General features: G+C 41.8%; 2 protein-coding genes across 3 annotated transcripts in view; both read left to right on the top strand.

Annotated features, from left to right (window-relative positions):
- The first annotated feature begins 11,113 nt into the window (after nucleotides 1-11,113).
- On the top strand, nucleotides 11,114-78,330 carry LOC139385209 (potassium channel, subfamily K, member 5a). The gene is made up of 5 exons (XM_071130323.1): nucleotides 11,114-11,599; nucleotides 67,426-67,537; nucleotides 68,104-68,270; nucleotides 68,435-68,603; nucleotides 72,386-78,330. Exons 1-5 carry the CDS (start codon nucleotides 11,414-11,416, stop codon nucleotides 73,339-73,341), a joined length of 1,590 nt encoding a protein of 529 aa, XP_070986424.1. The 5' UTR covers nucleotides 11,114-11,413; the 3' UTR covers nucleotides 73,342-78,330.
- A 41,549-nt stretch (nucleotides 78,331-119,879) lies between these two features.
- The window catches only part of LOC139384902 (family with sequence similarity 184 member Aa), a 91,887-nt gene continuing 81,803 nt past the window's right edge, over nucleotides 119,880-129,963 (top strand). For both annotated transcript variants that reach the window (XM_071129803.1, XM_071129802.1), the window contains exons 1-4: nucleotides 119,880-120,227; nucleotides 124,685-125,539; nucleotides 126,207-126,342; nucleotides 129,269-129,450. In XM_071129803.1, coding sequence (XP_070985904.1) covers nucleotides 120,051-120,227; nucleotides 124,685-125,539; nucleotides 126,207-126,342; nucleotides 129,269-129,450 — 1,350 coding nt within the window. In that variant the 5' untranslated portion in view covers nucleotides 119,880-120,050. The remainder of the gene's footprint in view (nucleotides 120,228-124,684; nucleotides 125,540-126,206; nucleotides 126,343-129,268; nucleotides 129,451-129,963) is intronic.

The following is a 129,963-nucleotide window of genomic DNA, read 5'->3' as shown; positions in this document are numbered from 1 at the left end:
GACTTGCTATATAAATCAGCCAGACAGGCATCGAACAGTTACTGTTCAATTGAACGTTAGAATGGAAAAAACTTGTAACCTAAGCAGCTTTGAGGGTGTTATGATTGTCGGTGTCAGGCACGCTAGGGTTTACCAAAAATGGTGCGACAAACACAAAACATCCAGTAAGCGGCAGTCCTGTGGGCGAAAACAGCTCGTTGATGAGAGAGGTCGAAAGAGAATGTAAAGAATCGTGCAAGCTAACACTAACAGATAAATAATGGCGCGGTGGTGTGCAGTACGACGTCTCGAAGCGCACAACTCGATGGTCCTTATCACGGATGGGCTATTGCAGCAGATGACCACACCTGGTTTGACTCCTATCAGTTAAAAACAATAAGAAGCAAGAAGAGGCTCCAGTTGGCACACAATCACCAACACTGGACAGTTAAGGAGTGGAAAAACATTGCCTGGAACATGACAGCGAGTTTGGTTATGTTTTTGTCAAATATTGTATCCGTTTGGGTTTCTTGCGGTCAATTTGCAGTCTACAAATTATTTTTAATTATGTTCCGGCCCCCTGACCATCTGCTCAAGAAACAATTGGCCCGCGGCTGAATCTAGTTGATGATCCCTGCGTTAAGCTACAGTATCTGCCACCTTTGTAGAGCATGGGTGGAGTAAGCAATATGGTCATGTGAATCTCCTTTATTATTCGGCTTTGTATCAATGCCTACTTTTTGTTTTTAATAGATTTGGTTGAATTGAGGCCATTTCTCATATTGAAGAGCTGAATGTTAATATAAATAAATAAATAAAAAATATGGGTGGCCCAGGGAATCTAATCCATAACCCTGACGTAGCAAGTACCATGCTTTACCAACTGAGCATTACAGGATGGCATTGTTTCACCCGAGATTCCCTGCTGAATATGCCTGACACAAACAGCAGAATTCTACCACTCATTCATCTGATAGGACTCTTCTGACCCTCTTATCTGACTTCTGTGACCATTAGGAAGTTGTTTGTGTCCCCCCAGTGGCATATGGACCTCCCTCTTCTCTTCAAAAGGCCACCACGGTGGCCTTTGATAACTATCTGTTCAACAGTCACTCCCAAGCAGTTAGGCCTTTCTACTAGCATTGACATCCTGCTGCAAAGAGACTCCCACTCAGGTTTTATTATGTTAAAGGGGAAATCCAATGTTGGTACAGCCTTTTTGGACTTCTAAATCAATAATATATTGCCATTAATTCTTCAAGAAAATAAATTATAAATGCCTCATGAGCTAGTTCAACTGTCGTACACCATCAGAATCCAAAATATAAGCTTGTAAACTAACACTGTATAGCTTCAAAACATGGTTAAAACTATAATTTTGATCTAATGGATGGTCAGTTTTCATAGCTCTGTCGATTAATTTGAGTCATTACAATTCTCCACCCTCATCCCTTAGCTTTGTATTAACTGTGCAAACTGTTTTTCGAATCCTGGATTGACCGATTAAGTTCATAACAAGATTGTAGTTATGGTCTATCGTTTGTTGGCAAGCAAAGCAAACCGTTTACAAAAAATGTTGCACTAAAACTGATAAATTAAATATAGTATCTCTCTCTGTGAATGCTGACACATTCGTTTGATATGGGCCGCATTTTATAAGGCACTTATTTTCTCACAGCTAATACTATTATACGACCCATTTCTGGTTACCCATACGAGTCAGATTAACAAACATGATTAGCCTATTTTCTAAGGCAACTTCGCACACATTAGATTTTTTATTTTGCTCCAATTGATTTATTTCAGAGTAAAGTTGGCAATTAATTACACTTAAAAGACATTCAAGTAAAAACTTGTAACTGTCACGCCCTGACCGTAGAGAGCTTTTTATGTCTCTATTTTTGGGTTGGTCAGGGTGTGATTTGGGTGGGCATTCTATGTTATTTTTCTATTTCTTGGTATTTCTTTGTTTTGGCCGGGTATGGTTCTCAATCAGGGACAGCTGTCGATCATTGTCTCTGATTGAGAACCATACTTAGGTAGCCTTTTCCCACCTGTGTCTTGTGGGAAGTTGATTTCTGTTTAGTGTTTTTCACCTTTCAGGACTGTTTTGGTTATTCCCTTTGTTATTTTTGTATTTAGTGTTAATAAACTAACATGAACACATACCACGCTGTGCTTTGGTCCTCACCTTCTTCAACCAACAGCCGTTGCAGTAACGATTCTTTATGAAAAAGAGAACAGGGAGACAAAATATCGGTTAAATCAATAAATAAAATGAATCTCTTCAATTATTTATTTTATTTAACCTTTATTTAACCAGGAAGGGCTCATTGAGATTTAAAATCTATTTTTCAAGAGCGTCCTGGCCAAGATAGGCAGTACCAAGTCATTACAAAAATAACAGACAAATTACATGAAAAACTACAAGTAATCTAGTTAAAAACCATAGAATTCACAAGAGTAAAACAAAATCAAAAACCGCAAATTAAAAACATTAACAGGTCAGGGAATCAGTCTCAAGATCATTCGTCAATGATTTAAAAATACCAATCGGGACAAGTTTAAAAGTATTTTGTAAGGCGTTCCAAGACGATGGCGCAGAGTACATAAAAGCTATTTTACCAAATTCAGTTCAGACATTTGGAACAGTTAGCAGGATAAAGTCCAGCGAACGAAGAGAGTACAAACCACATTTCTGAACAATAAAAATGCCCAAATAAAAAGGTAGTAAACCCAAAATAGCTCTGTAAAGTATACCAGTGCCTGAGCCTACGAGTGACCAGAGAAGGCCAGCCAACCCGGGTATACAAAGTGCAGTGGTGCGTAAGGGTTTTGGAGTTTAAAATTATTCTCAAAGTTCCATGGTAAAGGGTGTCAATTGATCTCAAACACCAAGCAGAAGCATTCATATATAAAATATCCCCATAGTCTAGTAAAGGCATAAATGTAGCTGATACTAGCCTCCTCTTGGCTTCAAAAGTGAAACATGCCTTTTTCCTCAAATAAAATCCCAATTTCAGCTTAAATTTTTTTGTAAGTTGTTGAATATGCAATTTAAAAGAGAGGCCGTTATCAATTAAAGTTCCAAGATATTTATATGAGGTTACAACCTCAATCTCCTTGCCTTGACAGGTAGTAACAGGTGAAATGTTCAGAGGTCTATTTCTTGCTTTAGAAAACACCATTAGTTTAGTTTTGTCAGTATTGAGGATACGCTTCAATTGACACAAGGTATGTTGAACAGTATAAAAAACAGTTTGCAGGTTCTGGAAAGCTTTTGTAAGAGACGAGGCACACTGCCATTATATTCATATTGGACTTGCATAAGTAATTCATGATTCATTGTGCAGATCAGTGGAAAACAAATCCCAATGTAACGCATTTGTTATATTTTGACTTAAAGCAAATTATGAAAACTGCAAAGGGTGTGAAGACTTTCACTAGGTCATCTGCAAACTGTAGACGAATGTAACGTCTAATGAATTGTATTGAGATACATTTGAGACAGATGATCTAGCCATCTCGTTGGGAAAACCATAACAGTATAACTTAAATCAATGCATAATGTCTTGTTCACACAAGACACACTCTGGATATGAATGCATCTTCATAAACACAGAATTTTTTAAAAATGGAAGTAAATCTTGTGTATAATTAATAGAAAACATTTTGACATTCAGTTGGCTGTGGTCAAACATTCTACTGACAGACTTTGGGAGAACTTTTTCTTAGTACAAATCTCCAAACTGGTCACACTTGTAACGCAGCCAGTCTTTCATTCAAAACCTCTCTCCACAACCATTGAGTCAAAATAAGTTTGTGAAATGTAATGAGCATATTGTTTTAATCCCCAAAACAATATATTTTAATGTAATCATTTTAATTACCAGTTAATCCAATAGCCCTTAGAAGTGGTGAAGTAATATGCTACAGTGCAGTTCACATTAGGTTTGACCCAACACAATTGACAGAATATATAATTTCCATAATATCTATCCAATGTGTAATCAAAAGGTGTGATCAATGAAGACATCCTTTACAGTCAGCACTCCTACTTCCCACAGCTATGACCTAATCCATGAACAGAAGGATGGTGGCATGCTCATGGGGATGGCGATACACCTTCCACCTCCATGCTATATAGGGTCACAAATTGGGGGTGGGCCCGAAACCATGTCTGAACCATAGCTGTGCACGTTTCCCTCAAGTTGTCCAGGAACTTGGGGGGTTGCACGTTGGCCGATGAGGTTCCACCCACGGTGCCGAGTTTTGGCCAGGTTGAAGCCAGCTTCATCAACAAAGATATACTTGTGATGGTTCACAGCACCATAACCATCCAAACATATATTTTGTTTAGTTCTTTTCACAGTATAGTTCCAATATGATATTGTGAAGAAGCATGTGCATCAAACAGTAACAGTATATAGTGCTGTACCTGAACACTCAGCCCGCAGTTGTTTTTCCCGGTTGTTTCTCAAAAGGCATCAGGTAAATGCTGCCTCTTCAAAAGGTAGTTTGATGAATGCCACATTGGCAAAGGTGTCATCGTTTTCCTCAATGGCCCACTATTATGTAATTCCTAGCCGCCATAATTTCCACCACTACCCATTCCTGCTGATCGGTCAGCACACGGCCACCACGGGGTCGTCTGTCAATTCTGAGGGTAGAACAGTATACTGTAACTTGTTTTTATCAGGATAAGGTAAGACCCCGATGCAGACCGTGTCGAAGTAGCAATGTTTACAGCAACAGAGGCAAAGGTACAGGACGGCAGGCTCAGGGAGAGTGGTCAGGAGGGCGGATTCAGGGTCCCTCAGGAGGCGTCTCACCGTGTAGGCCAGAGGGCTATCACCGACACAAGGAGGAGGTGTTGGCCTGGAAATGGAAGACAAGGGACTGAGGCACGGGCTTTATACGGGACATATGAAAGGTGGGGTGTATACAAAGGGTACGGGGGACTCGGAGGCAAGGTGGAATCCCTGGGCATGCGAGTGAAATCGAATTCTCTCCCTCTGTCGTTCCCGTAGTCACCCATCGAGTCGGATGGTCAAAGCAATGAGGATATCGAGATCTGTTTCTAACTCCCGCGCAGCAAGCTCGTCCTTGACCTCCTCCGAGACGCCGTGCAGGAACATATTGAACAGTGCTTCCTGGTTCAAAGCACTCTCTACTGCCAACGTGCGGAAATCCACCGCATAGTCAGCCACACTGCAGGAGCCCTGCCGAAGCTGGATTAGCCTCCAGGAAACTTTGCTCCCGGAGAACGGATATGGCCAGGGTTACTCAGGGTTACTGCGGGGCTACCACCGTGGTAGGCTGCCTCCCAGACAACCCACAGAACTTCTCCTGCAAACCGTCCAATGCCCGGTCATAGCGTTCAGCCAACGTTTGGACCCTCTCCATAAGGCCACGAAGCAGTTCCTCGTGCCGCCTGATGGTGGCTCCTTGGGAGGAGATGGCATCGTGCAGCTGGCCCGGGTCTGCTGAGTCAGTACGAACTGGCCATGACTATCAAGATAAAGTAAGACCCAGATGCAGACCGTGTCGAGGCTAACAGTATTTATTACAGCAACAGAGGCAAAGGTACAGGACGGCAGGCAGGCTCAGGGGCAGGCAGAGTGGTCAGGCGTCTGGGTTCAGGGTCAGGTCAGGCAGAGGTCGGAAAGCCATATAGGGGCAAAGGTACAGGACAGCAGGCAGGCTCAGGGGCAGGCAGAGTAGTCAGGCGTCTGGGTTCAGGGTCAGGACAGGCAAGGGTCAAAAATCAGGAGGGTGAGAGTGTCTGGAGGGAGGGGGGGGGGTAGAGCTGACAGGACAAATGTTGATAAGCTTGACAAGACGAACTGGCAACAGATAAACAGAAAACACAGGTATAAGTACACGGGCGATAATGGGGAAGATGGGCGACACCTGGAGGGGGTGAAGACAAGGACAAAGATAGGTGAAACAGATCAGGGCGTGACAGTTTACATGCATTACAATGTCATTTATTGTAAATGTAATGTAAAGCATAGTGCATTTCCTGCAGACTTACAGGTTTTCTTGGTGAAATGTTCTCACCATCAAATTGACAGCTGTTTTTTTTTTCAGATTGTGGTGAACTAATCTGGCAGCTTCTGCCATGGTAAGGCCTCTATTTATTCTATTCAACAACGATAGCCCAGACTATTAGACACAACAGTTCCCTGCCGTCTGCCTCCCTCTGATGTCCACCTCTTTGACAGGGCCCATGTCCACCTTTTTGACGGGGGCCATTCCCACCTCTTTGAACTTTTTGATGGAGCCAATGCCCACCTCTTTGACGGGGCCCATGCCCACCTCCCTGATGGGCCCCTTGTCCACGAGCTCTTTGATTGCTTGCTCTCCCTTGCTGTCTATCCTGCTCCATGTTGAAAGAAAATTGCAAGTGTTCACACACACTCTTATATGGTGACCAGTTGTGGTTACCACCATGTATTAGCAATATGGAGTAGTCATTATGTACGGTTATCATGTATCATCCATGTAACTTAGATGTTTATACTTTACAAACACACCTTTTATTTCTGTAGTTCTCAAAATCCATATGTAGTAGACAAACCAGTTTAAAATGTATAGGTTTACCAAACGGTTAAGTGATTAACCATTAAGCGCAGTTGGATTAAATTATGGTCAAATGTGTTTTAACAAATGAGAAGAGAATCATATGAAAAGTATTGTGAGCACTGCAATGTGAAAGGTATTTCTGGATGAAACACTGATTAGGTTTGGTGAAAAAGTTACTGTGTGATTTTGTGTGTTGTCTTTAGTCAATTGAAAATGTGCTTAAAGTTAGGAAAAAACTGCCTTTTTGATGATCTGTTTTGAGTTTTGTACTACGAGTTGTGAAATTTTACCGCAAATATAAAAATAATAATATGTATATATATATATATATATTTATATGCTCAAAAAAATAAAGGGAACACTAAAATAACACATCCTAGATCTGAATGAATGAAATATTCTTATTAAATACTTTTTTCTTTACATAGTTGAATGTGCTGACAACAAAATCACAAAAAAATTATCAATGGAAATCAAATTTATCAACCCATGGAGGTCTGGAATTGGAGTCACACTCAAAATTAAAGTGGAAAACCACACTACAGGCTGATCCAACTTTGATGTAATGTCCTTAAAACAAGTCTAAATGAGGCTCAGTAGTGTGTGTGGCCACCACGTGCCTGTATGACCTCCCTAAAACGCCTGAGCATGCTCCTGATGAGGTGGCGGATGGTCTCCTGAGGGATCTCCTCCCAGACCTGGACTAAAGCATCCGCCAACTCCTGGACAGTCTGTGGTGCATCGTGGCGTTGGTGGATGGAGCGAGACATGATGTCCCAGATGTGCTCAATTGGATTCAGGTCTGGGGAATGGGCGGGCCAGTCCATAGTATCAATGCCTTCCTCTTGCAGGAACTGCTGACACACTCCAGCCACATGAGGTCTAGCATTGTCTTGCATTAGGAGGAACCCAGGACCAACCGCACCAGCATATGGTCTCACAAGGGGTCTGAGGACCTCATCTCGGTACCTAATGGCAGTCAGGCTACCTCTGGTGAGCACATGGAGGAGGAAGCCCCCCAAAGAAATGCCACCCCACACCATGACTGACCCACCGCCAAACCGGTCATGCTGGAGGATGTTGCAGGCAGCAGAACGTTCTCCACGGCGTCTCCAGACTCTGTCACGTCTGTCACATGTGCTCAGTGTGAACCTGCTTTCATCTGTGAAGAGCACAGGTTGCCAGTGGCGATTTGCCAATCTTGGTGTTCTCTGGCAAATGCCAAACGTCCTGCACAGTGTTGGGCTGTAAGCACAACCCCCACCTGTGGACGTCGGGCCCTCATACCACCCTCATGGAGTCTGTTTCTGACCGTTTGAGCAGACACATGCACATTTGTGGCCTGCTGGAGGTCATTTTGCAGGGCTCGGGCAGTGCTCCTCCTGCTCCTCCTTGCACAAAGGCGGAGGTAGCAGTCCTGCTGCTGGGTTGTTGCCCTCCTACGGCCTCCTTCACGTCTCCTGATGTATTGGCCTGTCTCCTGGTAGTGCCTCCATGCTCTGGACACTACGCTGACAGACATAGCAAACCTTCTTGCCACAGCTCGCATTGATGTGCCATCCTGGATGAGCTGCACTACCTGAGCCACTTGTGTGGGTTGTAGACTCCGTCTCATGCTACCACTAGAGTGATAGCGCCGCCAGCATTCAAAAGTGACCAAAACATCAGCCAGGAAGCATAGGAACTGAGAAGTGGTCTGTGGTCACCACCTGCAGAACCACTCCTTTATTGGGGGTGTCTTGCTAATTGCCTATAATTTACAACTGTTGTCTATTGCACAATAGCATGTGAAATTTATTGTCAATCAGTGTTGCTTCCTAAGTGGACAGTTTGATTTCACAGATGTGTGATTGACGTGGAGTTACATTGTGTTGTTTAAGTGTTCCCTTTATTTTTTTGAGCAGTGCATATTCCATTAAGCAGACACTTCTATCCAAAGCAATTTACAGTAATGTCTGCATACATTTTCATAGGAAGCATCCTAGCAGGAATTGAACCTTTGACTCTGATGTTGTAAGCACCATGCTCTACCAACCGAGCCACAAAGATGATGTTTAAACAGTTTAACTTGATGACCAGATAACCTGATCATGTTCACCTGTGACACGTGAGCATCAGTGAAGGGGAATGAATTGAAAAAGCCTCCATGAATTTAAAGGGTCAATCTGCTGTTGCTACATCCATTTATAGATGTTTAAATTAATGATATAGTACACATTGATTTTCCTAGAATATAACTTATAGATGCCTCACAAACCTAGTTCAACTGTCGTACCCCACCAGAACCCAAAATATAAGCCTGTTTCACTCCTTTGTTGTAAACAAGATAAATACAAATAAAATTTTAAAAAACACTGTATCGCAGGAGGTTAGTGGAACCTTAATTGGGGAGGAAAGGCACGGAGTAATGGCTGGAGTGAGTGGTATTGGTGGAAGGGCAAAACACACATACACATGCGTACATGCATACGCACACAGGGAGGGAGAGAGGGAGAGAGAGAGAGAGGGAGAGAGAGAGAGAGAGAGAGAGAGAGAGAACAGAGGGCCAAGCTGGGAGGTTCAACATGAAAGGAAGGCTGTGTAATACACAAGGGCTTAAGATAAAGACGTCCATCTCACAACGCTTCCTTCCCCCACACCTTTCTTGGCCTGAAAGGCAGATACAATAACAAGGTTACAAACAAGGGCCTGCATCCCTCAGGTTCGTGGTCACAACAACATCCACTTTGTCCTGAGAAGGGAAGCCACATCCTAACAGTGCCCTGCGTTTGTTTACCTCTTTATCTGACATATGCTCTTAGTCAGGACAGCAAGTGAAGAGGGGGCTGTGTCCCAAACGGTACCCTATTCCCTATACAGTGCACTACTTTTGAGTCCAATGGGACAAGCACCTAACTGTGGGTGGGTGGTCACATGGAGCTTGTGTTGTCATGTGTTGTCTAGGACAGTGTTTCTTAGTGGGTTGGAGACCGACCAATGGGTTGCAGCTAAATAGTAGGAGGGCAGCTAAAAACTGTGTGGTGGTCTAGTCTGGGTTACTGTAAAGCACAACTTGTGTGTGTGGGGTGGTTGGAAGAATTGCTTTGTTGGTGGGTCACACACTTTGTGACAATTGTTGTAAAAAGAGCTTTACAAAATTAATTTGATTATGTTGTGGTTAGGAAAATGTATTTGTTTACTTGGTGGGTCACAAAACTCTTTTAAAGACTTCAGATGGATTATCAAAAGTGCTTTATCAGACAGTCGTAGTCAGACTCGATAAATTAGTCGAGTATACAGTAGATGTTTTATTATGACTCCACTACTGATTCACAGCTCTGGCATTCGACTCCAAACGAAATATCCTTTAGAGAGGTTCATATTTATTTGCTTCTGTTTCCATTGTGGTTTACCGTAGATGTGAGAGGATAGTCACATGTTGCTTGTGTTGCGTTCGGGAGATTATTATGGCCATTGTTCTGACTGCTACGTGATAAGTAGGATTCATATTTTGGCTCAATTGACGGCATGGATGGACATTTTATAAGCCAGAATTTTCCTGGTGTAATTAAGAGTATTAATTTGCCAATAATGACAACATGCAATGTCACAGACCTACTCAGTCTGGTCTCATAGACTAGACGTAACATAGTAAATGTAAATCTGGAACACTCAAATTAGTATGATATGTTACATTTGGTATGGGTACATAAAGTAGTTGGTGAAAAGAACATATGTACTTCATAGAAACTGTTATCCTTTATATATTCTAACAACTCACATTTGTTAGATTTATTCAAAATTAAGGGCCCTAACCTAGGAACTAAAATATTTGTCTCCCTCACGACTGCATGCAGTTGTAGGCCGTCATTGTAAGTACGAATTTGTTCTTAACTGACTTGTCTAGTTAAATAAAAAAATAAAAAAAATACTTGTAGACTTTTACTAAAGTAGTATTTTACTAAGTGACTTTCACTTTTACATGAGTCACATTCTACTAAAGTATCTTTACTTTTACTCAAGTATGACAATTGGGTACTTTTTCCACCGCTGCCAGACATGGTAAAATATTTTTGTATACCTCTGCAATGATAACAACAATGACAACTTCCTTGTAATTAATGCCATTATTGTTGCACAATGTTATTGGATTTGTCATGTGTGAAATGTTACGTGTTTAATATCTGAAAGCCACAACTTCCTTCTGGGAAAAATAAAGTTATGTGACCTCGAAATGATAAAATAATAATGTATTGTATTTATCCCTGGCAAACGCCTTGGTTGGCCCACGTCATCGAACGCACTGAATAAATGAGTTGAAGGAAAAACATTAAAACATTTCACCACAATAATGAACTGGCAAGCCGAAGCGAAAGTCAGCTGCAAATGAAAACTGGAGTAAAGTAATGCAGTCAATTTATGCAGGAGGAGCGGGCATTACCAGCAGAACCCCCACCCCCAGACTAGTGACTAGAAGAGCCTATTCTAATGGGCGGATCTTTTTGTGCGTTTCTCCACTCCCCCACAAGTTTCAGTAGTAGCCTAGGCATCTCCGTAGCCCGTAATCATTTGCAACAGAGCAGCGCACGTGGAGAGCAAACTGCTGCACCGAATAAACACGCATCTGTGTTGACATTTCAGCACAGCGTTCATATTCGCCCAGTTCGGATACATTTATGTACACTTTCTGATTATTTGCACCAGAGCAAATGTTACCAGAGGTATTTTCGACAAGTTTTTCAAAAGACTCGTAAGGGATAAAAGTCAAGCCGCCCCAAAAGACTGTTGAGCATGTGCTTGGTACAACACTTACACTTTTAAATTGGGACCCCTCTCCCGCGAATTTGAAAGTTGAGCCATTGTAAGTATGGTGGATAAAGGTCCTCTATTGACTTCTGCGATCATTTTTTATCTGTCCATCGGGGCAGCAATATTCCAAGTTCTCGAGGAACCGAATTGGAAACTTGCCGCAAAACAGTACAATGCACAAAGGGATAAAATACTAGAAGACTACCCCTGTCTCACCAAAGATGACTTGGACAAGATTTTGGAGGTATGACGATAATAATTTCAGAATATTTTATTGGTCGAAATGTCATTCACGCTGATTGCGAGATTGCACTAATAGTGGCAATTAGCTGTGTTATATGGTGTTGTTTTGAGTAGCCTAAAAGTCACAGTTCTGGGTGCGTCATTCACTTACTGTATGACAACAATCCCTCATTTGCTGTTGGATATTTTAATGTAGTATATTCATTTGTACCTGTATAAGAACAAGTAACATTTGAAGATTGATTCATGCATTTAACTAAATACTAGACATCTACGCTTGAATGGCATTTGTCTTCAAACGTCCTGAGGAGTGATCAAAATGTTTATGGTTTTACGTAACGGAATCTAGTTCATAAAGCCATAATCCTGCCAATGTCATTGTATATTTATTATCAGAAGAGTGCACACCTGGCCTGTGTACCAGTTGGGAATTAGATAGTAGGTGCATAGTGCTTAAATGCATTGAGTCAACCTGCAAGTTCACTGGATAAACACCTGTCATTATGCTCACTTCTTCAATTAATTACAGCCTGTCTTTGCAAAATTGTTCTTCATCTTGAAGTTGCAATTTACCACAGATCTAGAATCAGCTCATCCCAACCTTATCCTCAACTCAGTACCCCTTCAGCGAACAGCTCGTATCTGACCCTAAATCAGGTGTGATTCCTGACTCCACTTACGAACCAAGCTGATATGTAAAGAGCCTGATGGGACCATTGTTGACCAGCCAAATGCAGATATATTTTAATAAGATTACACACCACTGTAGAACCTATCCCACTCAAATTGATCACATATGTATCCTGCTTTGTGGCTACTTGTATTTGTCTTTGTGCACTGTGTACTGGTACTCAAACCTGCACTTTAGAGACCTGCTGCCCCATGTACACAGTCGTTAAATACTGGTCACTTTAATCATGTTTACATGCTGTTTTACCCACTTCATATATATATATATATATATATATATATATATATATATATATATATATATATACTGTATTCAAGTCAAGGCTCATCCTGTAGAACTACTGCTGTACACATCTTTTCTATTCATACACCATCCAAAATGTCTATACAAACCATCATTACATATTGATATTCCGGACTCTGATATGGCTCGTTCCAATATTTCTATATTTCTTAATCCTTTTATTTACATTTTTTGGATTTGTGTTGTTAGGTATAACTGCACTTTTGGAGCTAGGAACATAAGCATTTAGCTACAACCACGATAACATTTGCAAAATATATGTACGCGACCAATCAAATTTGATTTGAGTGTACATTTCACTATGGGTTGTTTTCTCCACATAGACTTGTCTGTCTAATTTGGCTTAATTGGTTTTATGTAAAATAGTGTCCAGAAGGCTAAGGTTGCTTTTGCTATAAAACAGGCTATAACCTGTTTTGTGACCTGGTTAAGTTGCATTTATGTTGTTTAGATTATGGTGCCTCTGCGTTATAGAATATCATTTTCTGGAGCAGTGATATAATGTGCCAATATGTCTGGGTGTGTACTGTAGGCCAATCTATAACCTTTGTGTCTTTATAAGTTTTCGTACACAGTGTTGTTCCAAGGGCAAAGATTTGACTCCCTGTGCAAATGATAATGCTCCCAGCAGCAAAGTAGGTGTAGTGTCATTGAACTCCATGCATGGCCTCTGTCAGAAGTGTGCTGTGCTCAAATGACCAAAGTCAACACCCCATAATTACGTGGGGTGATTTGACAACCCCTCTATGACATATTTTGTTGTTATCCTCAAGTCCCTGTCAGTTGCCTCGCGTTTTGATGACTTGGCTCAGTTTTTGTCAGGGATGTGGATGTAGACATTATATTTATAGATGAAGACAGTTTGAGAGAGAGAATATAACAACTCCCTTCCTTGAAACTTTCAAGTCTATTGTAAAATCCATGCATTATCTTCATGGTTTTTTTTGAGATGGAAGACGTTGCCGAAACAATGTTTTCTGTCGGTTTTGCTTTCTGTTTGAATGCCATCAGGAAGAGAATGACATCGAAGCAACAGTATTAAAACACATTCTGACACTGAAAATGTTATTTTAAAAAACGAGATCAGGTGAGGGATTATTATAAAATGACAGCTGTGGTTGGGTTTGAAGGCATGGATAGTATTCTCTATCTCCTGAATGCCTCTGGCCAAAAACAGAGCGCATGTCTTAACATGTCCCCCTCTCTGCTCCACATATGCTGAGGAATTAGGCTGATTTAAAACACCTACACCCATATATTTAACCCACACCCTTCTGTCTCTCCCCTTCTGGCTGTGGAGTAAAATGGTATATGCATGCATGCTCCATACCTCCTCCCCCACCCATGGTACTTTTTAAAAATCAAATCGTAGTTTATTGGTCGTGTACACAGATGTGCAGATATTATCACAGGTGCAGCGAAATGCTTGTGTTTCTAGCTCCAACAATGCAGTAATAACTAGCAATAATAAAAATAAAAATAAATCACTACACACACAATCCCCCAAAAATGTAATTGTATTTATATATACATACATACAGTACCAGTCAATAGTTTGGACACACCTACTCATTCAAGGGTTTTTCTTTATTTTTGCTATTTTTTTACATTGTAGAATAATAGTGAAGACAGTTATTGAATCATGTAGTAACCAAAAAAAGTGTTAAACAAATCAACATATATTTTATATTTGAGATTCTTCAAGGTAGCCACCCTTTGCCTTGATGACAGCTTTGCACACCCATGCCATTCTCTCTATATTGTATTTACTTTTCCACCATGGCCTTTTTTTGCCTTTACCTCCCTTATCTCACCTCATTTGCTCACATCGTATATAGACTTGTTTATACTGTATTATTGACTGTATGTTTGTTTTACTCCATGTGTAACTCTGTGTCGTTGTATGTGTCGAACTGCTTTGCTTTATCTTGGCCAGGTCGCAATTGTAAAAGAGAACTTGTTCTCAACTAGCCTACCTGGTTAAATAAAGGTAAAATAAAAATTTATAAAATCATACAAAGTTGTTATCTCCACGGTATCGCATCTGGACAAGTATACTAAAGATCTCATTTATTTTTGATATGAAGTCCATCGAGACTTGCCAGACAGTGACTTTCAATTGAGTGACTTGTCAGTAGCTTACCGAATTGCATTGGTAAGAAAGCTGTTCATTTGGCTCCCAAATTTGGCTTTTTGATTTAATTGCAGATAAATTCTTAACATTTGATGAAGATGGTGAATCCTCCTCAGGATTCTTTTAAAGGGCAAGTGTAGTCAAAATTCAGTTTTTCCTGTGTTTTATAGAACATCTGATAAGACTAACACTGCCCTATTTGGCTGGGTAATCCATGGAAAACACTGAATCAAATCAAATTTTATTTGTCACATACACATGGTTAGCAGATGTTAATGCGAGTGTCGTGAAATGCTTGTGCTTCTAGTTCCAACAATGCAGTAATAACCAACAAGTAATCTAGCTAACAATTCCACAACTACTACCTTATACACACAAGTGTAAAGGGATAAAGAATATGTACATACAGATATATGAATGAGTGATGGTACAGAACGGCATAGGCAAGATGCAGTAGATGGTATCGAGTACAGTATATACATGAGATGAGTAATGTAGGGTATGTAAACATTATATTAAGTGGCATTGTTTAAAGTGGCTAGTGATATATTTTTTCCATTAATTTCCATTATTGATGTGAGCTGGAGTTGAGTCAGTATGTTGGCAGCAGCCACTCAATGTTAGTGGTGGCTGTTTAACAGTCTGATGGCCTTGAGATATAAGCTGTTTTTCAGTCTCTCGGTCCCTGCTTTGATGCACCTGTACTGACCTTTCCTTCTGGATGATAGCGGAGTGAACAGGCAGTGGCTCGGGTAGTTGTTGTCCTTGATGATCTTAATGGCCTTCTTGTGACATCGGGTGGTGTAGGTGTCCCCGTGAAGAGTTGTGCAGACCTCACTACCCTCTGGAGAGCCTTATGGTTGTGTGCGGATAAGTTGCCGTACCAGGCGGTGATACAGCCCGACAGGATGCTCTCGATTGTGCATCTGTAGAAGTTTGTGAGTGCTTTTGGTGACGAGCCAAATTTCTTCAGCCTCCTGAGGTTGAAGAGGCGCTGCTGCGCCTTCTTCACAACGCTGTCTGTGTGGGTGGACCAATTCAGTTGATGATCTTCTTGGCCTTCTTGTGACACCGGATGCTTGTAAATGTCCTGAAGTGCAGGCAGTGTGCTGCCGGTGATGCATTGGGCTTTCCGCACCACCCTCTGCAGAGCCCTGCGGTTGTGGACGGTGCAATTGCTTTACTAGGTGGTGATACAGCCCGACAGGATGGTCTCAATGGTGTATCTGTAGAAGTTTGTGAGGGTCTTAAGGGCCAGGCCGAATTTCTTCTGCATTCTCAGGTTGAAGAGGCGCTGTTGCGCCACCTTCACCACGTTGTCTGTGTGAAGGAACCATTTCCGGTTGTCAGTAATGTGCATGCTGAGGAACTTGAAGCTTTTGACCCTCTCTACTGTGGCTCCGTCGGTGTGGATGTGCACTCCCTGCTGTCTCCTGTAGTCCACAATCAGCTCCTTCGTTTTGACGTTGAGGGAGAGGTTATTTTCATGGCACCACTCCGCCAGGCCTTTCGCCTCCTCCCTGTACGCTGTCTCGTTGTTGAGTTTGAGACATGCATGGCAACGCTGTCATGGGTAAACGGGAAGTACAGGAGGGTGGTAAGCACGCACCCATGTGGGTTTCCCTCGTGTTGCGGATCTGCGTGGTGGTGTTGCCTACCTTCACCACTTGGGATCGGCCCATCAGGAAGTCCAGGATCCAGTTGCACAGCTTTGTGATGAGCTTGGAGGGCACTATGCTGTTGAAGGCTGAGCTGTGGTCGATGAACAGCATTCTTACATATGTATGTCTCTTGTCCAGATGGGATAGGGCAGTGTGCAGTGCATTGGCTATTGCGTCGTCTGTGGATCTGTTTGGGCGATTTGTAAAATTGTAGTTAGTCTAGGGTGTCAGGTAAGGTGGAGGTGATATGGTCCTTAACTTGCCTCTCTAAGCACTTCATCATGACAGAAGTGACTGTTAAGGGACGATAAGTCATTTTAGTTTACTTACCTCACTTTCTTGGTTACAGGAACAATTCTGTTCAGTGCTGATGAATAGGGTGAGAAGAAGGAAGAGTAAGGGACTGTTGTATTCTGTCTTTGGGATAGTTGGTGCTGTGAGCTCGGTAACTGGATGAAGGGGCCAGTGGACTTAAGGCTCAACTTTAACTGGATCTAGTCTAGAAAACAAAGAATGCATTATACCAGCCATGGGATTTCAAAAGCCTCCAAAAATAATTATTGGGGGTCAGGATGGGTGATTTAATTACATTTCCCAGACTCAATTTCCAGATTTTTTTGCCTTCCATAATTTAGAGGAGGCTTATGGGCTCTAATTTATGAAGCTCCGTCATTTTTGCCATTTTGACGTGTACATTTTTACATGTTGAGACTAGAATCCCTTCCTTCTTTTATATATTCAAAAACAGAGGATAATATAGAGCAGGAGGAAAGAGTGCAGGATAGGCAGTCACATGGATCTAAACCATGAACTTTTAGACTAATTTGTACTTTTTGGGGGGCATTACCACTCAGGCACACACACAATTCATTCACAATTCATGACCTGTTAAATTATTTGTAAAAGTTTAAAAGCAGTGTTAATCTGTAAGTTGGGACACTAGCAAAAAGTTCATTAACAGGGAGGTAACTGCTCACAGTGAGCGTTGTGCCTGTGAAGTGCTTGCTGTTTTATAAGGTTTTGTGATTGTCTTTTTATGGCCCATCAAGTGCTTGTCCTCAAGAAAGTCATAAAAAGAGTGGAGCTGTTTATTATCCTCTGTACAAATAAGAATTTAATATACTGGTGGTGTCTTGGATGGCGGGACTTGGTTAGTGGCTAGCAACCTGTTTTATGTCCTCTTCAGGATGTTGCCTGGGAGCAATAGATAAACAGTAGGGTGTTTCCCTTTCAATGATGATTCGCATCCAGATGCTTGGGCTCCAATACGATACAGGAACAATGCATTTTCGGTTGACACGATTCCTTGCGATGCAATTTGATCAGAGGAACGGAACAATTCAGTTTGATATGTGGTTCGATATACTAACATTTGCATGAAGACAGTGATTTTCCATTCTAAATCTGCTGCTGATGGAGCTCAGGAGCCCTAAGTGTTTTGAGCTAGTAATGTATCGTTACCTTAAAAATAAATTGAGACATAGCCAATGAATATTAGACGTCTTTGGATTTTACCCGTCTCAAAAGTGAGTGGTTTTGACCGTTTGGAACTTCTGTGCTGTGAGGCTTGCAAAACTACCAGAATAATTTATGACGGTGACCCTGAGCAAAATAAATGATTGTCACGATACCAGGATTTTTACTTCGATACCAGGTTTAGTATCACGATACCATCACGATACTCGATTCCAAAACAATACCACAGCAAAAAAGAATACTCCTCAGCCAGTCACATAATGGCACTTGATCCAGACAGATCTTTTGAGTTCAATATCATTATATTTACATGTTTGATTTTTTTATGTATGCATTAATGAATCAATTATACAATCATACTTTCAATTAGACTTTGTTTTTCTTACTGATTTATCTACATATAACTTAATAGTAATAGTTTATTTGAATGATACATCTTTATTGATAAGCTGGGTAAAACAAGATGTAGCCTGGGCTTATTTACAATACACAAGAGACTGCATATGCAATAGGAGTGTGTGCATTCATTGAGTTATTGTGCTTGTTTTTGCTGATTTCATGAGGCTACAGATGAAAAACAATCAGTTTCACTTCCATTTGGGACTTATTTTATTATGCTAATCAACAACATTTGCATAAAATAAGCAATCTCTTCTTTTACAAAAGTGTATCTTTAAGACCGATGACGTCATTCTCACACACACAGTCTGTTTGTTATTTTTGGGGTGGATCAGCTTTAATATTGCAGATAGATTATGGGTTCTATCAATGTAATTGTCTGCATTGTTTCCAATACCAAATATATATTTCTTTAAAATATAAATGTTTCCTTTATTATTTTACCATAATCCAATGATACTTAGGCTTCTACGTACAGCTGATACTATATACATATTACAGACACGGTATATTTTACATGAGTTATCTTTTTTTAATTTGTTTTTATTTGTTTTTAGTCCCACCCTTCAGCTACAATAAACCCAGAATGAATAGTTTTTGATTAATCAGTTTTGAAATCATCAATATTTTGCGTTATAGTTGACATGGACACAAACAAGGTACTAGGGTAGTGAATTGATGTTCATTTCAGCTGTAAGCTAGCAAGGAACGTTACCCTACAAAGCTTGAAGCTACCAGTATCTTATTGCATTGTCAAGTCTTCTAGCCTGTAATGCACATTGTTTCGCGAACAGTAATTATCAGTTTCAACCTTTCTAAACGCTGTGTTGCATTATTCAAGTGTGTCAACTTCTGTGCTGCGTAAGTGGTGATGCATCCCAGACATCCAGTGAGTGCAGTGGTTCCTCAGGACAGGCTGGAGCTAGCAATGAGAAAGTGGAGCAGGCACTGACAGAGAAGGCATGGTGCGCTCGCGCTATAAGGGGACTTCGGCTGTGCTGATAGACAGACTTGATCTTCTCTCAATCAGTAGATGGCACGAGACACATTTGACAAAAGTACCGAAAGTAACAAAAATTCTAGTACCGAAACGTTTTTCATGTTCTAGTATCAAAACTCAGTGTACCGTGCAACAATAATATAAATGATGTAAGCCCCAACGGTTGTCTGTCCAGTAGCCTACTTTTATTCCAGTAAACCACCGTTTTCTACAGCACATTTGATAACAATAAACCAGCAAATTACATTGGTTGTCACCTATCTAATGAAGCCAATGATTAAATATTCCCTAAGTCATTTTTACAAGCATTTGAATGCTGAAGGTGCTGCGCAGATGAGCAAATATTTGATCAGGGATAGGCCTACCTCTCGGTGGACAACATGGGAAGCTGGGCACTGTGCGCAGAGTTGTTACAAAAACTATTGACAGGTATTGGGGTTGCTTGGCATGCAAGACTACTTGTAGATCAATTACTGTCATACGCACTTACACACAGTTACATATGCAATTAAGGACGCACCAGTTCAGTCATAAAAAAACGAGGTTTCGGAAGGAAGGAGGAAAGCAATAGGAATATAAAACGTTTTCTGACCGACACATACTACAATCGTATTGGTTTGGAGTCCCAAGAACCGACGCACTGGTATCTTAAACATCAGAACTGGATTCCCATCTTTATTGGTGAATCCTTACATCCCTAACAAATAGGCCATACATTTGTTGGACTACCTCTCTGTCTCTTGAAAAGTTGTTGGTGTCAGGAGGATTGAGTTAAGTCAGATTTAATGACAGTGGTAAATTCAGTGGCGCTTAGTGCTACATCTCTTATCACGATAACCTTAGAGTGTTCAGCTGATTCTGCATGTGCCTCAATCGTCCTGGGTTTTAAACATTGAATGCTTTTGGCTATAAATAGCGAAAGTTGTCCTTCCGTGTCAACTTGCTGCAATTTATTCATGCCATTGCAGGTCTAACCCTTCACACACCTCAAGTCTCCCCTGTACAGAGGTGAAGTCTCTCTGTAGAAATAATGGTTTTCAAGCGCAATACACTTTTAAATTTCTGCTTTTGAGGTTAAGACATTCTTGATGATTAACTAACATGCCACTAGTTAAATGACCATGGAGAAATCGGTCCAAGGAACCGAGTCCAACCAGCCATCAAGAAGGACCCTTGTTAGTTATTAACCTGCACTTTTGTGACTTGTCCTCTTTTAAGGGTAATATGTTATGTTGATAAAATGGACAAATTGCACTTCGAACACAGGTTTGGTGTCCAATGAAAATACCGTCAGTGTTGGCACAAGCCACTACTGCAAAGCTTTTTTGGTGAATCCACTGCTTGCTTCTGACAGGAACAATATTGAATTCTACTAATGTGAAATAAGTCCAAAAGTAAGATAAGTCTCAACAGTCTGTCACGTGTGTCATAGTTCCATGTAAAGCAGCCATCAAAAACCATGAAACTAGGTTAATAATTACTGGAATTTTTATTTGTTTATTGTTTTGCCCCTTTCACCAGAATCAATTTGATTACTTGTCTGGAGCTGCAGCAAACCAATAAATGAGCTGTCTATCACTAACAATCTAGACCTTGAACTCAGTAATGGATATCCTGATGTGGAAGGAATGAAATGTAATTGTGCATAGCCGAAGCATGAACTGCACTTTCATGTGGTTACCGAAATGAATCTAAATCAGTATTTATCTGTGTTCAACATTAGATTTGTAGGATATGGCTGGGTGACATGGGCAAAATATCTTATCACAATATTTTCCACATTTCTGGCAGTATGATGGCATTATGTTTTTGAATAATAAAAGTTCAACATTTGCTTTATGAGTTGTGCATGACCCTAGGGCTGCAACACTAAGTGATTTAAATGGGGATTTCTTCATTTTGATTGTTTTATACTGTTCAGTCAAACTTTAACCAAAAGTGAAGAGACTATTCTGTAGTATTACTACATGTAGCACTGAGACGGGGCATAATTTAATAATTCCTGGTATCTTATGCCACCATTTTCAAACCATTTAAGGTTGAGTTGGTCTTATCAAAATTACATTTTTACAAATGTCATGCCACTGACTTTGAGTAAAGCAAGAGTTTCTATGTATGTGGATGACTCAACACTATACACTTCAGCTACTACAGCGACTGAAATGACTGCAACACTTAACAGAGCTGCAGTTAGTTTCAGTGGGTGGCAAGGAGTAAGTTCGCCCTAAATATTTCTAAAACTAAAAACATTGTATTTGGAACAAAACACTCCCTAAACCCTAAACCTCAACCAAATATTGTACTAAATAATGTGGAAATTGAACAAGTTGAGATGACTAAACTGCTTGGAGTAACCCTAGATTGTAAACTGTCATGGTCAAAACATATTGATGCAGTAGTAACTAGGATGGGGAGAAGTCTGTCTATAATAAAGCGATGCTCTGCCTTCTTAATAACAGCACTATCAACAAGGCAGATCCTACACGCCCTAGTTTTGTCACACCTTGACTATTGTTCAGTCGTGTGGTCAGGTGCCACAAAAAAGGACTTAGGAAAGTTGCAATTTGCTCAGAACAGGGCAGCCCGGCTGGCACTTGGATGTACACAGAGAGCTAATATTAATAATATGCATGTCAATCTCTTCTGGCTGAAAGTAGAGGAGAGATTGACTTCTTCACTACTTTTATTTATGAGAGGTATTGACATGTTGAATGCACCAAGCTGTCTGTCTAAACTACTGGCACACAGCTTGGACATCCATTCATAACCCACAAGACATGCCACAAGAGGTCTCTTCACAGACCCCAAGTCCAGAAAAGACTATGGGAGGCACACAGTACTACTTAGAGCCATGACTACATGGAACTCTATTCCACATCAAGTTCCTGACGCAAGCAGTAAAATTAGATTTAAAAAAACAGATAAAAAACAAACACCTTACGGAGCAGCGGGGACTGTGAAGCAACACAAACATTGGCACATACAGACACACACACACACAAACGATAAGATGTGTACACATGGATTTAGTACTGTACAGTCGTGGCCAAAAGTTTTGAGAATGACACAAATATACATTTTCACAAAGTCTGCTGCCTCAGTTTGTATGATGGCAATTTGCATATACTCCAGAATGTTATGAAGAGTGATCAGATGAATTGCAAAGTCCCTCTTTGTCATGCAAATGAACTGAATCCCCAGAAAACATTTCCACTGCATTTCAGCCCTGCCACAAAAGGACCAGCTGACATCATGTCAGTGATTCCCTTGTTAACACAGGTGTGTGTGAGTGTTGACAAGGACAAGGCTGGAGATCACTCTGTCATGCTGATTGAGTTTGAATAACAGACTTTAAGCTTCAAAATGAGGGTGGTGCTTGGAATCATTGTTCTTCCTCTGTCAACCATGGTTACTGGCAAGGAAACATGTGCCGTCATCATTGCATTGCACAAAAAGGGCTTCACAGGCAAGGATATTGCTGCCAGTAAGATTGCACTTTAATCAAGCATTTATCGGATCATCAAGAACTTCAAGGAGAGCGGTTAAATTGTTGTGAAGAAGGCTTCAGGGCGCCCAAGAAAGTCCAGGAAGCGCCAGGACTGTCTCCTAAAGTTGATTCAGCTGTGGGATCGGGTCACCACCAGTACAGAGCTTGCTCAGGAATGGTAGCAGGCAGGTGTGAGTGCATCTGCACGCACAGTGAGGTGAAGACTTTTGGATGATGGCCTGGTGTCAAGAAGGGCAGCAAAGAAGCCACTTCTCTACAGGAAAAACATCAGGGACAGACTGATATTCTGCAAAAGGTACAGGGATTGGATTGCTGAGGACAGGGGTGAAGTCATTTTCTCTGATGAATCCCCCTTCCGATTGTTTGGAGCATCCGGAAAAAAAGCTTGTCCGGAGAAGACAAGGTGAGCGCTACCATCAGTCCTGTGTCATGCCAACAGTAAAGCATCCTGAGACCATTCATGTCTGTAGTTGCTTCTCAGCCAATTGAGTGGGTTCACTCACAATTTTGCCTAAGAACACAGCCATGAATAAAGTATGGTAACAACACATCCTCCGAGAGCAACTTCTCCCAACCTTCCAGGAACAGTTTTGTGACGAACAATGCCTTTTCCAGCATGATGGAGCACCTTGCCATAAGGCAAAAGTTATAACTAAGTGGCTCGGGGAACAAAACATCGATATTTTGGGTCCATGGTCAGGAAACTCCCCAGACCTTAATCCCATTGAGAACTTGTGGTCAATCAAATCAAATCAAATCAAATCAAATTTTATTTGTCACATACACATGGTTAGCAGATGTTAATGCGAGTGTAGCGAAATGCTTGTGCTTCTAGTTCCGACAATGCAGTAATAACAAGTAATCTAACTAACAATTCCAAAACTACTGTCTTGTACACAGTGTAAGGGGATAAAGAATATGTACATAAGGATATATGAATGAGTGATGGTACAGAGCAGCATAGGCAAGATACAGTAGATGGTATCGAGTACAGTATGTACAAATGAGATGAGTATGTAAACAAGTGGCATAGTTTAAAGTGGCTAGTGATACATGTATTACATAAGGATACAGTCGATGATATAGAGTACAGTATATACGTATGCATATGAGATGAATAATGTAGGGTAAGTAACATTATATAAGGTAGCATTGTTTAAAGTGGCTAGTGATATATTTACATCATTTCCCATCAATTCCCATTATTAAAGTGGCTGGAGTTGAGTCAGTGTCAGTGTGTTGGCAGCAGCCACTCAGTGTTAGTGGTGGCTGTTTAACAGTCTGATGGCCTTGAGATAGAAGCTGTTTTTCAGTCTCTCGGTCCCAGCTTTGATGCACCTGTACTGACCTCGCCTTCTGGATGATAGCGGGGTGAACAGGCAGTGGCTCGGGTGGTTGATGTCCTTGATGATCTTTATGGCCTTCCTGTGACATCGGGTGGTGTAGGTGTCCTGGAGGGCAGGTAGTTTGCCCCCGGTGATGCGTTGTGCAGACCTCACTACCCTCTGGAGAGCCTTACGGTTGAGGGCGGTGCAGTTGCCATACCAGGCGGTGATACAGCCCGCCAGGATGCTCTCGATTGTGCATCTGTAGAAGTTAGTGAGTGCTTTTGGTGACAAGCCGAATTTCATCAGCCTCCTGAGGTTGAAGAGGCGCTGCTGCGCCTTCTTCACGATGCTGTCTGTGTGAGTGGACCAATTCAGTTTGTCTGTGATGTGTATGCCGAGGAACTTAAAACTTGCTACCCTCTCCACTACTGTTCCATCGATGTGGATAGGGGGGTGTTCCCTCTGCTGTTTCCTGAAGTCCACAATCATCTCCTTAGTTTTGTTGACGTTGAGTGTGAGGTTATTTTCCTGACACCACACTCCGAGGGCCCTCACCTCCTCCCTGTAGGCCGTCTCGTCGTTGTTGGTAATCAAGCCTACCACTGTTGTGTCGTCCGCAAACTTGATGATTGAGTTGGAGGCGTGCGTGGCCACGCAGTCGTGGGTGAACAGGGAGTACAGGAGAGGGCTCAGAACGCACCCTTGTGGGGCCCCAGTGTTGAGGATCAGCGGGGAGGAGGTGTTGTTGCCTACCCTCACCACCTGGGGGCGGCCCGTCAGGAAGTCCAGTACCCAGTTGCACAGGGCGGGGTCGAGACCCAGGGTCTCGAGCTTGATGACGAGCTTGGAGGGTACTATGGTGTTGAATGCCGAGCTGTAGTCGATGAACAGCATTCTCACATAGGTATTCCTCTTGTCCAGATGGGTTAGGGCAGTGTGCAGTGTGGTTGAGATTGCATCGTCTGTGGACCTATTTGGGCGGTAAGCAAATTGGAGTGGGTCTAGGGTGTCAGGTAGGGTGGAGGTGATATGGTCCTTGACTAGTCTCTCAAAGCACTTCATGATGACGGATGTGAGTGCTACGGGGCGGTAGTCGTTTAGCTCAGTTACCTTAGCTTTCTTGGGAACAGGAACAATGGTGGCCCTCTTGAAGCATGTGGGAACAGCAGACTGGTATAGGGATTGATTGAATATGTCCGTAAACACACCGGCCAGCTGGTCTGCGCATGCTCTGAGGGCGCGGCTGGGGATGCCGTCTGGGCCTGCAGCCTTGCGAGGGTTAACACGTTTAAATGTCTTACTCACCTCGGCTGCAGTGAAGGAGAGACCGCATGTTTTCGTTGCAGGCTGTGTCAGTGGCACTGTATTGTCCTCAAAGCGGGCAAAAAAGTTATTTAGTCTGCCTGGGAGCAAGACATCCTGGTCCGTGACTGGGCTGGATTTCTTCCTGTAGTCCGTGATTGACTGTAGACCCTGCCACATGCCTCTTGTGTCTGAGCCGTTGAATTGAGATTCTACTTTGTCTCTGTACTGGCGCTTAGCTTGTTTGATAGCCTTGCGGAGGGAATAGCTGCACTGTTTGTATTCGGTCATGTTACCAGACACCTTGCCCTGATTAAAAGCAGTGGTTCGCGCTTTCAGTTTCACACGAATGCTGCCATCAATCCACGGTTTCTGGTTAGGGAATGTTTTAATCGTTGCTATGGGAACGACATCTTCAACGCACGTTCTAATGAACTCGCACACCGAATCAGCGTATTCGTCAATGTTGTTATCTGACGCAATACGAAACATCTCCCAGTCCACGTGATGGAAGCAGTCTTGGAGTGTGGAGTCAGCTTGGTCGGACCAGCGTTGGACAGACCTCAGCGTGGGAGCCTCTTGTTTTAGTTTCTGTCTGTAGGCAGGGATCAACAAAATGGAGTCGTGGTCAGCTTTTCCGAAAGGGGGGCGGGGCAGGGCCTTATATGCGTCGCGGAAGTTAGAGTAACAATGATCCAAGGTCTTTCCACCCCTGGTTGGGCAATCGATATGCTGATAAAATTTAGGGAGTCTTGTTTTCAGATTAGCCTTGTTAAAATCCCCAGCTACAATGAATGCAGCCTCCGGATAAATCGTTTCCAGTTTGCAGAGAGTTAAATAAAGTTCGTTCAGAGCCATCGATGTGTCTGCTTGGGGAGGGATATATACGGCTGTGATTATAATCGAAGATAATTCTCTTGGTAGATAATGCGGTCTACATTTGATTGTGAGGAATTCTAAATCAGGTGAACAGAAGGATTTGAGTTCCTGTATGTTTCTTTCATCACACCATGTCACGTTGGCCATGAGGCATACGCCCCCGCCCCTCTTCTTACCAGAAAGATGTTTGTTTCTGTCAGCGCGATGCGTGGAGAAACCCGTTGGCTGCACCGCTTCGGATAGAGTCTCTCCAGTGAGCCATGTTTCAGTGAAGCAAAGGACGTTACAGTCTCTGATGTCCCTCTGGAATGCTACCCTTGCTCGGATTTCATCAACCTTGTTGTCAAGAGACTGGACATTGGCAAGAAGAATGCTAGGGAGTGGTGCACGGTGTGCCCGTCTCCGGAGTCTGACCAGAAGACCGCCTCGTTTCCCTCTCTTTCGGAGTCGTTTTTTTGGGTCGCTGCATAGGATCCACTCCGTTGTCCTGTTTGTAAGGCAGAACACAGGATCCGCTTCGCGAAAAACATATTCTTGGTCGTACTGATGGTGAGTTGACGCTGATCTTATATTCAGTAGTTCTTCTCGACTGTATGTAATGAAACCTAAGATGACCTGGGGTACTAATGTAAGAAATAACACGTCAAAAAACTGCATAGTTTCCTAGGAACGCGAAGCGAGGCGGCCATCTCTGTCGGCGCCGGAAGTCTTGTGTGTCAGTGTGTGTGTGTGTTAATCCTCAAGAGGCGTGTGGACAAACAAAACCCCACAAATTGTGACAAACTCCAAGCACTGATTATGCAAGAATGGGCTGCCATCGGTCAGGATGTGGCCCAGAAGTTAATTGACAGCATGCCAGGTTGCAGAGTTCTTGAAAAAGAAGGGTCAACACTGCAAATATTGACTTTTTGCATTATCTTCATGTAATTGTCAATAAAAGCCTTTGACACTTATGAAATGCTTGTAATTATACTTCAGTATTCCATAGTGACATCTGACAAAAATATCTAAAGACACTGAAGCAGCAAACTTTGTGGATATTGATATTGGTGTCATTCTCAAAACGTTTGGCCACGACTGTAGATATGTGGTGGAGTAGGGGCCTGAGGGCACACAGTGTGTTGTAAAATCTGTGAATGTTTGGTAATTTTAAAATGATATAAAGATGGGGATGGGGATCCAATGGGGACCCATAATAAATACAAACATTAGGAGTATGTGCTTAAGTATTCAGACAAATGTTATTTTTAGGGCTAGCTACCATCTATAGTCACATTTTAAAGTGAAATGAAGGCACACAGGTGGTAGATTAAGTACAATGTGTGGTAATTGCACAAATTTAAGTAATGTATACCTATTTATATTGACATTTTAGTGCCATCACAAGTTCAGGAGTGCTTTATTCAGTAATGGTACACATCTATTCTCATATACGCCTTTCATAGGATAGAACCAATATCCAAGTTCGATTCCTCAGGATATCTGCAAAGGAATATTTTTCGCTTGCCAAAGTAATCTTATTTGAGAGTACAGTATAGGCCCAAAATAATATATGCATACTATGAGCTACATTTTGAGCTAGATTTTGTGAAATATATCATAAAAGATAGATCATCAATTGTTCATAAACAGCCTCCTTTATATATTTTAAGTATCCATAATTGGAGCTCCCGAGTGGCACAGCGGTCTCAGGCACTGTATCTCTGTGCTAGATGTGTCACTACAGACCCTGGTTCAATTCCAGGCTGTATCACAACAGGCCGTGATTGGGAGTCCCATAGGGCGGCAATTGGCCCAGCGTAGTCCGGGTTAGGATTTGGCCAAGGTTGGCCATCATTGTAAATAAAAATGTGTTCTTAACTGACTTGTCTAGTTAAATACATAAAAATAAATAATGGTATTGTGCTGCTGTAAAATTGAGCTTGACACAAAGAATCAAATCAAATCATATTAAATCAAACTTTCATGAGTAAATAGACCCTTTTAATGTTAGTACCAAGTCAAACTCTTTTTGTTGTCTTTGAACTGTACTCCAGCACTTTGGATTTCAAATGATACAGTGAATATGAGGTCAAAGTTCAGACTGTTTAATTTGAGGGTATTTTCATCCATATCAGGTGAACTGTTTTAGAAATTACAGCACTTTTCTTATATAGTCCCCTCCATTTTATGGGACAACAAGTATTGGGACAAATTCACATTTCATTTTTTTGTAAACATTTTAATTTATTTAACCTACCTGCTGCCCCACTTATTAGACCATTTTCATGGAAAACTGTTTACAAATATAGTCTCAAAGGTTCCCCTATAATCTCTCCTATTAGTGCTGTACTACGTCTTGCTTGAATATCGCAAAAACATGAATTTAGACTATTTTCATGTTAAGCTGTTTAACAAGAAGTCTGCTATTATCTATCATTCCAGTGCAATGTTGAAACTTCCCGAAAACAGTTTAAACAACTGTTTAAAAATATAGTTCATAGTTGAAACTCAACTAAATTGTCTCGTATCATCTCTCAACCAGTACTGCACTAGTTTTAGCTTGAACATTTCATTACACATGATTTTAGACCATGTTCATAGAAAACTGTTTACAAATATAGTTCACAGTTGAAACACACAAAATATTCTCATATTGTGTCCTTCATCTCTCATACCAGTGCCATGCTTGGAATTACTTAAAGCATGAGGTTCATGGAAACAAAATAGTCTCATTGTGACTCCTGTAATCGCTTCTACCAGTGCTGTACAAGTTCTTGCTTTGGGATAGCATTAAACCTGATTTTAGACACTGTTCATGTAAAACTGTCTCCCATTATCGATCATTCCAGTGTTACATAAATATAACTTTTCCCGTTGAAAAATACAAGTACAACAGTTTTGTCACAAACTGTTGCATTATATAGCAAATATGCCCACTCTGGTCTTGGCACATGCACTCTAGCCAACAGCAAAGCAGATACAGTGTGTGTAAAATTACCTACATTGGGATTATTATGGATAAGAGCAATATTATTTGTCAGATGGCAGACAAGCATCGATCGTCATGTCACCAGAATAAGACCCTCAATATTTATTGGAAAGGCGCATCAAGCTCATCACCTCATTCACCACCCTGTGAAGTTATTCATAAGTATTTCATCTGTAGCCTAGTATACCTTAATGAGTCGTAGTGGGAGGACCACACAACATCATCCGTGACTCCAAGTTTACTTTGATATAATGGTTATCAGTGGTGGAAAAAGTACCCAATTGTCATTATTGAGTAAAAGTAAAGATACCTTCTTAGAAAATCACCCACTAAAATGCTACTTGTGTAAAAGTCTGAAAGTCTTTGGTTTTAAAAATACTTAACTATTAAAAGTAAATGTAATTGCTAAAATATACTTAAGTAAAAGTATAAATCATTTCAAATTCCTAATATTAAGCAAACCAGACGGCACAATATATATACAGTGCCTTGCGAAAGTATTCGGCCCCCTTGAACTTTGCGACCTTTTGCCACATTTCAGGCTTCAAACATAAAGATATAAAACTGTATTTTTTTGTGAAGAATCAACAACAAGTGGGACACAATCATGAAGTGGAACGACATTTATTGGATATTTCAAACTTTTTTAACAAATCAAAAACTGAAAAATTGGGCGTGCAAAATTATTCAGCCCCCTTAAGTTAATACTTTGTAGCGCCACCTTTTGCTGCGATTACAGCTGTAAGTCGCTTGGGGTATGTCTTTATCAGTTTTGCACATCGAGAGACTGAAATTTTTTCCCATTCCTCCTTGCAAAACAGCTCGAGCTCAGTGAGGTTGGATGGAGAGCATTTGTGAACAGAAGTTTTCAGTTCTTTCCACAGATTCTCGATTGGATTCAGGTCTGGACTTTGACTTGGCCATTCTAACACCTGGATATGTTTATTTTTGAACCATTCCATTGTAGATTTTGCTTTATGTTTTGGATCATTGTCTTGTTGGAAGACAAATCTCCGTCCCAGTCTCAGGTCTTTTGCAGACTCCATCAGGTTTTCTTCCAAAATGGTCCTGTATTTGGCTCCATCCATCTTCCCATCAATTTTAACCATCTTCCCTGTCCCTGCTGAAGAAAAGCAGGCCCAAACCATGATGCTGCCACCACCATGTTTGACAGTGGGGATGGTGTGTTCAGCTGTGTTGCTTTTACGCCAAATATAACGTTTTGCATTGTTGCCAAAAAGTTCAATTTTGGTTTCATCTGACCAGAGCACCTTCTTCCACATGTTTGGTGTGTCTCCCAGGTGGCTTGTGGCAAACTTTAAACAACACTTTTTATGGATATCTTTAAGAAATGGCTTTCTTCTTGCCACTCTTCCATAAAGGCCAGATTTGTGCAATATACGACTGATTGTTGTCCTATGGACAGAGTCTCCCACCTCAGCTGTAGATCTCTGCAGTTCATCCAGAGTGATCATGGGCCTCTTGGCTGCATCTCTGATCAGTCTTCTCCTTGTATGAGCTGACAGTTTAGAGGGACGGCCAGGTCTTGGTAGATTTGCAGTGGTCTGATACTCCTTCCATTTCAATATTATCGCTTGCACAGTGCTCCTTGGGATGTTTAAAGCTTGGGAAATCTTTTTGTATCCAAATCCGGCTTTAAACTTCTTCACAACAGTATCTCGGACCTGCCTGGTGTGTTCCTTGTTCTTCATGATGCTCTCTGCGCTTTTAACGGACCTCTGAGACTATCACAGTGCAGGTGCATTTATACGGAGACTTGATTACACACAGGTGGATTGTATTTATCATCATTAGTCATTTAGGTCAACATTGGATCATTCAGAGATCCTCACTGAACTTCTGGAGAGAATTTGCTGCACTGAAAGTAAATGGGCTGAATAATTTTGCACGCCCAATTTTTCAGTTTTTGATTTGTTAAAAAAGTTTGAAATATCCAATAAATGTCGTTCCACTTCATGATTTTGTCCCACTTGTTGTTGAGTTTTATATCTTTATGTTTGAAGCCTGAAATGTGGCAAAAGGTCGCAAAGTTCAAGGGGGCCGAATACTTTCGCAAGGCACTGTATGTATGTGTTATATATATATATATATATATATATATATATATATATATATATATATATATATATATATATATATATATATATATATATATATATATATATATATATATATATACACACATATATATATATATATATATATATATATATATATATATATATATATATATATATATACACATATATATATATATATATATATATATATATATATATATATATATATATATACACACATATATATATATATATATATATATATATATATATATATATATACACTGCTCAAAAAAATAAAGGGAAAACTTAAACAACACAATGTAACTCCAAGTCAATCACACTTCTGTGAAATCAAACTGTCCACATAGGAAGCAACACTGATTGACAATAAATTTCACATGCTGTTGTGCAAATGGAATAGACAACAGGTGGAAATTATAGGCATTTAGCAAGACACCCCCAATAAAGGAGTGGTTCTGCAGGTGGGGACCACAGACCACTTCTTAGTTCCTATGCTTCCTGGCTGATGTTTTGATCACTTTTGAATGCTGGCGGTGCGTTCACTCTAGTGGTAGCATGAGACGGAGTCTACAACCCACACAAGTGGCTCAGGTAGTGCAGCTGATCCAGGATGGCACATCAATGCGAGATGTGGCAAGAAGGTTTGCTGTGTCTGTCAGCGTAGTATCTAGAGCATGGAGGCGCTACCAGGAGACAGGCCAGTACATCAGGAGACGTGGAGGAGGCCGTGGGAGGGCAACAACCCAGCAGCAGGACCGCTACCTCTGGCTTTGTGCAAGGAGGAGCACTGCCAGAGCCCTGCAAAATGACCTCCAGCAGGCCACAAATGTGCATGTGTCTGCTCAAACGGTCAGAAACAGACTCCATGAGGGTGGTATATGAGGGTCCGACGTCCACAGGTGGGGGTTGTGCTTACAGCCCAACACCGTGCAGGATGTTTGGCATTTGCTAGAGAACACCAAGATTGGCAAATTTGCCACTGGCGCCCTGTGCTCTTCACAGATGAAAGCAGGTTCACACTGAGCACGTGACAGACGTGACAGTCTGGAGACGCCGTGGAGAACGTTCTGCTGCCTGCAACATCCTCCAGCCAGACCGGTTTGGCGGTGGGTCAGTCATGGTGTGGGGTGGCATTTCTTTGGGGGGCCGCACAGCCGTCCATGTGCTCGCCAGAGGTAGCCTGACTGCCATTAGGTGCCGAGATGAGATCCTCAGACCCCTTGTGAGGCCATATGCTGGTGTGGTTGGCCCTGGGTTCCTCCTACTGCAAGACAATGCTAGACCTCATGTGGCTGGAGTGTGTCAGTAGTTCCTGCAAGTGGAAGGCATTGATGCTATGGACTGGCACGCCCGTTCCCCAGACCTGAATCCAATTGAGCACATCTGGGACATCATGTCTCGCTCCATCCTCCAACGCCACGTTGCACCACAGACTGTCCAGGAGTTGGCGGATGCTTTAGTCCAGGTCTGGGAGGAGATCCCTCAGGAGACCATCCGCCACCTCATCAGGAGCATGCCCAGGCGTTGTAGGGAGGTCATACAGGCACGTGGAGGCCACACACACTACTGAGCCTCATTTTGACTTGTTTTAAGGACATTACGTCAAAGTTGGATCAGCCTGTAGTGTGGTTTTCAAGTGTGGTGACTCCAAATCCAGACCTACATGGTTTGATAAATTTGATTTCCATTGAAAATGTTTGTGTGATTTTGTTGTCAACACATTCAACTATGTTGAATAATAAGAATATTTCATTCATTCAGATCTAGGATGTGTTATTTTAGTGTTCCCTTTATTTTTTGAGCAGTGTATATATTTATTTTATTTTACGGATACACAGGGGCACTCTCCAAAACTCAGACATCGTTTACAAATGAAGCATTCATGTTTAGTGAGTCTACCAGATCAGAGGCAGTAGTGATGACCATCGATATTCTCTTGATGAGTGCGTGAATTGGACTATTTTCTTTCCTGCTAAGCATTCAAAATGTAAGGAGTACTTGTGGGTGTCAGGGAAAATGTATGGATTAAAAAGTACCTTATTGTCTTAAGGAATGTAGTGAAGTAAAAGGTGTCAAAAATAACCAGTAAAGTACAGATACCCAAAAAAACTACTGAAGTAGTACTTTAAAGTATTTTTTACTTAAGTACATTATACCACTAATGGTTATTATATCAATATTTGTGCATACTTTATCACATAATACATTTTACTGACACAAAAAGTTCCCACCCTGTAAACTACTTTTTTTTCATGCGGGTATTTTCAGTCACTTGATTCTATGTTGTATGGTCCTCCCACCACGACTTGGGAAAGCATGCACAGTTTATAAGAATACAAATTAAGTGAGAAGTTTATTTCCTGAACAAAATGTGTGTGCTTGCTAGCTTTTTAAAAAGTATTTTTGGTTTTGAAATCAATTACAGTAGTGGTTGTGACTGGTTATAGTTTAAAAAGTATGTAGATGGAATAATTGATTTTTTTATTCGATTGAATAGAATGGCCTGAATAGCCTGTTAAAACTTGGTTTGGTGTCTCTAGATTGAACGGTTCAAGAGTTACTGATGGTGAGTTAGTTTGTGCCAATTTATGCAAATGTTTATAGTTATAGTTGATACAAATTTGAAGTTAGGATAGACTGAATGTTTTTTGAAGTTGGTTGTGTAGCTTAATTGGCCAAGGAGTAGGACCATTTTGAATAGCTACCTCTGTATTCTTATGGTTCTCATTCAAACCCATTTTCATTTATGCAAATGTTTAATTATGGTTCTCACAGGGGAAGTGAAATTGCTCATGATCATGCACGCTTCAAATTACATGTAACTCATTTATTAGAATTTTCTTTTGCGAATGCCTATTCATTATCTGGATAGATATCTGTGGTTTCTAGCTAACATTACACCAAGTGGCGTGTGTAGTGATGCAAAACCATTCATCTTGGGGCGACTGTGGGATTGGGTTTCAAAATACTATGTCACGCAATTTATACAATTTTATAAAATTGTGCAGTTCGGATTCTTCACTTCAAGCCCAAATATATAATACTTTGACTAAAACGATGACAATCGGTGTGCAACATCATGGGTAAGCTATGGTGGTTGTCTTTCAGCTCGAGAAAATTGATTTCTACTGGTGTGGGCTGTGGCAAACCAGGGGGTTTGGTCAAGACGTTTACCCATATCAGACACGAACAGAGAAGGATTAGCTCAGTTTCAAGGGTGTTTATTTAAAGGATAGGTCTCCCCCATGAGACCCTCACCGGGATGACGTCTTCTGGGATTTCGGGTCTGGCTGTATCCTGTCGGGCACAAAACTGAACTCCCTCTTGTTACCTCTGCAACTGTCAACAATAACACGGGAGTCCTTTCTTTCCCCACTCCCCCTGTGTGTTGCCCTTCTGGCAGCTTTATGGGCCTTGCACAGCTGGTGAGCAATCCGCCCTTGACTAATCACCAGCTCCCAATCAGCCCCAATTAGTCCTGGCTGGAGAGCCCGTCGAAACCTGGCACGTCCAGCAGATGGAGCCATCGCCTCGTGATGTATACTCCATCTGTTACCAGGCCTCGACGAGTCTCCCCTTTTTTGGGCATTTGAAATTAATTGGAGCTCATTTAAATATTGTTGTAGTATTAAAAAGTATAAATGCTATCAACAACAAAAAAATCTCATGCAATTGAAGTTGGGGCGCTCTGCACATTTGAATGTTGGTTTTGTGTTGATAGATTAAATTAGTTTAAGCTCTGAAGCTGGCAGAAGAAGTCATAAGACTATTAGCGAAATCTAGTGTTCTTGCCTTCAGCAAGCAAACTAATAAGTCATGATGAACTTCACATGTTGGTGAACGTGCACAGGAATGAGCTTGATGTTCCTTACCATTTAAATGAGATCCAAGATGGCGTAGAATTAATACGTCTTTGTCCTTCGTCTTGTCGTGTCCCATGTATATATATTTTTATATATTTTTCTAAACCTCAACTTCAAAATACTGTCCTGCAACCCGCCTCACCCAATGTGGTGTGGATCTGTTTTTTCTAAAGTATTTTTAATTACCTCGGATCCGGAATCCTCCGACAGATTCTAGCCAGCTCACTAGCTACTAGCTAGTAGTCAGCTAACCACTGCTAGCGGTCATTAGCTAATCTTTAGCTCGGAAATCTCTCGCCAGTTTGTACTACGTGACTCTAACCAGATCATACCGGGCCTATTTTTCTCTCCATATCCCCGGATTCCTACCGCATGCTCTGAAACTTCACCGGATCATCGCAGCTAGCTAGCTGCAATCCGAGTGACTACTCCTGGCTAACGTCTGTCCCAAAGCAAGCACCAATTAGCCTGGAGCTAGCCCATGCTAGGCCCATTCTCCTGGCTAGCTGAAGAGGCCCATCAGCCACTCCTGGGCTACAATACCCGGACCCCTTCTACTGCCGGTAAGGGGCATGGAACTCTGCCGATCCTTCACGACTGGACTACCGACGAAACCTGCTTGAGGGGGTACTCAACAGGCCCCTACGCCGCGACGTCCCCTGAATGCCCATCTGCTAGCCGCGGCTCGCTAGCAGTCTAGAGCATGTTGGACTGTTAGCTGAATAGATCCATCTGCCAATTTTTTGGGGCCACTATACCTATTTTGCCAATTGGACTTGGACCCCTCTGCTACTCGGAACCCTACTAATCCATCACGACTGGTCTATCAACGTCACCGCATGCGGAGGCTAAAACAGACTATCCTCCGTCGCGACGTCCTTCTAAAGCCTTTCTGCTAGCTGTCTGAATCGCCGTGTCTCCAGCCAGCCCAACCACTCACTTGACCCCTATGATCACTCGGCTACACATGCCTCTCCCTAATATCTAATATGCCTTGTCCATTACTGTCCTGGTTAGTGATTGTCTTATTTCACTGTAGAGCCTCTAACCCTGCTCAATATGCCTTAACCAACCATTTAGTTCCACCTCCCACATATGCGGTGACATCACCTGGTTTAAACGTCTCTAGAGACAATATCTCTCTCATCATTACTCAATGCCTAGGTTTACCTCCAATGTACTCACATCCTACCATACCTTTGTCTGTACATTATGCCCTGAATCTATTCTATCGCGCCCAGAAACCTGCTCCTTTTACTCTCTGTTCCGAACGTACTAGACGACCAGTTCTGATATCCTTTAGCCCGTACCCTTATCCTACTCCTCCTCTGTTCCTCTGGTGATGTAGAGGTTAATCCAGGACCTGCAGTGCCTAGCTCCACCCCTGCTCCCCAGGTGCTCTCATTGGTTGACTTCTGTAACCGTAAAAGCCTTGGTTTCATGCATGTTAACATTTAGGAAGACCACCAAAACCCCTGATATTTCCATCCCTAACTATAACATTTTCCGACAAGATGGAACTGCCAAAGGGGGCGGTGTTGCAATCTACTGCAGAGATGGCCTGCAGAGCTCTGTCTTACTATCCAGGTCCATACCCAAACAATTTGAGCTTCTACTTTTAAAAATCCACCTTTCCAGAAACAAGTCTCTCACCGTTGCCACTTGCTATAGACCACCCTCTGCCCCAGCTGTGCCCTGGAAACCATATGTGAATTGATTGCCCCCCATCTATCTCCAGAGCTCGTGCTGCTAGGTGACCTAACCTGGGACATGCTTAACTTCTTTGGGGTAGGGGGCAGTATTGAGAATTTTGTATAAAAAGTATGCCCAAATTAAGCTGCCTGCTACTCAGCCATAAAAGCTAGAATATGCATACAATTATTAGATTTGGAGAACAAACTCTTCCACTAGATGTCAACAGTCTTTAGAAACTTGTTTGATGTTTCTACTCTAAAGGAGGGGCTCATAAGAGCTCTGAGTGAGTGGTCTGGTAGAGTGCCACAGGCTCAGTCTCGCACGCTCACGTGAAAGGTTGGAACATTATTGATGATTTATGTTAAAAACATCCTAAAGATTGATACTATACAGTGTTTGACGTTTTTCTACTAACTGTAACGGAGCTTTTTTGACTTTCGTCTGAAACTAGTGAACGCGCTTGATGAATGTGGATTACTGGACTGAATGCGCTAAAAAAAGGAGCTATTTTGACATAAATGATGGACATTATCGGACAAAAACATTTATTGTGGAACTGCGATTCCTGGGAGTGCATTTTGATGAAGATCATCAAAGGTAATTGAATATTTATAATGCTATTCTGACTAATGTTGACTCCACAACATGGTGGATATATGTATGGGCTCTGAGCGCTCTACTCAGATTATAGCATGGTGTGCTTTGTCAGTAAAGTTTTTTTTAAATCTGACACAGCGGTTGCATTAAGGAGAATTGAACCAAAAATTCCATGCATAACACTTGTATCTTTTATCAATGTTTATTATGAGTATTTCTGTAAAATTGATGTGGCTCACCGGATGTTTTTGGAACTACTGAACGTAACGTGCCAATGTAAACTCAGATTTATGGATATAAACATGAACTTTACCGAACAAAACATACATGTATTGTGTAACATGAAGTCCTATGAGTGTCATCTGATGAAGATCACCAAAGGTTAGTGATTCATTTATCTCTATATCTGCTTTTTGTGACGCCTCTCTTTGGTTGGCAAATGGCTGAATGCTTTCTGTGACTAGTTGCTGACCTAACATATGTTGTGCTTTCGCCGAAAAGCGTTTTTGAAAACGGCACTGTGGTTCGATTAACGAGAAGTTTATCTATAAAATGGTGTAAAATACTTCTATGTTTGAGGAATTTTAATAATGGGATTTCTGTTGTTTTGAATTTGGCACCCTGCATTTTCACTGGCTATTGAGAGGTGGGACGCTCACGTCCCGAACGGTCCCAGAGAGGTTAACACCCCGGCCATCCTACAATCTAAGCTTGATGCCTTCAATCTCACACAAATTATCAATGAACCCACCAGGTACAACCCCAAATCTGTAAACACGGGCACCATCATAGATATCATTCTCCTCCAAATACACCTCTGCTGTCTTCAACCAAGATCTCAGCGATCACTGACTCATTGCCTGCATCCGTAATGGGTCTGCGGTCAAACGACCACCACTCATCACTGTCAAACGCTCCCAAAACACTTCAGCGAGCAGGCCTTTCTAATCGACCTGGACCGGGTATCCTGGAAGGATTTTGACCTCATGATGTTTAGTAGAGGATGCCTGGTTATTCTTTAAAAGTGCCTTCCTCACTATCTTAAATAAGCTGGCCCCATTCAAAAAAAATGTAACCAGGAACATATGTAGCGCTTGGTTCTTTCCAGACCTGACTGTCCTTGACCAGCACAAAAACATCCAGTGGTGTTCTGCATTAGCACCGAATAGCCCCCGTGATTTGCAGTTGGGAAAGCTAAGACTAGCTTTTTCAAGCAGAAATGTTCATCCTGTAGCACAAACTCAAAAAAGTTCTGGGAAACTGTAAAGTCCATGGAGAATATGAGCACCTCCTCCCAGCTTCCCACTGCGCTGAGGCTAGGAAACACTGTCACCACCGATAAATTCACTATAATTGAGAATTTCAATTAGCATTTTTCTACGGCTGGCCATGCTTTCCACCTGGCTACTCCTACCCCGATCAACAGCCCTGCACCCCCCACAGCAACTTGCCCAAGACTCCCCCGTTTCTCCTTCACCCAAATCCAGATAGCTGATGTTCTGAAAGAGATGCAAAATTTGGACCCCTACAAATCAGCCGGGCTAGACAATCTGGACCCTCTCTTTCTAAAATGATCTGCTAGCCTGTTCAAACTCTCTTTCGTATAGTCTGAGATTCCCAAAGATTGGAAAGTTGCTGCGGTCATCCCCCTCTTCAAAGGGGGAGACACTCTAGACCCAAACTGTTATAGACCTATTTCTATCCTACTCTGCCTTTCTAAGGTCTTCAAAAGCCAAATTAACAAACAAATTACCGACCATTTCGAATCCCACCGTACCTTCTCCGCTATGCAATCTGGTTTCAGAGCTGGTCATGGGTGCACCTCAGCCACGCTCAAGGTCCTAAACGATATCACTACCGCCATCGATAAGAGACATTACTGTGCAGCCGTATTCATCGACCTGGCCAAGGCTTTCGACTCTGTCAATCACCAAAATGCCATACAACTCTCCTTCCGTGGCCTCCAACTGCTCTTAAATGCAAGCAAAACTAAATGCATACTCTTCAACCTATCGCTGCCTGTACCTGCCCGCCTGTCCAGCATCACTCCTCTGGACGGTTCTGACTTAGAATACAACTAACTACAAATACCTAGGTGTCTGGTGAGACTGTAAACTCTCCTTCCAGACTCATATTAAGCATCTCCAATCCAAAATTAAATCTAGAATTGGCTTCCGATTTTGCAACAGAGCATCCTTCACTCATGCTGCCTAACATATCCTAGTAAAACTGACCATCCTACCGATCCTTGACTTCGGTGATGTCTTTTACAAAATATCCTCCAACACTCTACTAAACAAATTGGATGCAGTCTATCACAGTGCCATCTGTTTTGTCACCAAAGCCCCATATACTACCCACCACTGCGACCTGTATGCTCTCGTTGTATGGCCCTCGCTTCATACTTGCTGCCAAACCCACTGGCTTTAGGTCATCTACAAGTCTCTGCTAGGTATAGCCCCGCCTTATCTTAGCTCACTGGTCATCATAGCAGCACTCACCCGTAGCACACTCTCCAGCAGGTATATCTCACTGGTCACCCCCAAAGCCAATTCTTCCTTTGGCCGCTTTCCTTCCAGTTCTCTGCAGCCAATGACTGGAACGAACTGCAAAAATCAGTGAAGCTGGAGAGTCCTATCTCCCTCACTAGCTTTAAGCACCAGCTGTCAGAGCAGCTCACAGATCACTGCACCTGTACATAGCCTATCTGTAAATAGCCCATCCAACTACCTCATCCCCATACTGTATTTATTTATTTTTCTTGCTCCTTTGGACCCCAGTATCTCTACTTGCACATTCATCTTCTGCACATCTACCATTCCAGTGTTTAATTGCTATATTGTAATTACTTCGCCACTATGGCCTATTTTGTTGCCCTTCCTCCCTTATCCTACCTCATTTGCACACACTGTGTATAGACATTTTCTAATGTATTATTGACTGTATGTTTGTTTATTCCATGTGTAACTCTGTTGTTGTTGTATGTGTCGAACTGCTTTGCTTTATCTTGGCCAGGTCGCAGTAAACTGTAAATGAGAACTTGTTTTCAACTAGCCTACCTGGTTAAATAAAAAATCTAAAATGAGAAAATATTGAGGGTTCTCAATTTATATGCAGGTGACATGATGATCTTTGCTTGGTTGCCAATTGACAAAGAAAAAGGATCTTGCTCTTATCCATAATCTCATCATATAGCTTCTACACACTGCATCTGCAAGACGTTGGCTGGAGCGCATGTGATAGTGGGCACATTTGCTATTTATCGCAGACTGTTTTTTTGTGCCAAAACCATTGAAAATATTAAAAGTGGGCTGGAAACACAGAACTTCTGTATTTTATTTGGTTAAATGAAAAGTTTTGTTATGACTGTGCATTTTACCCATTTCATTTCACAATAAGACATTTTGATGGAAACTCATTGCTGCTCATAAAATGTGCATATTGTTTGGTGTGACTTATTCACTTGAAAATCTTTGGACAAATCAAATTGAGGGAAACCTAGCTAATGACCATTCACACCTCTACCTAATCGCGGACTCTCACCCTCTTTTTATAAAAAAACCTTCTCATGCTCTGGAGAGAATGAGCAGACAATTCTCAACCAAGTGTTCCAGGTTGCATTGATTATAGTAGTAATCACTCCATTGCTGTATCTAAAAGCAGTTGTCCTGACAAGGACTCCATTGTTTGCCACTATAAGGCAATCAGTCCCGATAGCAGCTGTTCCCAGTCCCCTCCACCACTGAAAAAGTACCTATGGAGTGGAGCCTAGCTCTATGCAGCCAGCTGTCCTGATAACAGAGTTTGGCATTGTGGTTTAGCCGCTCTTCGGTTACTCAGCAAATTGGATGCAGTCTATCACAGTCCCATCTGTTTTGTTACCAAAGCGCCTTATACCACCCACCACTGTGACCTGTATGCTCTAGTCGGCTGGCCCTCGCTACATATTCGTCGCCAGACCCACTGGCTCCAGGTCATCTACAAGTCTATGCTTGGTAAAGCTCCGCCTTATCTCAGCTCACTGGTCACGATAACAACACCCACCCGTAGCACACGCTCCTGCAGGTATATCACACTGGTCATCCCCAAAGTCAACACCGCCTTTCCTTCCAGTTCTCTGCTGCCAGTGACTGGAACAAATTGCAAAAATTGTTGAAGCTGAAGACTTATGTTTCCCTCACTAACTTTAAACATCAGCTACCTGAGCAGCTAACCGATCGCTGCAGATGTACATAGTCCATCTGTAAATAGCCCACCCAATCTTACCTATCTCATCCCCATATTGTTTTTTTTTACTTTGCTGCTCTTTGCAGACCAGTATCACTACTTACACACCATCATCTGCTCATCTATCACGCCAGTGTTAATCTGCTAAATTGTAATCACTTTGCTACTATGGCCTATTTATTGCCATACCTCCTCATGCCATTTGCACACACTGTATATAGACTTTCTTTTTTTCTATTGTGTTGACTGTACGCTTGTTTATTCCACGTAAGTCTGTGTTGTTGTTTCTGTCGCACGGCTTTGCTTTATCTTGGCCAGGTCGCAGTTGTAAATGAGAACTTCTTTTCAACTAGCTTACCTGGTTAAATAAAGGTGAAGTAAAAAAAATCAGAGTGTAGCAGTGCCACATAATTAGTGATAGGAAGTTTGGCTCTTTTTACTGACTCAGGTGTTTTCGAGTCAGATAAAACAACAAACAAACAAACCCCCATTGGCATTCACACCATCATCAGTAGTTTTGTGGTCACTCCATCAACAGACCAAATAATTGACCTTATTTTTCAATATGGTCATTGAAGTGCATACATTATGTCTATATTCAGTTGTTACAGTTATTTAGATTGTTCAACTAATTGGTGCTAAAGTTGTATATCTATGAAATCAAATAGAAACTATGGAAGTTGTTCATGAATTACAACTGATGGGATTTGCTTTCATCTTTAAGATTTTTTGTGGTAGTGGTAGATGTTTAAAAAGTTTTACTGTACTATTTAAAGCAAATACGTTTTTTAGTATGTATGGTTTAGAAAACTATGTAGTGATAGTGTCTGCAGTAGTATTGGTAGCGACTGGTTATAGTTGAAAAGTTAGAATAGCCTGAACATATGAAATTTGGTTTGTTGAATTTTGCTTGAATGGTTTGAGTTACTGTTGTTGGGTTATGCTACCTTAATCGAATTTATATAGTGATAGATGAGAATCAAAATAAGAATGTGAACTTAGGATAGCGTAAACATGTGAAAGTTGGTTTGGTGTCTTTAGCTTGAACGGTTAAAGAATTCATATTGGTGAGTTATTTTACGCACATTTTATATAGTTATAGTTGATATGTTTAAAATAATTTGAAGTTAGGATAGCCTGAACATGTGATAGTTGGTTTGGTATATCTAGTTGGAATGATTTAAGAGATACAATTATTGTTTGTAGTAATTATATGCTTATGCTTATAATAATGCTTATATGCTTATATGGTTGTGGTCAGTTGTTGTTTTGTGGTCACTAACTGTGGTTGTAATTGTGTGGTGGTGGTCAGTAGTTTGGTGGTGGTGGTCAGCAGTTGTGGACAGTAGTTGAGTGGTCAATTGTTGTGGTCAAAAGTGTGTGGTTGTGGTCAGAAGTTGTGGTCAGTAGGTATGTGGTTGTGGTCACTATATGTTGTCAGAAGTAGTGTATTTGTAGTCAGTAGTTGTGTTCAGTAGTTGTATGGTCAAGTTGTGTGGTTTTGGTCACTGTTGTCACGAGTTGTGTGGTTGTTATCACTAGATGTGGTAAGAAGTTCTGTGCTTGTGGTGTTGTGTGGTAGTGGTCAGTAGATGTGTGGTTGTGGTCAGAAGTTGTGTGGTTGTGGTCACTAGATGTGGTCAGCAGGTGTGTGGTTGCGGTCAGTAGTTTTATATGTGGTCAGTGGTTGTAGTCAGTAGTTATGTGGTAGTGGTCAGTAGATGTGGTTGTGGTCACTTGATGTTGTATGGTTGTGGTCAGTAGATGAGTGGTCAGATCTTGTGTTGTTGTGGTAAGCAGTTGTTTAGTTGTGGTCAGAAGTTGTTTGGTTGTGGTTGGTTGTTGTATGGTTCTAGTCAGTAGGTGTTTTGTTGCCAGGTGTGGTTGTGGTGTGTTGTTGTCTGGTCAATATTAGTGTAGTTGTTGTCAGTAATTGTGTGATTGTGGTCCCCAAATGTTGTCAGTAGTTGTGTAGTCAAAGTTGTGTGGTTGCAGTCAGTAGTTGTGTGGTTGTGGTCACTAGATGTAATAAGCAGTTGTGTGGTTGTGGTCAGAAGTTGTGTGGTAGTGGTCAGTAGATGTGTTCAGTGGTTGTGGTCAAGTTGTGGGGTTGTGGTCAGATGTGTGTTGTGGTCAGTAATTGTGTGGTTTTGATGTGGTAAGCAGTTGTATGGTTGTGGTCAGATGTTTAATTGTGGTTAGAAGTCTTTTGGTTGTTGTCAGTTGTTGTGTGGTTGCAGTCAGTAGGGATATTGTGGTCATTAGTGGTGTGGTTGTGGTCTGTTGTGTGGTAAATATTTGTGTGGTTGTGGTCAGTAGTTGTAAGGTGGTCTGTTGTTTTTATAAGATTTTATAGATTTTATAAGCAGTTGTCGGGCCCTATAAAATCAGTCTTTTCCATTAAAAATAAATCTGAATTCTGTGTTTTGCGATTTACGCTAATTTTAGCATCAGAAAGAGTGTCTAATAATGTGAATGAATAAAACGTCAGCTATTTAAGATATAACAGTACATTTGTAATGATGCAACACAACATTGCACTATTTTTTATCAAGGCAAATGCTTCAATACCGATTTCTAAGTGTTTCATTATAAATGAAAAAAAGTAATGCAAGAATCTAGGCAACAACGCAGCAAGCAATAGGCAAAACCTAGAGTTATACTTATGTGTAAAAAAAACTGTTGCATTCATTGTTTTTTGTCAAATAAAGTGCTTTACATAAGTGTTTCATTATAAATGTGAGAAAAAAAAGATTAATGCAAAAATCTAGGCAATAATGCAGCAATAGGCAAAACCTATGGAACTACCTTATGAGATCCTATCTGTCCATTGTAAGTGTTCCATCTATCACAGACATCTCCATTGAAGTACATGATTGTCAGCCTCTGAGTTGAGCACGGTGATTGCTTGTCGCTTGCCGAGTCTTGAATTTGCTGAAACTCCTCTCACAGTCGACTAAGCTGACTGGTAAAGAGATGTGGGGCAATGCCACTTCTGCAACTCTTGGGAATCTCGCACTCAGGCCCCTCCAGTAATCAGCAAGCTTCAAAGCTCCCTGGACACACACAGCTGATAGGCAATCCATTCTTCGCTGAGCTCTGTTGATGGGCTTGCCATGGGTTTCAGTTGTGTGTAGCCTTCAATCTGCTTTTCCATGTCTGCAGACTGCCTAGGATCGAACACTCTAGCCAGCCTGTAGACCTCTCTGGCTGAATGTGTGTCGCAGTGCTTTGAGAACTTTGTGAAAGCCAAGTGGAATGTATCATGGAGATGGTCAAGCACCTCCCTCCTCTCTCCAATCCCCATCTTTCTCAATAGCTCATCTGTCTTGGCACCATACCCACATGTTTTTGCCCATTCCATTGACTAGGTAAGAGACCAGATCCTCCATGACATTGTATGCAGGCACTGCTGTGGGACGGTGAGTTCCTTCCAGGATTGACAGAGTTGTCATCAGTTTGGAGCAGCCCTCTGAGATGAAGGTTAGCTTAACAGTGAGGGCCTGTACCTTCTCTGTTTCCAGCTAGCTAAGAATGTTTTTGGCTGCCTGGGATTATGACTTTTCTGCCAACCAAAACTCTCCCTTTACAGATGAACATGCTCTGCATGGTACTTCACTGCCTCAAACCAGCTATTCCATCTGGATCTCTCTGCTTCAGGAGGAGACTTGGCCTGCACAAACTCCTTCATAATGAGGAAGCTCACCCATCTCCTCTTTCTGGCAGGCTTCTTGAAGAAGACAGATCTCATCCATGCCTCGTGGCATGGATGCAACTTCATAGAAGTATTTGTAGCGCTGCTGTAAGGGTCCCACCCACGCACGCACGCACGACCGAGCCCCCCCCCCCCCCTATTTGTCTGTAATTTTGCAATTATGAAATCATTTAGGTTACTACAATAATTAGGCCTACTTTTTTATTGTGGAAATTCTGCAATATTCCACTTTTTACAGTTGATTCCATTTGTATTAACAAATTTTGCGATTGAGTCCCCGATTTCCACATCGCGGAAATCATAGAGCCCAATAGATGTGTTGTTGTAGTCAGAAGTTGTGTGGTTGTGGCCAGTAGTTACGTGGTTATGGTCCCCAAATGTGATCAGAAGTTGTGGTCAAGTTCTGTGGTTGTTGTCAGTAGTTGTGTGGTTGGGGTCAAAAGCTGTGTGGTTGGGGTCAGTAGCTGTGTGGTTTGTGGTCAGAAGTTTTGATGTTGGGGTCCCCAAATGTGGTCAGAGGTTGTGTGGTTGTGGTCAGTAGTTGTGTGGTCATTAGTTCTGTTGTTGTGGTCACCACATGTGGTAAACAGTTGAGTGGTCAGTGGTTGTGTGGTTTATGGTCAGAAGTTGTGTGGTTGTAGTCAGTTGTATGGTTGTAGTCAGTAGTTGTGTGGTTGGGGTCAGTAGTTGTAGTCAGTAGATGGGTGGTAGTGTTCAGTAGTTTGGTGGTGGTCAGCAGTTGTGTGGTTGTGGTCAGTAATTGTGTGATGGTTGTCAGTAATGTGGTTGTGGTCAGCAGTTTAGTGATCAGAGGTTCTCTGGTTGTGGTCAGAAGTTGTGTGGTTGTTGTCAGAAGTTTTATGGTTGTGGCTAATATGTGTGGTTGTGGTCACTTGATGTGGTAAGCAGTTGTGTGGTTGTGGTCAGAAGTTGTGTGGTTGTGGTCAGAGGTTGTGTGGTCATTAGTTCTGTTGTTGTGGTCACTACATGTGGTAAGCAGTTGACTGGACAGTAGTTGTGTGGTTTGTGGTCAGAAGTTCTGTGGTTGTGGTCAGTTGTGTGGTTGCGGTCAGTAGTTGTATTGTGGTCAATTGTTGTGTGGCTGTGGTCTGTTGTTGTGTGGTCAGTAATTGTGTGGTTGTGGTCCCCAATTGTGGACAGTAGTTGTATGGTAGTGGTCAGTAGTTGTGATGATGTGGTCAGTAGTAGTGTGGTTGTGGTCAGTAGATATGATAAGCAGTTGTGAGGTTGTAGTCAGAAGTTGTGTGGTTGTGGCCAGTGGTTATGGTGCCCAAATATGGTCAGAAGTTGTGTGGTACTGGTCAGTAGATGTATTCAGTTGTTGAGTGGTTGTGGTCAGTAGTTGTATGGTTGTGGTCACCAAATGTGGTCCGTAGTTGTGTGGTTGTTGTGTTGTTGTGGTCACTAGTTGTAATAAGCAGTTGTGTGGTTGTGGTCAGAAGTTGTGTGTTTCTGGACAGTGGTTATGGTCAGTAGATGTGATAAGCAGTTGTGTGGTTGTGGCCTGTAGTTGTGTGGTCATTAGTTGTGAAGTCAGAAGTTATGTTGTGGTCACTACATGTGGTCGGCAGTTGTGTGGTTGTGGTCAGTAGTTGTGTGGTTGTGGTCAGTAGTTGTGTGGTTGTGGTCAGTAGTTGTGTGGTTGTGGTCAGTAGTTGTGTGGTTGTGGTCAGTAGTTGTGTGGTTGTGATCAGTAGTTGTGTGGTTGTGATCAGTCGTTGTGTGGTTGTGGTCAGTCGTTTTGTGGTTTTGGACAGAAGTTGAGTGGTCAGAACTTGTGTGGTGGGTAGTTTTGGTCTGCAGTTGAGTGGTCAGAAGTTGTTTGGTTGTGGTCAGAAGTTGTGTTTGTTGTTTTTAATTCGATAACGATAATTATCACGATATTAATCAAATAATGTTTAAAAGGTGCATATCTGCTTCAAACTCAAGAATGCCTGAACAAACCGTGTTTAGAGCATTGGGCCAGTAACCGAAAGGTTGCTAGATCGAATCCCCGAGCTGACAAGGTAAAAATCTGTCGTTCTGCCCCTGAACAAGGCATTTAACCCACTATTCCCACTGTTGGCCGTCATTGTAAATACGAAGTTGTTCTCAACTGACTTGCCTAGTTAAATAAAGGTTACATTTTTTATTACTATGTGAGCTACACATAAAATTATACTTGAAGGAAAATTGTTACATGTTTTCCGGCCAGGGAGCACATACCTGGGGTCAATTAAATTGATACGCCTCTTAAAACCTTCCTTTTCGACTGTGCTAATTGGTAGCATGTCCTTAGCAATGCAATGCATAATAGCCTTTCTCTTTTCAATGTTTGCTTGTAGGCCATAAACTCTGTCAGTGTTGACTGCTTCGGGCAAACATCCCTAGATCGGCTGGTGCTTGGGGGGAATTTATCATTACCGTGGCGCAAACTCAAACTTCCTGCATGTTCCAAAGAGTGATTTTGCTTCAGATGTTGAAAAAGGTTTGTCGTTTTACCAGACTTCGTAGCCACCTGTCTACAGCACAATTTGTACCGAACATTGCTCTGCTCTTTGTCAGACTTCAAAAATCCAAACCACTGAAACAGTTTAACCCTTTTTATCAATAATTTATTCGTTGGAAGCTGCTCCTTCTCCATGGCTATCACTGCCACTGTTTTCGCCTACATCACAAATTTTTCGGGGTTAGTAGTGGCTACTCCATCACTCGAGGTGCTTAGTGGTTTTTAGTGGGCGTATTCCTCTCCACCTGCATATTGTCACTTCTCCGCACGTTCCTGCTGCGTCACAGAGGTGAAATGGACTGCTGTACCAAATTATTCTATATCGACATTATCGAAAATGAATCTAAACTTTTTTATATCGTTATTGATGGAAGTAATTACCTCTAATTATTGATACTGATTTAACGCCCAGCCCTACGGAATTTGCCGATGTAAGCTAAAAATGCCTACATCGGTATCGGCCCAATGTTAAAAATCGATGGCAAAGCTACCGTGCATACCTATATAACGTAGGTACGTGACATAATAACGCCACGTAAAATGTTGCTCTACATGTGCAACACAGCATTCCTAACCTAGCCCACACAATGTCAGCTGTGTGGATTGAGCAGTCAACAAGTCGAGCAGTCATTTGAAAGATTAAGAGACAACTCAAAGGCGAAATCCATTAGAACCAAGATAATGGAATTCATTGCCCTTGCCAATCAACCGTTCTCTGTCGTGGGTGATTTTGGCTTTTGCTGACTGGTCGAGCACCGGTACACACTACCAAGTGCACTATTTTTCAGATGTTGCCCTACCGGAGTTACAAAGTAATAGCGTCACTGCCATTAGCTTCACGACATACATACTATGGAATGCCGTTTGGGTGTCAATAAAAAATACAGCACTGTCAAAGCTGGGCTTTGACCACAAACTACGTGTTTACAATACCGCATTGGTAATAAACCATAATTTGTTCGACCGCAACTTCTGAGGTAGCTAGCTTTAGCTTGGTACCTAGCTAGCACCAATAGAACCAGCCTGAAAACAATTACCAATAGAAACTGCAGCCGTTTTCATTATTCTTAGCAATGATTAAGGAATCCTTGTGAGTAAGTATTAGCTAGGTTGCCACTTGTTGTTCGCCTATTGAAATTGAACTTCAGTTCAGGAAAATAAATAGCTAGCCAGCTACTTAACCCTGTTGCCCAAAGCTAACGTTATAAGCAGCCAGCTAGCTTCACCTGGCTAGTGAGGCTCGACCGGACCGGGTTTTGTGTTGTGAAGCTAGCCACAATAAGTATTAGGCACAATAGTGGAATTTGCGTTTTGCCTTCAAAATAAAAGTATGTCATTGACAGTGATGCAGATGAATGCAAATAGTAGAATTATGCCATACTTTTATTTTGAAGGCTAACGGCAAAGTCAACTATTGTGGCTGGGTCCGACCACATAGATGGGTCCGACCACGATTAATCAAATAAGAACTGTCTTATAAATTAGGGTTATTTTAAATGATGACACCTAGCTGTATAGTTAGTTAGCTAGCTAACTATAGCTACTGAAACAGATTGTCGTTTTGTTATGTTTTGGGGGAAGAACGTTTGCATCCATGAGCTAGCTAGATTTTTTTTTATGACCAGCACTGTAGGTGTGCGCGAGACAACTTTAACAGCAATGTAGCATAAATATAGATGAATCGTTGTGACATATGAAATACGAGTGATAGTGTAATCAATGTGTAATAACTACGTAAAAAATGAATGAACACATTCAATTATTATGTGATGTGCAGTCATATTCAAGTCCTGATTGGTCAACAAGCTTATTTGACTTGTCAAATAGTGTTAAATAGTACCTTTTTTGACACACAAAGACCCAAACGGTGTTCTATAGTAGAGGTCGCCCGATTATGATTTTTCAACACCGATACCGATTATTGGAGGACCAAAAAAATCCGATACCGATTACTCTGCCTATTTTTGTATTATTATTTTTATTGTTTATACATTTTAATAAAAATAAGTATTAGATTTGTATTTTTTGTATAGTGATCATTTATATATTATTATAAATAAATAAATATATGTCTATGTATGTATTTATTTATTTGTAATATGACAATTACTTTACTGAATGAACACTTATTTTAACTTAATAGAATACATAAATAAAATATATTTAGCCTCAAATAAATAATGAAACATGCTCAATTTCGTTTAAATAATGCAAAAAAACACTGTTGGAGAAGAAAGTAAAAGTGCATTATGTGCCATGTAAAAAAGCTTACATTTAAGTTCCTTGCTCAGAACATATGAAAGCTGCTGGTTCAATATTCACAGTTCTTCAATGTTCCCAGTTAACCAGTTGTATATAGGGGGCGCTCTTTTAATTTTTGGATGAAAAACGTTCCCGTTTTAAACAAGATATTTTGTCACGAAAAGATGCTCGACTATGCATATAATTGACAGCTTTGGAAAGAAAACACTCTGACGTTTCCAAAACTGCAAAGATATTGTCTGTGAGTGCCACAGAACTGATGTTACAGGTGAAACCCAGATAAAAATCCAATCAGGAAGTGCCAAGTTTTTTGAAACCGCCTCATGCCAATGACTCCTTATATGGCTGTGAAGGAGCTAGGAGTCAGCTTACGTTTTCCACGTTTTCCCCAAGGTGTCTACAGCATTGTGATGTCTTTTTAGGCATTTCCATTGGAGAATGGCTGTAAGAGACCATATAGGGCGAGTGGTCGCATGGTGTCTCCCGGAGAAAACCTTGCGTAAAATACTGAGGTAGCCATTTTTCCAGCAGCACAGCAAGTAAGTGAAAGAAATAGGTTTTGGCTATGTTTTACTGGTAAGGGAATAACCCCCCACCCACCCCGCTGAATTGGACTAAAATGAATGCGAACATATTGCCATTGGGCGAAACATTTCCACGATGGCAAATACCAGTCAATTGGACACCAATTTAAACCATGTTGCAAATGGCATATTGCAAATGCCAAGTATCATTCAGCAAAATCTCTCAGATGGCGAGCGCGCTCCACTGTCATTTTTCATATTGCAAATGGACATAAAGTCTAGACCAAAGTGTACAATTTTGAAAAAGTGTACAAAATGACCAGGGGTGCCCCCTATTGGATGGGCACGGGTGGGGGGTGCTCCCTACCCAGCCGTAGACCCCTTGCACCCTCCAAAATCATTAAAGAAATGTGCTCCTGGTAACACGTTCCAATCACCAGGCGCATGGCTGTCAATTTGCAATATGTTTCAATGGGCATTTACCAGCACGAAATGAACATGCTCAAAATACTGCAGAAATACGAAATTGACTGGCCCGATGAACTGGACGGGCAGTGAGAGTGGTTCCTCTCCATCGCTCGTTTGTGTTGATGTCATCATGTCCAGTTGATGTTTTTTCACTGTTTAAACTTATTTCAAATGTACAAAAGTCAGCCAGCTAGTCAGCGTTCATCAGTCAATAAGATATCATTCTGACATCAAACTGATACAAAATCACACCAAACCCACTTTGTCCAACCCGTTTAGAAGCCAACTATCACATATTTCAGGGCAGGCCCAAAATTCACAGCGCCTTATGTTTAAACCATAATAAAAACATAAAACACGTAGTTACGTTCTAGCTGTGGGTCCAGTTCTGACATTATGTGTAGACCTAGCTGAGGCGACCCCGAATCTCGAGTTTCGGCTCGATAGGTCATTCAGAGCCGGAGCAGCGACCTTAATTGATGCCGAAAATCCACTTTTTCCGGGCTTTGCTATGGGGTCCTTGAATGAGCTATCGGACTGAAACGTTAGGGTCAATCTCTATGGGCCAAGGCGGTTTCAATGCACCTAGTCTTGCGACTCTGGCACCTTTCTAAATGTCGTAATTTTCACGATGGGCGAAATGAATTTAATTTATTGCAAATGTTCGAGGCCGATTCTTGGTCTGAGAACCTTCTAGAGCCACATAACTCACCGTGCATTATTGACTTGAGCTCTAGAACAGGTTTCTAAGGTTTTAGAGCTCTAGGTGTGACGGTTCTTTGATAGTTTGAATGAAGGTAACTATTGCAGGATCTGTGTGTAAGCCCACACTGTGTCACTCTATCCTTCTTGTGTGTGAGTTTTTCTTGGAAATCTAATGGGAGGAATTACTGATTTACAGTTCATGAGTGTTGCCTAATCTCACACATTCTCTTTAAAAGATCTGACCTTTTTAACCTTTCGAAACAGCCCCTGTGACCCCATTTTAATGCACTTCCGGTTGGCACAGGAAGCTGAAAGTAAACACATATCCTCATTGGGGTAGGATTTTACAGAGTCCTGAGTTTTAAAGTCCTTACGTTAAGAAGTGACTGATTTACAGAGGGTTGAATGCAGTGTTTTTCACAAACTGCAGGTTGGGTATAATAAAAAAACCTTTAGGGTGAATTTCACCACCACTGATGAATTGTCATCGAAGACAAGACAAGGAGACAAGTCATTGCAAACTGCTTGATGTCAACACCCTGTTTTCACTGTTAACTTCTTTGGAACTGGGGGGCAGTATTGAGTAGCTTGGATGAATAAGGTGCCCAGAGTAAACTGCCTGCTACTCAGGCCCAGTTGCTAACATATGCATATTATAGCTGGGACCCTTGGGATTGCAAACAGAGAAAGATCTTCAAAGGTAAGTGTTTTCTTAAATCGCGATTTGTGATTTTGCGAATCCTGTGCTGGTTGAAAAATATGTTGATGGGGCGCTGTCCTCAGACAATCGCATTGTATGCTTTCTCCATAAAGCCTTTTTGAAATCTGACAACGCCGTTAGATTAACTTCTTAACTTCTTTGGGACTGGGGGGCAGAATTGAGTAGCTTGGATAAAAATGTGCCCAGAGTAAACCACCTGCTACTCAGGCCCAAAAGGGAGAATATGCACATAATTAGTATATTTGGATAGAAAACACTCTGAAGTTTCTAAAACTGTTTGAATGATGTCTGTGAGTATAACAGAACTCATACGGCAGGCAAATACCTGATAGAAAAATCCAACCAGGAAGTGGGAAATCTGAGGTTTGTAGTTTTGTAAGTCATTGCCTACTGAATATACAGTGTCTATGGGCCATATTGCACTTCCTAAGGCTTCCACTAGATGTCAACAGTCTTTAGAACCTTGTTTGAGGCTTCTACTGTGAAGGAGGGGGGAATGAGAGCTGATTGAGTCAGGGCTCTGCCAGAGTGCCATGAGCTGATCACGTGAGAACGACCTGTGTTCCATTGCATTTCTACAGACAAAGGAATTCTCCGGTTGAAACATTACTGACGTTTTATGATAAAAACATCCTAAAGATTGATTCTATACGTCATTTGACATGTTTCTACAAACTGTAATATGATTTTTCACTGAACTTTCGCATGGACTTGCCCGCGCCCCGTGAGTTTGGATTGTGTACTAAACGCGCAAACAAAAAGGAGGTATTTGGACATAAATGATGGACTTTATCGAACAAATCAAACATTTATTGTGGAACTGGGATTCCTGGGAGTGCATTCTGATGAAGATCATCAAAAGTAAGTGAAAATTTATAATGCTATTTCTGACTTCTGTTGACTCCACAACATGGCAGATATCTGTATGGCTTGTTTTGTTGTATGAGCGCTGTACTCAGATTATTGCATGGTGTGCTTTTTCGGTAAAGCTTTTTTTTAAATCTGACACAGCGGTTGCATTAAGGAGAAGATTATCTGTACTCCATGCATAACACTTGTATCTTTTAGCAATGTTTATTATGAGTATTTCTGTAAATTTATGTGGCTCTCTGCAAAATCACCGGATGTTTTGGAAGCAAAACATTACTGAACGTAACGCGCCAATGTAAACTGAGATTTATGGATTTAAATATGAACTTTATCGAACAAAACATACATGTATTGTGTAACATGAAGTTCTATGAGTGTCATCTGATGAAGATCATCAAAGGTTAGTGATTCATTTTTATCTCTTTCTGCTTTTTGTGACTCTCTTAAGCTGGAAAATGGCTGTTTTTCTGTGACTAGGTATTCACCTAACATAATCGTTTGTTGTGCTTTCTTCGTAAAATCTTTTTGAAATCGGACACTGTGGCTGGATTTACAACAAGTTTCTCTTTAAAATGGTGTAAAATACCTGTATGTTTGAGGAATTTTAATTGTGGTATTTCTGTTGTTTTGAATTTGGCGCCCTGCAATTTCACTGGCTGTTGGCGAGGTGGGACGCTACCGTCTCACATATCCCAGAGAGGTTAAGGGTTAATGCCACACGGTCAATGTTAGGCTTGCACAGATCGGGAATGGTGCTGCCGCTGTCACCCAAAAGCACATGATATTTAGGGCCAGGCTTAATTTTGGGCCTACTTTTTTCATGGTCGCTTCGCTCAGAGCGACCTACGGTCTCTTTTATCTAGGCATGGCCTAGTGATACCATTGCAGGCTCTGTGTGTCTTTAAGCCCCGCTCTGTGTCACTCCATCGTGTGTTTGTGTGTGTTTTCTCGGACTGTTGGGAGAAATGACTGTTTTGCAGTTCATGAGGGTTGCCTATTCACATATATTAAGTTTTGCAAAGATGTGACCTTTTTAACCCTTCGAAACAGCCCCTATGACCCCAATTTAAGTTAGTTCCGGTTGCCACAGGAAGCTGAAAGTGAACACATATCCTCCTTGGGGTAGGCTCTTACTTGATTTTGAGTTTTAAGTCTTTACGTTAAGAACTGACTGATTTACAGAGGGATGAATGAGTGTGTGTGATTTCAGAAAATCACAAAAGAGAGAGCTCCGAAACCCGCCTTAACGGATTCGTCTGAACACGTCGCAACTGGATGTGTAACTTAAAAAAATATTTTATATATTTTACCAGCACCAATTGTACATTGTACGATTTCTCCTAAAATACAATAGATAAATGGCTAGTTCTTTTTTTTCCTGACACCGTAGGTTCATGTACTTTGATGTGAAGCGGTCAAATTAGCACTCTATTTTCGTTTTTGATGTTTAATCCCAGAAAAATGGCCTTAACTCATAAAGCGTTGAGTCCTCGACACCATCTTGTTTCTTGGCTAACATCCCATTAGGCCAATCCTATGTTCACCAAGTTTCTTATTCAAAGTATTTTCCGTTTAGGAGAAATGGCCATGTCATGATTGGTGATGTTTTGTACATTTGCAATAAGAAGCCATTCGCCATCTGGTGGAATTTACCGGACAGTGGAAAAATGTACAAAACTTTATTATTTTATAAAACGGAAACCAAATGTCAGAGGGACTTTATTGGATGACTTCCCGGAAGACCTGGCCCTGGGGCACGGCCCGAGGCCGTTGTCCGCAAATGTTTTTAAAATTCGCCATCTAGTAAGGGACCGTACATTTGCAATATGGAGATCCTCAACAATCATACAGAAAATGCAGTTTGCGTACCTTATGTGGGTAATGGGGACATAAGTAAATTTCAACAAAATAACTTTTTGGTGTGTGTGGGTAATCTTTATTTAAGAACAAATTCTTATTTATGTTGACGGACTACGCCGGGCCAATTGTGCGCTGCCCTATGGGCCTCCTAATCACGGCCTGATTGGATACAGCCTGGATTCGAACCAGGGACTGTAGTGACACCTCTTGCACTGAGATGTAGTGCCTTAGACCGCTGCGTCCGTGTGTGTGTTAACTATTTCACCGTGCTAGAATGCTTAAGGCTGCTAAAAAAAAAAATCTGTATTGTTTTTTTTGGCAAGGAAAATATTGGATATCGGTATAGGCCAAAAATGTCATTTTGGTGCGTCACTAGTTGTGGTCAGTAGTTGTGTTGTGGTCACAGATTATGATAAGCAGTTCTGTGGTTGTGGTAGTGGTCAGTAGATGTGTTCAGTAGTTGTGTGGTAGTGGTCAGTAGATGTGTTCAGTATTGTGTTGTTGTGGTCAGTAGTTGTGTGGTCAGAAGTTGTGTGTTTATTGTTAGTACTTGTGTGGCTGTGTTCAGTAGTTTGGTGGTGGTCAGTAGTTGTGTGGCTGTGGTCAGAAGTTGTGTGGTTGTGGTCAGCAGTTTTCAGAAGTTGTGTGATTGTGGTCAGTAATTGTGGTCAGACGTGTGTTTATGGTCAGTACTTGTGTGGCTGTGTTCAGTAGTTTGGTGGTGGTTGTTAGTAGTTGTATGGTTGTGGTCAGAAATGGTGTGGTTGTCAGCAGATGTGGTAAGCAGTTGTGTGGTTGTGGTCAGCAGTTGAGAGGTCAAAAGTTGTGTGGTTTTGGCCAGAAGTTGTGTGGTTGCTGTCAGAACATGTGTTTTTGTGGTCAGCAGTTGAGGGGCCAGAAGTTGTTTGGTTGTGGTCAGAAGTTGTGTGGTCGTGGTCACTAGATGTGGTCAGTAGTTGTGTGGTCTTGGTCAGAAGTTGTGTGTTGTGGTTGTGGTCACTACATGTGGTGAGTTGTTGTATTCTGTAATTGTTGTCACTCTCTTCACCCTCGTCATAATTTTTGCCCTCTGTGTCCATAGAAATGGCTCCATTTGTGCTACTCAATGATGACACAGAGAGCTGTTGGTAGACATCAGCTAGACAGTTTTTGTCACTCTAAACTCCAACAAACAGCTCTAACTTTTTATTGGTAGAACCTCTTCCTAATCTGCTCTATCCAAGCAGAGGGGTACAGCCCACCATTCTCTTTAACTGTAAAAATAGCCAGTTAAGTTATTTAGAGCACAGAGCATGATCCTGGAAAAGGAAGATGAAGCAAGTAAGCATTAGAAATCTTCTCTTCATCATTCCAGGTTGTTCAGACCGGGAAAGTATTCTTAATCTTAGCGCTAGCTGTTCGGTCTCAAACATATATTTAGGAATCATGGGAATTTGAAGAGATATGAAGACATTAATTCATGCAAATCAAGCATTGCTAGGCAACAGTAGCCTTGGCAACACTGCTGCCTTTGTTGGTAAAACAAGTGTGAGAAACATGCTAACATACAGTTAGTTTGTGCTTTAATAATAACTAAATACTGCACCCTGACCCACAATGTATTTGCTAGATTCTTGACTGTTGTTAGACAAAGCAATGGAAGTTAACTTCAAAACATTTAGTCGTTTTATTGAAATTTTCAGCTGCTGTCGGTAAATAATATGCTTGCTTCTGAAATGATTTACTGCAGCTAGAAAGAGAGCAGTTGATGGCTTACTATAACAACTCTGTCTACAGTCAAGACGCTATTCCAAATACATCCAAATACATCCTCAAGTAAATAATGAAACATGTTCAATTTGGTTTAAATAATGCAAATACAAAGTTTTGGAGAAGAAAGTAAAAGTGCAATATGTGCTATGTAAGAAAGCTAAGGTTTCAGTTCCTTGCTCAGAACATGAGAACATATGAAAGCTGGTGGTTCCTTTTAACATGAGTCTTCAATATTCCTAGGTAAGAAGTTTTAGGTTGTAGTTATTATAGGAATTATAGGACTATTTCCCTCTATACTATTTGTATTTCGTTAACCTTTGACTATTGGATGTTCTTATAGGCACTTTAGTATTGCCAGTGTAACCGTATAGCTTCCGTCCCTCTCCTCGCTCCTCCCTGAGCTCAAACCAGCAACACAACGACAACAGCCACCATCGAAGCAGCGTTACCCATGCAGAGCAAGGGGAACAACTACTAGAAGGCTCAGAGCGAGTGACGTTTGAAACGCTATTAGTGCGCGCTAACAAGCCAGCCATTTCACTTCGGCTACACCAGCCTCATCTCGGATGTTGATAGGCTTGAAGTCATAAACAGCGCAATGCTTGACGCACAACGAAGAGCTGCTGGCAAAACGCACGAATATGCTGTTTGAATGAATGTTTACGCACCTGCTTCTGCCTACCACCGCTCAGTCAGATACTTAAGATACCTGTATGCTTGTATGCTCAGTCAGATTATATGCAACGCAGGACACACTAGATAATATCTAGTAATATCATCAACCATGTGTAGTTAACTAGTGATTATGATTGATTGTTTTTTATAAGACAAGTTTAATGCTAGCTAGCAACTTACCTTGACTTACTGCATTCGCGTAACAGTCCTTGTGGAGTGCAACGAGAGAGAAGCAGGTCGTTATTGCGTTGGACTAGTTAACTGTAAGGTTGCAAGATTAGATCCCCCGAGCTGACAAGGTGAAAATCTGTCGTTCTGCCCCTGAACGAGGCAGTTAAACCACCGTTCCTAGGCCATCATTGAAAATAAGAATGTGTTCTTAACTGACTTACCTAGTTAAATAAAGGTAAAAATCGGCAAATCAGCGCCCAAAAATACCGATTTACGATTGTTATGAAAACTTGAAATCGGCCCTAATTAATCGTCCATTCCGATTAATCAGTCAACCTCTAGTTGAAACCCCTCGGGCGGATTATATCGGTAGGCCAGTCGTTATGGAATCGGCTGGGCTCCGTGTCGGCAGTAAAAGGGGTCCAGGCCAATTGTCAAAATATGTATTGTAGCCCAAGGAGTGGCTGAATGGGCCTCTTCAGCTAGCCGGGAGATGGACCTAGCATGAGGCTAGTTCCAGGCTCACTGGTGCTTGCTTCGGGACAGAAACGTTAGCCAGGGGGTAGCCACTCGGATAGCAGCTAGTTAGCTGCGATGATCCAGGTGAAAAGGTTCAGAGCTTGCGGTAGGAAACCGGAGATGTGGCGAAAAAGCAGTCCGGTATGCTCTGGGTTGAATCACGCTGTGCAGACTGGCAGGAGTTGACCGGGCTAAGGTTAGCTGATAACCGCTAGCAGTGGCTAACTGACTACTAGCTAGTAGTTAGTTAGCTGGCTAGCTTCTGTTGGGGTTTCTAGTTCTAAAGTATAGAAAATAGCAGATCTATACCACATTGGTTGAGGTGGGTAGTAGGAGAGTATGTTGAAACTGAGGTTAAAAATATAAATGCAAATATTAAAAAGATATATATATATACACAGGACATAAAAAGACAGACGTCTGAACTGCTACGCCGTCTTGAAATCTATTTGATTCTACTTTACCTTTTCAAAATATATTTAGGAACAAGAAATCTCTTGCGAAAAGTCAGTCAGGGCCAAAGTTAACTTGCTCATGTTAACTAAAGATAAGGTGTGCAAGTTGTGTGTGTGGCTACCATTTCACCTCACACAGCAGTTTAGGTTATTTTGACAAGGTCTGTTTTACAGATGAGCCCTGTAATTAATTGTGTAATTGTGTTGGTCATTGTTTTGACAGATTAAGATTAAGATTTTATTTTGCAACTGTTCCGGCATGAATGTGGGGTGTTGTAGAACTTTTACCCATTTTAAAACAAGGTGAAATTATGTTTCTGTCACCATCTATTTGTTACGGTTACATAAATCCATTTTACAGACAGACCCATTGTTCAAGCTAGCAAACTCAAAGGTATTGCAGAAATGTTATACATATTCCCTATCCTTCCCTATGGCTGTAAAATGTGCTATCCTACTTCACAGCTTCCTACAGAGCAGGTCTAGCACCACTGGCCACAGTGAATCACACATAGCTCTGGGTTTATGGCCTCGAAGGGTGACTCCTGCCCTCTTTGCTGAGCTAGAGTTGACCTTCCATTGACCTTCCACGTTAGTGCAGCGAAACAAAGGCTGCATCCTGTGTATAGCCTCGCTACTGTTATTTTTCTGCTGATCTTAAATCATTTTTTATTTTATATTTTTTTTACTTAAGACTTTTTCTTAGTTGCATTGTTGGATAAGGGCCTGTAAGTAAGCATTTCACTGTAAGGTCTACACCTCTTGTATTCAGCGCATGTGACAAATAACATTTGATTTGATCCCAATTCTTCACTCTCCCTTAGTGTGCACTCTCATGGATTTGAGTAACCATGGAGGCTCCCCACAGCCAATACTTACACCAATCTATACACCAAATCCAATGCTTTTAAATTCATGACTAATGCACACTTTAGAAGTGTGGAGAATCATGACACAGCCCAACTTAGGGCAGTGTTTGTCAGCCAGCCTACCATTGGATATCTGTAGCTTTTCAAAAGTAAACCCTGGTCTTACAATAGGATGAAGAAATGGAGCAGGCTCTCTAGGTTCACTCCCACAACCTTGCAACTGCTTTTCAATTTGCTCTGTAATCGACCATTAAATCATAAACTTATTTTTGGCTGCTCTTCAGCTTGAGATGGGAACAGCTGTCGTTATGCCCTCACAATTCTTCTGTGCCTTTTCCTCTGAGTCAGCATTTTCTCTGACTCTCCGTACTTAAGTACTTTTCCTCAAGCGGTATATGCTTTTTATCAGTTTCTAGATGCCCTGCAAGTATTTGGGTTAGGGCACAAGAGTACTGACCACATCAGGCCACAGATATGGATATTCAGACATAGCCATCCCAAACATATCTATAAAACAGCCACGAAAAGCAGCTGTTTATCCCGTGTCATGGTGGGGGGGTGAAATAACATCCTGGAGTAAATATTACAACCTGATCTCCAAAGGGTTCACTGTAATGCATTGATGTTTGTTTTGGAGGATTATGGATCTTTGACTCTGCCTTTCTAAGCAACTACTTTCAGAGAGAGGAACAGTTTCTTGGAAAAGAGATGGCGGACACAATCTATACCCTTTGTGTTTACTTTTCACTAGCAGGCCTTTTAATTCTTCTTTTTCTGAGCAAAATGTCTGGAGCGAAGCAGAATTTCCTAATGAAATGGCTAGTTTCAGTTCCTGTTTATGTGTAGCCCTCGACTCACAATATCTGACTTGTTTCCATTAGTGTAAAATACTTTCAGCTGGTGTCGGCAGGTGTTCCTTTCTCACGGTCGGTAGTCTGATAGACCCGACATTGCCATTTAAGATAATCCACACCTGAAAAATAACAACAACAAAAAACACATTCAGGAATGACAACTCAAAACTTTATCTTGGGTTGGGGGTTAAATTCCTTTCAAGAAGTGCAGGATTAAGTTTACATTGCAGATGATCAAAATTGCTTAATTGCTCACCACGGTTTCTCGCCAGAGTGTCATTTCCCCACTTAATAAGAAGGGCAATTCCACGTCAACAGAAATCTATTGAGACAGATGTTTCACTTTCAAATGTATCCCAAACAATAAACAGTGACTGCAAAGTTTAACAAACCATGTAACTCTATGCACAAGAATGACTTCTTAACAATTTCCACACAAAAATGACAATACCACATTTACTTAAACTGTGCAGATGCAATTTAGTAACAGAATGATTATAAAAGCTCCTGTTTATTTAACCAAATTATTTTTTTACATGGGGGGAAAAGTCCTAGACTTTTGGAAACAGCAAAAACAACTGAACAAAAACAACAACATGTAGGCCTTTGTCATGTGTAAACACACACAGACACCCAATCTGAGTGTAGCCTCAGGGATAGTCTCTGCAAAATGAAAATGTGCTTTATTGTCAGAAACCGGTGTTGGAAGGACCCTAAATACTTAGGGACATGACACTGTATGGTGAAGACCTTCTCTGTTCTTTTTGTAGAAGTGTGTAACATGTAAGTAATCATTCTCCATGGCAGTTACTTGTGCTACATATTTGTGATTTGCTGGCTTTGCTTTCTGCAATATACTCAAAACAATGAATTTCCCACTTTCTGGAGCAGAAGATGAGGATGCTGGTTGCAGTAAATTGAATGATAGAGGCTTTACGGCAGAGATGATATTAACTGGAGAGAGAAGAGGGAAAAGGGAGAGCGAGCAAGGGCCTGTCCCAGACTGTTTTCACAGTCTTGCTTTGACCACCAGATGACAAAGAGAAAGATAATAGTTATGAGCTGAACAGTATGCCAAGAAGGGAGGACAGTAGCAGGTGACCACTATGATTTCCCATTGTAGTCAATTTAATTGCTGTGATTCCGTTCAATTTTTGGGGACATTTTGTTACTGATTTGGTAATGTAATGATACGTTTTATCATCTAATAAGTCATAAACATAATGTATATCAGTTAAAATACTGTCTAAATGATAGGTCTAACTTGTTACTTCTGCAAACTTTCATCATCCACCCCCATGAGGGAGAGAAATTAGAACATATCTTAAAGATATGTGGCGTGGTTTTAAACAAAATAACAAGGCAATAGGTTTATAATCTTACAGAAGGCAAATCATTTCTCCAAAACAAAATATGTGTTGATATTAGTTGGCAGTGTTCTTTACTTCAACTACCTGCAAATAAGCTACTTGACTTGATTGTGTTTTGATGTATTTATAGTACATTAAGTATTTTGTAAGACCCCTTTTCCAACTGCTATTCAGTGCCTTTAACTGGGTTGTCTGCCCAGATAACAGCCAAACACTTGTTTTCATTGGGGGAAAGCTCTCTAGCACTCTGATTTGGCACAAGGGTGTGAAAACGAAGCACCAATGGATTTTCCGATTCTACATGCAAGTGGTCCCTATAACACACTGTGGCGATAGGATGGCCACCTACTGCTTTCGGCCGAGCATCGGTCCTCTGTGTCTCTTCTTTAACAAGTCCATCAATTCCCTTGTCATGGGGCCTGATGAAGACAAAGAATGACTGTTGATTCAGCAGGCAAAGGAATTCGCTCCTCTAGTGCTTGACTAATTACAGAGCTGAACTGTCGCAGGCCCGTTATTAAAGAGAGCCCTCATCTGCTGCTCTGCCAGCACTTTTGAGCTCAAGCACATTTTGCCCTCGAGCACATTTGGATGAATCTAAAGAGCTTTGGTGTGTGGGAATGCATTGCCCCATCCCAGTTTAGAAGTTATTGCCGAAGGGTGTACGCTCATGCCTGGGAGAATGGGCTTCTTTGGCTTTTCCTTGTGGCTGCTCAAGCACACACATAGCTTGATGGATTCTGTAATTAAAGTTATATGATGGTGGTGCTGAGGAGGGTACCCCGTCTTGCCCGTTCCTACTCAACCTTTTTTATGGCTATTTTTGCATTAATTATTACTTTGTTTGCTCAGAATGTTTCTCCAATTTCCTACGATGACAAATACTTCTGTGTCATTAATCGGAAGCTACACACTTTCAGCCTCCCAGAACTGGAATACTACATAAGCTCCTTTGTTCCCCACACAGCAGGCTTACTTGTTGCTGCTGATCTAGATAACTGAAGGCAATGCCTGAGACGAAGGAAAGGGTGACTCCAAGCTATGCTGAAAGACTGGCTACAGCCTCCTCTTCCTAGTATCCTGATGGCTAATGTCCAATCACTGGAAAATAAACTTTGAACTCAGAGCAAGGCTTCAATTGCAGCGGGATAATCAGGTAATGCTGTGTCGTTGTTTTTACAGGACATGGCTTACGGACAATGCATGCGACTCTGCTATTCAACCAAATGGCTTTTCCATTTTCCTTATGGATCGAACGGCGGCTTCTTGTAAGAGTAGCGGGGGTGGCTTCTTCATCAACAATTCCTGGTGTACCAAAGTTTAAAACGTCCATGAGCTCCTGTACACCCGACCTGGAGTTTCTGATGCTAAAATACCAACCCTTCTAAATGCCGAGTGAATTCACGTGAGTTATCACAGCTGTGTACAATACCACCTCAAGCAAACATCAAGCAAGCACTTAACGAACTGTGCAAGAACATTAGCCAGCAAGAGTCTTCTCACCGGAGCAGTCTTTTATTGTGCTGGGAGATTTTAAACAAGCAAGTTTTTACAACATTTTTCCAAAATATCACCAACATGTACCCTGCTCCATGAGAGGAAACAACATGCTGGACCATGTATACTGAACAAAAATATAAACAATTTCAACAATTTTACTGAGGTACAGTTCATATAGGGAAATTGGTCAATTTCAATAAATAAATTAGGCCCTAATCTCGGAATTTCACATGAATGGGCAGGGACACAGCCATGGGTGGGACTGGGAGGGCATAGGCCCACCCACTGGGGAGCAAGGCCCAGCCAATATAATTAATTTATCCCCACAAAAGGGCTATATTACAGACAGAAATACTCTTCAGTTTCATCAGCTGTCCGGGTGGCTGGTCTTGCAGGTGAAGAAGCCGGATGTGGAGGTCCTGGGCTGGCGTGGTTACATGTGGTCTGCGGTTGTGAGGCCAGTTGGACATACTGCCAAATTTGTAAAAAATTATGTTGGAGGTGGCATATGGTAGAGAAATTAACGTTAATTTATCTGGCAACAGCTTTGGTGGACATTCCTGCAGTCAGCATTCCAATTGTATGCTTTCTCAAAACATGAGACATCTGTGGCATTGTGTTGTGTGACACAACTACACATTTTAGAGCGGCCTTTTATTGTCCCCAGCACAAGGTAGTAATGATCATTCTGTTTAATCAGCTTCTTGATATGTCACACCTGTTAGGTAGACGGATTATCTTGGCAAAGGAGAAATGCTCAATAATGGGGTTGTAAGCAAATTTGTGCTTAATATGGAGCATTTCTAGGATCTTTTATTTCAGCTCATGAAACATGGGATTAACACTTTACATGTTGCATTTATATTTTTGGTGTGTGTTTGTGTGTGTGTATACAGTTGAAGTCGGAAGTTTACATACACCTTAGACAAATACATTTAAACTCAGTTTTTCACAATTCCCTACATTTAATCCGAGTAAATTCTCCCTGTTTTAGGTCAGTTGGATCACCACTTTATTTTAAGAATGTGAAATGTCAGAATAATAGTAGAGAGAATGATTTATTTCAGCTTTTATTTATTTCATCACATTCCCAGTGGGTCAGAAGTTTACATACACTCAATTAGTATTTGGTAGCATTGCCTTCAAATTGTTTAACGTGGGTCAAACATTTCGGATGGCCTTCCACCAGCTTCCCACAATAAGTTGGGTGAATTTTGTCCCATTCCTCCTGACAGAGCTGGTGTAACTGAGTCAGGTTGGTAGGCCTCCTTGCTCGCACACGCTTTTTCGGTTCTGCCCAAACATTTTCTATAGAATTGAGGTCAGGGCTTTGTGATGGCCACTCTAATACCTTGACTTTGTTGTCCTTAAGCCATTTTGCCACAACTTTGGAAGTATGCTTGCGGCCATTGTCCACTTGGAAGACCCATTTGCGACCAAGCTTTAACTTGACTGATGTCTTGAGATGTTGCTTCAATATATCCGTATACTTTTCCTTCGTCATGAAGCCATCTATTTTGTGAAGTGCACCAGTCCCTCCTGCAGCAAAGCACCCCCACATGGTGTTCTTCGTCTTGCAAGCCTCCCTCTTTTTCCTCCAAACATAACGATGGTCATTATGGCCAAACAATTCTATTTTTGTTTCATTAGACCAGAGGACATTTCTCCAAAAAGTATGATCTTTGTCCCCATGTGCAGTTGGAAACCGTAGTCTGGCTTTTTTATGGCAGTTTTGGAGCAGTGGCTTCTTCCTTGCTGAGCAGCCTTTCAGGTTGTGTCGATATAGGACTCGTTTTACAATGTATATAGATACTTTTGTACCTGTGTCCTCCAGCATCTTCACAAGGTCCTTTGCTGTTGTTCTGGGATTGATTTGCACTTTTCGCACAACAGTGCGTTCATCTCTAGGAGACAGAACATGTCTCCTTCCTGAGCTATATGACGGCTGCGTGGTCCCATGGTGTTTATACTTGCGTACTATTGTTTGTACAGATGAATGTGGTACCTTCAGGTATCTGGAAATTGCTCCCAAGGACTTGGGAAAATCAAAAGAAATCAGCCAAGACTTCAGAAATAAAATTATAGACCTCCACATGATGTCAAGCAAAGAGGCAAATATATAAAGAAACATCCGTGACGCTTCATAGCTGTCCCCGCCTTCTGGAAGGCGGCTGAATTCGGCATGCCCCCCCCCCCCCCCCCCCCCCGGGTCCTGTCCAAAAACTACAGCTGCACCATCGAGAAAGTCCTGACCGGTTGCGTCATGGCCTGGTGTGGGAATTGCTCCGTCCACGACCGCAAGTCCCTCCAGCTGGTGGTGAAGATGGCCCAGTGCATCACTGAGACTGTTCTTCCACCCATCCAGGACATCTACTCAAAACGGTGCCTGGGCCTTGGGTATCCTGTACATATGACTAATAAAACTTGAAACTTGTAATGATTATTTAGGTCCTCCTTGGAATCTCGCTCATCTCCCATTTACAGGTTTTGTTCGGTTCTTTTTTTGTGTTTGCACCAGCTGCAATTCCTGAAAAGGCCTGCATACTTAGTATGTCAGAGGAAGAATGCTTAGTTATGTGTAAGTGAAGGAAAATTCATACACCAAGTCGTCACTGCAGTTTGGTACTTTATGACTCTATGATTGTTTATCCCATGTGTAACTCTGTATTGTTTTTGTCGCACTGCTTTGCTTTATCTTGGCCAGGTTGCAGTTGTAAATGAGAACTTGTTCTCAACTGGCCTACCTGGTTAAATAAAGGTGAAATTAAAAAAAGTTACAATTATAGAGGCTGTGATTTTGACCAGCCGATAATCGTCTGGAAAGACGACCATGTGTTAACCCAGTTTGTCCTTTTTGTCTTTGATTGTGTAATTGCATAATGGTTGTTTATGGACAAAAAGTACCCGTCTTCCTGTGTCACTCCACCAGCATATGCAGTGTTTTTTTATTTTATTGTAAACCCTTCAGGTTAGGAATGGGCCTCTAGGGTCCTTGAGTGCAATTGTTTTTTACATTAATTTTTTTAGCCTTTATTTAACCATTTAAGCTAGTTGAGAACAAGTTCTCATTTACAACTGCAACCGGGCCAAGATAAAGCAAAGTAGTGCGACAGAAACAACAACACAGAGTTACACATGGAATAAACAAGCGTAACACAATAGGGAAAAAAATTAATTCTATATACAGTGTCTGCAAATGGCATGAGGAGGTAAGGAAATAAATAGGCCATAGTAGCAAAGTAATTACAATTTAGCAGATTAACACTGGAGTGATAGATGAGCAGATGATGATGAGCAGATGATGGTGTGCAAAAGAGCAGCAAAGTAAATAAATACAATATGGGGATGAGGTAGGTAGATTGGGTGGACTATTTACAGATGGACCATGTACAGCTGCAGCAATCGGTTAGCTGCTCAGATAGCTGATGTTTAAAGTCAGTGAGGGCAATGTATGTCTCCAGCTTCAGCGATTTTTGCAATTCGTTCCAGTCACTGGCAACAGAGAACTGGAAGGAAAGACGACCAAAGGAGGTGTTGGCTTTGGGGATCACCAGTGAGATATACCTGCTGGAGTGCGTGCTACTAGAGGGTGTTGTTATCGTGACTAGTGAGCTGAGAAAAGGTGGAGCTTCACCTAGCATAGAATTATAGATGACCTGGAGCCAGTGGGTCTGGCGACGAGTATGTAGCTAGGGCCAGCCGACTAGAGCATACAGGTCGCAGTGGTGGCGCTTTGATCATTGGATCATCAGTACATCTGGAGATAAAATCAACGGCTCACAGGAAGGATGTGGTATGGGAAATGGGCCTGTTTATAGCAAGAGAAATTACATGCATCCCAGTTTTGCCTTCAATTCACTAACTGCCACACTGCTGTTATTGTGCCCAGGTGGTGTCGGATGCTGCCGGACAAGGTGTCACCATCACTGGCAGCAAGACTTTCAACAACTGGAACTGGCCCAATGCTGTCATCTTTGCTGCTACTGTCATCACAACTATAGGTAGGCAAACTGTCCTGAGAGTGTCACATGGAGCTTATGTAATTGTGGTTTATAGTCAGGAGAAAAGGGAATATCGTAACTGATGCAACAAGACAGGAATATATTCCATAATCATTTATTGTGCAAGGATATGTGGATCTTATTTCAAAATCTTTCTGTAATGATCTGCTTAACTTTACTCTCATGGGATAAACTCTCATTTAGGGTGGACTGCTTGCCCTTTTAGTCTGTATAATCTAAATGTACGGGGCAGATCAAATGAGATCGGGTAAAGAAAAGCCAGATTAAAGAACTGGTCTAGTTTGTCAGCAGAGTAATTTATCTTATTGTGGTACTCTGAATGCCAACAGTTTTTTTTTAAATGATTTTACATGTTTATTCAGCCTTGCCAAGTCTCTATCATTTCTCATCACTGAAAAATATTTTATAAACTGTGGTTATGAAATGTGCGTTCTTTTGGTAGAATTTGTTATCCGAATTGGTCAAAACAAAGAAGTGTTAAGGTTTGAATGCTATTGATTTGAATACTACTATTAACCCCTTCCTATCCTTTCTTGCTCTGACAGGTTATGGCAACATTGCCCCCAAAACATCAGCAGGACGGGTGTTCTGCATCTTCTATGGGCTCTTCGGGGTGCCACTCTGTCTTACCTGGATCAGTGAGCTGGGGAAGTTCTTTGGAGGCAGGGCCAAGCACCTGGGTCAGTACCTTACCAAGAGAGGGGTTTCACTGGTAAGAAAGATACTTTTTGTCTTATAAATATTTTTCCATCTAACATGGCTAATTTGTCTTTGTCTAAGTTAAAATAATCAGAGGGAAATAAGTGAATGTGTTTCTTTGCATTCCACTGCATTTGACTCACTTCATCGGTTTTTGCATTATTTTTTGTTTTTCAGCGAAAGGCCCAGTTCACTTGCACAGCCATCTTTGTCCTTTGGGGTGTACTGGTCCATCTGGTCATCCCCCCATTTGTATTTATGTCTCAAGAGGGTTGGACCTATGTGGAGGGCTTGTACTTTTCCTTTGTCACCTTGACCACGATTGGCTTTGGTGACCTTGTAGCAGGTAAGCTCATCCTCCCCTTGCATTATCAAGCTTTTTGCATGTTTATGGGTATTTGTCCTTACACTTTGCAAGTGATATTTTTTTGCCAACTTGTATTTTGTAAGGTACTTCTTATTTTCAACATACATTTTTACCCAATATGGTAAAGTAGTTCTCATGCAACAATGTTCCCACGTCCTCAGCAATGTGCTTAATAAAACTTTGAAGTGATAATCTCACTTTTAAAAATGTATATTCTGTTAATGCATACAAAAAATAATGTTGTTGACTCGTCCTATACTCGTATTTGTGGCCAAAGCATAAATTGGAGAGAAAACACTTAAACCCCAACCCAAACTTGTGTCTCAGACAGACCATTTCAAAAAATTCTTGCTGTTTCCACATAGAGGAGGATTTCATGGAAAGTGAGCCGTCTACTCGCATTTGGACTGTCCCCGCCCAAAAAAAATATTTTCTTTCGACCAATCAATTGGTCTACATTTTTAAACTTGTTTTTTTTCCATATATAGACACACCCTATGTGTTTCAATAAAACCAATTATACACCTGCACGTCAAACATCTCATTCCAAAATCATGGCCATTAATCTAGTGTTGCTATCTCCTTTGCTGCTATAACAGCCTCCACTCTTCTGAGAAGGCTTTCCACTAGATGTTGGAACATTGCTGCAGGGACTTGCTTCCATTCAGCCACAAGCATTAGTGAGGTCGGGCACTGATGTTGGGTGATTAGGTCACGGTCGTCATTCCAATTCATCCCAAAGGTGTTCGATGGGGTTGAGGTCAGGGCTTTGTGCAGGCCAGTCAGTTCATCGACACCGATCTCGACACCTATTTCTGTATGGACAGGAACACAGGAACATTGTCTTGCTGAAACAGGAGAGGGCCGGTTCTGATTTTTATATGCACATTTTCGTGGAACAGTTTCATTTAATTTTGATCTCAAAAAGTCATGTGGTTAATTTAAATGCTATCTAAATTAAAATGATACAAATATAAAAGTAACTTCTGTTGCCATTGCCAACTATGTAAAAAATTGCCTACATAAAGCCAAGAAATAAAACATTGCGGTCTGCAGGTAGAAAATATCATGATTAAAAATAAAAATCCTGTAAAATCCCATTGGCTACACATTGCCTGTCTGTAACAAACTTTAAACATTGTATCAACTGTGTCCGCCTGATTTGCAACATTGTATAAAATATTCTGGGCTCTCAGAGTTTCTTGCGCCAGTGAGCTCCGGACAGACAAAACTGTAGGCTATTTCTGCAAGGGATTAAAAGTAATCAGGTGTTTTATGAAGTTTCCACACGATCAGAGCATTACATTTTTCCCTTTCATGCTGAGTGGTTATCGAAAGGGAGAGAGCTGGAAATATTTGCAAATGTTTGCAAATAGCTGCAAATGTTTTTTTACCAAACAAGAGTTGCAGAGTTGCAAAGAAAAAGCCATATCTCAGACTGGCCAATAAAAGATTAAGATGGGCAAAACAACACAGACACTGGACAGAGGAACTCTGCCTAGAAGGCCGGCATCCCGGAGTCACCTCTTCACTGTAGACGTTGAGACTGGTGTTTTGCAGGTACTATTTAATGAAGCTGCCAGTTGAGGACTTGTGAGGTGTCTGTTTCTCAAACTAGAAACTCTGATGTACTTGTCCTCTTGCTCAGTTGTGCACCAGGGCCTCCCACTCCTCTTTCTATTCTGGTTAGAGCCTGTTTGCTCTGTTCTGTGAAGGGAGTAGTACAAAGCGTTGCACGAGATTGTCCGTTTCTTGGCAATTTCTCGCATGGAATAGCCTTCATTTCTCAGAACAAGAATAGACTGACGAGTTTCAGAAGAAAGGTCTTTGTTTCTGGCCATTTTGACCATGTAATCGAACCCACAAATGCTGATGCTCCAGATACTCCACGAGTCTAAATAAGGCTAGTTGTATTGCTTCTTTAATCAGCACAACAGTTTTCAGCTATGAAAACATAATTAAAAAAGGGTTTTCTGATGATCAATTAGCCTTTTAAAATTATAAACTTGGATTAGCTAACACAACGTGCCATTGGAACACAGGAGTGCGGGTTGCTGATAATGGGCCTCTGTACGCCTATGTACAGTTGAAGTCGAAAGTTTACATACACCTTAGCCAAATACAATTAAACTTAGGTTTTCACAATTCCTGACATTTAATCCTAGTAAAATTTCCCTGTCTTAGGTCAGTTAGGATCACCACTTTATTTTAAGAATGTGAAATGTCAGAATAATAGCAGAGAGAATTATTTATTTCAGCTTTTATTTCTTTCATCACATTCCCAGTGGGTCAGAAGTTTATATACACTCAATTAAGATTTGGTAGCATTGCCTTTATATTGTTTATCTTGGGTCAAATGTTTCAGGTAGTCTTCCACAAGCTTCCCACAATAAGTTGGGTGAATTTTGGCCCATTCCTCCTGACAGAGCTGGTGTAACTGAGTCAGGATTGTAGGCCTCCTTGCTCACACACACTTTTTCAGTTCTGCCCACAAATTTTCTATAGGATTGAGGTCAGGGCTTTGTGATGGCCACTCCAATACCTTGACTTTGTTGTCCTTAAGCAATTTTGCCACAACTTTGGAAGTATGCTTGGGGTCATTGTCCATTTAGAAGGCCTATTTGCATCCAGGCTTTAACTTCAGGAAGTCTTGAGATAACATAACGATGGTCATTATGGCCAAACAGTTCTATTTTTATTTCATCAGATCAGAGGACATTTCTCCAAAAAGTACCATGTTTGTCCCCATGTGCAGTTGCAAACCGTAGTCTGGCTTTTTTATGCCGGTTTTGGAGCAGTGTCTTCTTCCTTGCTGAGCAGCCTTTTAGGTTATGTCGACATAGGACTCGTTTTACTGTGGATATAGATACTTTTGTACCTGTTTCCTCCAGCATCTTCACAAGGTTCTGGGATTGATTTGCACTTTTTTGCGCCAAAGTACGTTAGTCTCTAGGAGACAGAATGCGTCTCCTTCCTGAGCTGTATGACGGCTGCGTGGTCCCATGGTGTTTATACTTGCGTACTATTGTTTGTACAGATGAACTTGGTACCTTCAGGCATTTGGAAATTGCTCCCAAGGATGAACCAGACTTGTGGAGGTCTACAATTCTTTCTATGGTCTTGGCTGATTTATTTTGATTTTCCCATTATATCAAGCAAAGAGGCACTGAGTTTGAAGGTAGGCCTTGAAATTCATCCACAGGTACACCTCCAATTGACTCAAGTTATGTAAATTAGCCTATCAGAAGCTTCTTAAGCTAGACATCATTTTCTGTAATTTTCCAAGCTGTTTAAAGGCACAGTCAACTTAGTGTATGTAAACGTCTGACCCACTGGAATTGTGATACAGTGAATTATAAGTGAAATAATCTGTCTGGAAACAATTGTTGGAGAAATGACTTGTGTCATGCACAAAGTAGATGTCTTAACTGACTTGCCAAAACTATAGTTTGTTAACAAGAAATTTGTGGAGTGGTTGAAAAACGAGTTTTAATGACTCCCAACCTAAGTGTTTGTAAACTTCCGACTTCAACTGTAGATATTCCATTAAAATTCTGCCTTTTCCAGCTACAATAGTCATTTACAACATTAACAATGTCTACACTGTATTTCTGATCTATTTTATTTTATTTTAATAGACAAAAAAATAGCACCTTTCTAAGTGACCCCAAACTTTTGAACGGCAGTGTACCTCTTTCGAAAAATTGAACATTGACATTTGTACATACTCAAACTTTCCCTTCCTGCTTTTCTTTTTTCAGGCGTGGATCCAAATGCAGACTACCCCACTCTGTACCGTTACTTTGTGGAGGTGTGGATTTACCTGGGTCTGGCCTGGCTCTCCCTGTTTTTCAACTGGAAGGTGCGCATGGTTGTGGAGGCCCACAAGGCTCTGAAGAAACGACGCAAGCGGCGCAAGCTCTCCCTTAACGAGCTGAGGAACTACAAGGAGAGCCACAAGCCCCTCTACCTGCCACCCACCGCCAACGACGTCAACATCTTCAGCTTCTTGTCCAAGAAGCAAGAAGGCTACAACGACCTCATCAAACAGATTGGTGTCAAGAAAGATGGTGGCGGGGACCACTGTGATGGTAATGATGCCAGTAACAAGGCCAAGGAGGCGAACCGCTCCCAGAGCTGCATCGACACGGTTACCTGCAACGGCAACACTATTCTCAGCCTGGACCGCTCACCACGGCAGAAGCGGCGCTACAGCTTCAGTGACCGCGTCACAGTGGCCTTCTCAAAGTCCAAGAACTACCTCCTGGGCTCGGAGAACGGGATGCTGCTCACAGAGGACCATGGTGAGGGTGATTTGGACGGGGACCAGGAGAGGATGTACGAGAACCAACTGGACAAAGAGGTGGGCCAGGAGAGCGGAGGTGGCAGCCTGGGCGGTGGTGGAGGTTGCGGTATGGGTGGTCGACGGCTGTGGGACTCCAAAGAGTACCAGTCCCTGATCTTTCAGAATGCGAACATCACTTTTATTGACGAGGAGAACGTCCTCAACAACAACCTGGAGGATGAGGACGATGATGCTAAAGCCAAGCTGTCAATCACCACGTGCGACGAAAATGTAGAGTCGGAGACTGACTCCAAAGAGGAGCAGGGCTCTGAATCAGAAGAGTCCGTGTTCACCAGTGATGGATCAGAACATGACCACTCTTATGAGAAGCTTGTGGAGGAATATTCAAAGGAGGACAACACAGAGTCCTGAGGAACTGAACTGGTCTTGACTGAACTAAATTTAGAATAATCCCTCATTTGTCATCGCTATGACAAAAACATTTTTTTACAATTTAAGGCATAGCCACATTCTCGTTGAACTTGGATCTAATGAAGGAGAAATCTTTTAATATTCTGTTAATATCAAAGACTGTGAAATGAACATTACAGGTTTTATGTCTATCACTCTGGTGCATTTTTTCAGATGTAAGTGGTATTTTGCCCGTGTCTTATGTTCAAAACCTTTCATTGGAGTTGAACACATCTTTCATCTCAGAGTCTTTCATGCAATTTTTTCTCAAATACCATGAGAACATTTTGCTTAGTCACCAATACATCAGATAACAGGCGCACCATTTAGTCATTTTAACTAACGTTTAATCCGATAGCAGAAAATACATTATACAATTTTCAAAACTGATCTTTTTGAAGTGCTGAATCGAAGGAATAATAGATCGTATTGAAGAATACTGGCTGATGAAGGATGACAATGGACAATGTAGTAACTAGGCACTATACACTTTTGTTTCATGAGTCTTCAGTTTTGAGCATGTTCATTCGGTTATAGTTAAATTAAGAAATTACAAGATAATCATATAAAAAGTCATGAAAAGCAGATACTTGGAGTGGACAAGTGACTGTGAATTTGTTTGTAAATGCACTTAGTTTTGAAACAGCCATTTTGATTAAATGTTTAGATTTTTTGTGCTAAGAATTGTGAAAGTGTAAAAGATGCTTTTGAAAGTTGCACCAGAGTGATTGAAAAAGACGAACAGTCTTCCCTCAAACGATCAAATAATGTGTCTATATTAAACAATGAGTTTATGAACTTATTAACTCCTTCTGGTTATAGACTAAATGGAGTGACACCTTATGGACTTATAGATAAAGTTGTCCTACATTAATTCACTACTGTTTTCAGAAGATATGGTCGTCTAACATTTGTTTGAAACAAGATTGAGTTTTTCAATCAATTTGAGATGTTAATATGAAATAGCAAGGGTGAATACATTTTTCAGAGGATTGCTCCTTACTTCTTTGATTTATATTCACCATATTGGTGTTTTTTTTGTGATATTTATACAATGAAGGAAAATGCAGCCCTTTTGTTAAAGGGGCAATCCACAGTTGCTACATACATTTTTGGACTTATACATTATTGATATACACTGAGTGTACAGAACATTAGGAACACCTTCCTAATTTTGAGTTGCACCCCTTTTCGCTCTCAGAACAGCCTCAATTCGTCAGGGCACTACAAGGTGTCGAAAGCGTTCCACAGGGATGCTGGCCCATGTTGACTCCAATGCTTGCCACAGTTGTCAAGTTGGCTGGATATCCTTTGGATGGTGGACCATTCTTGATACACATGGGAAACTGTTGAAGCCCAGCAGCGTTGCAGTTCTTGAAACACTCATACCGGTGCGCTTGGCACCTACTACCATACACAGTTCAAAGGCACTTAAATACACTGCTCAAAAAATAAAGGGAACACTAAAATAAAACATCCTAGATCTGAATGAATGAAATATTTTTATTAAATACTTTTTTCTTTACATAGTTGAATGTGCTGACAACAAAATCACACAAAAATGATCAATGTAAATCAAATTTATCAACCCATGGAGGTCTGGATTTGGAGTCACACTCAAAATTAAAGTGGAAAACCACACTACAGGCTGATCCAACTTTGATGTAATGTCCTTAAAACATCCCTACAACGCCTGGGCATGCTCCTGATGAGGTGGCGGATGGTCTCCAGAGGGATCTCCTCCCAGACCTGGACTAAAGCATCCGCCAACTCCTGGACAGTCTGTGGATGGAGCGAGACATGATGTCCCAGATGTGCTCAATTGGATTCAGGTATGGGGAACGGGCGGGCCAGTCCATAGCATGCCTGACACACTCCAGCCACATGAGGTCTTGCATTAGAAGGAACCCAGGGCCAACCGCACCAGCATATGGTCTCACATGCGGTCTAAGGATCTCATCTCGGTACCTAATGGCAGTCAGGCTACCTCTGGCGAGCACATGGAGGGCTGTGCGGCCCCCCAAAGAAATGCCACCCCACGCCATGACTGACCCACCGCCAAACGGTGGAGGATGTTGCAGGCAGCAGAACGTTCTCCACGGCGTCTCCAGACTGTCACGTCTGTCACATGTGCTCAGTGTGAACCTGCTTTCATCTGTGAAGAGCACAGGGCGCCAGTGGCTAATTTGCCAATCTTGGTGTTCTCTGGCAATTGCCAAACGTCTTGCATAGCATGTAAGCACAACCCCCACCTGTGGACGTCGGGCCCTCATACCACCCTCATGGAGTCTGTTTCTGACCGTTTGAGCAGACACATGCACATTTGTGGCCTGCTGGAGGTAATTTTGCAGGGCTCTGGCAGTGCTCCTCCTGCTCCTCCTTGCACAAAGGCGGAGGTAGTGGTCCTGCTGCTGGGTTGTTGCCCTCCTACGGCCTCCTCCACGTCTTCTGATGTACTGGCCTGTCTCCTGGTAGCGCACAACAGCATGTGAAATGTATTGTCAATCAGTGTTGCTTCCTAAGTGGACAGTTTGATTTCACAGAAGTGTGATTGACTTGGAGTTACATTGTGTTGTTTAAGTGTTCCCTTTATTTTTTTGAGCAGTGTATTTTGTCTTTCCCATTCATCCTCTGAATGGCATACACAATCCGTGTCTCAATTGTCTCGAGGCTTAAAAATCATTCTTGAACGTGTCACCTCCCCTTCATCTACGCTGATTGAAGTGGATTTAACAGGTGACTTCAAGAAGGGATCATGGCTTTCCCCTGGTTTCACCTTGTCAGTCTGTCATTGAAAGAGCATGTTTTGTACACAGTGCATACTCATTGATTCTTGAAGAATAGAACTATAACAGCTGTCGTACCCAATCAGTAACTTGTTTTACTCTAGTGTTTGTAAACTATAAATGTAAACAAACACTTTAGCTTCAAAAACATGGTTCAAACGATGTTATATCATGGATGGTTCGTCCTTGTATCCATAGCTCTGCCTATGAATTTAAGAGTGGTTACGTTTCTACATCCCCTCCCTCAGCTTTTTTCCAAAACAGTAGGGGGTTGACTGCTTTGCAACTATTTCAATTGCGGATTGGCCCACTTTAATTGCATACTGGCGTAAATGTCTCTCATTGCACAATTTCATAAACTGATGAGTGCAGTGTAAAATCCATTTCAATGCAGATTAATGTTGACCACCTTAGCCAAGCCCTTGTCCTTGAAGAGGTTGCGTGGGTTTGCGTGCAATTTTCCCTCTCCCTTTGTTTTCTTATCATTTCTTTGTTTCACTAAGTGAAACCCATGTTTACTTTTAATGTCTGAGATTGATATTTGTTTGACTGCATTTTTTAGGGGTCAAATTCTGAACATGAATACCATTTTGAGAGCTTCCTGAACCAATTAGATCCAACCTGGAAAGTGAAACCTTGAAGTGTTTTTTTGGACCAATGCAGAGTAGACTTGCGTGCAAAATAGGGATTAGTGTTCCATTAGACATTTCAGCCAAAAGGTGGGATATCCATAAGTGCCCCATTCCTTGTATTCATGTGACGCGTTCTTACGCGCTAGTTCTGCGACACGGCACAAAACCACCTTGAGTTTAGAGTCTGGTTTCCTAGTGTAAAGTTTTTTTTGTTTTACTCTCTCACTTTGTCTCAAGGCTTTTTCTCTGTTATTCTTTTGTAAAAATGTTATGGTCCCTTGCCTCTTTTGAATGTTGAATCGGCTCATTTGAAACGGTCTTCGTAAGGAATTTCTCCAGTCACAATATTCATTTTCTCACGTAATCTCTCCTCCTTTTTATTTACTGTCTCCCTTTTGAGAGACCTTTCGTATTTGCCATGTAAACATTGGAAAAGTGCCCATCAGTAGCCACCCGCTCTGCATTGTCCAGGACATGGCCTTGCTGCCTGTATTTACTCTTGGGGGCTCGTGCTGGTGTGAATGCCTGAAATGTAACTCATGTGGGCGGTCAAGGTTAACACGTGACAGCGTAATGCTCCCTTAGCATAAGGTTAGTCATGAGACAAGGAGGCAGCAATGTCAGTGTTCACTGTGTGTTTTCCTCTGTGTTCATCCACAGCGATTGCTCCCCCCTCCCCCCGCACAAAAACCTTACTCTGCAAATTATATAAGTGTTGTGCAATATTATGGATGCCCATACCATTTGCTCACAACTAGTGTTTTTTCCCCTTCCCAGAAGATTCAGTTGAGTCTGACATGTCTTGTTAGTGGACAGATACCTTTCATCTTGTTATTTGCCTGCTATCCATATTGAATCCACACTCCTCTACATTCTGACTCTTGAATGTTGTTTCCAATGTGCTGAATACAGCATGGATCCGATATGGATACCAGGTGACCTTTTTAGTGCATATCTGTACTTTCTTCATCAGGAAAAAAAACTAGTTGCTAATATGGCCCCAATTGTATTACAATGGTGTTCATGAGCATAAGCGCTTAATGCTCCACGGCTGTGTTAGCATAATCTTTAGTGTTGCTTACATTATCTTAGTGTTTATTTTTAGAGTGTGTACATTTTGTGTGCACCGACACCAGATGTAAATGTCCTAAATCATCACACTTTCACCATCTACAGTAAAATGGTACATTATGTTCACATCTTTCTACAGAACAGGTATGTGAACTACTGGAAAATGGTTAGTGTGTTCCAGAAAATTGTCCAACTGTCTGTTAGAATTTAACTCTGTACTCGATCTGAGGCTACACCAGTCACAAATGGTTTCACCAGACCACTTGAGTGCAGCATTGTTTTAATGCAGCTATGGTACTTTTCTAGATTCTGATTAAATTAAACCGTTTTAAATGTTTCAACATTATCAACAAAGAACAAGTTATGTTGGTTGGACTATGTTTTAAGTTTTACTCCTGTCACTGCTACTTTGTGTAAAATGTACTCCATCTTTTGTTTTTATTATTAAATTATTGCAATTTTTATGATTGTTTTGTACATGAAATCACAGCAAAACGATATACATTTCATTTTGAATAAACATATTTATAAAGTGTTTATTTAAAAAATGTTCTTCACATCTAAATCAAACCCTGATTTTGACAGTAAAACATCAAAATAGCACCATCTACTGCCAAAATCTGTCAAATACTGTGCCGGCAAAGCACGCTAACCTCAAAAAAACAAAACACAGGATCATAATTTCCCCTCTTTCAATCAAGGAGTTAAATGAACCGGAGCTAGTGTTTACCTACTCAAGGATGACTTTTAATATTACTCCACACACAGGGCATGGCAAAGGTACCTGGTATGGAAAATCATGGCTCATTATGGCTACTTTCCTACAAATATATGGTCTTAAGGCTCTTTCACACTGAGCAACGCAACATACACTGAATTGCCTCTGTCAATTTATTTCAATGGTGAAGGTGCGAGGGGTTGGATTAAACAATGCACTACCAACACTCAAAACACAGTGCATACTCATCCGTTAACTCTGCATGGAAAGCATCGCTAGTGTGTGAGGCATTACTCAGTCGATGAAGCTGATGATATGATAACATATTTAAAAATGGACATACAGTAGAAGACATGAATTACTACTTATTCTGCTTAAAGTTAGACTTTGGGTAAACACAAAAATAACGTATTTAAACTGTATAACTTAACAATGCACCATCATACCAGGTCATTTAATGCTTAAAACAATTGATGAATAATATATTTGGCTACATCCAATAATTGGCTTCTGTCCAAAAACAAATCCTGTGAAATGACGTCAACACATCAAATGTTATTTGTCACATGCTTCGTAAACAAGTGTAAATGAATAGTGAAATGCATAGTTACGGCCCTTCCCAACAATGCAGAGAGGAAGAAAATAGAGATATAATAGAAAAGGTATAACGCATAATGAAAGTAATATTAAATACACAATGAGTATATACACGGGGTACCAGTACCGAGTCGAAGTGCAGGGGTAAATGAGGTAGATATGTACATATAACTAGGAATAAAGTGACTAGGCAACAGGATAGATAAAACAGTAGCATCAGCGTATGTGACGAGTCCCCCAACAAATGTGACCGGCTCGATTCGGTCTTATGTAGCAACATTTGAAATTGTGTTTTTTGCATTGGATAAAAGTAGAGACTCGGAGAAAGAAAATTGTATATCATACACTACAGTTGAGGAACAATGGGAAAGTAACTATGCTTTCAAAGTTGAAAAACTTGTAACCTTTTGAGAATGTGCCCATTGAAAGTTTTGGTACCAACTGGAGAGCTCTTCTTTGTCTGCACCCATTCGGCATCGTTCACACCCTCTTAAGCTTTAGCCCCACCCATCTCTTTAAAGATTCACATGTGAGGCTATGTACTAAACAACAAAACATTTAAAGACTAAAGGCTGGCTTAGACTACAGGTGTGTTCGTGAATTTATTCTTGAGTGCCAGACTGTGCTCTGGGCGTTCTTAAAATTAGAGCATTATCAAATTGTTCATCTCTGTAAATTCGGAGTGTTCCACTCTCGGAGCATTCAAAGCATACACTGGATGCTCTGGCCGAGGAGTATGGTTGATCCAAGCATTCTGACCTAACAACAGCTGTCAAGCAACCAAGCTAACTGGCTAACATTGGCTAGCTTGCTAGCTAATTCCAGACACAAATGAGAGAACCGCTCATTTTACTCACCCTAGCAGAGGTGGTTGGGCTGTTTTTATGTTATCCAGAGTGTTGGTGATGCAACTGTGCTGCTGGCAACAATTTAATTACGTTTTTTTTGCCAACGTTTACTGACACCGGCCATATTCAACGGGTGTTGAGTGTTCGTAAATTCGTCAGTTATTCTGCACTCTGGCACACTCAGACTAGAGTGCTCTGAAATCGGAGTGGATAGCCAGAACGAATTTGGAAAACACTACCGGTCAAAGGTTTTAGAACACCTACTCATTCAAGGGTTTTACTTCATTTTCCTATTTTCTACATTGTAGAATAATAGTGAAGACATCAAAACTATGAAATAACACATATGGTATCATGTAGTAACCATAAATCAAAATATATTTTATATTTGACATTCTTCAAATAGCCACCCTTTGCCTTGATGACAGCTTTGCACACTCTTGGCATTCTCTCAACCAGCTTCAACTGGAATGCTTTTCCAACAGTCTTGAAGGAGTTCCCACATATGCTGAGCACTTGTTGGCTGCTTTTCCTTCACTCGATCCGACTCATCCCAAACCATCTCAATTTGGTTGGTTGAGGGATTGTGGAGGACAGGTCATCTGATGCAGCACCTCATCGCTCTTGGTAAAATAGCCCTTACATGGACTGTGTGTTGGGTCATTGTCCTGTTGAAAAACAAATGATAGTCCCACTAAGCCCAAACCAGATGGGATTGCGTGTTGTCGTAGAATGCTGTGGTAGCAATGCTGGTTAGGTGTGCCTTGAATTCCAAATAAATCACAGACAATGTCACCAGAAAAGCACCCCCACACCTCCTCCTCCATACTTGACTGGGAACCACACATGTGTAGATCATCCGTTCACCTACTCTGCGTCTCACAAAGACACGGCGGTTGGAACCAAAAATCTAATATTTGGACTCATCAGACCCAAGAACAAATTTTCGCCAGTCTAATGTCCATTGCTCGTGTTTCTTGGGGTCCTTCAGTAGTGGTTTCTTTGCAGCAATTCGACCACGAAGGCCTGATTCACATAGTCTCCTCTGAACAGTTGATGTTGAGATGTGTCTGTTACTTGAACTCTGTGAAGCATTTATTTGGGCTGCTATTTCTGAGACTGTTAACTCTAATGAATAATGAACTTATCCTCTGCAGTAGAGGTAACTCTGGGTCTTCCATTCCTCAAGAGAGACAGTTTCATCATAGTGCTTGATGGTTTTTGCGAATCAAAGATACTTTCAAAGTTCTTGAAATTTTCCGTATTGACTGACCTTCATGTCTTAAAGTAATGATGGTCTGTCATTTCTCTTTTCTTATTTGAGCTGTTCTTGCCATAATAAGGACTTGGTCTTTTACCAAGTAGGGCTATCTTCTGTATACCTCCCTACCTTGTTACAACACAACTGATTGGCTCAAACGCATTAAGATGGAAAGAAATTCCACATTTAACACTTAACAAAGCACACCTATTAATTGAAATGCATTCCAGGTGATTTCCTGGAAGCTCATTGAGAGAATGCCAAGAGTGTACAATATTGTCATCAATCTGAAATATAAAATGTTTTGATTTATTTAATTTCTTTTTTGGTTACTACATGATCCCATATGTGTTATTTCATAGTTTCGATGTCTTCACTATTATTCTACAATGTAAAAAATAGTAACAATAAAGAAAAACCCTTGAATGAGTATGTGTTCTAAAACCTTTGACCGGTAGTGTAGTTAGTTGAATAGTAGAGTCTTTTGTTTAGACATGTAGCTAGCTAGCGAAACAATGAATCATATTCCCAACTCATAACGTTACTACCTTGCATGAATCTGCAGGTAGCTAACCAACTAGGTTCAATGTTAGTTAACTAACATTAGGCTACAACTAGCAATGCAAATGGCTCTGAGATATGAATAATATTACTACACAGATCATACAGGTAACGTTCGCTAGCTAGCGGGCCAACTAATGTTAGCTAGCTAGCTAACGGTATACTTTAACTTGAAATGAAAACGACTTTCTGACAATATTAGACTTGTGTAATATCTGAAAATGTAGCTAGTTAGACTCTCTTACCCGTATGAATGGATGGACGCTTCTCCCTCTCTGTCATGGATGCCATGGTTGCTCTTAGTTTGAAGATGTAATCTAGACAGTGGTAATAAAGGTGCCGGAGGGCTGCTGTTTTACGGGCTTCTAAACTGTTTTATTCAATTTTTTTTCGCATTGTTTGTAACTCTTTTTGTATGTAATGTTGCTGCTACCATCTCTTATGACTGAAAATACCTTTTGGACATCAGAACAGTGATTACTCACCTCGAACTGGATAATATTTGATCTTTAATGAGTCCGATGCGACGGATATACTGCTTTATCGAGACAAGGCCCAAATCCCCATTATCAGCATGAAGAAAAGACTGAGAAAATTGTAATAATTCACCGACAAGTATTATTGCCCAATGTGCAATCAGTGGAAAACAAACTGGACTATCTACAATCAAGACTATCCTACCAGCAGGATATTAAAAATTGTAATACCTTATGTTTCACAGAGACTTGGCTGAACGACGACACAAATAATATAGAGCTGGCTGGCTTCTCCGTCTTTTGGCAGGACAGAGCAGCTACGTCTGTTAAAACGAGGGGCGGGGGTTTGTTTCTATTTGTCAATAACTGCTGGTGTGTGATGTCTAATATTAAAGAAGTCTCTAGGTAGTGCTTGCCTGAGGTAGAATACCTCATGGTAAGCTGTAGACCACACCAAGAGTTCTCATTTATATTATTTGTAGAGGTCTATTTACCACCACAAACCGATGCTGGCACTAAGACCGCCCACAACAAGCTTTATAAGGCCATAAGCAAACAGGAAAATGCTCATGCAGAAACGGCGCTTCTAGTGGCCGGGGACTTTAATGCAGGCAAGCTTAAATCCATTTAACCTAATACTACCAGCATGTCACGTGCAACCAGAGGGAAAAAAAACTCTGGATCACAGTTATTCCACACACAGAGATGCATACAAAGCTCACCCTCACCCTCCATTTTGCAAATCTGGCCATAATTATATCCTCCTGATTCCTGCTTACAAGCAAAAATTTAAGCAGGAGGTACCAGTAACTCGCTCAATACGGAAGTGGTCATATGACGCGAATACTACGCTACAGGACTGTTTTGCTAGCACAGACTGGAATAATTTCCGGGATTCATCCAATGGCATTGAGGAGTGTACCACCTCAGTCACCAGTGTCATGACTCTCCTGAAGGATCAGGTTACAGCGCCTCTCTCTCCTGCAGAGGGGAAGAGGGGTGAAGTTGGCCATTTTATGACGGTCGCAAGTACCTGCAGGAACTCTCTCTCTCCCACACAATGAAAGGGAATTGAAAAATCCCTTCATTACAACAGAGAGATTTTGTAGTACTGTGACATCAAAAGGTTGAATAATGTGCCATCCTGGATGAGCTGCACTACCTGAGCCACTTGGGTGGGTTGTAGACTCCGTCTCAAGCTACCACTAGAGTGAAAGCACCGCCAGCATTCATAAGTGACCAAAACATCAGCCAGGAAGCATAGGAACTGAGAAGTGGTCTGTGGTCACCACCTGCAGAACCACTCCTTTATTGGGCGTGTCTTGCTAATTGCCTATCATTTCCACCTGTTTTCTACAGAATGTGAAATTTATTGTCAATCAGTGTTGCTTCCTAAGTGGACAGTTTGATTTCACAGAAGTGTGATTGACTTGGAGTTACATTGTGTTGTTTAAGTGTTCCCTTTATTTTTTGAGCAGTGTATTTTTCTGTAACCCGAACAGTTGGAATGGTCCGTGTGTACTTAGATAACAATCCTGTCGAATTTGTGATGTAACTAAGGACAGTATAATAACATAACTGTATCTCTGAATGTGTATATTTCCCAGTTGTCTGGTTCACATCCAAATGTTGAGGAACGTATATGATTAAATATGAAATTGTGAGAAGATGAAATGTGATGTTAGCCTTCTAAATGAGAGATTTGTTTTTCATATAAAGTCTTAACCAGTCAGTGACCACACCCACGTGAGCACAGACATTATGTCGGCGTCATGGAACGCCCCCTTTTCCCAGAGTGTATAAAACCCACTTCTAGCTAAATTAACATTAGACCAGTTACGTGCTGTACCAGCTAAATACGGTACAAATGGTTAAGACAATTTACATCAGACCAAGCAGGCGGATGGTGTGAACCGGACATCACGAATGGTTAGACTCTACAAGAACATGTACACGGACAACTTGAGCTGAAAGCTACAAACTGGTTAGAAACTCTGAAACTTTCTTCAGTGAAGAAGATGAAGACTACACAGGAACATTCAGTCTGCAGCTGTTTAAGTACTTTATTTGACCAAGAAATACCGGGTGGTACTATGAAAGATCCATTTACCTATCAAACGACCATTGGTATTTCTGACATCCATTATAACAGAGCTACAACTACGAAAGACTTTGATCTCTGGTAGTCTCTGATCTCTGTCGAATTACTCCCCAGACGGACTGCCGACTTCAACAACTAAGACGTACACACTTAAATATGTACATTGCAATTCTTTCAAATGAGTGGCCGTTTGTAATGCACTCTATGCGTAGTGGGTGCGGAGTCAGGCTCAGGAAGCAGAGGGTAAAGAAAAATGTTTTATTCCGGCACAGGGAAAATGGTCACGCCAAACACCAGGCGCAATAATAAGACCGGCCCAAAACCAGGACCCAACCAGTCCGGAGAAAAAATAAGTAAATCGCACAACCACAAACATGAACAGAGGAAAAATAAGCCTACACAAAGAGCAGGCGGGCATTACCGGCTTAAATAGCCCAACTAAAACCTAAACACGAAACAGGTGTAACCAATAAGACAAAACCAACAAAAGGGAAAAGGGATCGGTGGCAGCTAGTAGACCGGTGACAACAACCGTCGAGCGCTGCCCGAACAGGAAGAGGAGCCACCTTTGGTGGGAGTCGTGACAGTAACCCCCTCCGACGCTCGCCGACACCGGCCTCGAGGGCGACCCGGAGGGCGAGGAGCAGGGCGATCCGGATGGAGGCGATGGAAATACCCCAACAGTGACGGATCCAAGATGTCCCCCACCGGTTCCCAGCACCTCTCCGCCGGACCGTACCCCTCCCAGTCCACAAGGTACTGCAGGCCCCTCACATGGCGCCTAGAGTCCAGAACAGCACGTCCTGTGTACGCTAGGGACCGCTCGATGTCCAGAGGGGGCGGAGGGACCTCCAGCACCTCACCTTCCTGCAGGGGACCAGCTACCACCTGCCTGAGGAGAGACACATGAAACGAGGGGTTAATATGATACCTCGTTTATCCTCCTCACACACTGCGGCCCCAGCTTCCGGCAGGGCAGGGGGAGGGGCAGGTTTTGGGTCGAGAGCCAGACCCTGTCCCCCGGTGCGAACACCGGGGCCTCACTGCGGTGGCAGTCAGCGCTCCTCTTCTGCCGGCCACCAGCTTGCTTGAGGGATGGACGGCCCTCCAGTTCTCATTAGAGCGCTGCACCCACTCCTCCACCGCAGGAGCCTCGGTCTGACTTTAATGCCACGGTGCCAGGACTGGCTGGAAGCCCAACACGCATTGAAATGGTGACATGTTCATGGAGGAGTGGCGGAGTGAGTTCTGAGCCACCTCCGCCCATGGGACGTACCTCGCCCATTCTCCTGGCCGGTCCTGGCAATACGACCGCAGAAACCTACCCACCTCCTGGTTCACTCTCTCCACCTACCCATTCCTCTCGGGGTGATAACCTGAGGTCAGGCTGATCGAGACCCCCAGATGCTCCATAAATGCCCTCCACACTCAGGACGTGAACTGGGGACCCCGATCAGAAACGATAGTGCCGGAAGACGTGGGTAAATAGGGCCTCCGCAGTCTGTAGGGCCTTAGGGAGACCGGGCAATGGGAGGAGACGGCAGGACTTAGAAAACCGATCGACAACGACCAGGATCGTGGTGTTCCCCTGAGATGGGGGAAGATCGGTAAGAAAGTCCACCGACAGATGAGACCACGGCCGTTGTAGAACAGGGAGGGCCTGTAACTTCCCTCTAGGCAGGTGCCTAGGAGCCTTACTCTGAGCACACACCGAACAGGAAGATACATAGAACCTCACGTCCCTAACTAAGGTGGTCCACCAGTATTTCCCCCTATGACCCCGCACTGTCCTCGCCACACCAGGATGACCCGAAGAGGGTAGCGTGTGAGCCCACCGAATCAATTGATCACGGACACCAAGCGGCACGTACTTAAGACCTGTAGTACATCGTGGAGGCGCAGGTTCCAACCGTAACGCCCACTCAATGTCCGCGTCCACCTCCCATACCACCGGTGCAACCAGCCTTGAAGCTGGAAGGATGGGAGTAGGATCGATGGGCCGATCCTCTGTGTCATAGAGACGGACTGCATTACATAGACAATAATGTGTTTTACTGGGGATAGCTTGGGAGTAGAACAATCTCTCGTTGTCTCAAAATGATCCTTCCAACTGGGGAACTAAGCCAGGTTGGGGTTAAGACAACATCCCTGTACAGATAACGACAGAATGAACCCAGAGTGGATTATGATGCTCCTTGGTCTGCATTAGGGGGTTTGAACCAACCATGGCTGAGCATTGTTAGTGTCAGCTATATAAAGTACTCTGCATTTGTGTGAAGGTTAATTTACTCGGTCCAACACTAAAGGTTTGGGGGTCGACCAGCCTCATTATTGCAATAAATTATCTATATTAAATAAAGATGATTGTTTGGAGAAATGACAAAGTCTCTCTCAGTACTGAATTTCTACGACAGTGCATCGACGATGTCGTACCCACAGTGACCATACGTACATTTCCCAACCAGAAGCCATGGATTACAGGCAACATCCGCCCGAGCTAATGGCTGGAGCTGCCTTTTTCAAGGGGCGGGACACAAATCCGGACACTAATAAGAAATCTTGCTTTGCCCTCAGACGAACCATCAAATAGGCAAAGCGTCAATATAGGACTAAGATTGAATCCTACTACATGTGGCTACATTGGATGTGGCAGGGCTTGAAAACTATTATGGACTATTGTGGAAAAAATGGGGACACTCAAAGTCAATATTAAATTAATAATTGTTTATTGTCAGCGAGCTAGAGCGGTTCCAACCAACTCAATGCACCATAGTACACATATAAATCGGGAGCTCTCCCTGGGCAGACCCAGCAGTTGTCTTAGATACGGCTATACACAGACAAGTTATATTTGCATGATTTAGCATAATAAATTCATCATTACCATTTTGTTTAATTCATGTGACTGACCAATACTGTTTCATAACATGTGATAGACCAACACCTCACGAGGCTTCTCCTCTCTAGGCTGAGACGTTGAAACTGAGATCTTTCATTTGGTCTCAAAACAACGTCATTCGTTCTTAAAACACGGCCTGGGCGTACTGCCAAATTGCAGCTACTGATAGGTGATTTGTACAGTCAGCCACTTGTATGAACACAGAAATTGGTTTATAGAACAGCATATGACTAGAACACAGAAATGAGTTATAAGCACAAGCATTAAAATTCCCATTACAGGACTACAAAGGGAAACCCAGCCGTGAGCTGCCCAGTGACACGAGCCTACCAGATGAGCTAAATGCCTTTTATGCTTGCTTCAAGCAACTCTGAAGAATGCATGAGAGCACCAACTGTTCTGGATGACTGTGTGATCACGCTCTCCATAGCCGATGTGAGACCTTTAAAAAGGTCAACATTCACAATGCCGCGGTGCCAGATGGATTACAAAGCACGCGTGCACCAACTGTCAAGTGTATTCACTGACATATTCAACCTCTCCCTGTCCGAGTCTGTAATACCTCCATGTTTCAAATAGACCACCATTGTCCCTGTGCCCAAGAAAGCTAAGGTAACCTGCCTGAATGATTACCGCCCCGTAGCACTCACGTCGGTAATCATGAAGTGCTTTGAAAGGCTGGTTATGGCTCACATCAACATTGTGTTATAGTCTCCTATCATAATGATTAGATCATTTGTTGCCTGTAAGTTCAATAAATTGGTATAAATGTTTTCGAAGAAGTATGGACCATCCTGATTTGGACCATATAGATTAATGAGCCAAATCTCTTTTTCGTCCACTTTCAAATTCAAAAGGATCCACCTTCCTTGCGAATCATTCTTGACTATTTGCACATTCAGATCGACATTTTTGATAATTTGTCATGTCCTAACCTTAGTTCCCGTCTCTATTTTGGTTTGGTCAGGGCGTGAGTTGGGGTGGGCATTCTATGTTTTCATTCTATGTTTTGTTCTGTGTGTTGTATTTCTATGTGTTTGGCCTGGTATGGTTCCACATTAGAGGCAGCTGTCAATCGTTGTCTCTGATGGAGAACCATACTTAGGTAGCCTGTTCCCACCTGTGTTTGTGGGTAGTTGTTTCCTGTTGTGTCACCTTGCAGGACTGTTTCGATTTTCGTTGTTTCAATTTTGTTATTTTGTATTCAGTGTTCAGTTGTAATACATTTAACATGGACACGTACAATGCTGCATTTTGGTCCGATCTTTCCTATTCCTCGTCCGAAGTAGACGACAATCGTTACATAATTAATATCATCACACCCTTTGAGATCCTTTGTCCATGACAGACAATTATTTCACCACCCTATTCCTTTTCCTACGCAAATTCATCTAGGGATGTAGTGAGTTTCCTGTAAACAGTATATGTTATATTACTTTTCTTTTTGCCATGTAAAGACTGATCTGTTTTTTATAATCTGCTAAACCGTTACAATTATAACTGGCTATACTTACTTCACCCCTTACCATAACTAGATACTATTCTCAGTCTAAATTGACCACAATTAGTGCTTGTAAAGTTACTACCATCAGAGGTATTATGGCGGTCAAAACTAGAGCTTTCAAATGTCTGATATTTAGAATTCAAGAAATAGGTTCTAGCAATATTTGTTTATTCCCTTGCCTGTTTGCCTGTGAGCCAATACCACAGATGGTAGAAAATTGATATTATGTGTGTAGTAAATCTGAGTAGGTTGATGTGTATGATATTGGATGTGATTTAGTGAGAGTGTGTACGATGTCTGTATAAGAGTAAGACTATTAATGTGTGATGTCCAAATAAATAACTCGGCCAATTTGCATGGTAGAGTGTCTATGTGTGTAACATGTAGTGCGTTTAGCCATAATATTCATGATGATAATTGTAATCCATATCGTATCACCGTCATCGTTGCATCATAATTACCTTTATCATAATTGAAAAACACATCCCAGCATTTCCATAGGAATTGATGTTTCACGTGATCATGAAAGAGACCTTGCATTTCTCTGGAGACGGCTTCACTTCAGTACAAATGTATTCCGTACAATATGTTATTAGTCCCCAATGCTCCTATTCTGATATCTTCCCCTTGCTTGTTGTAAACATATAGAAACTTGTAGACAAATACATAAAAAAAGATAGACAAACAATAAACACATTAAATTATAAAACAGTTCTTGACAATATAGAGAAAAGTGAGATCAGGTGTGTGTGTGTGTGTGTGTGTGTATAAGTCCGTATGTGTAAGAAAGCATGTAATTGAGTACGTGTGTGTTCATATCCACGTCATAATATACAGATATTTTTACAGTTCCCATACCTTTTTTTTCATAACCTGAAGTCCCTGTAAAATTTAGTGCAGCCACGGTGTTATGGAGTTGTCTAGGAATAGCTGTCCATCGATAAAGAGTTCGTCCATAATGATAAAGGCACGTATTTGTCTCTTACAGCATTCGTTTATCTCCCTTGGAAATTGGTCATTGAGAACGAATTTGATCCCTTTAAGCTACCGTCCCCTGCTTTTGATCAGCTCCTTTTTTTTGGTAGTGTTCAAATGTTGTGATGAATCTGGAATCTGTGTGTCAAGAATGGTTCACCAGCCAACTTGACACAACGGTGGGAAGCATTGGAGTCAACATGCATCCCTGTGGAATGTTTTCAACAACTTGTAGAGTCCATGTCTGACAAATTGAATTTGTTCTGAGGAAAAAGGGGCGAAGGTGGTGGAACTCCATGTTAGGAAGTTTTTTCAAATGTTTGGTATACTCAATGTATTTTGCACATGTTTTCACAGGTGCAGCGAAATGCTTAAGTTTCTAGCGCCAATAGTGCAGTAATACCTAGCAATTGAAAACAATACATACAAATCCCCAAAATAAAATAAAGGAATTAAGAAATATAAGAACGAGTCCAGAATATAAATATACTGAACAAAAATATAAACGCAACATGCAACAAAATTCAAATATTTTACTCAGTTACAGTTCATAGAAAGAAATCGGTCAATTGAAATAAATGAATTAGGTCCTAATCCATGGATTTCACATAACTGGGATCATGTACAGCAATGGGTGGGTCTTGGAGGACTACCCACTTGGCAGCCAGGCCCAGCCAATCAGAATGAGTTTTTGCTCACAAAAATGCTTTATAATAGACATAAATACTCCCCCACCATTTTGCTCATAAAACAATTTACATGTTACGTTTATATTTTTGTTCAGTGTGTATATATATACAGGGCCTTGCAAAAGTATTCATCCCCCTTGGCGTTTTTCTATTGTGTTGCATTACAACATGTAATTTAAAGTGATTTTTATTTGGATATCATGTAATGGACATACACAAAATAGTCCAAATTAGAAAAAAAAAAAAGTTAACTTTTTTCAATAAATGCAAAAAAATGTCAAATGGAAAAGTGGTGCGTGCATATGTATTCACCCCCTTTGCTATGAAGCCCCTTAATAAGATCTAGTGCAACTAATGACCTTCAGAAGTCACATAATTAGTTAAATAAAGTCCATCTAAGTGTCACATGATCTGTTACATGATCTCAGTATATATACACCTGTTCTGAAAGGCCCCAGAGTCTGCAACACCACTAAGTAAGGGGCACCACCAAGCAAGCAGCACCATGAAGACCAAGGAGCTCTCCAAACAGGTCATGGACAAAGTACAGATCACGGTTGGGTTATAAAAAACCACCCGAAACTTTGAACATCCCAAGGAGCACCATTAAATCCATTATTAAAAAATGGAAAGAATATGGCACCACAACAAACCTGCCAAGAAAGGGCCGCCCACCAAATCTCACGGACCAGGCACTTGGGGCATTAATCAGAGAAGCAACAAAGAGACCAAAGATAACCCAGAAGAAGCTGCAAAGCTCCACAGCGGAGATTGGAGTATCTGACCATAGGACCACTTTAAGCCGTACACTCCACAGAGCTGGGCTTTACGGAAGAGTGTCCAGAAAAAAGCCATTGCTTAAAGAAAAAAATAAGCAAACACATTTGATGTTCGCCAAAAGGCATGTGGGAGACTCCCCAAACATATGGAAGAAGGTACTCTGGTCAGATGAGACTCAAATTTATATTGTGGCCATCAAGGAAAACGTTATGTCTGGCGCAAATCCAACACCTCTCATCACCCCGAGAACACCATCCACACAGTGAAGCATGGTGGTGGCAGCATCATGCTGTGGGGATGTTTTTATCAGCAGGGACTGGGAAATTGGTCAGAATTGAAGGAATGATGGATGGCGCTAAATACAGGGACATTTTTGAGGGAAACCTGTTTCAGTCCTCCAGAGATTTGGATGGAGGTTCATCTTCCAGCAGGACAATGATCCTAAGCATACTGCTAAAGTAACTTGAGTGGTTTAAGGGGAAACATTTAAATGTATTGGCATGGCCTAGTCAAAGCCCAGACCTCAATCCATATGAGAATCTGTGGTTTGACTTAAAGATTGCTGAACACCAGCGGTACCCATCCAACTTGAAGGAGCTGGAGCAGTTTTGCCCTGAAGAATGAAAATCTGTCAAAAATCCCAGTGGCTAGATGTGCAAAGTTTATAGAGACATACCCCAAGAGAGTTGCAAAGACAAAGCCATATCTCAGACTGTCCAATAAAAAGATTAAGATGGGCAAAATAACACAAACAATGGACAGAGGAACTCTGCCTAGAAGGCCAGCATCCCAGAGTCGCCTGTTCACTGTTGATGTTGAGACTGGTGTTTTGCGGGTACTATTCTATTCTGGTTTGAGCCAGTTTGTGCTGTTCTGTGAAGGGAGTAGTACAAAGCGTTGTATGAGATCTTCCGTTTCTTGGCCATTTCTGGCATGGAATAGCCTTCATTTCAGAAGAATAAACTGACGAGTTTCAGAGGAAAGGACTTTGTTTCTGGCCATTTTGAGCCTGTAATCGAACCCACAAATGTTGATGCTCCAGACACTCAGCTAGTCTAAAGGCCAGTTTTATTGCTTCTTTAATCAGGACAACAGTTTTCAGCTGTGCTAACATAATTGCAAAAGAGTTTTCTAATGATCAATTAACCTTTTAAAATGATAAACTTTGATTAGCGAACACAACGTGCCATTGGAACAGGAGTGATGGTTACTGATAATGGGCCTCTGTACACCTATGTAGATATTCCATTAAATATCAGCCATTTCCAGCTACAATAGTCATTTACAAAATTAGCAATGTCTACACTTTGATAAGTATTTGACAATACATCCATTGATTGCGCTGAGGCTGACACAGAGTGCAGTGTTACTGGTAAACCACGAGACAGATCCCCCCCCCCCCCCCCCCCCCCCATCACAAGTTCAACATATTCCTCGGAACACCATAATTGTGGCACTAGCAGGCTTGCCATTGATCTTTTAATAGACATTCCCACATATAGACCTTAGGTCTCCCTGTCTTCAATGCGGCTCACAAGATGCCTTTCTAAGTCACAAGGTGTAAAAATTTATTTGGGAAGTACAAATGTGACCGACTGCCTCAATTCAGTGTAGCGTAGCAAAATTTGAAATTGTGTTTTTTTACATTGGATAAAAGTATAGACTCAGAGCTACAAAATGCAATATTATACACTGCAGTTGAGGAACAATGGGAAAGTAATTCTGCTTTGATAGTTGATAAACTTGTAACTCCACTTTTGAGAAAATGTTTTGGTACACCTACTGGAGAGCTCTTCTTTGTCTACACTAATTCAGCATTGTTCACACCCTCTTAAGCCTTAGCCTCACCTATCTTTTTAAGGATTCACATGAGGCCATATGTTAAACAGAGTGAGTGTAATGTAGACTCTGGGAATCGAGAAGCAGGTACAGGTGGTTAGTTTAATAATATAATGAACATGGAAAGATACAAGACAAGAGTAGTGTCGAGACATGAAACACATAGTCAGTTCCCTTCCCCAGGCAGGACTAAGGGAGTTCAGTGAAGTGATGGAGTCCAGGTGTGTCTCATGAGGTGCAGGTGCGCGTAACGAAAGTGCCAGGTGTGTGTTTAATGATAGTAGTCAGAGCCAGTGATTAGTAAACTGGCAACGTTGAGCGCCGGAGAGGTGGAGCAGGAGTAGATGTGACAGTGAGTAAGATAGTGTAGTAAACAACCAAAGATTTCAAGACTAAAAATTGTGAAAGTAGTAGCCTTCAATAAAGGAAAAGCTCCAGGTAAAAATACACTATCTAGTGCTTGGCCTACATCCTAATCTGACTTTGGTGCAGGTCATAATGTTCTTCACATTACCGTATCTGGTAAACACACACCACATCAAATAAAACGGTTGTTTGTCACATGCACAGGATGCAGAAGGTGAACACAGTACAGTGAAATGGCTACTTGCATAGTAGCAATATCAAAAAAAGAAATTGTCCGGATAACAATATTGTAATATTTTGCAATTATTAGATAATGCTTACCCAGACACATTTGTCTTAATTGATGGGACATGAAATACATGCTATAACCACCCCCAGCCACATATACAGTGGCTTGTGAAAGTATTCACCCCCCTTGGCATTTTTCCTATTTTGTTGCCTTACAAACCCTCCAAAAATCTATTTTATTACAGGTTGTATCATTTGATTTACACAACATGCCTACCGCTTTGAAGATACAAAATATTTTTTCTTGTGAAACAAACATGAAATAAGACAAAAAAATCTAACTTGAGGATGCATGACTATTCACCTCCCCAAAATCAATACTTTGTAGAGCCACCTTTTGCAGCAATTACAGCTGCGTGTTTCTTGGGGTATGTCTCTATAAGCTTTGCACACCAAGCCACTGGGATTTTTGCCCATTCTTCAAGGCAAAACTGCTCCAGCTCCTTCAAGTTGGATGGGTTCCACTAGTGTACAGCAATCTTTAAGTCATACCACAGATTCTCAATTGGACTGAGGTCTGGGCTTTGACTAGGCCATGCCAATACATTTAAATGTTCAAATCAAATTTTATTTGTCACATACACATGGTTAGCAGATGTTAATGCGAGTGTAGCGAAATGCTTGTGCTTCTAGTTCCGACAATGCAGTAATATGCCTCTGACAGTCTCTATGGGGGTGCCACAGGGTTCAATTCTTGGACCGACTCTCTTCTCTGTATACATCAATGATGTCGCTCTTGCTGCAAGTGAGTCTCTGATCCACCTCTACGCAGACGACACCATTCTGTATACTTCTGGCCCTTCTTTGGACACTCTGTTAACAACCCTCCAGGCAAGCTTCAATGCAATACAACTCTCCTTCCGTGGCCTCCAATTGCTCTTAAATACAAGTAAAACTAAATGCATGTTCTTCAACCGATCACTGCCTGCACCTGCCCGCCTGTCCAACATCACTACTCTGGACGGCTCTGACTTGTGGACAACTACAAATACCTAGGTGTCTGGTTAGACTGTAAACTCTCTTTGGATCTCCAATCCAAAGTTAAATCTAGAATCTGCTTCCTATTACGCAACAAAGCATCCTTCACTCATGCTGCCAAACATACCCTTGTAAAACTGACCATCCTACGAATCCTCGACTTCGGCGATGTCATTTACAAAATAGCCTCTAATACCCTACTCAATAAATTGGATGCAGTATATCATAGTGCCATCCGTTTTGTCACCAAAGCCCCATATACTACCCACCACTGCGACCTGTACGCTCTCGTTGGCTGGCCCTCGCTTCATACTCATCGCCAAACCCACTGGCTCCAGGTCGTCTACAAGACCCTGCTAGGTAAGGTCCCCCCTTATCTCAGCTCACCATAGCACCCATAGCACCCATCTGTAGCATGCTCTCCAGCAGGTATATCTCTCTGGTCACCCCCAAAACCAATTCTTCCTTTGGCCGCTTCTCCTTCTCCTCCTCCTTCCTCTCTGCTGCCAATGACTGGAACAAACTACAAAAATCTCTGAAACTGGAAACACTTATCTCCCTCACTAGCTTTAAGCACCAGCTGTCAGAGCAGCTCACAGATTACTGCACCTGTACATAGCCCATCTATAATTTAGCCCAAACAACTACCTCTTTCCCTGCTGTATTTATTTATTTATTTTGCTCCTTTGCACCCCATTATTTCTATCTCTACTTAGCACATTGTTCCACTGCAAATCAACCATTCCAGTGTTTTACTTGCTATATTGTATTTACTTCGCCACCATGGCCTTTTTTTGCCTTTACCTCCCTTATCTCACCTCACTTGATCACATTGTATATAGACTTATTTTTCTAATGTATTATTGACTGTATGTTTGTTTTACTCCATGTGTAACTCTGTGTTGTTGTATGTGTCAAACTGCTTTGCTTTATCTTGGCCAGGTCGCAATTGTAAATGAGATCTTGTTCTCAACTTGCCTACCTAGTTAAATAAAGGTGAAATAAAAATACAATAAAATAAATATCAGAGTAATCTAACCTAACAATTTCACAACAACTACCTTATACATACGTGTAAAGGAATGAATAAGAATATTTACATTTAAAAAAATCCATGAATGAGTGATGGTATAGCACGGCATAGGCAAGATGCAGTGGATGGTATAGAGTACAGTATATACATATGAGATGAGCAATGTAGGATATGTAAACATTATATGAAGTGGCATTGTTTAAAGTGGCTAGTGATACATTTATTACAACAATTTTATCCATTATTGAAGTGGCTGGAGTTGAGTCAGTATGTTGGCAGCAGCCACTCAATATTAGTGATGGCTGTTTAACACTCTGATGGCCTTGAGATTGAAGCTGTTTTTCAGTCTCTCGCCTTCTGGATGATAGCGGGGTGAACAGGCAGTGGCTCGGGTGGTTGTTGTCCTTGATTATATTTTTTGGCCTTCCTGTGACATCGGGTGGTGTAGGTGTCCTGGAGGACAGGTAGTTTATACCCGGTGATGCGTTGTGCAGACCTCACTACCCTCTAGAGAGCCTTGCGGTTATGGGCGGAGCAGTTGCCGTACTAGGCGGCGATACAGCCCGACAGGATGCTCTTGATTGTGCATCTGTAAAGGTTTGTGAGTGTTTTTGGTGACAAGCCAAATTTCTTCAACCTCCTGAGGTTGAAGAGGCGCTGCTACGCCTTCTTCACCACGCTGTAAAACTTTCTACCATCTCTACTACTGTCCCATCGATGTGGATAGGGGGGTGCTCCCTTTGCTGTTTCCTGAAGTTCATGATCATCTCCTTTGTTTTGTTGAGTGTGAGGTTATTTTCCTGACACCACACTCCGAGGGCCCTCATCTCCTCCCTGAAGGCCGTCTCGTCTTTGTTGGTAATCAAGCCTACCACAGTAGTGTCGTCTGTAAACTTGATGATTGAGTTGGAGGCGTGCATGGCCACGCAGTCATGGGGGAACTGGAAGTACAGGAGAGGGCTGAGAACGCACCCTTGTGGGGCCCCAGGGTTGAGGATCAGCGGGGTGGAGATGTTGTTACCTACCCTCACCACCTGGGGAAGTCCAGGACCCAGTTGCACAGGGCGGGGTCGGGACCCAGGGTCTCGAGCTTGATGACGAGTTTGGAGGGTACTATGTTGTTAAATGCTGAGCTGTAGTCGATGAACAGCATTTTCACATAGGTATTCCTCTTGTCCAGGTGGGTTAGGGCAGTGTGATTGCGATTGCGTCGTCTGTGGAACTGTTGGGGCGGTAAGCACTTTGGAGTTGGTCTAGGGTGTCAGGTAGGGTGGAGGTGATATGGTCCTTGACTAGTCTCTCAAAGCACTTCATGATGACGGAAGTGAGTGGCAGTAATCATTTAGCTCAGTTACCTTAGCTTTCTTGGGAACAGGAACAATGGTGGCCCTCTTGAAGCATGTGGAGCAGACTGGGGTAAGGATTGATTGAATATGTCCGTAAACACACCAGCCAGCTGGTCTGCGCATGCTCTGAGGACGTGGCTGGGGATGCCGTCTGGGCCTGCAGCCTTGCGAGGGTTGACACGTTTAATTGTTTTGCTTGCGTTGGCTGCAGTAAAGGAGAGCCCGCAGGTTTTGGTAGCGGGCAGTGTCAGTGGAACTGTGGTGTCCTCAAAGCGAGCAAAGAAGTTGTTTAGTCTGTCTGGCAGTGACTGCGCTGGTTTTCCTTTTATAGTCCGTGATTGACTGTTGACCCTGCCACATACCTCTCGTGTCTGAGCCGTTGAATTGTGTCTTCTTTGTCTCTATACTGACGCTTAGCTTGTTTGAATGCCTTGCGGAGGGAATACCTACACTGTTTGTTTTCGGTCATGTTTCCGGTCACCTTGCCCTGATTAAAAGCAGTGGTTCGCGCTTTCAGTTTCGCGCGAATGCTGCCATCAATCCATGGTTTCTGGTTTGGGAATGTTTTAATAGACGCTGTGGGTACGACATTGCCGATGCACTTGCTAATAAACCCGTTCACCGAATCAGCGTATACATCAATGTTGTTGTTCGCAGCAATGTGGAACATATCTCAGTCCACGTGATCGAAGCAATCTGTGGAATCCGATTGGTCGGACCAGCGTTGAACAGACCTGAGCGCGGGAGCTTCCTGTTTTAGTTTCTGTCTATAGGCAGGGAGCAAGAAAATGGAGTCGTGGTCAGCTTTTCCGAAAGGAGGGCGAGGGAGGGCCTTATATGCATTGTGGAAGTTAGAATAACAATACTCTAGAGTTTTGCCAGCCCTGGATGCACAATCGATTTGCTGATAGAATTTAGGGAGCCTTGTTTTCAGATTAGCCTTGTTAAAATCCCCAGCTACAATAAATGCAGCCTTTCCAGTTTACATAGAGTCAAATGAAGTTCATTCAGGGCCATCGATGTGTCTGCCCCGGGGGGATATATGCGGCTGTGATTATAATCGAAGAGAATTCTCTAGGTAGATGATGTGGTCGGCATTTGATTGTGAGGAATTCTAATTCAGAAGGACTTGAGTTCCTTTATGTTGTTATGATCACACTACGTCTCGTTAATCATAAGGCATACACCCCCGCCCTTCTTCGTACCAGAAAGATGCTTGTTTCTGTCGGTGCGATGCGTGAAGAAACCAGCTGGCTGTACCGACTCCGATAGCGTGTCTCAAGTGAGCCATGTTTCCGTGATACAAATAACGTTACATGTGCCCGTCTACGGAGCCTGACCAGTAGACTGCACCGTCTGCCCCTTTTTCAGCATCATTGTTTTGGGTCGCTGGCTGGGATCCGATCCATTGTCTTGGGTGGTGGGCAAAATAGAGGATCGCTTCGGGAAAGTTGTATTCCTGGTCGTAATGTTGGTGAGTTGATGTTGCTCTTATGTCCAATAGTTCCTCCCGACTGTATGTAATAAAACCTAAGATTACCTGGGGTAACAATGTGAGAAATACCACATAAAAAACAAAATACTGCATAGTTTCCTAGGAACGAGAAGCAAAGCGGCCATCTCTGTCCTCTTAAACCACTCGAGTGTTGCTTTAGCAGTATGCTTCCTGCTGGAAGGTGAACCTCCGTCCAAGTCACAAATCTCTGGAAGACTGAAACAGGTTTCCCTTAAGAATTTCCCTGTATTTAGAGCCATCCATCATTCCTTCAATTCTGACCAGTTTCCCAGTCCCTGCTGATGAAAACATCCCGACAGCATGATGCTGCCACCACCATGCTTCACTGTGTGAATGGTGTTCTCGGGGTGATGAGAGGTGTTGGGCTTGCACCAGACATAACGTTTTCCTTGATGGCCAAAAATATAAATTTGAGTCTCATCTGACTGGAGTACCTTCTTCCATATGTTTGGGGAGTCTCCCACATGCCATTTGGCGAACACCAAATGCGTTTGCTTATTTTCTTCTTTAAGCAATGGCTTTTTTCTGGACACTCTTCTGTAAAGCCCAGCTCTGTGGAGTGTATGGTTAAAGTGGTCCTATGGTAAAGATACTCCAATCTTCGCTGTGGAGCTTTGCAGCTTCTTCAGGGTTATCTTTGGTCTCTTTGTTGCCTCTCTGATTAATGCCCTCCATGACTGGTCTGTGAGTTTTGGTGGGCAGCCCTCTCTTGGCAGGTTTGTTGTGGTGCCATATTCTTTCCATTTTTTAATAATGGATTTAATGGTGCTCCATGGGATGTTCAAAGTTTCTGATATTTTTTTATAACCCAACCCTAATCTGTACTTCTCCACAACTTTGTCCCTGATCTGTTTGGAGAGCTCCTTGGTCTTCATGGTGCTGCTTGCTTGGTGGTGCCCCTTGCTTAGTGGTGTTGCAGACTCTGAGGCCTTTCAGAACAGGTGTATATATACTGCACCAGATCACCACTTAAGTTTTTTTTTTTTTTTTTGCATTTATTGAAACAACTTATTTAATTTCACTTCACCAATTTGGACTGTTTTGTGTATGTCCATTACATGAAATCCAAATAGAAATCAATTTAAATGACAGGTTGTAATGCAACAAATAGGAGAAATGCCAAGGGGGATGAATACTTTTGCAAGGCACTGTAGCGAGGTGGATGGGTCACTAATGTCTAAACATGTACACTTGTTCATGATATCCAATAGATGGCCGTAATCACCCCCAGACACACCTGGCTAACTTGATGGGTCATGTGAAAGAGAGGCTATAATCACCCCACATTCAGGTCGAGCTAAGTGGACGGGTCTCTACAGAAGGTGTAAACTGTAAAGTGAAATGGTTACTTGCATAGTAGCAATATCAAAAATAGAAAGTGTCTATATATGTTAAAAAATATCAATGCCAGTAGAGCTTGTATTTATTACTTTTTTATTTAACCCTTATTTTACCAGGTAAGTTGACTGAGAACACATTCATATTTACAGCAAAGACCTGGGGAATAGTTACAGGAGGAGAGAACAAACAATATCAATAATGATATCAGCGATAGTGGTGATAGATGAGGTGCATACAATTCGGGGTAAAGTGACTGAGCAGCAGGATAAAAACATTATTAGTAGCATAAACTTATGGTGTGTGTGTGTGTGTGTGTGTGTGTGTGTGTGTGTGTTAGGAGAGAGTCATGTGAATGTGTATAGAGGCATTGGAGATAATCCGGATGACTGGGAACACGCCCCCAGTGATGGGCTGGTCCGTCCGCCCTATGCATGAACAAGGAAATCTGTATTCGGATAGCTTGTTTCTGTCCTGCCCTTGACTTTGGTGCAGGGCATGTGACGTCCATGCCCTCTTTTTCTCAAAACTCCCAGATCTTCTCAAAAATAAATGTATGTCTAGTTGTGTCCAGTCCAGGTGGTGCTTGTTCAGTCAGTCCATTTATGGGAGAAAGCACGTCAGCGTTGCGAGGCAGCGTTGCGAGGCAGCTGAAACCTGGTCCCGACTGAGTCAAGGCCATCAGACTGTTAAATAGCCATCACCAGCACATTAGAGGCTGCTGCCCTATATAGACTTGAAATCACTGGCCACTTTAATGATGGAACACTAGTCACTTTAATAATGGTTACATATTTTGCATTACTCATCTCATATGTATATACTGTATTCTATCCTATTCTACTGTATCTTAGCCTATGCCGCCCTGATATTGCTTGTCCAAGTATTTACATATTCTTAATTCCATTCCTTTACTTTAGATTTGTGTGTATTGTTGGGAAATTTTCAGATATTACTTGTTAGATATTACTGAACTGTTTGAGCTAGAAACACAAGGCATTTCACTATACCAGCAATAACATCTGCTAAACAGATGACAAATAACATTTTCTATGATTTGAACACTCCTTGGCAACATCAACACCAGGCTCCAGAGCATTGAAGCTGTAAAACAGGAAAATAGACTAAACAAATGTGGAAGACATTACAACCTTGCATAACATCAATTCACCTCCCAAGTTTAGATAATAAGAATAACCTCATACAATGCAATGAAAATGATATTCACCTGAAGTGCTGGTACTGCTTGATCTGTGGCAGTGGACTGAGGTACGGAGTCGGGTGTTGTTGCCAGCCATAGCTTTCCACCAGCACCATACCATCCTCCAGTCCAACCAGCTGTGTGATGTGCTGCTTGCAGACTGGTCAAGACTGTGGTGGAGCGTGTGCATGGTCCGCCAGGCACAATACCAGAGCACAATCTTGTTCTTGTTAAAAGGTAGATGAGACCTGGCTGCATAGGGTCAGAAGGATAGTGCATCTGTAAACAACAACAAAATAACAGAGAAATTAAAATGATTTGTCACATCCCTGTCAGTCTTTCTTTACACAGGTCAGTGAAAGACATGTGCCTGGGTCCATAATACCAACCAATAATATTCTAGCAATACAAACCGGTTGTCATATCGAGCCACCATGCATAACATGCTGCAGTATGAAACTGCAGGTAGCTAAAGCGAACCAACTAGGTTCATTGTTATCTAGCTAGCTAACATTTGGCTATAACTAGCAATGTACAGTGCCTTGCGAAAGTATTCGGCCCCCTTGAACTTTGCGACCTTTTGCCACATTTCAAGCTTCAAACATAAAGATATAAAACTGTATTTTTTTGTGAAGAATCAACAACAAGTGGGACACAATCATGAAGTGGAACGACATTTATTGGATATTTCAAACTTTTTTAACAAATCAAAAACTGAAAAATTGGGCGTGCAAAATTATTCAGCCCCTTTACTTTCAGTGCAGCAAACTCTCTCCAGAAGTTCAGTGAGGATCTCTGAATGATCCAATGTTGACCTAAATGACTAATGATGATAAATACAATCCACCTGTGTGTAATCAAGTCTCCGTATAAATGCACCTGCACTGTGATAGTCTCAGAGGTCTGTTAAAAGCGCAGAGAGCATCATGAAGAACAAGGAACACACCAGGCACGTCCGAGATACTGTTGTGAAGAAGTTTAAAGCCGGATTTGGATACAAAAAGATTTCCCAAGCTTTAAACATCCCAAGGAGCACTGTGCAAGCGATAATATTAAAATGGAAGGAGTATCAGACCACTGCAAATCTACCAAGACCTGGCCGTCCCTCTAAACTTTCAGCTCATACAAGGAGAAGACTGATCAGAGATGCAGCCAAGAGGCCCATGATCACTCTGGATGAACTGCAGAGATCTACAGCTGAGGTGGGAGACTCTGTCCATAGGACAACAATCAGTCGTATATTTCACAAATCTGGCCTTTATGGAAGAGTGGCAAGAAGAAAGCCATTTCTTAAAGATATCCATAAAAAGTGTTGTTTAAAGTTTGCCACAAGCCACCTGGGAGACACACCAAACATGTGGAAGAAGGTGCTCTGGTCAGATGAAACCAAAATTGAACTTTTTGGCAACAATGCAAAACGTTATGTTTGGCGTAAAAGCAACACAGCTGAACACACCATCCCCACTGTCAAACATGGTGGTGGCAGCATCATGGTTTGGGCCTGCTTTTCTTCAGCAGGGACAGGGAAGATGGTTAAAATTGATGGGAAGATGGATGGAGCCAAATACAGGACCATTCTGGAAGAAAACCTGATGGAGTCTGCAAAAGACCTGAGACTGGGACGGAGATTTGTCTTCCAACAAGACAATGATCCAAAACATAAAGCAAAATCTACAATGGAATGGTTCAAAAATAAACATATCCAGGTGTTAGAATGGCCAAGTCAAAGTCCAGACCTGAATCCAATCGAGAATCTGTGGAAAGAACTGAAAACTGCTGTTCACAAATGCTCTCCATCCAACCTCACTAAGCTCGAGCTGTTTTGCAAGGAGGAATGGGAAAAAAATTCAGTCTCTCGATGTGCAAAACTGATAGAGACATACCCCAAGCGACTTACAGCTGTAATCGCAGCAAAAGGTGGCGCTACAAAGTATTAACTTAAGGGGGCTGAATAATTTTGCACGCCCAATTTTTCAGTTTTTGATTTGTTAAAAAAGTTTGAAATATCCAATAAATGTCGTTCCACTTCATGATTGTGTCCCACTTGTTGTTGATTCTTCACAAAAAAATACAGTTTTATATCTTTATGTTTGAAGCCTGAAATGTGGCAAAAGGTCGCAAAGTTCAAGGGGGCCGAATACTTTCGCAAGGCACTGTAAATGGATTTCTGAGATATGAATAACATTATTACACAGATCATACACGTAGCTGGCTAACAGTACGCTTTAACTTGAAATGAAAACAACTTTCTGACAAAATTAGAAGAGAAAAGAGAAATTAAAATGAATTGTACACATCCCTGTCAGTCTGTCTTTACACAGGTCAGTGAAAAACATGTGTCATACTGAGACCAAGGTCTCTTTCACAGATGAGCCCTGAATTACATAAATTACAGAAAATACACATCAATATGAATTTAGACATGTAAATTAGTTAGCTATCTATACAATGCACCATAATCCCAAGTCATGCAGTACTAGCATAACAAACCGATTGTCGTAGCTAACCACGATGCATGAAATGCAGTAATATAAATCTGAAGCCCAGTCAAAATGGTGCGTTTGTGTCTATTCCGTTTGAGTCTCTGGGTACTCGGTATCGACTCTGCATCAACTCGGGGGGCTTCATATGGGCCGAGCTTTTCCTAAGTCTGGCAAAATCATATTACTATGGGTTCCGGCTAATGGTACTCGGACCGAGTCCACTTCAGCATATCTGTTCCGATTAACTTTTTCAGAAGTATCAAATCAAATGTATTTATATAGCCCTTCGCACATCAGCTGATATCTCAAAGTGCTGTACAGAAACCCAGCCTAAAACCCCAAACAGCAAGCAATGCAGGTGTAGAAGCACGTGGCTAGGAAAAACTCCCTAGAAAGGCCAAAACCTAGGAAGAAACCTAGAGAGGAACCAGGCTATGTGAGGTGGCCAGTCCTCTTCTGGCTGTGCCGGGTGGAGATTATAACAGAACATGGCCAAGATGTTCAAATGTTCATAAATGACCAGCATGGTCAAATAATAATTAGGCAGAACAGTTGAAACTGGAGCAGCAGCTCGGCCAGGTGGACTGGGGACAGCAAGGAGTCATCATGTCAAGTAGTCCTGGGGCATGGTCCTAGGGCTCAGGTCCTCCGAGAGAGAGAAAGAAAGAGAGAAGGAGAGAATTAGAGAACGCACACTTAGATTCACACAGGACACCGATTAGGACAGGAGAAGTACTCCAGATATAACAAACTGACCCTAGCCCCCCGACACATAAACTACTGCAGCATAAATACTGGAGGCTGAGACAGGAGGGGTCAGGAGACACTGTGGCCCCATCCGAGGACACCCCCGGACAGGGCCAAACAGGAAGGATATAACCCCACCCACTTTGCCAAAGCACAGCCCCCACACCACTAGAGGGATATCTTCAACCACCAACTTACCATCCTGAGACAAGGCTGAGTATAGCCCACAAAGATCTCCGCCATGGCACAACCCAAGGGGGGGCGCCAACCCAGACAGGATGACCACATCAGTGAATCAACCCACTCAGGTGACGCACCCCTTCCAGGGACGGCATGAGAGAGCCCCAGTAAGCCAGTGACTCAACCCCTGTAATAGGGTTAGAGGCAAAGAATCCCAGTGGAAAGAGCGGAACCGGCCATGCAGAGACAGCAAGGGCGGTTCGTTGCTCCAGAGCATTTCCGTTCACCTTCCCACTCCTGGGCCAGACTACGAGGAGCACGAGGACAGATAGTAGGGCCATATGAGGGCCATATGAGGGCCATATGAGGTTTTTATTTGGCAGGTGATGGAAGAATAAAAAAACAAATGAATGTAATAATTTCACCTCGAATTTGCGAGGTCATTTGCAAGGAAAGATTTGGCCTATTAGGCTCTTAGTATCAGACCTCAGGATAAGACCCAGATGCAGACAGTTCGAAGTAATAAAAGTTTATTACAAAAACAGGGGGCAGGAAAACGATAGGTCAAGGGCAGGCAGAGGTCAGTTATCCAGAGCAGAGTCTGAAAGGTACAGAACGGCAGGCAGGCTCAGGGTCAAGGCAGGCAGAATGGTCAAAACTGGAAAAACAGGGACTAGAGCGAAAACAGGAGTATGGGAAAACGCTGGTAGAGGATCCGCTTGACGAGACAAGACGAACTGGCAACAGACGAACAGAGAACACAGGCATACATACACAGGGGATAATGGGGCCAAATGGGCGACACCTGGAGGGGGGGTGGAGACAAGCACAAAGACAGGTGAAACAGATCAGGGTGTGACAATTCGATAGAGAAGGACCCTAGAGAATCTATGCTATAAATTAATTGGATTTTACTACAGATTTGTTTTTAGAACCCCACTCACACTAATTCTATAGCAGTCATTCGGCCAATCCTCACTTAATATAATGGCATTAGCGATTTTTAGGCATTTGCTGGTGGCCACATTAATTATAGGACGACTTGGCATACATGATCCACGACAGTGTCATAGGCCTACCATTGAAAAACAGGCTAGATAAATAACCACCATGACAGTCAATGAAAAAAATCATGGCGCTTGAAACGTCATGATTGTGGGTTCAATTCCCGGGGCCACGAATGAAGAATAAATGCATGCATACTGTGGATTTGGATTAAACTGATGATAATGATTTATTTCATTTCATGTGTACTATGGCAGCTAAACACTGAATTACTGTAACACATACAACATTTATTTTTGTATATGGTCCCGGTAGTTCTGTGTTACCTGCTACCTGAAGGATTTGGATCTAGCTCGTGGTCGACCACAAAACAATAAATAGTTTTGCGAAACTATTCATTGTTGACCCTGTACAGTCAAGGGGTCAATCAGATGCTGTCTTCATTCATTGAAAAGCAAATCTATAAAAAAAGGAAAATAAATTATAAGTATAATGTAAAACAACATTCTATAGGTTGACTGATTAGTGTTTCCAGCTGATCCCATTCCTCAGTTGGATGCCATGTAAAGCCATGTGCTCCACAATACATGTCTTCCTGCCAGCAGACTCGGTCTCTCCACTCTCAGCCTATCTGAGAGACAGTCTCCACCAGTGGCAATTTTAGCATGTAAATCTTGGTGGGGCAAACTCCCCAAAAAAGCCACTACACAACACAACACTAAACAATACATTAATTGCACTATAACGGTTACAAACGGTGCACACAAACTGTTAGGCCCTACAGAAAGCTGTCCCAACAGCATAGCTTTCTTTTCAGCACCACGGAGTGAATCCTTACCGCCGCTACACCTGGTTATCAGCGGAGCCTTGTCTGGCAACGAAAAAGTAAATTCAGTCTCATTTACTGACTTTTTAAAAAGCATAGTTGATATGGCTGACTTGCTTAAAATAATGTGGTTACTACTGACAATTGAGATCTACAAACTATGATCATAACTTTGATTAAGACAATGAGCGAGCTAGGATGGACGTAGTCAGAATACCTATTTGTTCAGCGCTTAGAAATGTACAGCGACAGAATTCAGAACATGGGCCATTCTTACAGTATACTCCCTGTACACCAAGTCAGAACCGTATGTTAAATAAAGGGGGCATATGAGCAGACAGTGAAAGCTCTTACAAAATTCGATAATTACATTTCTCTAAAACAGGTTACAGGCTACATGTGCACCATCAGAACATTAGGCAAAATTAAGAGTGGTAAATAGACCAATTTATTAGGGTGAGGCACATGGGCAACTAACAGCTTACTACACAACATACATTTAGTATTACTTTTTTAGCTACAGTATACATATCTCCCTGGCATATTACTTCATTTATGCAGCAGCATACAAGACATTTTTGGACTCACCTTGTTGTGATGTGCTCACTTGAACAAGAAGGTGGCTCGTCGGTGTCACATTTACTCCCCATTTTCGGTGCTCGACGTCGCCAGTTGTCTCATCATTACGCAAACCTGCCACCATCATTACGCGCACCTGTGCCTCATGAAACTCATGGACTCCATCACCTTCCTGATTTCCTCCCCTATATCTGTCACTCCCCTTGGTTCTTTCCTCAGGCATTATTGACACTGTTTCTGTTTCATGTCTGTACGTATTTCTTGTTTTGTACTATGTTCTATTAATTATTACATTTGCATTCCCTGTACTTGCTTCCCGACTCCCACGTTACAGTCGGTCCTTCTTGTGGGGATGTTTTGTCATCAAAGTCTGGCATTCTCTAGATTTATGGTGCTTTCAAAACAACTGGACATTTTGAAAAAACAAGGTCGAATCATAAAGTCAGTGATCTTCAGGTTGGAGCTCTAGAAAATGACCCGAGTTCCCGACTTGGAATTCCGAGTTGGATGACCGCTCAAAACGTATTTTCCCAGTCGTAGCTAGTTTCCCAGTTGTCTTGAACTCACTGAAGTCTGAGATTTCCCAGTTCCGAGTTGCCAGTTGTTTTGAACAATGCAAAAGTCATGCTGGATTGACAGCATTGCCAAAGTATTCAACCTTTTCAGGCCCATGGCATGTGAATGTTTATCCTTTTAAGCTTGGAAAAGAGACACTTAAACCCAGACTTGGACCACACACCCACTCCACTGAATAACAGGCTAGTGATTGCTTTGCGGTTAGCCACTGATCACTACCAAAGCACTCATTGTTGAATTAGCGATTTCCAACTTGTTGTGTAATGTTCATGTCCAATGGGCGATGAGCACTGATACATTTTTCTGTAATGTCTCTTCATAAGACAAGGATTGAAAAGGATTTGCCAGTAGATTGTCAACTTGATTCATGATGACTGCTTGTCTCGATTGCTAGCTAAGATTTTGAAAATATGATATTGACATGATCAGTCCAATCAAAGCTACGGTAGATATAACCTGATTTGACGTCATTTTATCTGTGGCCAAGGACTTTGAGCCTTCTAGGATGGGCACTTCTAATGTAACTCTATGACGGCATGCATGGGCTTGAATTTTCGAGCTCTCCCCGTAGATTTTGTAGTGAAGTAATGTCCCCATGAGTGACAGAACACTGAGGCAATTCATGGCGCAACTAGAGAGAAAGCATTGAGCTAGGCTGAAACATCTGCATTGTGGCGCTGCCTTACTCAAGAAAGAAAAAAAGAGACCATGTTTGTATGCAGCTTTATTAACTAAATGATCATGTTTTTTTTACATTGTTTGCAAACTGATATGTGACACGTATTAATGCCAAAATAAAATGCAAAACAGGCTAAAATAAATAAACAGGTGGGGCTCAAAACAGGTGAGGCTCTGCCCCACCTGCCCTGAATGACAGGTCGCCACTGGTCTCCACCTTCCACCACAATGTGCCAAATACTCAGACTGTTCACAGCTAGAAGCATATGTGTGACACAACAGTTATCACTCATAATAACATATAATTTGTTGAACAACAATTACAGTCCATCGATTCTGGTCTACAATAACTTTCCACTAATAATAACTATAAGTATAATGTAAAACAACATTCTATAGGTTGAATGATGAGTGTTTCTAGTTTACCCCCTTCCTCACTTGAACCACATGTACAGTGATGTGCTCTACAATACATGCTTTCTTGTTTGTCTCTCTGATGGACTGTCTCCACCTTCCACCACCGTGCACCAAATACTCAACATGTGAATCTGAAGGCTGACTTCCTGAGCCTGAGCTGGTGTGGCTGGACAGTAAAGGAGTCAATTTCAAATGTGAAAACTTTTCAAGGGTGTGTAGGCTTTCACTAGGCATGGTATACCCATTGATTCTTGAAGAAAATAAGTTATGAATGGTTGTTGAGCTTAGTTGAACTGTTCTTCCCCATCAGATCCAAACATAGGCCTGTTTAACTGAAAACAAACACTGTATAGCCTCAAAACATGGTTTAAACTATAATTTGTATATAATGGATGGCCAGTCCTTGCCTACATAGCTCCTATATGTTTATGGTGAGGGTTATCTGGGATCCTTGGAAATTCCCAAACCTTACACATAACCAAATCCCTTACCTAACCTTAACCATTTTATATGTCAACTTCAATGGGGTAGGGATGTCCAAAGTATTCTAAGGAGCACGGACCATATGTTTATCATCTGAGAGCTATATCCATGAATACTGGGCAGGGGATACAGTAGAATCGAGTGGATTTGGGCCATTGCTGGGTCATTTATGGCCCTAAAATTGCAGCTTTGGCTCAGTTCAGGATGTCCGATCTGGTCGCCAAATGATTCGGGCCTAGTCTGTACCATCATTCATTTTGAACTCGGGACGGGTCCAGATCCTCAACACTGGGGCCCCACAAGGGTGCGTTCTGAGCCCTCTCCTGTACTCCCTGTTCACCCACGACTGCGTGGCCACGCACGCCTCCAACTCAATCATCAAGTTTGCGGACGACACAACAGTGGTAGGCTTGATTACCAACAACGACGAGACGGCCTACAGGGAGGAGGGAGGAGGTGAGGGCCCTCGGAGTGTGGTGTCAGGAAAATAACCTCACACTCAACGTCAACAAAACTAAGGAGATGATTGTGGACTTCAGGAAACAGCAGAGGGAACACCCCCCTATCCACATCGATGGAACAGTAGTGGAGAGGGTAGCAAGTTTTAAGTTCCTCGGCATACACATCACAGACAAACTGAATTGGTCCACTCACACAGACAGCATTGTGAAGAAGGCGCAGCAGCGCCTCTTCAACCTCAGGAGGCTGAAGAAATTCGGCTTGTCACCAAAAGCACTCACAAACTTCTACAGATGCACAATCGAGAGCATCCTGGCGGGCTGTATCACCGCCTGGTACGGCAACTGCTCCGCCCTCAACCATAAGGCTCTCCAGAGGGTAGTGAGGTCTGCACAACGCATCACCGGGGGCAAACTACCTGCCCTCCAGGACACCTACACCACCCGATGTCACAGGAAGGCCATAAAGATCATCAAGGACATCAACCACCCGAGCCACTGCCTGTTCACCCCGCTATCATCCAGAAGGCCAGGTCAGTACAGGTGCATCAAAGCTGGGACCGAGAGACTGAAAAACAGCTTCTATCTCAAGGCCATCAGACTGTTAAACAGCCACCACTAACATTGAGTGGCTGCTGCCAACACACTGACACTGACTCAACTCCAGCCACTTTAATAATGGGAATTGATGGGAAATGATGTAAATATATCACTAGCCACTTTAAACAATGCTACCTTATATAATGTTACTTACCCTACATTATTCATCTCATATGCATACGTATATACTGTACTCTATATCATCGACTGTATCCTTATGTAATACATGTATCACTAGCCACTTTAACTATGCCACTTTGTTTACATACTCATCTCATATGTATATACTGTACTCGATACCATCTACTGTATCTGCCTATGCTGCTCTGTACCATCACTCATTCATATATCCTTATGTACATATTCTTTATCCCCTCACACTGTGTACAAGACAGTAGTTTTGGAATTGTTAGTTAGATTACTTGTTGGTTATTACTGCATTGTCGGAACTAGAAGCACAAGCATTTCGCTACACTCGCATTAACATCTGCTAACCATGTGTATGTGACAAATAAAATTTGATTGATTTGAGTTGCCAGACCCGGGACAGAAGTTTTAGATCTGGCATGCCGGAATCAGGCTAGATGTTTGCTCAACCTGGGAAGTAGCTAAAACTAACCAACTAGGTTCAATGTTAGCACCTAGCTATCGTTAGGCTATGCAAATGGATTTCTGAGATACAAGTAATATAACTACACAGATCATACAAGTAACGTTTGCTAGCGTGCCAGCCAGCTAACGTTAGCTAGCTAGCTAACAGTACGCTTTAACTTGCAATGAAAACAACTTTCTGACACAATTAGAAATGTATAATATCTGAAAATGTAGCTGGCTAGAATCGTACCCTGGATGAACGCTTCTCCCTGTGTGTCACAGATGCCATGGTTGCCCTTAGTTTTAAGATGTAATCCAGAGTCAGGTGTTTTATTCAACAGCCTTCTGTGTTCTCTTTTTTAGACACCCTTCACATTTGCAATCAAATGCCAGAACTATCTCCATCTCCTTAGCTATCATACTCTGCTTTTATTGTATTTTTAAACAACCTTTATTTAACTAGGCAAGTCAGTTAAGAACAAACTTTTTCCCACTGAACTTTGTTGATAACACCTACTAAATTCAGGGTAGCAATATTGTTGAGAGCAGTAGCAACACTTTTGCAGTTCTCCATAAAAAAAATTAAAAAAAGATGTGGTAGCAAGGATTATCTACACATACTGAGAAGCTCATGTTATAGACATGTTAAATATGCTACATGGTAGACCAATCCGAACTCATCTCTTGGCATGTCCTTTCTATCCATTATCGCAGTTAATCCTGGCTAATGAGAAGGTTCCTGTCTTTTTCCGTGGCTAAATGAACTAGGCTCGTAAATGAACAATGTTGTTCTATTTATAGACGGCATACAAGTTTTTTTATTAAGGCACGTGAAAGTTCACATGTTCCAGAAGGCATTAGGTGCTGCTCAAATGCCTCTCCTGTGAAGGTGTGACGTGTGACATATGCCTAGAGACGTGAAGAGACGAGAAGAAGAAGCCACTTCAAATAATTGTAACTACATTTCGATACTTTTCTGTATTGCAACATCTTTATGCACCCTCATGTTCAATGATTTTGCTATAAACTGAAAGGAAAAGCTATTATATAAACATTTTTGATTATCAAATAAAAATCACTTCCTAAATTGAGTGACTTTATTCTTATTGAACTTAACCCTGTTACATATATCTTTAAAAAATTTACTTGAATGTGGGGGTGACAAATGTAACTGTTTAAATATTTATGTCTCCCCCGTTCCACCCCACAAATTACAACCTTGACTCGTGTATAGTGGACAGGAAAATTAAGCTCAGGTGTGATGGACAGTGGAAGTCTGACATTAATAAGTAGAATGAGAAATCACAGGCAATGAGCAGTAGCCAAAGCTAACATATCATCTAGCAATTTGCTGTGGAGATTCATCATAATGGTGAGGTTAGCTTCATTAGATTATTTGTGTGTCTGTGTTTGTAGGGGAAATACCTTTTGGAGCCCGTCCTCCCCAATTAAGGTGCCATAAACCTCCTGTGATCTGGCATGGTTGGTATATCCTCAATTCATTGAACAGATCAGTCGTCTAGATCTATTTTTGACAAGCAGGAACAAGCATCAATAGACGTAATGGTAAAATAAAGGTTAAATGGAATAAAACATGTAATCTCATTTGACAAGCAAATTAACAAATTTGAAATGTGGGTTGAAAAATATATCTCCATGTGAGAACAACACATCACTAGGCTGTAATATATGGACGAAATATAAAATGTTATGTTACAGGTTGATAAGAATTTCTATCCATTTCAAACAGTCCCCCAACCAAAACAAATGAGATGACGATAATCTAATAGTCTGATGTGGCTCATTCTCGTAAATCATGGATTGTTATTCCACTTAGTCCAATGGTCTGACATTTGATGTTGAACTCTGATCAATCAATAATAGAATCACGTGGCAATATTTATTTTTCACGTCACAGTATCATAGGGGTCTAACTAGAGTAGGACAGTTATCTGATAAAAACAGTGGTTGGTAAAGATAGAGTAAAATTATCATTTTAATCCCTGCTCAAGGGCCACAACTTGCTAATGTGGGTATTAATAAACCTCCAGGCATAGCAGTGCCTACACCCTTGTGTACCTTGGTCAAGACACTGTATCCACATTGACCCTGGAAAATACCAGCTCACATCCCTGTCAACAACACCCTCAACCTGCGGGTTAGGAGAAAAAAGGTCTGGGCTACAGGCAGAATGCCCACCATGAGACTAACTGTTTGCTGAGTTTCTGTGACCGGCCTTCCGGAGCGGAAACTTTTGGACACCCCCTGGTGGGGACCGGCGAGAGAGGGAGGGCCAGCAGGGATACTGGGAGGAGGTGCGGTGGCAATCGGCCAGGCGCTGTTTACACTCTTTGCAGACAAGGGGTGGGGGTTAAAACAATGTCTGCTTTAATGGAGCATGGGCATAATGGGTTTCCTTTACCTTTGAACTCACACAGAAAATCCCTCCTAACCCTCTCTCAGGAATTCCATTGTCCTCACGCAAGTGAACACCACTGTCCTAACATGAACAAACCCACAATAAGAGCCATGTCGTGTTCTCCCTAGGCAGAGGGGTGTCACCAACATTAACAATGCTCAGACAGACACGTCCGCACAGATACAAGCATCGGTTGGCATAAGCGGATATGGACGGAAATGTATCTAATCTGATATTGGAAGCTAAGCAGGGTCGGGCATACTTAGTACTTGGATGGGAGAGTGCCTGGGAATACCAGATGCTTTAAGCTGTTTCTCTCTGTTGTGTCAAATTTCCGCTGAGTTTTATGTTTTAATTGTGATGTTGTGACTGGAAAAAAATAAAAACATTAAAAAGGTGAGTGCTTTGAAGGAGGGGGCTGACACCAGCCACAAGTGGCTTCTTTTCCACGAGTGCCGTTGCTTATGGCCATACCACCCACAACACGGCCAATCTTATTTGATCTCGGAAGCTAAGCAGGGTCAGGCCTGGTTAGTACTTGGATCAGAGACTGCCTGGGTATAAGCTTTCTCTCTGTTGTTCTCCCTTTCTCCAGCAGGGGCCACTGGAGCCCCACTGGTACTCCAGCTAAAGCTCTGAAATAATATTCAAATATAGCCTCATCGTTTTGCTAGGCACTCCTTTCTGTGGAGGGCCCAATGCCATTATTCCACAGCGCCACAGTGTGGACACACAATGCTCATGTGTGATGCTGCTGTGGGAGGGTGACCGAAGTGATCAGCCTCCTCCCTGCTTTTACTCCAGTTCCTGTCCTTTCATTCCTTTAACACAGAAGATCAAGGGAGAGTGCGGAGCGGTCCCCCACCCCCCACCTCCCAGTTCGGAGATCGCTGCTGCCCGATACCACGCTGCTTGGTCCTTGTTTGGTGTGTGATTCTGTAACGGAATTATTCGTCCTCCTCTGACGAGGAGTATGAAATGTCGGACCAATGCGCAGCGTCGTATGTGTTCATGATGTTTATTAACTGAACAACAAAATACAAAATAACAAGGTGAAATAAACAAAAACCGAAACAGTCCTGAAAGGTGCAGAAAACACTAGACAGAAAATAATCACCCACAAAACACAGGTGAGAAAAGGCTACCTAAGTATGATTCTCAATCAGAGACAACGAACGACACTTGTCTGATTGAGAACCATACCAGGCCAAACACATAAACACAACATAGAAAAAAGAACATAGACTACCCACCCCAACTCACGCCCTGACCAAACTATAACAAAGGAACTAAGGTCAGAACGTGACACCAGTGTCCAGTCATGGCCACCTAAGCATCCACAGCTTCCAATTAGATTATTCATCCCCTCTCCTCCCTCCTGTAACTATTCCCCAGGCCGCTGCTGTAAATGATGTGTTCTCAGTCAACTTACCTGGTAAAATAAGGGTTAAAAGGGTTACAAATAAATCTTGATGCACAGATAACAATTGGTCAGACCAATGTTGAACAGTCCTTACCACGGGTGCTTCCTGCTTACGTTTTTGTCTATAGGCATGGAGGAGCAGGGGGAGGCGTGATCTGACTTGCTGAAGGGAGGGCTTTGTACCCATCCTGGAAATTAGAGTAACAATGATTAAGGGTGTTCTCTCTGCGTGTATTACAAGACATGATAGAATTTTAGGGAGCGTTTTCTTCAGATTTCCTTTATTAATGTCCCCAGCTACAATAAATGTTACCTCAGGATATGCGGTTTCCAGTTTGCACAAAGTCCAGTGTAGTTCGCCGTCATGGTGTCGGCTTGGGATGGAATATACACGGCAGTGACAATAACCAAGGAAAATTCTCTCAGGGGTAATTCGATCGGCATTTGATGGTGAGGTATTCCAGATCGGGAGAACAGAATTACTTAATTTCCTGTACGTTACCATAATCACACCATTATTTAAAGATGAGACATACCCCTCCACCTCTCTGTTTCCCGGAGGTTCCTTATTTCTGTCCATGCGATGAACGGAGATGGGGACAATTTATCCAGAGAGAGCTATAATTACATAAAACAGAATATGTTACAGTCCCTTATGTCTCTCTGGAGGAGATCCTCGCCCTGAGCTTGTCTACTTTATTGTCCAAGGACTGAACTTTAGCGAGTAATATACTCAGAAGCGGTGGATGGTTTGCTCGCTGCCTGAGTCTGACAAGAACCTAACTTCTCCTCCCTCTTCAACATTTTGGTGTAGCACTGGGAATTAATGGGGCTGCCTCAGGAAGTTCAAACAAAGGATCCAGGTCAGGGAAGTTGAACTTCTAAAACACATTTCTGGTGAGTGATCACCGATAAAATATCCAAAAGTTATTTTCAGCTGTAGGTAATAATACTAGAAACGTTCTGAGCAAATAATGCAAGAAATAACACTCAACAAACAAAATACTGCAAAGCTGGCAAGGAGTTAGCAACAGGGCAACCGTGTCTGTCGACGCCAGTTGTTATTATTATGTAAATTAATAATTAGGGTAAAAATTATGGGAAAATGTGAGATCTGCACCTTCTACTTCTTCGAAGAGGGTGCTGTTCCCTGGCAACACCATAGACTACACTATGCACAAACAAAGGCTATTTTAAGAGCCATCCACATTGCAATAAGAGTATTCTTCCATTTACTTAGCTACGTCAACTGCATTTATTAAATTCCCAGTTTCTCTCCTTTTGATTTCTACTTCTCAGGTAAGGGTGTGATGTCTGTACAAAAACAAAACAGGCTGTTTTAAGCCACCCATATTGAATTTTTTTTGAACAATTAGACACCCTATAATCCACACCTACACACTCATGTATCAATCTGATTGATGGATTGTGTTGTGAAGTAAGCAGACTCAGGTGTATAACTGTGGCTCCTTCCACCTTCAAATAATAGGCAAGAGGGCCAACCATGGAGAATAGTAAGACACTTCATGATTTGTATAACTACGCTATAAATCAAATCAAATTTTATTTGTCACATACACATGGTTAGCAGATGTTAATGCGAGTGTAGCGAAATGCTTGTGCTTTTAGTTCCGGCAATGCAGTAATATCCAACGAGTAATCTAACCTAACAATTTCACAACAATTACCTTATACACACAAGTGTAAAGGAATGAATAAGAAAATGTATATAAAACAAATAGGTGAGACACCAGGTGAGTCCACACACAGATTCTCTTTAACTACCTTATTTTCTCAATAAGTCTCTCTCCTTCACTTCATCCCTCTCTCCCCTTCTCCCTAAATCATCTAGGTTATATCAGCTGTGTCGGTGAACCCCTGCCGCATCTGAACTGGCTACATAGAGGGCACAGCATGATCAGAGGTGAGAGGTCACTTGGTTGGGTCAACAGGAAATATTATTAAAGAGATTATATACTTTGAAATACAGATAGAGATGCAGTAGTCCACCTCCTGATTATGACTGCTTAAACATGTTAGCATGTTTAAGCTTTGTGTTTAAAAAAAATTATATCTCGTCTGCAGGTATGTTTTGAAGTGAGAGGATGCCAACCCCCAGTCCCGTCACCTGCTCTTAAGATAACTGTAACGATTGTCGTCGGGAGAAGAGGACCAAGGTGCAGCGTGGTAAGTACTCATAATACTTTTAATAAATACAAATACTTAAACAAAAAACAACACGACAAAACAAACAGTTCTGCAAGGTGCAACACACACAAAACAGAAAACAACTACCCACAACCCATAGTGGGAAAACAGGCGGCCAAAGTATGGTTCTCAATCAGACAACAATTGACAGCTGCCTCTGATTGGGAACCATACCAGGCCAAACACATAGAAATCTAACACACTGAACAAAACATAGAATGCCCACCCCAACTCACGCCCTGACCAAACTAAAATAGAGACATACAAAATGAACTAAGGTCAGGATGTGACAATAACCTTCAGGCCGACTGGGAGCCCAAGTCTGGTTTGGAGACACCATTGTGTGAATTGAATTGTGATGAACTGAGAGATGCCTTCCCTGCTCTTACCTCTCTCCCGTTGTCTTTTATAATTATTTAACCAGTTAAGTCAGTAAAGAACAAATTCTTATTTATAATGACGGCCAAACCCGGACGATGCTGGGCCAATTGTTTCACATCCCTATGGGACTCCCAATCAAATCCGGATGTGATGCAGCCTGGATTTGAACCAGGTACTGCATCTCAGTCTCTTGCGCTGAGATGCAATGTCGCCATTCGGGAGCCACCTCTTTCTTCCTCTGTTTTTATAGTGCACACCAGATGTGCATTAAAGTACAGATTGAACTTGTAGTCACAGTTGAAGTCAGAAGTTTACATACACTTAGGTTGGAGTCATTAAAACCTGTTTTTCAATCCCTCCATAAATGTCTTGTTAACAAACTACAGTTTTGGCAAGTCGGTTAGGATATCTACTTTGTGCATGACACAAGCAATCTTTCCAACAATTGTTTACAGACAGATTATTTCACTTATAATTCACTGTATCACAACTCCAGTGGGTCAGAAGTTTACATACACTAAGTTGCCTGTGCCTTTAAACAACTTGTAAAATGTAAAAATATGATGTCATGGCTTTAGAAGCTTCTGATAGGCTAATTGACATCATTTGAGTCAATTGGAGGTGTACCTGTGGATGTATTTCAAGGCCTACCTTCAAACTCAGTGCCTCTTTGCTCAACATCATGGGAAAATGAAAAGAAATCAGCCAAGACCTCAGGAAAAAATGATAGACCTCCACAATTTCTAAATGCCTGAAGGTACCACGTTTATCTGTACAAACAATAGTACGCAAGTATAAACACCATGGGACCACACAGCCATCATTCCGCTCAGGAAGGAGACGCATTCTGTCTCCTAGAGATTAACGTACTTTGGTGTGAGAAGTGCAAATCAATCCCAGAACAACAGCAAAGGACCTTGTGAAGATGCTGGAGGAAACAGGTACAAAAGTATCTTTATCCACAGTAAAACGAGTCCTATATCGACATAACCCGAAAGGCCGCTCAGCAAGGAAGAAGCCACTACTCCAAAACCGCCGTAAAAAAGCCAGACTACGGTTTGCAACTGCACATGGGGACAAAGATTGTACTTTTGGGAGAAATGTCCTCTGGTCTGATGAAACAAAAATAGAACTGTTTGACCATAATGACCCTTGTTATTTTTGGAGGAAAAAGGGGGAGGCTTGCAAGCTGAAGAACACATCCCAACCGTGAAGCACGGGGGTGGCAGCATGTTGTGGGGGTGCTTTGCTGCAGGAGGGACTGGTGCACTTCACAAAATTGATGGCATCATGAGAAGGAAAATGATGTGGATATATTGAAGCAACATCAAGACATCAGTCAGGAAGTTAAAGCTTGGTCGCAAATGGGTCTTCCAAATGGACAATGACCCCAAGCATACTTCCAAAGTTGTGGCAAAATGGCATGACACCAAAGTCAAGGTATTGGAGTGGCTATCACAAAGCCCTGACCTCAATCCTATAGAACATTTGTGGGCAGAACTGAAAAAGCGTGTGCGAGCAAAGAGGCCTACAAACCTGACTCGGTTGCACCAGCTCTGTCAGGAGGAATGGGCCAAAGTTCACTCAACTTGTAAATAAGAATTTCTTAACTGACTTGCCTAGTTAAATAAAGGTTAAATAAATACAAAAACAAAGTCTTTATTTGAAATACTAAACCTATCCTGTGTTTATCAGATCAATCCAGATGAAAGAAATTAGATAGTGAGAGGAACCGGTTTTAGAGTATTTACATGATGCATAGGAAGTGTAGTGTACTGTTTAAAAAATATATATTAGTAAATAAATAATAATAATAATAAATAGTAAATGCTTTAGCTAGCTAGATTCTTTAAATCCACTGTTTAACAAGATGACAGCCTGGTTTGCTGGTTGTTTCAGGAGTCCATAAAACAACCATAATTACAATTTCATACTCAATTATTATTTTTCATTTACATACATACTCATGTCACAACACCCATAAAGCTAGCAGGCTAATGTTAGCTAGTCAGCTAGTTTACTAAATCGTGATTTTTTGTAAATTAACTTCATGACAAAAGAAGATGCATTACCGTTTCTCTCTACATTAACTAACATATTCCTCTACGTTTTTTTGCATGATTCGTTAGGACGTTATAGTCACATTTGACGTTATACATTTGCTTCCATCCTAGTATTTTTGTCAGTCATCTTTGCTGAAGAAAGTCTCCAGCCTTGGGTTGGGTAGCATAGCGTCAAATTCGTCATGGGAACTTTATATCAGCGGTTGCCGATGGTGATTTACATAAAGTTGGGAAAAGTGTATATTTTTCACCGCCTCCCACGCACCACACAAAGGTCCCCGCCCTCTCCGCTTTCCATCCTTCCATTGAACATCACCGCGCGCCACCGCTTGCTCATGAACAACCTCCGGGCTAGGTTTGCTCGTGAACACCCTCCGGTCACGGATTGCTAAGGAACACCCTCCGTCAACGCCCGTGTACATTCCTTCAACCTTGCGGGGCATTCCGTTGCGTTATTCCGTTATGCTGATGAAGTCGATCGTTTGACCAATAACAACAGCTGTGACGGGCCGGGATAAATGTTAACCCGGCCCACATTTAACCCCGCCCCGTTCCGCGGTCTGCAGCGACGACCATCTGGCGCTCTTTGCAGTCTGCGCTAGGTATACCACTATTCTGCGATTGCGACTCATATCGCACCGGTAAACAACAACAGACAATGCTACAACCACTACAAAACATTAGTTAACCTGGTTCACACGAACCGTTTTCTGGCTGGACCGTCGTGACAGTAGCGTGTGTCTGAAGATGGCGACTGGAACGGGTTGGCAGCAACTGTACAATTCCGCGTCTGGCAATCCTTGTATTATTACTAGTACAGGGAAATATAATTCATCGAACATGTTTTACGAAGCAGGTTTAACGATGGAATATACTCAAGACCTGCACCTGAAAATGAGTAAGAAAATAGCACAGCTGACAAAGGTTTGTTGATGCGCACGTTGTCTTGCAAAACTGTCACAGTCCAGGCCAATGCATTTATTTGTTCTGCTGGCAATGGAAATTATGTAATTCATTATAAATTCACCTAGGCTACAGTGTCTTTGTGATATGATTAGAATAATTTAGTAAAGGATACGTTGTTATAGTGAAAAAAAGGCTACGTTGTTATAGTGAAAATCACACTCTCTGATGCTGAAGAAAAGCATTTAAATGTCCCTGTTGGAGTGGTCACTCATCGCTAAGGAAATATACAATACAATGTTATTGTGCCACTTAGGAACACTGCAATTCTGTTGAGGCCTGATACATTTGTGAACAGCAGGAAATGTATTGTCTTACATAATTCCTGAAAGATGGTCTGTTATATACTGTATGGTTTATATAGTCATTCAATGTCAGCTACAGTAGGCTCTAAAAAACATTTAACTGACAGGATATTACTTTTGAATTGTGAGTTTCTGTTACTAGCCTTCAAAGTAATTACACTTTTCAAAATGTGTTGTATTATAGCCTGAATGTAAAATTTATTAAATTGAGATTTTGTGTAACTGATCTACACACTACCCCATAATGTCAAAGTGAAAATGTGTAACTAATTAATTAAAAATGAAAAGCTAAATTTACTTGAGTCCTTCCTAACTTAGTTGCTGGAAAGGGAGGACACCGCTCAGGGATTTCACCATGAGGCTAATGTTGATTTTAAAACAGTTGCAGAGTTTAATGGCTGTGATAGGAGAAAACTGAGTGTTTTAACAACATTTCGGGCAAACACAACACATCACTGAGTACCACTCTTCATATTTTCAAGCATAGTGGTGGCTGCATCATGTTATGAGTATGCTTGTCATCGGCAAGGACTAGGGAGTTATTTAGGATAAAAATAAATGTAATACAGCTAAGCACAGGCAGAATCATAGAGGAAAACCTGGTTTAGTCGGCTTTCCAACAGACACTGGGAGACAAATTCACATTTCAGCAGGACAATAACCTAAAACACAAGGCCACATATACACTGGAGTTTCTTACCAAAATTACATTGAATGTTCCTGAGTAGCCTAGTTACAGTTTTGACTTAAATCGGCTTGAAAATCTATGGCAAGACTTGAAAATGGCTATCTAGCAATGATCAACAACCAACTTGAAAGAGCTTGAAGAAATAAAAAATAATAATGGGCAAATATTGTACAATCAGGTATGCAAAGCTCTTAGTTAATTACAGTAAAACACCAAAACACTCACAGTTGTAATCACTGCCAATCATGTAGCTGTAATTGCTGATTTTAAGATGTATTGAATCGGGGTTGATTTGTCATTATTTACTTTTTAAATCCATATAATTTTTTCCCAGTTTGACATTTGAGTATTGTGTGTGGATCATTGAGAAAAAAAAGACAATTAAAGTTTAATCCCACTTTGTATAACAAAATTTGTAAAAAGTCAAGAGGTGTAAATTCTTTCTGAAGATTTTCACATACTACACACCAATATATTAGTAAGGGGAATTCCATCATATATACAGAACTTTTGAGTCTAATAAATTACTTGGAAGTACTGTAAAAACAGGAGAATATTTGGTGTAAATATTGGTCGTTATTGGCATCTTCATTGTAATGAAAAATAGTGAATTATACAGTCATTTTTTGTATTATCAAAAGTAAAATACTCTGAAACATTTTACTGCAGCATACTGTAAATTATGGTGTATTGGAAAATTTTGTGGGTGGGAAAATACTTGCTGTATTTGGAATGGTACTTTAATTCCACTCCACAGAATACAGTACTTTTGTAACGGTTTTCTGTATGAGAAGGAGAGTCGGACCAAAATGCAGCGTGTAGATTGCGATCCATGTTTTAATAACCAAACGTAAAACACAAATTAATACAAACACTACAAAATAAAGAACGTAATGAAAACCTAAACAGCCCTATCTGGTGAAAACACATAGACAGGAACAATCACCCACAAACACACAGTGAAACCCAGGCTACCTAAATATGGTTCCCAATCAGAGACAATGACGAACACCTGCCTCTGATTGAGAACCATATCAGGCCGAACATAGAACTAGACAAACTAGACATGTAACATAGAATGCCCACTCAGATCACACCCTGACCAACCACAACATAGAAATATACAAAGTAAACTATGGTCAGGGTGTGACAACTTTACTGTATTTTTTGGAGCGCCGCTAGTGGCTGCATGGTATTGTTGTTTGTTGTAAGAGGCTATATTTGTCACTCCTGTGAGTGAGGATGCTATACCAATTTAACTCATATGTGATTATAGTTCTCAATCAATTTAAAATGTGTAGGGGACAGATTGGAGTGGCAGCAAGACTTAAACCTTAAATGGTTTAGCATTTTGCCATGTCCCTTTGGTCTGTTTTGCACAGTAGTTGCTGCCAGTTTGGAAGCCTTTGTTAAGGCCCCTAGAAGTGCAAGTGACATAAAACTCCTAATATTCTGTAATGTTTGTTAACACTTTACCTAGCAGTCAACCAAACTACTTGCACCAATCCCTTTTAATTACAGTAAAATACTATGAAATATAAACCCCTCCTCTCAACAAATGTCATTAATTTATTCATCCATTTTTTCATTAGTTCATTCCGAAAGTATTAACTTTTTTTTCTACAGTATAATACAGTACATTTTACAGTATTGTACTTGGTGTCATTACACAGTACTTGCTTTGATACTGTATTTATATTACAGTAAGTGTACTGTAATATGAAATACAGACTTTAACTGCCTCTGGGCTGCCTGTAAACTACTGTCAAATTCCTGGTAACCCCTTTACAGTGCTTTTTTAATGCAGCACCCACCAACAAGCTGCTTGCTTGGCTAGTGGGAATGTCCTGAGCCAGTGTAGAAAGGATTAAGAGGTGTATCCTCCTCCGCACATCCTCATACCCATATGTCATGACAGCCGATGACTGACTTTGGCAAGTTGACACCAGCTATCATGGCTGTTTTCTGTTGTTTCATTGTTAAGATAATGTTGTGTAGCCTTTGACTAAGCATTCAACTAAAGCGAACATTTATGTAACAATATATAATTTCATATCCTCCAAATCTTTACTGATCAAATTCTCTAAATGCATCATTAGGACAATTGTTCTGATGCCATTCAACCAGTGCCAGTGGGGTACACGTTACATGACATCCTGTGGTTGTATAGATGAAGGGCATGGTCATATTCATTAGTGCACAACAAACCATTTTGTAACAGAAAACGTTTTGAAATAAGAACAAGTTCATGTAGTCCCTCCCATTTTCCGTACATTTTATTTTGTTTGGTGTGTTGTAAATACCACCCTGGTGACGGTAATCAATACAGATAATTATATCCCTTACCGTTCTGCAAAAAGAATACAAATGGCAAAAATCATGCTTCCTTGTTAGTACTAACCATTAAGATCTTACATAATAGAGAACTTGGGTTTGATTATTGTGGAAACCCTCCACTCCAACTGCTTTAGCTGCTGAAAAAGGGGAATAATCTTTTCCTAGTCTTTCCATATTTGGCTTGTATTCAAAAACTTGACACTAGTTTTACGAGACACACTACATACACTAAAGTATTTGGACACCTGCTCGTCCAACATCTCATTCCAAAATCATGGGCATTAATAGGCAGTTGGTCACCCCTTTGCTGCTATACCAGCCTCCAATATTCTGGGAAGGCTTTCCACTAGATGTTGGAACACTGCTGTGGGGACTTGCTTCCATTCAGCCACAAGAGCATTAGTGAGGTTGGGTACTGATGTTGGTGAGGTTGGGTTCCTCAACCCAATCGAACACCTTTGGGATGAATTGGAATGTCGACTGAGAGCCAGGCCTAATCACCCAACATCTAGTGGCTGAATGGAAGCAAGTCCCCACAGCAATGTTCCAACATCTAGTGGAAAGCCTTCACAGAATATTGGATGCCGGTATAGCAGCAAAGGGGTGACCAACTGCCTATTCATGCCCATGATTTTGGAATGAGATGTTCGACGATCAGGTGTCAAAATACTTTTGGTCATGTAGTGTATGTCTGGTAAAACTAGTGTCAAGTTTTTCTGTGCATGTGAGGAATGTTGCACACACCAGCAACATCATAGATGAGGTAAACAGGCAGAGACAAGGGTGTGTTCATTGTTGTAAATCAAATTTTATTGGTCACATGCAGATGTTATTGCGAGTGTAGCGAAATGCTTGTGCTTCTTGCTCCAACAGTGCAGCAATATCAAACATGTAATCTATCAATTCAAATTCCACAACTACCTAATGTATCTAAAGCTTTTGTTTTTAATGAACAATTTCCTAATGTGTTAGTTATGTGTCATCTATGATTTACTAACTGATTAGATATTCATTATAATCTTTTGATGCTGTGAGGATCCTTCTTCTCAATCCTCATCATTCTCCTCTTCCTTGTCTTTTTGCTCTAGGTTATCTACGCCCTCAACACGAAGAACGACGAGCATGAGGACGAGATGGAGTCACTGCGGGAGGCCCACGAGGACGAAGTGCAGCACATTGTGACAGAGACACATGACAAGATCATGCAGTATAAGAGCAAGATGGTCGACGAGGTTGACCTGAAGCGCCATCTGCAATCGTTGGAGGAGTCTGTGGAGCTGCACGAGCACATGAAGCGGCAGGCACTGGCTGAATTTGAGATGTACCGCCAGCGCATGGAGGACTCGCAGCTGTGTACTGAGGCGCAACACACGCAGCGCGTGGTCTCCATGTCACGCGAGGTGGAGGAGATGCGTCGCGACTTTGAGGAGAAGCTGCGCTCCTTTGGCCAGGCACAGGCCCAGTTCGAGCAGGACAAGCGGAGGGCAATTGACGAACTACGCACCACCCACCGGCAAGAGGTCCAGGAGCTGCTCCACAGCCAGCAGAACCAGAGCGCCAACTCCACCGTGGATCAGGAGAAGCTGGCTGAGCTGCACAGGGCTGAGGTGGAGGCCCTCATGGAGCGAGTGGAGGAGCTGACCAAGGGCAAAGTACATCTGGTGGAGGAATACGAAGCCAAGCTCACCAAGGCTCAGGGCTACTACGAACGCGAACTGGAAGCCATGAGGCGCACACAGCAGCTGACCGCAGAGAAACTGCTGGCCTGGAAGAGGACGGAGGTGGAGCTGAGGAAGGAGTTCCAGGTGCAGGAGGCAGTGCTGCAGAGGACACTGGGAAAGCTCCGGGCTGAGCTGCAGAGGGCGCAGGAGGAGGCGAGAGAAAGCAGGGACAAGACCAACAGGCTGCAGGCTTCCCTCACCAATGCAGAGGGCACCATTAAGGTAAAATTCTCATGCATATTCATGTGTGCCATTTTGTGTCTGCAACCCTGTTTGTGTATGTTTCCGGTATGTTTCGTTGTACATGTATATAAATGCCTACACGTAGAAGCGGCAGGATTTGCAGGCAGAGACAAATAAATGGGTTATCAATATTTATTTCCAGACAATGTAATAAACTATAGCCAAATCATATTTAAGAGGTTAATTTCCTTGGAATTAACTAAACTGCCCTGTGCTTCTCCACCCATGCATATAGTCTACTCTATTTAATTGAGACCACACATATAGGCACACTTTATCTCGCATGCCCAACTAGGAGAGGAGAGTAGGGTACTGAACTTCAAGCATCGAATAATGAGTTTAGATCGGTCTGACCATCAACTCCTGCATGCAGCATGAAAAAATGCAGTTTGTGCCGCAATGATGACTGATGGTTCTCTTTTATCCCTGGTAGTTTGTTGATTGATTCATGTCACTGATTGGCCAGATCTTCAATTTACCAGCTGTGAAATAATCACTGATTTATATGGGAAGGATGAAAATCAGCAATACTTTTGACCTCAAAGTTAAGATTTGAAAAAAGGGTCTACAAACTAAACTACAGTACTACAAACTAAACTACAGTTTTAATGCGTTCTTGTTTTTGTTCCTTGACCTGATATCTCAGAACTTGCACAAGCAGCTGGAGGAAGCCATCCAAGATGGGGAGATCTGGGTGATGCAGTTGAAGGACACGGAGTATGAGCTGGAGGGGAGCCGAGATCGAGTGCAGCAGCAGGCTACTGAGATCCTCCACAAAGCCAGTGAGATATTAAACCTCCATTTAGCTTGAGAGTTTGGATAGAGAATACTAATCTCTGGTATTTTGAATTGTTTTAAATATGTTCAATATGTATTGGTAATTGGCTGGATACTCCCTGTAGGTTTGTAACTGTACGTTTTCCTGGTATATGGGGGGAGAGTGAAATATAAGGTTGTCTGACCAGATAAGAAAACGTGTTATTTTTTGATGAAAGAAGGTTAGGCCTAATTAAACAAAAAACGCACAGTTTATTTGTGTGCTCATTTTCTTCCATATTCGCACAGGACTAGTATTACTAGAGAACATTGGTTATGTAATTATTACCCCAGAATGTCTGTTATTCCATAGGACGATTCGTACGGGATTCATTTTTCCAAACTGCCCCTTTATAATTCTATATTTTTTTCAATAAATTGCCTGGACGTTTTTTTATTCCAGGTGTGAAGATATTTCAACATGTCCTGGCGATAACAGTCTACACTGATAACTCAAGCTTGGCTTCCAAGTTTCTAAACCATACAAAACCATCTTTGTCTATTTGAATTGAGGAAGTGTGATCATAATCATTATTTCAGCGATCCGAGGTAGACATCCTAATTGACCCCCAGCCTGCAGATGTGAGCTAAACAGAGCACTTGCACTTCAAATCAAATTGTATTCGTCACATGCGCCAAATACAATACAACCTTACCATTTACAAGCCCTTAACCAACAGTGCAGTTCAAGAAGAGAAAATATTTACCAAATAAATGAAAGTAATTTTTAAAATAAAAAGTAACATAATAACAATAATGAGGCTATGTACAGGGGGTACCGGTACCGAGTCAATGTGCGGGGGTACGGGTTAGTCAAGGTAATTTGTACATGTAGGTGGGGGTAAAGTGACTATGCATAGATATAAACAGCGAGTAGCAGCAGTGTAAAAACAAAAAGAGGGGGGGGGTGTCAATATAAATAATCTGGTGGCCATTTGATGAATTGTTCAGCAGTCTTATGACTTGGGGGTAGAAGCTGTTAAGGAGCCTTTTGGACCTAGACTTGGCGCTCCAGTACCACTTGCCGTGCGGTAGCAGAGAGAACAGTATATAACTTGGGTCACTGAAGATGTGTTTTTAGGCTATGGATGAGAACTTGAACTTGTTATTTAAGTTTAGCACAGTTGGAATGCTGCTTTGCAATCTATTAACAGCAAGTGTTGCACTGAATAGGGGCACAAACCATGAGGTCAAAGAATTGTCCATAGAGCTCCGAGACAGGATTGTGTGGAGGCACAGATTCTGCGGTAGGGTACATCATTCTTAAATGGAAGAAGTTTGGAACCAGCAAGACTCTTTTTTGAGCTGGCCACCCGGCCAAACTGAGCAATCTGGGGAGAAGGGCCTCTGTCAGGGAGGTGACCAAGAACCCGATGGAGCTCTATCAGAGTGACCAGAGTTCCTCTGTGGAGATGGTTGCCCTTCTGGAAGGTTCTCCCTTCTCTGCAGCCCTCCATCATTCAGGTTTTTATGGTAGAGTGGCCAGACGGAAGCCACTCCTCATCAAAAGGCACATGACAGCCCGCTTGGAGTTTGCCAAAAGGCACCTAAAGCACTGTCAGACCATGTGAAACAAGAATGTCTGGTCTGATGAAACCAAGTTTGAACTTTTAGGCCTGAATGCCAAGCGTCGCGTCTGGAGGAAACCTGGAACCATCCCTACAGTGAAGCAAGGTGGTGGCAGCATTATGCTGTGGGGATGTTTTTCAGGGACTGGGAGACTAGTCAGGATCGAGGGAAAGATGAACGGAGCAAAGTACAGAGAGATCCTTGATGAAAACCTGCTCCAGAGCGCTCAGGACCTCAGACTGGGGCAATGGTTCACCTTCCACACAGCCAAGACAATGCAGGAGTGGCTTTGGGACAAGTCTCTAAATATCCTTGAATGGCCCAGCCAGAGCCCGGACTTGAACCCGATCGAACACCTTTTGAGAGACCGTGAAATAGCTTTGCAGCGACGCTCCCCATCCAACCTGATAGAGCTTCAGAGGATCTGCAGAGAAGAATGGGAGAAACCCAAAAAGTACTGAATAAACGGTCTGCATACTTATGTAAATGTGCTTTTTTTCTGTTTTTTATTTTTAATACATTTGCAAAAAAAACTAAAAGCCTGTTTTGTTTGTCTTGATAGGGTATTGTGTGGAGATTGATGAGGGGAAAAAAACAATTTAATCAATTTTAGCGGACCTTGTAGTTGTTTTTTTCGGTTTTTTTTCGTTTTTTTCGTCTGGAATTATTACTCTCCTGCTATGTAAAAATTACCAACATGGCAGATTCAGATGGGACTTAAGTTACGGATGTGGTGATTTGTGCTCGTGTACATAATTACCTAAGCCCATCTCCCCATTAAACTAATCTCCTGCTGCGAATAGGGCTAAGCTTGTCTGGTCAGATAAGAGAACATATCTTTTTTTTTTACCGAAGAGAAGTAGGCCTATGTATGTTTTTTAAATATATATATATTTTTTTATCGAAGTAGGGCTATGTGCTTTTACCTTTTGAGAAAAATTTGTTTTGCAGATTGATGAGGGTTATTCGAGGCTAGTTTCATCATCCTTTTTTTATATTCTCCCTCAGTGCCAAGTCCTTTCTCATTTTGTACTTCCCTTTGCAGTTCTATGAATAACTCATGCATTAAAAGCAGTAAGATATTGTTGGAAAAAATGCATTATTTTATTTTACTTTTAAGCTAACTTAGCACTTTACAGTGAGATTTTAACCGTAAGGGCACTTCATGGACTTTTGAGTGCTGGCTGAGTGTTCATCCCACTTGAATATTCTGACAGAACAGATGTTCAGTGTCTGATATGAAAGCATTGCCCATTTAACTTGCCTTTCTGCCATTACCCTTCACACCCTCACCATCTGCTTGTTTTGCATGTGTGCCTCCAGGTCAGATAGGCTCTCTACAGGCCACCCATATGAGCCACGAGGCCACTATCAGGGACCTGGACTTGGAGCAGAGCCGCCTGAGGGAGAAGATCCTCAGGCTGGAGGAGGAGAGGGAGAGGGTGCTCAACCAGAGCCAGGCCACTGACGAGCAGCACAAACATCAGGTCCTCTCACTGGAGCAGGTATTCAACTTCTCTCAGTTTGTAAGATGTGCTGAATATTATATTTCGCTTCTCCAAGTGTCTCAGTGTTTAGTAGATCCGGACACTGGGAAAACAGTGGGAAGTTTCACAGATAGCAAGCATTTGTTTGGCCAACATATTTGGCAAAAAACATTATGTACAGTACCAGTCAAAACTTGAACTTGCAAGGTTCTTGATATTTAACGGATTGACTGATCTTCATGTTTTAAAGTAATGATGAACTGTTTCTCTTTGCTTATTTGAACGGTTCTTGCCATAATATGGACTTGGTCTTTTACCAAATAGGGCTATCTTCTGTATACGACCCCTACCTTGTCACAACACAATTTATTGGCTGAAACGCATTAAGAAGGAAATGAATTCCACAAATTAACTTTTAACAATGCAGACCTGTTAATTGAAATGCATTCCAGGTGACTAACTCATGAAGCTGGTTGAGGGAATGCCAAGAGTGTGCAAAGCTGTCATCAAGGCAAAGGGTGGCTACATTGA

Source organism: Oncorhynchus clarkii, chromosome 26 (assembly GCF_045791955.1).
Source record: "Oncorhynchus clarkii lewisi isolate Uvic-CL-2024 chromosome 26, UVic_Ocla_1.0, whole genome shotgun sequence".
Taxonomy (NCBI): domain Eukaryota; kingdom Metazoa; phylum Chordata; class Actinopteri; order Salmoniformes; family Salmonidae; genus Oncorhynchus; species Oncorhynchus clarkii.
The sequence above is the reverse complement of the archived record's forward strand: the minus strand, read 5'-3'. Positions and strand labels throughout refer to the sequence as shown.

Excerpts from the sequence above, each read along its gene's own strand:
- LOC139385209 (XM_071130323.1), top strand. The coding sequence starts at position 11,414 with ATGGTGGATAAAGGTCCTCTATTGACTTCTGCGATCATTTTTTATCTG. Across the intron at positions 67,538-68,103 it reads TACTGTCATCACAACTATAG|GTTATGGCAACATTGCCCCC; the intron begins GTAGGCAAACTG and ends TTGCTCTGACAG. Across the intron at positions 68,604-72,385 it reads CTTTGGTGACCTTGTAGCAG|GCGTGGATCCAAATGCAGAC; the intron begins GTAAGCTCATCC and ends TTCTTTTTTCAG.